The 134,990-nt window shown below is 37.2% G+C and overlaps 4 protein-coding genes across 4 annotated transcripts; 3 read left to right on the top strand and 1 right to left on the bottom strand.

Annotated features, from left to right (window-relative positions):
• The first annotated feature begins 21,615 nt into the window (after positions 1–21,615).
• LOC140815995 (uncharacterized) lies at positions 21,616–22,932 on the top strand. The gene is made up of 2 exons (XM_073175061.1): positions 21,616–21,991; positions 22,088–22,932. Exons 1-2 carry the CDS (start codon positions 21,616–21,618, stop codon positions 22,930–22,932), a joined length of 1,221 nt encoding a protein of 406 aa, XP_073031162.1.
• Positions 22,933–42,725: 19,793 nt separating this feature from the next.
• Positions 42,726–95,433, top strand: LOC140817113 (probable inactive ATP-dependent zinc metalloprotease FTSHI 5, chloroplastic). The gene is made up of 19 exons (XM_073176711.1): positions 42,726–43,747; positions 44,732–45,203; positions 50,905–51,105; positions 51,199–51,492; positions 51,648–51,917; positions 64,518–64,607; positions 64,707–64,838; positions 65,887–66,060; positions 66,816–66,937; positions 72,987–73,188; positions 79,362–79,490; positions 81,160–81,342; positions 82,083–82,202; positions 83,336–83,521; positions 83,597–83,671; positions 84,422–84,481; positions 84,868–84,975; positions 92,507–92,587; positions 95,187–95,433. The coding sequence occupies exons 1-19, from the start codon at positions 42,819–42,821 to the stop codon at positions 95,250–95,252; spliced, it is 3,894 nt and encodes a 1,297-aa protein (XP_073032812.1). The 5' UTR covers positions 42,726–42,818; the 3' UTR covers positions 95,253–95,433.
• Positions 95,434–99,004: 3,571 nt separating this feature from the next.
• LOC140816649 (uncharacterized) lies at positions 99,005–101,685 on the bottom strand. The gene is made up of 2 exons (XM_073176040.1): positions 101,252–101,685; positions 99,005–100,071 (listed from the first exon to the last, which is right to left on the bottom strand). The coding sequence occupies exons 1-2, from the start codon at positions 101,612–101,614 to the stop codon at positions 99,130–99,132; spliced, it is 1,305 nt and encodes a 434-aa protein (XP_073032141.1). The 5' UTR covers positions 101,615–101,685; the 3' UTR covers positions 99,005–99,129.
• A 27,188-nt stretch (positions 101,686–128,873) lies between these two features.
• On the top strand, positions 128,874–129,946 carry LOC140816741 (uncharacterized). Its single transcript, XM_073176165.1, has 2 exons — positions 128,874–129,252; positions 129,362–129,946. The coding sequence occupies exons 1-2, from the start codon at positions 128,917–128,919 to the stop codon at positions 129,839–129,841; spliced, it is 816 nt and encodes a 271-aa protein (XP_073032266.1). The 5' UTR covers positions 128,874–128,916; the 3' UTR covers positions 129,842–129,946.
• Positions 129,947–134,990: the final 5,044 nt, after the last annotated feature.

The raw sequence follows: 134,990 nt of genomic DNA, 5'->3' as shown, positions 1-134,990 counted from the left end.
CGTGATTGTGACTCGTATTCTTAATCGTATTAGGCAATGGATCAATCTAGAGAAAATCACAGTACTGGACGGCGGGGACACCAGCGACACTCTCACCAGTCAACTAGGCCTTGGCCTACGTATTAACATATTCGTATTCATATCCGTATCCAAGGAAACACGATCGTCGGGCTCCCACGGGACCATAACCCTCACGACATTTCCAACATATTTAGTCACAATCCTTTTTACGTCCTTCAACATTGCGTATTTCCATCACTTAATAAAAACATGCATAATAATATTGTTTTGTTTTGAATCAAGCATGAAACATGTCTTTTAAATACCCATGTTTAAATCATAAAAATCATATACATTTAAAATCGTACTTTAACATACAAAATTTCATAAACATCCATAACCATTGAAAGTAATCATATTAGCATATAAAACAGCATTTAGGACACTGTCCAGACGTTTACTATTTTTTAGGTGTAAAAAGATCGTTTTACCCGTAGACGTAAAATTTCACGCTTCTGATTTTTTCTTAATTTCTTTGACCCTAACATATCCCAAAATTCCTATATTTATTTAGCTTAAAAACTAGGTCTTTTAATTGATTCATAATTAATCGTTTTGAAGGCGTTTTAATTCCGAAAAATCCCAAATTTTGATATAAAATTCCTAAATTCAATATTTAGTCTTTTATATTATTTTATCCCTCGTGAACCATGACTCGACCCCCTGACCCGTGGTTCAATTAAATTAGAAATTAAGAACCCTAACTTGACCCTTATTATATAGCACCGAGCCATGTCTCGAATCCCCTGAGCCACCCTCGAGCCATTATGAACCAAACCCTGACCAACACCCTTAGACACCCTACTGGACCCTTGGAACCCTTAGGAAACCTCCCCAACCAAAAGCCGAAGCCCCAACCTCAACCCCGATGCATGGCCGAGAACTTCACTTAGGTGTAGGACTCTTCTTGCTTCTTTAGGATTTAGCCAACCGACCTAGCCCCTGAACCAACATATTGTGCACTCACCTAGGACCCTAAGGACGCACCCTAGCCTAGCCTAAGCCCCCTTGGCCGAGCCCACAACCATGCGCAAGCACTAAACCCTGCGCTGCTTCCCTAGCAACTGTAATAGCCAAGCCTGGTGTACGGTACGGTTTAAGTTTTCATAAGTTTATTGACTACTTGGTTAAGTTTAAGTATAGTTTGGATGTTAAGAGTTTCGATTTAGGATTTATAGTATGGTTGGTTATAGAGGATGTGTAGTGCTATTGTAGCGGCGTTACGATTAAATTCATGATAATTCGTATGTTGAGCCAATTGGTATGAGGCCAATTGGAGTGATTAGATAAGACATAGAGGTGTAACTTTCTTATTTTGAGTTTTGTTCAAATCATTGTGGAAGGTAAGCCAAAAGTGCCCCGAAGTGTGTCGTGCGTTTCGTCGTTCCTCTAGTGACACATGTTGGGAGAATGGGCATAACCTTTTACTCAGATCTCCAAATAATCTGAAATTTGGAGGGAGTCAAGGAAAGACATAGGGCTACAACTTTGTAGTGTACAACTTTTTCTAATTCCGAAGGGAAGAAGCGATTCAGAGGCAATCTTTGGAGGGGCAGTGCGCAGAGTGGCGCCCGAGCGGTAAGAAATGACCGCCCGAGCGCCACTCATTCTGGATTTTTGGATTTTGGACAGAATCATTGGCGCCCGAGCGGTAATTTTCAACCGCCCGAGCGCCGAGCACAGTATAAGCGTGTTCTGGCGATTTTTAGTGCTTAAATAGAAGAGTTGGTCTTATTTTTCTCATTTTTTTCTCCCCATTTTCGAATTTCTCTCCATGGAGCTAGGGTTTCCTCATTTCTTTTGAATTCCTTTCTTTGATTCAAGCCTCTTGGTGGATTATTGTTGAGGGAACTAAGTTATTTTGGGATCAAGGTAAGCTTTTGGTTTGGTTATTTCTTGGTTTGGTGTTGGGAGAGTTCTTGGGTTGTGGATTGTGTTGATATAATGGATTTATTGATATTGTTGTTAGATTATTGGGTTATTGATGGTGTTATTTATGGTTTATTGTTGTAGGATTGCTACCAAGAGATTAGATACAAGGTTTCAAGCGGTTGTAAGTGGAATTTCATTCCTTGTGCTCACATGATAGTATACGTATTGTGTTTCAATGGTTTTAACATGTGATTCCCTTCCATTTGATTCATATTATGTATTGATATACTTGTTGGTATATTAGAGGCAATTGAATGTCTCAATTGTGTAAAAGAGAATACAAGAGAATAAAGAATTCAAAGTGTTTGATGAAATGCCAAAGAGAAAGTTTAAAAAATGATTTATGGATTGATAGATAAATAGTCAGAGATTGCATGCAATTAGTTGATCAACGACCATAGGCTTATATCCCTCAGAGTTATCGATTTATATCGATGGGATATAGGTACAGAGACAGAGATACTATATAGATATCAATCCAATACAGAGAAAAGAGAAATACCATCTTATTGTTATGTTATTGCTATATTATTCATGTTTCAAGAGTTGATGGTATTTATTGTTTTTAAAGCCATGTTTTACAGAGTATGCTATGTACATTGCTATGTAAGAGTTCCACTTGCTGAGTTTTATACTCATTTCAGTTATTCATGTGATGCAGATAAGAGCGACGAACCAGGACGTTGATTGAAGCCGAGGTCATATGCATATAGAGATGGAAGGAAGTGGAAGATTATTTTGTTATACATGATCAAAATGATATTTTGTATTTTGATGCAACACTTTTTGGATCATGTATATTCTTTTGACGGTATATATATTGGAAATGTATTTTGAATCCTTCCTCCCTTTAAAGAAAAATTTTAAATTCCGCTATTATTTTATTAAAACGGGTCAGAGGTGTCACATTTAGTGGTACTAGAGCACCGTTCTTCGGACCAATGCATATGACTTCGTCTACTTTCAACTGTCCGGGTATGTCTTCTTCTACATCTATTCTTTGTTATCTATTGATTTGTTTTGTGTGAGCACATTGTAGAGTATGCCTCCTAAGAGGAAAGCCGTAGAGGGTGAGGATAGTTCTTCCTCTAGAGTTGTCGACGAGTTCGGCAAGTTATTGAAAGAGCAAGCCAAGGTCCATAGTGAGCAGATCCAACAGTTACTCCGTATGCAAGGTAGAGGCCAAGGAAGAGACCAAGTGGTTCAAGCAGTTGGTACCGATGGCATCTTTACTGTTTTCAAGAGGATGGATCCACCAGAATTTGCAGGTAGCACCGATCCGTTGGTGGCCGTAGAATGGATCAAGGCACTTGAAGCTATTTTCGTTCATCTCCACTACGAAGACAAGGACAGGATCAGTTGTGCAGTGTTCATGTTAGTCAAAGCTGCACGTATTTGGTGGAATGCTACCAAGTTTAGTGTGGACGTTCCAGCATTGAAGTGGCAAGAGTTCACTGATCTTTTCTACGAAAAGTACTTCCCAGATGCACTTCGAGCCCGTAAGGTGACTGAGTTCTTGGAGATTCGACAGGGAGGTATGAATGTCGATGAGTATATTCTGAAGTTCGAGGAGGGCTGTCTGTTTTCCCCATACATTGCCTCCAATGACAAAGACAAGGGTGCTCATTTCATTCGAAGCCTTCGAGCAGAGATCCAGAGGGACATCAATATGTCCAAAGCTGTTACATTCAAGGAGAATGTGGCTAAGGCCTTGTTGGCCGAACAAGATGAGAAAGACATTGCCAGAGAGAGACAGGCGAGGCAGCAGGCATTGCTCAGAGAGGCCAGGGTCCAAATCAAAGAGGAAAGGATCGTTTCAAGGGGAAAGGCAAGATAAAGCCGAGTACTAAACCACCGGCAGTCCCATTTGATCCTGAGAAGCCTTTGTGTCCCAAGTGTAGTAGGCATCATCGGGGAGAGTGCAGATTTGGTACTCACACTTGCTATCGATGTGGCACTGCAGGCCACATTGCCAAAGACTGTCCAAGAGGAGCGAGTAAAGAGAAGGTTCAGGGTCGCATCTTTACCATGACGAAGGAAGGTATAAACCATGATTCTTCTGTGATCTCTAGCACTATTTTAATTTCAGGCAGAGTAGCTACGACATTGATTGATACAGGTGCTACTCATTCTTTTATGTCTGAACTATTTTTGAGATCTTTGGGTATAGTTCCTTCTGTTATTCTCCTCCAGTTTAATGTTGTATTGCCTTCGGGGGATGTGTTGTGCCCGACATCTATTGTGTATGCGTGCTCTGTTCAAATTGATGAGCGAGTGGTTTATGCTGATCTGATTGTTATCCCAATGGTTGCATTTGATATTATACTTGGCATGGATTGGCTATCGACCTATCGTGCAGTGATTGATTGCGTTGCTAAGACGGTGAAATTTGCAGATGATGGCAATAAGGAAAGTATGCTCGCCAGTTCAGGTACTTCGCTGGTCCTTCCTTTTATTTCGTGTCTTTAGGCTAAGAAGTTGTTGTTTAGAGGATATGATGGGTTTTTGGCTTCTATTGTGGATGAGGATAAGATTGTGAAATTGAATATTGATGATATTGATGTGGTGAGAGAGTTCTCTGATGTGTTTGAGGATGATGTTCCGGGTTTACCGCCGGACAGAGATGTGGAGTTTGTGATTGATCTAGTTCCAGGTACGGTTCCTATTTCTAAGGCTCCGTATAGAATGGCCCCTACAGAGATGAAGGAGTTGAAGACGCAGTTGCAAGATCTTTTAGATAAAGGTTTCATTCGGCCGAGTTCTTCGCCTTGGGGAGCTCCGGTTCTTTTCGTCAAGAAGAAATATGGGACTTTGCGGCTGTGTATTGATTACAAAGAGATCAACAAAGTGACGATCAAGAATAAATATCCGTTGCCGCGGATAGATGATTTTTTTGATCAGCTGCATGGGGCTACAGTGTTTTCGAAGATTGATCTGCGATCTGGCTATTATCAGTTGAAGGTTAGGGAGTCTGATATCCCTAAGACGGCGTTCCGGACCAGGTACGGTCATTATGAATTTCTTGTGATGTCTTTTGGTCTGACCAATGCTCTTCGGTCTTCATGGACCTGATGAACCGTGTGTTCAAGCCGTATTTGGATAGCTTCGTCATTGTTTTCATCGACGACATCTTGATCTATTCCAAGACCAGAGAGCTTCATGCAGAGCATCTCAGAGTTGTTCTTCAGTTGCTGAGAGAGAAGAGGTTGTATGCCAAGTTGAAGAAATGTGAGTTCTGGTTGGAGCAGATTTCTTTCTTAGGTCATGTTGTTTCGAAGGATGGTATAGGTGTTGATCCAGTGAAAATCGAGGCGATTCAAAAGTGGCCTATTCCTACCAATGTATCAGAGGTACGCAGTTTTCTTGGTTTGGCGGGTTATTATCGTCGTTTTATTTCAGACTTCTCCAAGATTGCCCTGCCGTTAACCAATTTGACAAGGAAGACTGTGAAGTTGGAGTGGTCCAATGAATGTCAAAGTGGATTCCAGGAGTTGAAAGATAGATTGACGACAGCTCCTGTTCTTGCACTACCAAGTGGTACAGAAGACTTTGTTGTTTATACTGACGCGTCGAAGAAGGGTCTTGGTGCAATGCTGATGCAACGTGGAAAGGTTATAGCCTATGCTTCTCGCCAGTTGAAGGACTACGAGAAGAATTATCCTACGCATGATTTGGAGCTGGAAACTGTGGTTTTCGCCCTGAAGATTTGGAGACATTATTTGTATGGCGAAAAGTGTGAAATCTTCACGGACCACAAGAACTTGAAGTATTTATTTTCTCAGAAAGAACTCAATATGCGACAGAGACGACGGTTAGAGCTTGTCTGTGAGGCCCAATATAATTAAGCAAGGCCCAGCCCATTTCATTTAATATTTAAATAAACCCAACCCATATGTTAGAAGTAGGAAATCAGAAGCGTTAAATCCAGAAACTCTTCTCCAGCCTTGCCCGTCGTTCTCTTCTTCCTGCTTCAGTCGCACAGCGTTGCATCGGTCAGGGAATAGTGCAGCAGCTTAGCAAAATTTCTTCCTCCATTCTATTAGCTTCTTTCTTGCTATGTATTGGAAAGTTTTGAGCTCGATCGTCATGATTTCCAGCAGCTGTGCGTGAGCTTCGATTCGGTTTTTTTGTAACGACCCATTACAGGCCCAGTGGACCGCCCATACGGCCCACTGCCCCGATCGACCCAAGGCTATCCCGATCTTGGGGTCCCTCTATGGGGCCTTGTCCCTCACAGGCTTTCCATAGGCGTCGTACGGGTTACTCATAGGATCTCCCCCTCCCTACCAAGGGGTTTCTTTCGCCTCCCCAGGAATCGATCCCATGACCTATAGGATAAGTACATAGAGTCTTGAAACCTGATACTAGCTCAATTGGTATCAGGTTTCAAGACTCTATTTACTTATCCTATAGGTCATGGGATCGATTCCTGGGGAGGCGAAAGAAACCCCTTGGTAGGGAGGGGGAGATCCTATGAGTAACCCGTACGACGCCTATGGAAAGCCCGTGAGGGACAAGGCCCCATAGAGGGACCCCATGATCGGGATAGCCTTGGGTCGATCGGGGCAGTGGGCCGTATGGGCGGTCCACTGGGCCTGTAATGGGTCGTTACAATAAAAGGCGGTAAGCTTTTGACTTCGAATTTTTGTTGTTCTTGGTGGATTAGTTTGTATAAGTGAAGAATTGAGCTTTTCCCCTAATTTCCAGTTAGGTTTCCGGCGTGAACAGTATTTCCGGCGACTTTTCCGGCGAACCATTTTCGCAAGATCACCGTTGTGTGTTTAAGCTTCGTTTCTTGAGGTATTAAGCTTGGAATCCAGATTTTGATCGAGTTATATAGGATGCCCGGATTTCGAATTTTAATCGAGCCGATTTAATTTGGTTTAGTCGTTTGGTATGCATTGTATTGAAGTGTAAAGCGAATTTATATTGTAGGTTTTGTTGTTGGCGAGCCATTAGAAAGTTCTAAGAATCCGTGGTATTGTAAGTTATTGTTGAGGTACGCTCAAACCTATATCATTATGATGGTTATATTGGCGTGTAAGAATATTTGGTGAATGTTATTTGCTATTATGTGCATTGAATGTTTATTCTGTTGCATTCATGCATAAATTGTATTGGCATAACATATTGAGCCTTGACTCCTTTGACGGCTATTTATGTTGATTCTGTTGAGATATATTGAGTCATCAGAGGGACGAGTGGGTTAGGATTAGCCACATTCCCAGATGACAGCTAGGGACGAGCGACTTAGCTAATCGCATTCCCGATGCTAAGTGCATGGACGAGCGGTGTTTTGGTGCTGCATTCCTGGCACGGGTGGCCACTGTTACTGTTGATGATGCTATTCGTTTGGACTCCATTTGGTATCCATTATTCCGTTGTTACCATTCATGCATCGCATAGCATTGCATTTACTTGGTATTATTACATGTCCTTTATTTACGTCGTGATTTTACTGGTTTGTCGTACTGGGGTCCAACCCCTGTTTTCTTTTGATGTTGTGGTTGTTTTTGATGCCGTAGCAGGTCATTCCAGGGGTTTTGACGCGTCTGGTGGAGCGTCAGCGAGTGGTACCCAGTAGTCAGTCGAGTTGTGTCAGAGTTCCCTGTGTTTGATATATTTGCCAGGGAGATGCCCTGTGTAGCTGTATGGTGTTGTTTTTTTATGTTGTGTTGGATTTTATTTGTGGTATGTTGTGTCTAGTCCTGGCCAGTGCAGCTGTAGCATGTTTGTGTGGTTGTTTGTGAACTTGGTATTATTTTCGAGCGTATATTATTGTTGTTGTGTCTTGAGATTTTTGGGATGTCCTACTTACGGGGAGGTCATGCCGAAATTTCTGTAGGCCCAAATGAACATTTTAAACTCGTTTTCGCTGTTTACACCATTAAATCATTGTTGTTTGGAAATTAAATATTAACTAAGTGCACGGGCCCTGACATTGTCAAAGACTATGATGTGACGATCAGTTACCACCCAGGAAAAGCGAATGTTGTAGCGGATGCTTTGAGCCGTAAGTCGGGTTCTTCTTTGAGTTCTATGATTCAGAAGCCATTGTTGTTAGACTTGCAACGAGAGGAGATGGATTTGGTGGTTCCGGGAACCATTGCTCGTTTGTCAGCATTGGTCATTCGGGCTACATTGACGGACATGATCCGTAGAGAGCAGGTCAATGATTTACAGTTGACAGAGTTGAGAGCCAGAGCAGAGGAGAGAGGTAATTCAGAGTTTGGATTGAATGGAGATGGGTTAGTGACTTTCAGAGGCCGTATTTGTGTTCCTGTTGGTGATGATATTCGGCGAGACGTCTTGACAGAGGCACATACCGCGCCATATTCGATACATCCAGGCAGCACCAAGATGTATCATGATCTTCGTAGACTCTATTGGTGGCCAGGTATGAAGAAAGATATTGCCATGTTTATTTCTCAGTGTCTAACTTGTCAGCAGGTGAAGATCGAGCACCAGAGACCTGCTGGGACATTGTTGTCATTGCCGATTCCTCAATGTAAATGGGAGCATATTACGATGGATTTTGTGACTGGTCTTCCCAGAACGCAGAAAGGTTTTAACTCTATTTGGGTTATTGTTGACCGATTGACCAAGTCAGCGCATTTTCTCCCAGTCAAGACGGCGTATTCCATAAACCAGTATGCCGAAGAGTACTTAGCAGAGATTGTTAGACTTCATGGTGTTCCAGTGTCGATTGTGTCTCATCGTGACCCTAGATTTACTTCAGAGTTTTGGAAGAGTTTGCACAGAGCTATGGGTTCACGGTTAGCATTCAGTACAGCATATCATCCCCAGAGCGACGGTGAATCAGAGAGAGTTATTCAGATTCTAGAGGATATTCTCCGAGCTTGTATTATTGATTATCCTTGTAGCTGGGATTCTAAATTGCCTCTTGTTGAGTTTACGTACAACAATAGCTACCAAACGACGATTGGCATGGCACCGTATGAAGCACTTTATGGTAGAAAGTGTAGATCGCCCTTGTATTGGGATGAGATTGATGAGAGAAAGATGTTGGGTCCAGAGTTGGTCCAACAGACGGCTGATGTTGTTGCTGTTATTCGGGAGAGGATGAAGACAGCACAGTCGAGACAGAAGCGCTATGCAGATGTGCGTCGTAGACCGTTTCAGTTTTAGGTTGGCGACCATGTGTTCTTGAAGATAGCACCTCTCAAGGGTGTGATGCGGTTTGGCAAGAAAGGAAAGTTGAGTCCGAGATTCATTGGCCCATTTGAGATCTTGGACAGAGTTGGTGATCGAGCTTACAGGTTAGCCCTACCGCCAGATCTTGACAGAGTTCACAATGTTTTTCATGTATCTATGCTCAGAAAGTATGTTGCGAATCCTTCCCATGTTCTTCGCCACGAGCCATTAAACTTGACGCCGAATTTGACGTATCAAGAGATTCCAGTCCTGATTCTGGATCGCAAAGTTAGAGTTTTGAGAAACAAATAGATCGGCATTGTTAAAGTCCTTTGGAGGAATCATTTGATCGAAGAAGCCATGTGGGAACCAGAGGATGAGATGAAAGAGAAGTATCCTGAGTTGTTTGCGCAGTGCCGTCAATTTCGAGGACGAAATTCCTCTAAGGAGGGGAGATTGTAATAGCCAAGCCTGGAGTACGGTACTGTTTAAGTTTTCATAAGTTTATTGACTACTTGGTTAAGTTTAAGTATAGTTTGGATGTTAAGAGTTTCGATTTAGGATTTATAGTATGGTTGGTTATAGAGGATGTGTAGTGCTATTGTAGCGGCATTATGATTAAATTCATGATAATTCGTATGTTGAGCCAATTGGTATGAGGCCAATTGGAGTGATTAGATAAGACATAGAGGTGTAACTTTCTTATTTTGAGTTTTGTTCAAATCATTGTGGAAGGTAAGCCAAAAGTGCCCCGAAGTGTGTCGTGTGTTTCGTCGTTCCTCTAGTGACACATGTTGGGAGAATAGGCATAACCTTTTACTCAGACCTCCAAATGATCTGACATTTGGAGGGATTCAAGGAAAGACATAGGGCTACAACTTTGTAGTTTACAACGTTTTCTAATTCCGAAGGGAAGAAGCGTTTCAGAGGCAATCTTTGGAGGGGCAGTGCGCAGAGTGGCGCCCGAGCGGTAAGAAATGACCGCCCGAGCGCCACTCATTCTGGATTTTTGGATTTTGGACAGAATCATTGGCGCCCAAGCCGTAATTTTCAACCACCCGAGCGCCGAGCACAGTATAAGCGTGTTTTGGCGATTTTTAGTGCTTAAATAGAAGAGTTGGTCTTATTTTTCTCATTTCTTTCTCCCCATTTTCGAATTTCTCTCCATGGAGCTAGGGTTTCCTCATTTCTTTTGAATTCCTTTCTTTGATTCAAGCCTCTTGGTGGATTATTGTTGAGGGAACTAAGTTATTTTGGGATCAAAGTAAGCTTTTGGTTTGGTTATTTCTTGGTTTGGTGTTGGGAGAGTTCTTGGGTTGTGGATTGTGTTGATATAATGGATTTATTGATATTGTTGTTAGATTATTGGGTTATTGATGGTGTTATTTATGGTTTATTGTTGTAGGATTGCTACCAAGAGATTAGATACAAGGTTTCAAGTGGTTGTAAGTGGAATTTCATTCCTTGTGCTCACATGATAGTATATGTATTGTGTTTCAATGGTTTTAACATGTGATTCCCTTCCATTTGATTCATATTATGTATTGATATACTTGTTGGTATATTAGAGGCAATTGAATGTCTCAATTGTGTAAAAAGGGAATACAAGAGAATAAAGTATTCAAAGTGTTTGATGAAATGCCAAAGAGAAAGTTTAAAAAATGATTTATGGATTGATAGATACATAGTCAGAGATTGCATGCAATTAGTTGATCAACGATCATAGGCTTATATCCCTCAGAGTTATCGATTTATATCGATGAGATATAGGTACAGAGACAGAGATACTATATAGATATCAATCCAATACAGAGAAAAGAGAAATACCATCTTATTGTTATGTTATTGATATATTATTCATGTTTCAAGAGTTGATTGTAGTTATTGTTTTTAAAGCCATGTTTTACAGAGTATGCTATGTACATTGCTATGTAAGAGTTCCACTTGCTGAGTTTTATACTCATTTCAGTTATTCATGTGATGCAGATAAGAGCGACGAACCAGGACGTTGATTGAAGCCGAGGTCATATGCATATAGAGATGGAAGGAAGTGGAAGATTATTTTGTTATACATGATCAAAATGATATTTTGTATTTTGATGCAACACTTTTTGGATCATGTATATTCTTTTGACGGTATATATATTGGAAATGTATTTTGAATCCTTCCTCCTTTTAAAGAAAAATTTTAAATTCCGCTATTATTTTATTAAAACGGGTCAGAGGTGTCATAGCAACTCTCGGGTAGGAGTCCTTGTTGGCAAAGACTCCTCCCAAGCCCCTTAACTCGAGTCCTAGCATGGCTAGGACTCTTCCTTTGACCCTTCCCTGACCCTGGCTGAGCCCTGAACCAAGCCAAGCCCAAGCCGAGCCCTTACAAACAAACCCGAAGCCCTTGATCTCACATGACAGCAGCTTGCGTTCAGTTTACTTTCATGATCGTGTGTGGTGTTTACGTGATGTTCTAGGACTCTAAATTCATGTAAAACAATTCTTTATCAATACCTATGTTATGGCAGCCTCCTTACTGCAATTGGAACATGAATTTGGAATCAAAAATCCAAGTTTAGCACATATGTATATGAAATTCCAAAAATAAATATTATGCTACTTGTTCATCATACAAAACGTGCATAAAATCTTAATATGGTGTGATGATGTTTGAAGGAAAGAATAGGTGTGCCTTTGCGTAATGCACAGTTATTCGTTGACGATTTGCGAAGAACTGAACAACACCTTGGCTAGAACTTTTCCTTGCAAAATTCTCGACTTCACTTTGGTTTTGATGTGTGCGTTGTCGTCGTGTATATGGAGTGTTTTTCAGAAAAGTGGGGCGTGACAATTGTGTTAAATTTGTGGTGAGTTTACATATTTAATACGAATTAAACCCTTAATTAAACTTAAGCCCATTAAGCCCCCAAATTAATCCCCCTAGTGCTTGATTAGGATTAATTAATATATTAGAAATAGTTTTGTTAAAATAAGATTGTGAATTTAATAGTCGGGTTGCCAAAAAGTTCGTATTTTTTTGTTGAAAAATCAACACCGATAAAATTTACGTCACGGCGTATAAAATCACCTCAAAACCCCTTATTTTCAAAAATAATAAAAAAGCATCACCCATATTTTAAATAATTAAAAACAATTATTTAATAAAATCATTTTCTATTTTTCAGCCATCGATCTCCGTTCCTCGATCGCAACTCGAATATCCTTTAAAAAAAATACATTTTAATGCAACCATATAGAAAAATATATTTTAAATATGTAAATATGCACATCATAATTAATTAATGTAATTAAAAACAATTTAATTAAAATACAAAAAAAATTAATAATTGCATGCATGTGGTTCGCGTCGACCTTCGAATTTTTGTGGCGTTATATAATCAATGTAAACCGAACATGTGATCTTTATAGTTAATTGTAATTGTGCAACTTAAACTTTTAAATCGTACATCAGCTAAACCATCACATTTCGATTGTTCTATTTAACATAGACAATGATTACATCAAACACATTGTAAGATAATTAATAAACATATCAGGATGTGAAGTCCAAAATATTCTCATCAAGATAACGTGATTCTAAAAGTAGTACCAAGAGATTGTATGATAATTAATAAAATATCAGGGTGTGAAGTCCCGACTGCAATATCTTGGTACTACTTTTAGAATCACGTTATCTTGATGAGAATATTTTTCTAGGATCCGTATAATAGGATAAACAAAGCATATCAGTCATTGTGGTCTAATTGGAAAACATTGGAAAATTTTGGAAATATTTTTGAATTTTATGATGGGTAAAAGAATAGAAAAACTTGGATGAAAGAAAATTAGTTTTCGAAACATTCGTCACCTCTAGTTTTTTGAAGCCAAGAAATTATGATTTCTCTCGCCAAACTAGTGTTTAAATAAGTCGAAGAGGTGATTTGCTTGAGAGAACTTTGAGAAAACAGGGCCAATGCAAGGATTGGAAAAAGTATCTACAACCGGAATTTCTTTTTTTGTCGTAGATTTTTCATTTGTCTTTTGTTGTTAAAGCTTGCATTAATAATTTCAAACTCATATTTTCTTTTCCTCTTTAAGATAGATATATCATGAATGGAGATTGTGTATATCTATACCGATTCAAAAGTTGGACATTGTCATTTATAATTACTTGGTTGACATTGGTGTAGAACGCAATGTTTTACGCATAAAATCTGTTTTCCAGATTTGCTTTGTTTCATACACAAAGTTATCATCGATGCCATTATGACAGATAAAATAACTATGTTGAATTTTCATCTTTTGATATTTATTCACTTAAGCATGAAGTAACGGCAAATTATATTCATCTTCTTTATGTTCAAGCTTTCTTGTTATTGCACAATAACTCTAAAAAAAGACGAACTTTCGACACTATGATGAAAATATTGGTTTCTACTCGATTATGGATTTAAAACTTGTTTGTGTACTCATGGCTATGCGTACAAATTGTTGGGTAGATAAGATGTGCAAATCTGAAATTGTTAATAAGTTGTCGTATCCTATGTTGCAACAAATTCCAGAACAAAACATGAACATGAAGTTATTTGAAATTAAAGTTTGATTCTATCTATATAAGACGAATTTTCCTTGTCTAAAACGTTGAGATCAACTCGTCGGAATTACCAATCTAATTACATTCTAGGCTCATGTGGAAAAACTTAGAATGTTGTGGAGAAGACCAAGTCTAGTTGCGAGTCTTAGAAGAAGATCTAGATTATTCTATAATCTTGTATTATATAAAGAAGTGTATAATATTCTAGAGAGTTGATCTCCACCATTAGATTAGGTTGATCTTATTCATCCACACTTAGAGTCAACATGTCGGTGAGAGGAGAAGCAATGTGGGCATATCCCTTAACAAACCGCCTATAAAACCCTGTTAGTCCCAAAAATCCACGAAGAGCTTTCACAGTAGATGGAGTGGGCCAGTGATGAATGGCTAAAAATTTTCTAGGATTTGGTTCAACTCCTTTTACAGAAACAATGTGACCCAAGTAATCAATAGAAGGTTGTGCAAAAGAGCATTTAGAACGTTTGGAAAAGAATGAATGATGTCGTAGACAATCCAACACCAAGTGTAAGTGGTTAAGGTGATCAGTAATGTCGGTGCTGAAAACCAGGATGTCATCGAAAAAAATGATGACAAATTTGCGAAGAAAAGGCTGGAACAAGGAGTTCATCGAAGCTTGAAACGTGGCGGGGCATTGGTAAGACCGAAAAGCATAACAACAAACTCATAATGGCCCTCATGAGTGCGAAAAGCAGTTTTGTGGACGTCTATGGGATGAACTCGTATTTGGTGATAACCTGAGCGTAAATCGATTTTGGAAAAAATAGAGGCCCCATGAAGTTCATCTAATAGTTCATCTATGGTTGGGATAGGAAAACGGTCCTTAATAGTAACCTGGTTTAAGGCTCTATAGTAGACACAAAAACGCCATGTTCCGTCTTTTTTTTTACCAAAAGAACTGGCGAGGAAAAAGGGCTCTGACTAGGGCGAAAAACACCGGACACAAGCATTTCGGAAACTAGTTTTTTGATCTCAGATTTTTGAGAGTGGGGGTATCGGTAAGCTCGGGGTAGAGTTTGGGTTAAGATGAATGTGATGGTCAATGGCTTGGAAGGGAGGTAGTGCTTTCGGTTCCGCAAATACATCTTTGATCAGTTCAAGCAAGTGCGAAAGCTCTGGAGAATGATGAAGTACCTCCACTGGAGAAGCTGTCTCTGGCACCAATGAAAATAATTGGAAACAGCTAGAAATAGCCTCTGTACATGACAACCAACGAATCTGATTGAACTGAACCTGCTGCCATTGTAACAGTGGTTCCCCTTGCAACCGCACCAACCTATCATCCGTGAAAAACTCCATATACAACTCCTTATAATCCACCGTAACTCCACCAAGCAACTCCAACCACTGGAAGCCCAATACCACCTCTGCCCCTTGAAGTTGAAGAACATAAAAATCAATGGGCAAATTCTCACGTCCCAACTGAATTTTGACCCCCGGGCAATAGCCAATGCAAGTGAGAGTGTCACCATTCCCCACTAAAACGTTGAAGTTAGGGGAAGAGAGGATGGGGATTTTCAAGAAATTCACAACTCGTTCATGTATAAAATTGTGTGTTCTGCCACCGTCCACCAAGGTCTGGACGCAGAAATTCCCAATCTGTCCACGGAAACGCAGCGTCCGTGGAGATACTTGCCCAGCCATGGCATGGAGGCTAATCTCAAGTATAACAACATTATCATCATGTGGTTCTTCCTCCTCTGCCCGAAATGAGTCCTTTAATTCATCATCAATCAGAAAACAAAACAACTTGCCTGGACACCGATGTCCGAACAAGTATTTCTCATCACAATTATAGCAAAGACCTTTGTCGCGTCGAGCAGCCATCTCAGCCGGGGATAGTTTCTTAATGAGTAATGGTGGTTTTGCCCGAACTCCCCTTGGTGCAGTAGGTAATGAAGGAGTTGGTAACAAAGGCGCAAGAGTGGAAGGCTTAGAATGATGCGAAAATCTCTCCTGTTTGTAAAAATCACCCCATGTTCGCCCTTGAGACTTGACTTCCAGGATCTTATCTTCGAATAGACGTGCTAACCCCGTAGCCTAAACCAGAGTATGGGTCTTATACACATGAACCTGATTGCACCAGCTTGCACAGCTTATCAAATGAATCCTCAAATTCCGAAGGTCCAAAACGTTTCTCAACAGCAACTAAAAACGTCGACCAATTACCCATCAACTGATTACGATGCATCCAATCGTACCAATCTAGGGCATCTCCATCCAGATGAAAAGAGGCAATCACCAAACATTGGGATCCAGTGTATTAATCAAAGTACCTCTGAATGCGAGAGATCCACGCCGAAGGATTGTTTCCAGAGAAACGCGGAACCTCGAGACGCATAGATCGCAGGGGAAAATTGTTATCCAAACAATCTGCAGATCCATGTTGCTCAGGTTGGACTTGCACCGGCGACTGTCGTGAATCCTCCGTACCGTGGAAAACATGTCGCCGAATGTACTGACCGACTTTCGCATCTAGCGTTTGCAAGCCGATTGACAGATCCTTCATTGAATTGGAGATCAAATCAATGCTCGAAGCTTGATTGTCCTGCATTGTAGCTAGTTTTGCGAGAACCTCATCAATTTTGGCTTGCCGTGTTCCGTCTGCCATGCTGGAAAATACCACGAGAACGAGAACGAGAGCACCTTGATAGGAAGAAGCTTGTTCGAGGAAGCCGCCCTCCAGAAACTTAAGAACACAGAGGAAGCAGAGAAGGGAATAGAGAAGATAATGATTTAGAAATTTTTTATTAATATATTTCTTGCCCTCAATCATGAGCGTACAAAGCTATTTATACCTTGATACCAACTACCCACTCCTTATAACTCTTTGCTATTCTATTATTCACATATGTCAAAGCACTTTACACCTCAATAGTTATTTGCATAACTATCACTTATTTATTTGCACTACATAATCCACCAATTTTGTTGGAAATCTTTTTATTCTTCTATTTCTGGTTGTATTAGTTTTTCTACTAACATTTCAACTGTAAATAATGTAAAGTGAATATAATGTTCATATATCCATTGGTTCACAATATGCAATTCATAGATGATTGTTATTTTTTTCCACTAAACTATTGAATGCCAAATATTGTGAACTCGCTCATCTACTAAAATGTTTGTTTATATGATAAATGTAAAGTGAATTAAGGTATGGCCATTTTAGGGATTTTGTTTTTGCTTTGACATATCCAAAGTACACCAGAGAGATTTCTCTATATCTTTTGATCTTTTATAAAATTATAAATTAAAATATAAATGAAAAGAAAAAGTTTTCTTCATCCTTTTTTTTATGCCGAACAAAGTAACGGAGAAAATAAATGTCAATAAAACTTGGGATGTTGGATTGAAATCTTCCAAGCACATTGGTCCCTGATAAGTAAATTTACAGTCATCATGTCCAAGAAGTCGTTGTCTACATCATTCCTAAATACAAATCGAGCAAGGACGACGACTGTCGGACAAAATATTGTTGCCCATTTTATTTTATAAATCATAATTTATGTTATGATATGATTATTGAATCTTGATAAATTTTCTATTCATATAGATATCTCAATCATGAGTAGATCTCTTATGAGACGGTCTCACGAATCTTTATCTGTGAGACGAGTCAACCATATCGATATTCACAATAAAAAGTAATACTCTTAGTATGGAATTAATATTTTTTCATGAATGACCCAAATAAGATATCTGTCTCACACAATACGATCCGTGAGACCGTCTCACATAAGTTTTTGTCCTAAATCCTTGTATAATTTGTATTCCATCTTTGTACCTATAAATAGGGATTTTCAATTATGAATAAAATAGTCAGAGTCATTATGAACTCACTTTTCATTTAATTTACAACACGTTATCATCACAAATACTTTTTCGTTTGAAGTTGTTATCAGAAGAGCACAATTGATTATTAAATATTATATTTTATGATAAATCAATTGATGCTCATGAAGTAGCACACTCTTATAATTTTATGTTGATGCTTCTGAAGTGGCATGACAATATTCTATATCGATATTTAGCAAGATCTAATATCTACCAATATTTTGAAGAATGTTGATTTTAAAATCGATAGTCTAGGTAGATCTATAATTTAAGATTTAAAGATCTGTCTATATTCCTGAAGAATATTAGACCTACAACTTAAAATCGAAGATATATTCCTGATAAAACGTTGTTCCACAATCTAAAACTTGTATATATTCTTGGATAATATCAATCTAAAATCAATATTTATGAAGAATATTGATTTGAACATATAAGATATATCAAGATTTCAGAAAATTATTGATGTGAGATTTATTAGTACTAATGATAAATATTGATATTAGATCTACCAACATTCCTGAAGGATATTGATTAAGATCTATATTAATATAAAATACAAGATCTATCAATTTTTTTAAAAAAATATTGATCGAAATTTAAGATCTATTAATATTTCTGCAAAATATTGATAAAAGATATATGATTTGTCAATCTTCCCGAATAATACTGAGACAAGACACAAGATTCATTAATATTCTAAAAAAATATTGACATAAAATATGATAATAATTTTGAAAAACATTGATTTAAGATATAAGATGTATCAATATCCTGAAGACATTGATATTAAATAGTCTTACAGAATATTTATCTGATAACACTTGTTAGTTTTTTTTTTTTAATACTATAGAACTTAAATATTTATGAAAAATATCGATATACAATCTAAAATTTATCAATATTTATAAGGAAAGGAGTATTGATTTGATGTAAATCAAGATTGTATATTATACAAAAAATCTTAAGTAGATTATTAAACAAATCAATTTTGTGATACAAACTTCCGAACCGATCCAACCAATTAAAATATATTATTTTTTATGTCAATAATATTATTTTTCCACCGCATGATTGGATCAGATCGACCCATTTCACAAAAGATCAACTCTATATATTATGTATTGTTAATTCTATTACGAAAGTTTTTACGAGTATAAATACTGATTTTATGACAATTAAAAGCAATATGTCCATTGATCCATGCTCTCGCGGAATCGGTAAACCAAAATATTGAATTTTAGAGTCGTGATTTTGAGATCAGCGACTGTCCACAACTTGTTTAATTTTTAATTATATTTCTAGATAATGTAGCACATACTGTAAGAACCGAAAATCTTGTAATAATACAATTAAATATTTGTAAGGAAATTTTTGGATTGTATTACTATTATTTTGAGGAGAAATGTGAGGATACTCTTGGAGATACAATATTAAATTGATATGTTATGTATGAGCATGCAATCTTCGAAATTTGAGGAGAATAATTGCAAGTTGGTGTGTGATACAAGATAAAAAGAAAATAAAATAAGCGATTCTTGGATATTTCAGAAATTTAGGAATAAATCTCTCATCTTGGTAGCTAAATAACTCATTTGAGGAAGGGATTTCTAAGCCAAAAAAATCGTGAGATTTGATGGCAAATTGGAAGGAAAATCGTGAGATTTTGATGCCTATCATGCATGATTTGGATGCCATATTAAGCTCTCATCCCTTCACCTATAAATATCTCATCACCTCTTTCATTCTCCTACACCAATTTTCGAAATTCCTCTTGCTGAAAGTCTCGTAATGCAGCAGCTCCATAGCCGAAACTCTGCCAAAATATCGTCACAACTTTAGCCTAAAAATCGAAGCTGAAGCACCGTCCGAGCAAGAACGAGAAGCGATCCAAATTCCGAAGCCAAGCATCCAAGTTTTCTTAGCATTGAAACACTGTAAGTGGGCTGTTTTAAATGCTTAAACTTTCGGTTTTATTTGTATAAAAATTTCTGTTTTTGCATATCCCATTTTCAAAAATTCGGTCGAGCTCCGTCTCCCGTCTATACGTTTATACGAAATTTCGGTACATTTATGTTTGGCACTGTGAGGATTCCCTGAAAATGGGTGGAATTCCAACATATGACCCTTAACGGTGGGATAGAACCGTTTTATGGCATCGCCCCCTTAGAGGATCAAAAATTAGGGATTGATGTCAGTAAACCGTTAAAGGTAAAAAATCGCAGTGTTGTTATGTTATGGATACGATAGTACGTTTATGAAAAGCATGCTGTATTTATATGTATATTTCGAAAATGTTATAAAATTTTTATGTTGTGTTCAATGTCCCCTATTTGCCGAGTATTTCCCAAAATACTCATCCCCCTTACTCTCCCGTCCCAGATAAGTCCGAAGAACAGGTTGAGGACGAATAATCGGAACAGTTTTGAGGCTGGTCATTCGCGAGATCAGTAGTAGTTATATTTCGAATTATTGCTTATTACTGTGTAAGACGCTTCCGCATTTATTTATGTCGTTTAGTGATTTTGGTTGTAAAATACAATGTTTCCTTTGGGTTGAATTCTGATATATAAACTGGTTTGGTTTATATTGTGCTACGAAAGGCTTGTTTTTTCGATTTTGTGATTGTTAAACAACGCCGGTGTCAAATCCCGAGCTTCGAGGCGTGACATTTAAGTGGTATCACAGCCGCCAGGTTCATAATCCGAGTGGAAAAATCGATTTTCAAAAAAAAAAAATTGTCAGTGGTATTTTTACTCGAGGTCTACGCTATTCCCTCCGAAACGGCCCAACGAGGGATAGTCACCACCCTAAAGTCGTGAGGTAGGGGCTGAAATTGCGAAATTCCTCCGTTTAGGCCTCCGAAACGTCGTTTTTTCCGTTTCAGGAAATATTCGTAGACTCTATAACTTCTCGTAGGAAATTCCAAATTCGATTCCGTCGATTGTTCTGGAATCCTCTCGACATATGCTTCGAACCCATATGTCAAATTCCAAACTATCCATTTTTGGGAAAAAATATATTTATTTAAATTTCGAAAATTTCATATATATTGTATATTGTCCTTTGTTATATGTTGTCTCTCTTCGATTCTGAGCATTTCCATTTTTGATTTCAGGAAATGACTCCATCTACTCCCATGCGACCCCACACCCGTGCCCAAGCTGTCATTCGTCTGAAGGAGCTTGCCCTTCACTATCAGCCCCGTCAGATTCGGCGACTTAGAGCCAGATTGAGTGAGAGGAGGAGTGAGGTCGAAACCTTAGCAGCTGAGAAAGAGGAGATTCAGGTCCGCCTTAACCAGTCGATCTATCAGGAGGAGTCAGTGAGAGGTGATAACATGGACCTAAGAGATATCATAGAGCAGTGCAAGTATCAGTATGGGAAGCTACGAGAGGATACAGAGCGTTGTCGCAAGGAGCTGGAGGAAGAGAAACAGCAGAATGCCAAAGGTAAGAGAAGGCTGGAAAATTCGTGTGAGGCCATGAACAGCCTCGCATATGTAAACCAACGTCTGGCCCAACAGCTGGAAGCTCTAAAGGACCAACTCAAGCAGAAGAAACATTATCATTTGCAGTATCAATAGCATTGGAACGACGAGATGGAAGTGGCTGAGGCAGAGATTCAGGGACTTAAGGCATAGGTGACACAGCTCACAGAAGAGAACGCCCAGCTCACCCATATGGTGGAGATACTGAAAGAGGAAGAGCCGGAGGAGGAGCCTGAAGAAGAGGAGCCGATAGAGATCGATGAGCCTATAGCTGCCATAGGAGATGGAGAGATAGATGATTAGAGTTTCTTAGTTACCTTTCCTTATTACTAGGAGTTTATCTTTCCATTGTTGCTATTTTATTTCAGTCAGTACCATTTGTTTCTTTTAGTACTATTTATTGCATTCAGTTGTTCATCTACATTCAAAAATTAATAAAGTAATGTTTATTTATTAATCTCAGTTGTCCAGCATAACTTAATTATTCAATCTTGTCGTTATGCACGTCAAATTTTTAGAAGCATTTAACTTGTAGGAAATGGCCGGTAGACCACCAAAACAAAACCGCAACCCCCGTTATGCTAACAACAACAACAATGCCAACGAAGAAGGAAATATACCTCCACCTCAGTTCAGTCTTAATGAAGCAGACTTGATGGCCATAGCCACGATCGTGGCAACAACAATGCAAGGGTTAGTGAACCCGAACGCCAACCAACCACCACCACCACAGCACGGAGTAAAGTTCCATTATGAATCCCTCCGCAAGAACAGGTGTCCAACCTTCAGTGGAGCTGCTGACCCTGAAGTTAGCCAGAGTTGGCTAAAAAGCGTGGAGACTCAGTTGAGACTGTTGGAAGTCCCGGATGCCCTAAAAGTGGACGTGATAGTGCCCTTCCTGGAAGATCGAGCAGGCAAGTGGTGGGAAGCAATCTCGCCAGCCATGACAACTGCATGACCAATCACTTGGCAACATTTTAAGGAAGCTTTTTTGAAATAGTACTATCCAGCCGAGGTCAGATTGCAGAAACTAAGTGAGTTTGAAAACTTCAGCCAAGCTCCAGACATGTCAGTGGTAGAATATACCTCCCAGTTCAACGCCTTAGGATCTTATGCTCCGAAAATCATGGCGGAAGAAGTTCTGAAATTGCACTGCTTTAAGAAAGGGTTGAACAGCAGGATCCAATCAGCTCTAGCAGTTTACCAACCTGCAAATTTTTCAGACCTGATGGGCGCATCTATTCGAGCTGAAACTGATGTCCAGCACAGGGAGAAAGAATTTAAGAACAAGAGGCGTATGAGTAGTCAATCCCCACATAACAGTCAGACTTTCAAGAGGCCTAACCAGTCTGGTGGACCATCAAAAGGGCCCCCGTCTGCCACAAACTACCAAGCCATTAAGCCTTGCCCAACGTGCCACTTACAACACCTGGGAAAGTGTCGTAGAGCGACCGATATCTGCTTTGGATGCGGGAAACCAGGATACCGTATGGCAAAATGTCCAGACGCCACCAACAGGACAACTGGACCAGGTAAAGGAGACGGGTCAAACTCAGGGATGAATGCCAATAAGCCACGGGAGAACAAACCGAATGCCAGGGTGTTTGCCATCACGCAAGAGGAAGCAGACGATGCGGACAATGTCGTGTCAGGTACCATATTTATTCAGCAAGTGTCTGCTTATGTGTTATTTGACTGTGGTGCTACACATTCTTTTATGTCTAAGAGATTTGTGAAGAAGCTAGGACGTAAGCCCGATAAGCTTACCGAACCTTTCCGAATAGCCACACCTACTAGTAGAGCCATTGAAACTGACGAGATCTACAGAGATTGTAAAATCAGTATTAGTGATTAAACTTTTAGCGCCGACTTAATACAATTGATCATGGTCGATTTCGACGTAATCTTAGGAATGGATTGGTTAGCAAGAAACAGTGCGATGGTAGATTGTAAAGGAAAGAGAGTCAAACCCCGAACCCCAGATCAGGAAGAAGTCGCGTTTCACGGCAAATCAAGGACCGGAAGTTGCTGCTCTCCGCATCTCAAGCTTTGAGAGTCATGACATCCGGAGAAGACATCTATCTAGCAATGGTCAGTGAAGTAAGAGAAGAAGTCGAGCTGAAACTGGAGGAAATCCCAATAGTGAGAGAGCTCCCAGATGTTTTTCCAGAAGAACTCTCGGGGACTGTCCCGAACCGCGAAGTGGAGTTCGAGATCCATATGGTTCCCGGTGCTGCTCCAATCTCTAAAGCACCTTACAGAATGGCACTAGCCGAACTCAAGGAGCTGAAAGAACAACTCCAAGAATTGCTAGATAAAAGGCAAATTGGACCGAGTGTGTCCCTGTGGGGAGCTCCAGTACTCTTTGTGAAGAAGAAAGACGGGAGTATGAGATTGTGCATCGACTACAGAGAATTGAACAAGATCACAATCAAGAACAGGTACGCTATATCTCGGATAGACGATCTGTTTGATCAACTTAAAGGAGCCGCCGTCTTTTTTAAACTGGATCTGAGGACAAGTTATCACCAGTTGAAGGTCAGGGCTGAAGATATCCCCAAGACAGTCTTTCGAACCAGGTATGGAGATTATGAATTCACAGTGATACCTTTTGGTCTGACCGACGCACCGGCAGCATTCATGGATCTGATGAACAGAGTATTCAAGCCATTCTTGGATCAGTTCATAGTGGTATTCATCGATGATATCCTCGTCTATTCTCCTGACGAGACGAGCCATGAAGGGCACCTTCACGTTGCCCTGCAGGCCTTAAGAGAGAATAAGCTCTATGCTAAGTTCAGCAAGTGTGAATTCTGGCTAAAGAGTGTGTCATTTCTGGGACACATAATCTCGAGAGAAGGAGTGTCAGTGGATCCAAGGAAGGTAGAGGCGATTGCTGAGTGGCCAAGACCGAAGAACGCCACCGATTTCAGAAGCTTTCTTGGATTGGCAGGTTACTACCTGAAGTTTGTCGAAGTGTTCTCCTCGATAGCCGTGCCACTGACGAAACTCACATAAAAAAATTCTAAATTCATCCGGAATGAGGATTGTGAGAAGAGTTTCCAGACATTGAAAGAGAAACTCGCATCCACGCCAGTGTTGATCCTGCCCGCGGAGAATAAAGATTTCACTATCCACAGTGACGCCTCTAAAGACTCTCTAGGATGAGTACTCATGCAAGAGGGAAGAGTGATCGCCTACGCATCAAGGCAGTTGAAACCGCAGGAGCAGAACTACCCTACTCATGATCTGGAACTAGCAGCGGTTTTCTTCGCCTTAAAGATTTGGATGCATTACCTCTATGGTACTAAATGTGAAATCTTCACAGACCATCAGAGCCTCAAGTACTTGTTCACCCAAAAAGAACTGAATATGAGGCAACGGCGGTGGATCGAACTTCTGAAGGACTATGACTTGACCATAAGTTACCATCTGGGTAAAGCAAACAAAGTGGATGATGCGCTAATTCGGAAGGGCCCAGGCAAGGTAACTCTAGCTTCCCTCTCGGCCCAGCCATGTCTGCAGGAGACCGTCAAGTTAAACCAAGATCGAGACCCAGTACTGACCAAACTTAAGGAGCAAGTCAGAGAAGGGAAGTCTCAAGATCATCAGATTGATGATAAAAGAATCTTGTGGATGAAAGGAAGACTGTGTGTGCCCGACAGGGACAACCTTCGCCAAGAGATAATGGCAGAGGCGTATAAGTCAAAATTCTCAGTCCATCCAGGCAGTACGAAAATGTACAGGGATCTCAAGAATAATTTCTGGTGGAATGGCGTGAAAAAAGATGTAGCCGAATTTGTCTCCAGATGTCAGGTATGCCAGCAGGTCAAATCAGAACACCAGCGACCTGGAGGATTACTGCAACATCTGGAAATTCCCGAGTGGAAATGGGAGCATATTTCCATTGACTTTGTGTTAGGATTGTCAAAGTCTAGGTAAAGCCACGACGGTATATGGGTGATCATGGACAGACTCACAAAGACTGCACACTTCCTACCCGTCCGCATGAATTACAATCTCGACAAGTTGGCTTCTCTGTACATGGACAACATTGTGAGACTGCATGGAGTGCCAGTGAGCATTCTATACGATAGAGATCCGAGGTTCATCTCGCGTTTTTGGAAGAGCTTTCAGGAGGTCATGGGAACGAAAGTGACCCTAAGTACGGCCTATCATCCCCAAATCGATGGGCAAACGGAGAGAACCATACAAATATTGGAGGATATGCTGCGAGCATGCGCTCTAGAATTCAGTAGCAACTGGAGCACTCATTTATTCTTAATTGAGTTTGCTTACAAAAACAGCTATCACAAAAGCATCGGAATGGCTCCTTACGAAGCTCTGTATGGAAGGAAATGTCGATCACCACTTTATTGGGACGAAGTGGAAGAGAAAGCCTTAGTGGGACCCGAGCTAGTACAAATGACTGTGGACAAAGTTAAAATTGTCCGAGAGAAGCTCAAGGCAGCTCAAGACCGACAGAAGAGCTGGGCAGATCTTAAAAGAAGGCCGGTAGAGTTCAACGTGGGCGATAAGGCTTATGTGAAAGTCTCGCCTATGAGAGGAGTTGTCCGATTCAGTAAGTTCGGGAAATTGAACCCTCGATATGTTGGACCATTAGAAATCTTGGAAAAAGTGGGCTCGCTAGCATGCAGATTGGCACTGCCACCAAACATGTCAAGAATCCACAATGTGTTCCATGTGTCCCAATTGAGGAGGTACATTCTAGACCCGAGCCACATATTATAAGTAGAACCACTCTTGATCGAAGGGAACTTGGGAGAAGAACTGAAGTACGAAGAGATCCCCACCAGGATTGTGGACAACAAAGAACAAGTTCTTAGGCGACGTAGCATCCCCTATGTCAAAGTGCAGTGGTCCAACCACACTGAGCGAGGAGCCACTTGGGAAGTTGAAGAGAAGATGCAAAAGGAATATTCCTACCTATTTGGAGACCAAGTCAACTCCGGTTTCGAGGACGAAACTTCTCATAAGGAGGGAGGGATGTAAGAACCGAAAATATTGTAATAATACAATTCAATATTTGTAAGGAAATTTTTGGATTTTATTACTATTATTTTGAGGAGAAATGTGAGGATACTCTTGGAGATACAATATTAAATTGATATGTTATGTATGAGCATGCATTTTTCGAAATTTGGGGAGAATAATTGCAAGTTGGTGTGTGATACAAGATACAAGGAAAATAAGATAAGTGATTCTTGGATATTTCAGAAATTTAGAAATAAATCTCTCATCTTGGTAGCTAAATAACTCATTTGAGGAAGGGAATTATAAGCCAAAAAAATCGTGAGATTTGATGGCAAATTGGAAGGAAAATCATGAGATTTTGATGCCTATCATGGATGATTTGGATGCCATATTAAGCTCTCATCTCTTCCCCTATAAATATCTCATCACCCCTTTCATTCTCCTACACCGATTTTCGAAATTCCCCTTGCTGAAAGTCTCGAAATTCAGCAGCTCCATAGCCGAAGCTCTGCCCAAATATCATCAAAATTTTGGTTTTTGCATATCCCATTTTCAAAAATTCGGTCGAGCTCCGTCTCCCGTCTATACGTTTTTACGAAATTTTGGTACGTTTATGTTTGGCACTGTGAGGATTCCCTGAAAATGGGTGGAATTCCAACATATGGCCCTTAACGGTGGGATAGAACCATTTTATGACCTCGCCCCCTTAGAGGATCAAAACTTAGGGACTGACGTCAGTAAACCGTTAAAGGTGAAAAAATCGCAGTGTTGTTATGTTATGGATACGATAGTACGTTTATAAAAAGCATGCTGTATTTATATGTATGTTTCGAAAATGTTATAAAATTGTTATGTTGTGTTCAATGTCCCTCATTTGCTGAGTATTTCTCAAAATACTCATCCTCCTTACTCTCCCCTCCCGGATAAGTCCGAAGAACAAGTTGAGGACGAAGAATCAGAACAGTTTTGGGGCTGGTGATTCGCGAGATCAGTAGTAATTATATTTCGAATTATTGCTTATTACTGTGTAAGACGCTTCCGCATTTATTTCTGTCGTTTAGTGATTTTGGTTGTAAAAGACAATGTTTCCTTTGGGTTGAAATCATGATATATAAACTGGTTTGGTTTATACTGTGCTACGAAAGGCTTGTTGTTTCGATTATGTGATTGTTAAACAACGTCGGTGTCAAATCTCGAGCTTCGGGGCGTGACACATACGCCAATAAATAATTTATTGTTGTCCTAATTTATTTGTGTTTAACTCGATTTAGGATTTGTATCGTGTTTTTATCATTTCAATTTTATTCATTGTTTATATTTTTAAAATATTATTAAAATAAAAAATGATTTTTTTTAGTAAATAATAAAAGAATGAGATGAAATTATAAAAAAAGTAGGAGGGAGTTTGAGAAAATGGGGTAGTGAAAATTGAACAATAATTGGTTTTCTTAAAATTTTAATTAGTAAAATCAAGAACGTTTTAGTCCACCCACTTAAATGTCCAAATAATTCAACAAATCAAACAATCATTTAATATTTTAGAGGAATTTAGAAATAATTAATTATTTTATTATATTAAGTATTTTCAATAATTGGAAATAGTTTGTGAGAATATTCTCCAAGGATCTAGAGTATGTTAGTTGAACAATAATTATTTAATTATATCAGGTGTTTTAATAGTTAAAAATATAATGTATGAGTTTTGGCAACGAGAATTCAACTAGACCTGTATGAATGGTGGTTTTGGAAGAGTTGTAAGATTGAGATTGAGTCATTGAGAGATAATAAATATATATTATCGAAAGTTGATAACACACATCACAAGAAAATCTAAACCTAGATTTACCCTTCGTCTCTCTTCTATCCTCGAGATATTCTACCACGTGAAAGAACCCAGGTCTCATGTCGAGCCCCCTTCCCACCACCGGCACAGCCGTTGTCGCATTAGAGTTCGAAATTTCGGCGAGTTTGAGTCTCAATGTAAAATTTCGTCTATTTAATGCAACTTAGACGAAGAAGTTTCGATCCTAGAAATTTGAGATTAGATTCAGAGATCACCAGAGGTTATCTCGGTTAGAATGAAAGTGATCTTCTACATCATGCATGATTGATCATCATGCCCAAATTGTTGAATGTCAAAGTTAAATTTGAACTTCACGTCTGGGAACGAGAGATATTTTCATTTCTAAATCTATTTCTGACACAAAAGTAGGATTATACTTGTCAGTTGCTCGAAAAAACTTGAACAGTCGAGTTCAGTTGAACAATAAATAAACACAGATATATATTTTTAACAGCTAAAAATATAGGCGTTTGTTAATTCTAGCATGGCTGCATCAATTGCTAATTTTGTGCCATTTAATAAATTGAATTCTATAGTTTGTAATTCATTAGCTTGTCTCGAGTCTTTAAGAATTACAATATTCCGTCAATCCATCATTGTAAGGAATTTGCCGATATTTTTTTGAGTGAGGTGCTGATCTTTGAGTTAAAAAATATCTGGAGTATTTCTATGGTAATGAATCCACATTCCTAAATACATCTCACTTACATACATACGTCTTGGGATTTGACTTCTCTAACAAACTAATATATCATATATACAACTAATATTTTCGTGTGATTTCGACTGTTCCGACACACGATATTATTGTATTATAATGATAGTTATTGTTGAGATTTTTGTGCAATTTAATAAAAATAGTTCATTTATTATTTTTTGATTTTTTTAAATTAATAAATAAAAGGATTTGACTTTTTAACGAGAAAGAGTTGATGTTAGTTAGGTGATCATTTTTGATCTTTTTTTAGTTTTACTTTTTAAAAAAATATTTTTAATTGATATATCGGGACCTCCCCAATTTGAGGTTTCATTTATTCCCGTTATTTTTGTGTTCTTCATGATAAATAATCAAAAATCATTTGAAAATTTGAAGATTCGTAGAGAAGTAAGTACTCGAATTTTGTTCAGTTTAGTTCTGATTGTATTTTTTTAGAATTTTTGTTAGTGGAGTTAGTGTGAGTATTTACAGTCTAGCAACGGGTTGATTGTGTGGGTCGAGTAGGTGAATGGAGTGTGAGTCAAACATGACAGTATGGGATAGTGTCTAGACCCACACATATGGAATGGGTTGAGGTTCACCTGTGGGGTCGAGGTGTGCACACATCGACAGATTGGTCGAGGTGTGTGGTGGGTCGAGGGTCGAGGTGCACCTCGACCAACGTGTCTTCAAACCTCTGGGTCGAGGTGCACGTCACACTCGACTCGACCAAGGTTCGAGCTCTTCACACGTTCGTATGTGTGGGTCGAGTGATGTGTTGGTTGAGTAGTGTCTAGTGATGTGTTGTCGAGGTTATAAATATGTTGGATGTTGCAATTCATTAGCATATTTTTTAAAATAAATAATATTGTCTATAATTTAATATTCTTATTTATGTTTTGTAAGTTATGCCACCGTTATTCTCTTTGAGTACAACGGCAAATGGGAAATTAATGAAGATAATATATTTAAATGACGTTCATAGCCAAGTGGTAAGTGGGCAGCTATTCCTTTGATTCTGATATTTTTTCAATGGAATAGATAGAAAGTAAGATATTCAGAATTATGAATCTAGGTGGTACAGAAAAATTGAAATTAAGTTATCTTCCGGAGGTGAAACATTGCAATATTCGTCCAATTTATATTGAGGAAGATAATGATTTGAGAACATGCTTATATTTTGTATGTGCAAAAGAAAGACCAGTACTTCATGTTGAATTTGAACTAAGTGTTGTTTCTCTTGATATTGTTGAAAGTGAAAATATAATGTCACCGGATTTATATTTGACTCATTTGGATGATGAGTATGTCGATGATGAAACAAATATGTACGATCACTATTTTGATAGAACTCTTGTCTCAAATGACCATTGTACCAATAATGATGTATTATAAGATATAAATACATCAACTGAAAATATGCAAGAGAATGATGTGAGAAGTACAGAAAATGACGTGGATGATATATATGTGGTACATGTGGATGACAACGATGTTAACATCAACCACATTAGTGTAGCTCATGATACTGAGACTCGTGTTCAAGCTGATACATATTCATTTACCGATGGTTCAAGCTTATTTATTGGTCAAAGATTTTCAAGCAAGACCGAAGTGAAGAAAGTGCTATTCAAAATTGTTTTTAACTCGTCTTTTGAGTTTGAAAGTGTCAAATCTTCTCCATTCTGTGTGAAAGGTTTAATATTGTTCGGGGATATCAAGTTTATGAGCTGGGCCGTCTTGAGTTCGATGTTCGAAGTGCTACAAATAGTGACATTGTGGATTTGGAATAGAAGAGATGTACCTGTAGAGAATTTGATATTGACAAGATTCCTTGTTCTTATGTAATTGCAGCAAGTTACTTTTGTGATGTTATTTTTTATTCCTTGTGCTCAGAGTATTATTCTGTTATGATATGGTCTTTAGCCTATTCTGAGCCAATTTATCATGTTCTGAATCAGAACGAGTGGCCACTTGATGATATGTTAGTATTGCCACATGTGATCAAGAGAAGACTTGGAAGGAAAAAACAAAACAGATTTCCATACGTAGGAGAATTTGATAGAAGATAGGATTGAATGATATGTAATTTGTTTGAATTTAAAGACAATCGATCTGATTTTATTAATATGTAATGTGTTTGTGGTGAATTTTTAATTTTGTTCGAGGGGTGGTCAGTGGGTCGAGTGGACAAAATTGTAATCTGTGTGGTAGATTTTAAGTTTGGATCGCGCGTGTGGTAAATTGTTTCAATTTTGGGTCGCGTGGGTCGAGTGATAATGTTAGGGGTTTTGTTTAGGGTTTTGTTCAGGTTTAGGGTTTGAGTCGAGATGGGTCAAGTGGGTAGGAGATTTTGAGTTTTGATCATTTTATAATATATAATTCACTTTATATATGATTAGAATGTAAATATATATATATATATATATAAAATTATTTGTGTAAACATTTTAATATGAGTTATATATTATAATTTAAGTATATTATTTAAAAAATTCATAACAAGTACAAGAATGTATCTCTTATTCTAATAATATGGGTTGAATTTATACTCGACTAAAAATTTTAACATATTTTATAATTCCACTAAAATTCTTAAATTTTTTTTTATAATAATAGAACTAAAAAAATTCATTACATATTCACTTTAATTGATGTATATCGAAGCATATGAAATTAATGTTTATTGTATTTAAACATTAAAATTTTTTATAATTTCACTAAAATTCTTAAAAAATTTTATAATAATAGAACTAAAAAAATTCATAACAAATTTCATTATATATTCACTTTAATGACATATAGAAGCACATGAAATTAATGTTTATTGTATATAAATGAGTCGAGGATATTACGTGCATCTAGGTTTATGGGTATGCTTTTCGACCATAAAGCTCGACCCACCAAATTTGGGTCGAGTCATTGTTGGATAATTAATTTTAAAAAAAAATTATCGGTGAACAATACCCGCTCACCTGCGCGCAGGTGCGCGTGCCTGCCAGTAACAGGCGCGCACCTTTGCGTGGATCGGCGCGCAGAGGCGCTACCGAGAGCGCTCGGCAGGCGCTGCCGAGGGAGAGCGCACGGGCGCCTGCATGCGTCCCTTCTCGTTTTTTCGTGTTTCTTCGGATTTTTTCATTTCCTTGGCATTGTTTGATGATTTCGTGTCTCTTCGGATTTTTCTGGTATTTTTTCGTATTTTTTCATTTCCTTGGCATTGTTTGATGATTTCATTTTGCATACACATTATATCAGTTATATCAAAAAACACATACACATTATATCATTTTGCATATTTTTCTTCTTCCTTGTTCAAAAAACCTTTAGCAAGAGTTGTAGTTGTATCTTGGAAAAAGATTTTCACAAACTTTTAGCAAATTGGTTTCATATTTCATGGTTTAAAATAGATACCTACACGACCCAATGAATCGAATCAATTTTCATTGTTTAAAATAGATTGAATATATGGATCACATACATTAACTAAAAATCAGTATAATGTAACTACAAATCAATATAATGTATCACATGTTGGGGATCGAGGAAGAGTTTAGAGGGGGGGTGAATGAACTCTTCTCCAATTTCTTCTTTTCCTTCTCGGATAAAGAAGGTGCTAAAATCCTGTTAGGGATAGTAGCTTATCTTGTCGTGAATACTTCCAACAGATTACAATATTAAGTGCGGAAACAATCTGATGGAGTGAATGAAAATAGTAATATCAGTAGCCAGCAGTTGTTTATGGAAGATCGAAGATAAAGTCTTCTACGTCTCTCCTTCTTCTGTTTCCAGAAGGTATCACTAAAAGACTTTGGATTTTACAGTACAACTCTTGTACACACCCACTTCAGCAAGGCTTATCTTTTGCCTACTAAAACTCTTAGTTACTCAACACAGTGAAATTACGATACAACAAAGTTCTGAAAAGACTCTTTTCAGATTACAAACTCTTCTTGATAAAATATGAGTGCAGTGAATAATTATGAAGAGTGTAAGAAACAGTAGCACAAAATGATCTCAATAGATCAGATATCTGCTATGAAGCGTGTGCTACTTTTCTTTATGTTAAACTCGAAGATATCAAGGATTCGTGGTTTTCTCGTTTCATGAAAATACATATTGATTTTGAGAGATATTTTGCACTGTAACTTGTGCTTTTCCTGTCTAATTTGCAACCTGCATAATCTGCATCTGAATATCCAATAAGATTGAACGATGAATCATTAGGATACCATAAACCCACATTTTGAGTTCCTTTCAAGTACTTCAAAATACGTTTAGCAGCAATATAATGAGATTGTTTAGGGTTAGATTGAAATCTCGCACTAATACAAACATCAAACATAATATCTGGTCTACTGGTAGTAAGATATAACAATGAGCTTATAAGACCACGATACTGAGTTACCTCTACTGGAATTCCACTTTCATCTTTATCAAGTTTGATAGATGAGCTCATTGGAGTGGAAGCAGCAGAGCATGCTTCCATACCAAACTTTTTCAGAAGCTCCTTAGTATACTTGGCTTGATTTATGAAAATTCCAGTATCAAGTTGTTTGATCTGTAATCCTAGGAATAATGTTAATTCTCCCATCATGCTCATTTCGAATTGATCATGCATCAACTTAGCAAACTTTGCACATAGTTTGGGGTTAGTTGACCCAAAAATAATATCGTCAACGTAAATCTGTACTAATAGGATATGTTTATTTTTTATTAGAGTGAACAGAGTTTTGTCTATTGTCCCAATTGTAAAATCATGGTTGATAAGAAATTGTGATAGAGTATCATATCATGCTCTAGGTGCTTGTTTTAGACCATACAAGGCTTTGTGTATTTTGAATACATGATGAGGTAAGAAATGATCAATAAAACCTGGAGGTTGTTCGACGTAGACCTCTTCTTGTAGTAGACCATTAAGAAAAGCACTCTTCACGTCCATTTGATAGACTTTGAAATTTTTGAAAGCAGCAAAGGCCAAAAATATTCTAATAGCTTCAAGCCTTGCTACTGGTGCGTAGGTTTCATCATAGTCTATTCCTTCTTCTTGTCTAAAGCCTTGAGCCACCAGTCTTTCTTTATTTTTTTTATCACTGTGCCTTCTTCATTTAGTTTGTTTCTGAATACCCACCGGGTTCCAATGACAGCTTGGTGAGATGGTCTAGGTACTAGAAACCAAACTTCGTTTCTTTTGAATTGATTCAGCTCTTCTTGCATAGCTTCAATTCAACTAGGATCCAGAAGGGCTTCTTCAATTTTCTTTGGTTCATCATGAGAAATGAAAGCAGCGTGCATATATTCATTAATCATTTTCCTTCTGGTTCTCAAAGGCGCTGCTGGATTTCCAATAACCAAAGAGGGAGGATGAGATTTTCTTCAAATAAAAGGGTTTAAAGGAATTTCTTCCTGATTTGATATATTTGGATTGATCTCATCTGAACCAGTAGTAGGTCCTGGATTATCAGCTGCTGGTACTGGTATGTTTAATATTTGTACTTCTGGTTCTGCTAATGGAATATTTGGTTTTAGATTTTGAACGTCTTTTATACTAGCTTCTGCATCATCTTCACTATCCATTTCCAAGTGAATTTTGTCTAACCTGTTACTCAAATTTGACATATTAGATATTTTAGGAGCACGGATGTCCTCGTCAAAGACAACATGAACAGATTCTTCAACAGTAAGAGTTCTATTATTGAAGATTTTGAAAGCTTTGCTCACAGCAGAGTAACCCAGGAATAGTCCAGCATCTGATTTTGAATCAAATGAAGTTAAATAGTTTTTGTCATTATTGAGCACAAAACATTTGCAGCCGAATACATGAAAATAAGATATATTAGGCTTACTCTCTTTCCATATCTCATAAGGAGTCTGGTTATGCTTTTTGTTGATCATTTTTCTGTTTTGCTTATAGCATGCAGTGTTGATTGCTTCTGCTTAGAAGCCGCTGAGAAATGTCTGCATCTGCTAGCATTGTTCTATCAGCTTCCTTGCGGGTTCTGTTTCTCGTCTCAGCTACTCCGTTTTGTTGAGGCGTTCTGGCAGCTGAATATTCATGATGAATCCCCTGTTCATCTAAGTACAACTCAAGAATTTTGTTAGTGAACTCAGTACCCCGATCACTTCTGATTTTAATTATAGAAGAGGATTTTTCATTTTGAATCTTTTTCAGAAGCTTGATCAGGAGGCTACTTGTTTGATCTTTTCCAGCAAGAAATATTACCCAAGTAAATCTAGAAAAATCATCAATAACAACAAGGGTATATTTCATTCCCCCTAAGCTCATGATAGAGATTGGACCAAATAAGTCCATGTGCAGCAATTCCAAACATCTTGAAGTCGATTTGCTGCCTTTGTTCTTGAAGCTGGATCTTATCTGTTTCCCAAGCTGACAAGCAGAACAAACATGATTCTTAACAAAATTAATATCAGGTAAGCCGTCGACTATATTATGCTTTTTGAGATTATTGATAGATTTGAAATTCAGATGATTCAATCTCTTGTGCCAGAGCCAATGTTTCTCACTAAGAGAGGCAACTAAACATGTAGGAGTATTAACATGATCTAAGTTCTAAGAAACTCTGTAGGTATTGCCCTCTCTCTTTCCAGTTAATACAGTAGACTCAACAGAATCTTTAACTATGCATGTGTGCTTCTGAAAAATTACAAAATAACCATTATCACACAGTTGACTAATGCTGATTAAATTATAGCAGAGATTCTCAACCAGTAGTACGTCATCGATAGTTATGTTACCATGGATAATCTCACCCTTACCCACGGTTTTACCTTTTGAGTTATCCCCAAACGTTATTTTTGGTCCAGTACAACTCATTACTTCTGAAAGTAGATTTTTCTGTTCAGTCATGTGTCTGGAACATCCACTGTCCAAATACCATGTGGAGCTGCTTACTTTAGCTTTCTTTACCTATTCCTACAAACACAAATTTTAGTATTTGGTACCCAATCTACTTGGGTCCAACCTTATTAGTCCCTTAGGAACCCACATTTGTACAATTTTTGGTGATTTTGTACTTCGGGTATCCAAGGAGGTGTGTGCAGTAGAGGGTCTATTATTTCTATGCATCTCAGAATGTTGTTCTTCCCTTCTGTTCCTATTTTCTAGCATGTATCTCTTCTGAACAGATCTAGAATTATAGTACTGGTAGTTTTTAACCTTCATGGAGGGTTGTCTTCCTGAGTTGAATCTTCTACTGGATCCAGAGCTTTGGTAAACTCTTCCCTTAGGTTTAATATAACCAAGACCATAATTCTTTCTTCTGTTCATCTGATTTATATTTCTTTCAACTTGAACAGTCGGTATTCTGGTTCATATGTCACACTGGATTTAACAAATCGAATGTATTTTGTTTTCCTGGTATCCAGTTCTGGCTGAGTACTGATTTCAGAAGTGCTTTCATCATTGCTGAATCCGAGACCACTTCTATCTCCAGATTGCTTCTGCAATTCTTTCATATTTTCCAATGAAATAGAAGACTTATTCCAAGCATTTACCAGAACAGACAGCTTCTGATTTCAGATTTCAATGTCTGGTAATCTGTTTTTACTTTCTCATTCTCGGTTTTCAACTTACTCATATCCACTTTCAAATCATCGCAGCTATTCTCTTGCAAACAAGTGAACTTACTGACTTGATTTCTTAAGTTTAGATTTTCAATCTTAACTTTCTCGAATGATTGAGAAAGTCTTGAGTACTCCCTTACCATGTCATGTAATGCCTTAATTAAATCAGTTCGTGTAAATTCGTCAGATTCGAAGTCGAATACCTCTTCAGATGTTGAGTTTGATTCAACATCTGCCATAAGACATTTAATCTCTTCTGCATCGCTTTCACTAGAATAACTTTCTGAGTCAGATGACTCAGAGCTGGAATCCGCCCATTTAGATTTGCTTTCTTCAGCAATCATTGCTTTGCGGTCTTTTCTGAACTTTTTGTCATTCCTTTTGTACTCTTTCTTCTTCTAGTCATCTTTCTTGGGCTTTGGACAGTCAGCTTTAAAGTGACCAATCTTTCCACAGTTGAAGCATGTCATATCACCAGATGGTGAATCTTTCTTGAAGTTGCGATTAGGGTTTTGGTAGGCTCGGTGATTCTTTCTCATGAATCTAGAGAACTTTTTTACAAATAAGGACATAGCTTCATTGCTGATTTTTTCAGCAGTCTTTTTAGAAGTACTTTCAGTAAGGGTAACAGGTACTGCTTGTGGAATGACTGCAGCAGCAGCAGTAGAAATAATAGCAGTAGTAGCAGCAAGGGCCTTGGTTGGCAGATTTGTTGAGGGCTCTTCTCCACCTCTTACTTCTAGTTCGAACTCGTAAGCTTTTAAGTCAGCAAACAAGTAATGTAATTCCAACTTGTTTAGATCTTTAGAGACTCTCATAGCCATTTTTTTACGTCCCATTCTCTGGGTAATGCTCTCATTACTTTGAGCGCTATTTCTCGATTGCCGTGCTCTTTGCCCAGAGCTGCTAGCTCATTGACTAGGCTACTAAAACGTTCATCAAACTCATTTAGAGTTTCACCAGCCTTCATCTTTAAATTTTCAAACTTCTGCATTGCTACAGACAATTTATTTTCTTTTGTTTGCTCATTTCCTTCACTAATCTGAATGAGCTTTTCCCAGATCTCTTTAGTAGTAGAACACATCTTGATTTTGCTGAATGTGTTCTTATCAAGAGTTTTGTAAAGAATGTCCTTAGCGACATTATAAAGATTGGCTTTCTTCTTATCTTCGCCAGTCCATTCGTTTCGTAGTTTTTCAACCGTTTGAGGTGCACCCTCAGTAACAGCAATAGCTGTATTTGGCTTTAAGATCTTTAATGGTCCGTCTGTGATGACATACTACATGTCATCATCATGCGCTGCAAAGTGAGCTTGCATACGGATCTTCCAATCATCAAAATCTTCTTTCGAGAACATGGGAACCTTGCTGAAGTGTGCCATCTGTATGTATTTTCAGGGACAAGAATAACCTGCTCTGATACCAATTGTTGGGGACCGAGGAAGAGTTTAGAGGGGGGGTGAATGAACTCTTCTCCAATTTCTTCTTTTATTTCTCGGATAAAGAAGGTGCTAAAATCCTGTTAGGGATAATAGCTTATCTTGTCGTGAATACTTCCAACAGATTACAATATTAAGTGCGGAAACAATCTGATGGAGTGAATGAAAATAGTAATATCAGTAGACAACAGTTGTTTATGGAAGTTCTAAGATAAAGTCTTCTACATGTCCCCTTCTTTCAGAAGGTATCACTAAAAGACTTTGGATTTTACAGTACAACTCTTGTACACACCCACTTCAGCATGGTTTACCCTTTGCTTACTAAAACTCTTAGTTACTCAACATAGTGAAAATACGATACAAAAAAGTTCTGAAAAGACTCTTTTCAGATTACAAACTCTTCTTGATAAAATATGAGTGCAGTGAATAATTATGAGGAGTGTAAGAAACAGTAGCACAAAATGATCTCAATAGATCTGATATTCGCTATGAAGCGTGTGCTACTTTTCTTTATGTTGAACTCGAAGATATCAAGGATTCGCGGTTTTCTCGTTTCGTGAAAATACAGATTGATTTTGAGAGATATGTCGCACTGTCTTCTATATGGGTTTGTTCCATATATATAGGTGACTGAGTTCAACGTCTATAATCAGAAACTGTCTTCTGACTTCTGATAGAATCAGCTTTATTACCGAAATAGGTTCCTGCAGAAAAGCTATAAAATAATCAGTCATGTTTTATACTAAAATCGGCAAAGTGAATTAAATGAATTCGTACAGTGATTAATGCTGCAATTAATACTTGTACTAAAAAAAAGTAACGGTAACATTTAAAGCTGATAAAGTTCAAATGTCGAGTTTAATAAAGTCGTTTCTTCTGCTTCTGATTCTATATTCGTTTAGGTACTTCTTCTGATTTTCTACGCTATTGATTCTGCTTTTTAGTTATCTGTTGTTTTAACGAGTGATCTACTGGTTTTTATTTTCATCGCCACAATAAATTTAGATCTAACATCACATAAATGTTTTAATCCAACGACCAAAATTTATCTCAAATACAACAACAACAATAATGCCTAAATTCTTTAATCTTCTCATCGTTAAGTTGATAGGCATTTTCCCTAAACATGGTATAAGCTGCTGCCGCTAAACAGTATGCTCCACATTCACAGTTGCAATGGAAAAACAAACATTAAATATACATTGATATACATTAAACAATAATGAAATAATAATTTTAAAATAAAAAATTTTAACCTGGTCTTTTGAATAGGAAAATTTTCTGGCCTAACTATAGTCCATTTTTCTGAAGCATCAACACCATAAGGGACAAATGGTTAATAAGTTTAAGCAATGTCTTGCCTAACCTATCTACGTTGCGTTCTGAATCCAGGATTGTGATATTCTTACGGCTAGGCAAAACCTTTCAACAAAACCCAATGCCCGGGAAGATGAAAGGATATCAAAATTTTTTTGGCTTTGTTTCATGGAATAGCCGGACACTCACCAATTTTTGCTCTCACATAGGGCATAAAACATTCTATATTATTCTCTCCGCCCTCATTGAAAGCACCCGAAACCAGCTGATGAAAATCGACATCCATCAATGACACCTCATGTGACATTAAATGTGAGTACGTCCTTTGTATTTGGAGCAACCCTTGACAACATTCTTGAATATGCTGAAAGTGATAAAGTGAAATATGTTAATTACTAACTCAACATAAAAAACAAAATAAGAAAAAACTTACGGTCTCGGTCAGCCAAGAAGCAGGTGTCCTCAATACACGAACCACGAGATATCTTAGTATGAACACATCCCATATATCCTCGTATTTTCCATACAAGAATTAATCTCAGCACTTACTCATTGCCACGATCTATTGGCGAACATTCTAGCTCTTTTATCAAAAGTCAAAGACATCATATCATTCATAACAAGATGACGCATTTCCTTGTCTGTCATAGGCTCTTCCTCCACTGTGAACATTCTTAACTTATGGCCCGGAGTTTTTTCAAAAGCTCAAGTCAAAGACGGATCGCTCACAAGTCGAATATTTGGAACCACCTCATCTGCTCTCATAAATGGAATATCTTCAAATCTATGCCTTGATGTCTCGCCTTAATCTGAGAGAATAATATATACAATTTGTCATTTTTCATACTCAAAATTAAAAATCATATAAATATTGATAAAATTTACCAACATTGACATTCATTGAAGGCAATCTCCCAATTATATCCTTCAAACTCGAGATATCGTCATGCATATTTTTCAATTGATATATGATATCGGCTTGGTCCTTTAGTATCGTCCCAACTTTATCCTCCAAACTTGTGAAACAACGTTCATACATATCTGCAATATATATATGATTTCTATGCATAGATGTATGTCTCATGTGAGTCAATGGAGGAGACAGCTGATTCATGTGTGAAGGACTATGAGATGGCCGAGAAGATTTTCTGACTTTATCTCGAGATGATCTGGAGTATGTATATGTGAATGGCTAGAGAAACGGTCGATCCTCAGTCTCTGTCTATACACCACTTCATCCTCTAGGTCGCTCAATAGATCTTGATTGCAAACTACTTTGATACCTTGGCAAATTATATCCATAATGCGATTGATTATCACATTATTAGAATCAACAAAATTGCCAGTCATATAATGTACAGACGCCAGCTCCTCTGTGGTGGGAATGAGCATCTCCAAAATATCCTATATTAATCATTAACAATAAACATGAAATTAGTTAACGGTTAACAAAAAATATATTAGATAATACGAAAAATAAATAAAATGATTTTTTTGTATTTACTTTGTTATATACATTTTTTAATGCTTTGTTCACATCATCCATGGAAGGAGAATGATTTTTACTCTATTTTCTAGTCAACCAATGACACAACCGAGGTATCGGTACATTGAGACCTTCTCGATGTCTGGCGAACACTTCAGCAATTGCTGGAAAATATTCATAAGACAAAATCTAGCACAGAAAAATAAACACATTATTAGTATGATATAAAATAACAAGGATATTTCATTTAATGAACAATATTTAATTACTGTAAAGGATGAATAAATCCACTTATATGGAAGCTACCGAACCCGCTGAAATTTGGATCATTCCCACGGCATGCTACCAAATTTTCATAGCTTCTGAACTTAGTTTCAAGATCTTTTGTAAGTCCTAAAATTACTTCTTCGAAAGCTATTCTACCCCAGGGATAGTTTATAAAACTATCAAAGTTATTTATTAATCTAATCCATTATAAATCCACGATATCTTTTTATTTATTCTTTATCTGCCTAATAGACCTACCACGAACAAAAGACAGGCCAATTTCACTTTCCTAATGTCTATTTCTTCTCTTAAATCATTATCATATTCATCAATTCTATCTATCAAATCCCCCACACGTATACAGTAACTTCCACCAAAATGTCTCTCCCTAAATTCATCTTCTTCAAGTATTATAGGATAAAAGTTTGAACAATTTAGGCCACTTAACAAACAATGAAAATCGTAAAGGTCGTTTACTGTAATGCCCAAGAATTTGATTAACGTAATCTGAGATGATTAACGTAATCTGAGACGACGCGTTGTTTGAGTCTGAGTGTGATTCATTATTTGTTATTGATTTATGTTTCTGATTTGATACATGTTATGAATGTTAATTATATGCTTTTATATATGTTTTTATATGATTGCATGTTTACATTGTTTATACTGGGATATTTATATCTCACCGGAGTTATCCGGCTGTTGTCTTGTTTTGTATGTGTGCATGACAACAGGTGGGGCTGGATCAGGGTCAAGAAGAGGATGAGAGAAGACGAGTTTAGCGTGGTGATTCCGGACTTGGTTTAGAGATAGGGTTAGACACTTGATATTAGTTGTTAAACCCTAGTTGAATAAATGTATGTTGTACAGGACTGGTACTTTTATACTGAGATGTATGTTCATGTTTAATATGTAATTTGAGTAAACTACATTACGTTTCCGCTTTGTATAAAAAAAAAATAAATAAATAAATAAATTTAGACCCTGTTTTATAATTGATTAATTAGTCCCAAACATGATTAAGAACTTGATTAGCGTCCGGGTCCCCAGATATATCATAAAAAATTCATCACTTCCACTGTCATAACTTTGCCTACTAATCAAAAACCATAACAATTGATTGGAATTGTTATAATCCTTAGCACATAAAATTAAATTACCAAATTGAGTATAATGTACCAAATATTCTATCTCTTTCTCATTTAAAAATGATACAACCTTCTTATAGATTTCAACATATCTTGATCCTGAAGTTAACTTTTATTCAAAGAATTGATTCCTTCCAAGTTTAGCGGGGAAGTAAATCAAACAAAAAGATTATTAGTTGTAAAAATTTAAAATAAAACAAACAAAAAGGTTAGTAATTGTAAAAATTTAAAATTAAACCGTTTTGTTCATTTTAAATTAGGTCGAGGTGGGTCGTGTTTGTGTCCCGAGCCAAGGTGCTCTTCACCTTGGGTCGTGACCCCTTCACCCGGGGTCGTGAAGCACGACCCAGAAGACACGACCCAGGGAGCTTGGTGAAGCTTCACCCTGGGTCGTGGTCGTGAAGTCTTCACGTCACGACCCCGGGTGGGTAGTGAAAGCCCATGGGTCGTGAAGCACGGCTTTCACGACCCATGGAGAGTGAAGCATCACCCTCCTCATGACCGATGGGGAGTGAAGTCGTCGTGAAGCACGACTTCACGACCCAACTTCACGACCCTTCAAAATATGATTTTTTATTATATGATTTTTTATTATAATAAAGAGTATTATTTTTGTTATGAAGAAATTTTTTTGTAACATATGCAAATTTTAATAAAAATATGTTCACGACCCAACTTCACGACCCTACATGAAAAATATGATTTTTTATTATAATAAAGAGTATTATTTTTGTTATAAAGAAATTTTTTTGTAACATATGCAAATTTTAATAAAAATATGTTCAAAATATTATTTTTACATAATCATAATTACAATTTTTGGAAACTTTTTTTTTTTTAAAATTTTTTTATTTAAAAGGCGGATGATTTTGGAACTGGGTCTAAAACCCCAGTAATCCGAGCGGGGGCTTATCTCTTTGAGCAAAGGCGGAGTTCGCGATTTGCTGCTCTCACTTACCAAATGCACTCATGAATCCGAATGCTCTCACTTCACCACTTCAGAATCCTCTATTCTGCTTTGAAATCCATGGCTCCGCTAGGCTATATCCCAAAATCATTCGCTTCAGAAGTCACTCGTTTAGATTCCGGCCGTTTCCAATCACCACGCACGCTGTTCCGCTTAGATATGTTCAGTCATCTGTTGTTAGTTGTTATATGGTTGGCAGCAATGGCCGACAGCTGAAAATCCCATCTAGTTGTACAAAACTTGATAAAAATGAACAGAATGGGATCGACGTTGCCAAACCAATTGCTTATGCGTTGTTATGTGTTGTTCTGGGATTTTTCTGTCCTGTTTTTGGGTTTCAGAAACCAGCTTTTGCCGCTGTCTCTTCACCTGCTGCGAGTGAATTATTGTTGCTGAAAGAGAAGGAAGAAAAGGGTCACGAGTACTCGAATTTTACTAGGAGGTTGTTGGAAGATGTGGGTAGGCTGCTCAAGATGATAGACGAGGCGAAAAAATCAGAAAATGAGCATTCTTCCACGAAAGTTAAGGAGAGCTTAAAGGGTGTTAAAGCTACTAAGAGGACGTTGCAAGAAGAGATAATGAATGATCTTAATGCGAAGTTGAAAGTTTTGAAAGGGGAAAAGGATCAGCTGATGAACCGGTCCGAGGAAATCGTGGAGAAATTATTTAAGGCGAAGAGGGAGGAAGAGAGTTTGTTAAGGAAAGCCAAAGGTGGTGGCGTAAGTATTCAGAAGTTGAGGGAGGAAAGGATGAGTTGGGAAAAAGAGTACATTAGCATAGGGGAAAGGATCGATGAGATCGAGGATTTGATATCAGGGAAGGAAACCATGGCCCTAAGCATTGGTGTGAGGGAGCTCTTGTTTATTGAGAGAGAGTGTGAGGCATTGGTAGAGGGCTTTATGAGGGATATGAGGAAGCGTGCCACTCAGAGGTAAACCGTGAATTGCTTTAAACTAATAAAGTGTAATGATGGTGTTTCATGAAATTTACTAAGAAAATGATCGTCCATGTTACTGTGTGATTGTTAAGATGTTGGTTTGCATGTCTTTTATATATTGGTGATCTGTACAAAATACTGAAACATAAAGTAAATCATCAAAGCATCCATTGATATCAGAGGATTTTGATTGAATATTTGTTGTTAACTTGTTATCTTTTAACTTTAACAAAATTCTCCATATTTTTACACATATTTGGTTTTATTAGGGTCTCGATCCCGGTAGTTTTCCCACCCTTCCCATTTATATAGCAACCATAGAACAATTTTTTTTTGTTATGTAACTCAACAAGACGCCTCATCGAAACAAATTTTCTCCACTAGTTGAAGAACTTCTGGCTACTCCCCTGATTACAAGTAGGACATTGCTAAAGTGCGAAAACAATTAGAAGTTAGAACATGGATTTCAATCACATCTTGGAAGAATTGTTGCATTTTTCAGTTTAAAAATGTTTACAAATCAGCGTGGAGTGAATTATAATACGTAGCTACTGCATTGAGTCTGAGGCTAGCAATCTTGTATCTCATCAGTCCCAGGTCTTCAATGGAAGAAGAAACTTTAAACAGCTTATTTTTATATTGTTAAGCACGTTGGTAGCTCCAATGATATGAATTGACTTTCTTGTAAATCTACCTTTTTGAGACCATACATTTTAGCAACAAATAAGCTTTTTTCTGTACCTGTGCTTGGGCATGCCTACCACACGGCTTGGTATAAGTAATTTTTTAATCATAGAAACTTCTATGGCCTCTCCCCTTGGTAGTTTTCAGGAACAATATTTTCATATTAAGTGTAATTGTTGCTGTTTACAGTTTCAAAATCTTCATAGGAGTGATAGTTTACAATTGCATTTCTAGTAGTTAGGGTCTGATCCAACTGTTGCATCTTATTCTTCTTTTGGTATCTTGAGTTCACAGTTCTTCGGCAGCCCCAGTTACGAAGCTCTCTAAAGGTGAGATTCAGAAAGAATTGCAACATGCACATAGGCAGTTAAAAGAGCAAATAATTTTACCCAGTGTTCTGATTAATGAGGAGAGGGGTTCTCTTTCGTATCAAGATGCGACTGATTTTGCTCTTCGGATTCAGCAAGTGCTTAGAGATTCAAAGGAGATGCAAAAGAGCCTCGAAGATCACATCAAAAAGACTATGAAGAAACATGGTATAGAAAGACGTTTTATTGCAATAACACCCGCAGATGAGATTGTCAAGGGTTTTCCCGATATTGAGTTGAAGTGGATGTTTGGAAGGAAGGAGGTGATAGTTCCAAAAGCAGTAGGCCTCCATTTACTTAGCGGTTGGAAGAAATGGAGAGATGATGTTAAGACTAACCTAAAAAGAAATTTATTGGAGGACCCTGATTTAGGTAAAAAGTATGTGGCTGAAAGACAGGTAAGGTTTTCTGAAAATTTTCCTTGGATAACTGGAATTTTAAGTTCAATTTAAGTGTTTTTACTTGTCCACAGTAAAAAAATGCCTGTGATTCAATAAACGTTCATGCAGCTTCTAGAAGTGGTCTCTTTTTCAATATAAATGATAATATGGCATATGATCAATAAAAGTTGTTTATCACATGTTATGTAGGTGATCAATTAATCTCTCCCTCTCAATGTCATAGACCTTAGAATCTTATTCTGAATTGAAAAAGTGTGATATTGTTCCAATTCATACGATAATGCAATTTCTAGTGTTGTATCTATCTACAAACCAAACTTAAATTGCATGTTTACATGCTCATATATTATGCTATCAACACATGAAAATAACATTTCATTATTTGTCATGGTATTTTAACATGATATTACAAAAATACAACGCCGAAAAATTGTATGTTTTAGTAATGTTGTTGTATTGAGTAAAAACTTTAGTGTTTGTTACTTTTTTTAATGAATATATTTGTTCTAGAACATCAATAATATTTATACGTCGATGATAGTTTTCGAGCCAAAATAAAATTTTATTCAAAATTTATATATTTCGAACAGATTATATATAATGTATATCTATATTCAGCCTGTATGAGCAGTAGTTAAGCTTATGTCCCGTTTAGCTATTTGTATAGCACAATAATAGAAAAGTAGCTCTTAGGCTTTTCTGCAATTCAAAACTTTTGAGTTGACCCATTGTCATTAGCTATTTAATACATAGGCAACTCGTCAGCCTAAAAAGTTGTCCAAGTCAAGACCTTGAGTTCAATTCCTGAAGTTAATGTAGTATTTGCAAGTAGGGGAATGGCTAAACTTGAGTAGCTAGCAATATTTTAGTGACCTAAATTTGGTTCTCGGATTGTTATATGATGTAGAATGGTTAAACAATTATTTCAATTATAATTTTTTATAGAACAATATGACAGACAATATAAGGAGAAATAATTCTCTTACTGCGAAGGCAATGTCCAGGGGCGTGTGCGATAGATAAATCAATCTCCCGACCAGTCTTTGATATCTTCTTGTATCCACTGCAAGGCCATTGTTGATATCTCCTAGCTTTTTATTGGCTTCTATGGGTGTATCTGATGGTTTGCATCCACTCATCCCTGTCTCCTTCAGGAGGTCAAGAATGTATTTTCTTTGAGACACCGTGATTTTCCTTTTGGACCTTGCTACCTCCATTCCAAGGAAATACCTCAACTGCCCCAGGTCCTTCATTTCAAACTCTCTTGCCAAGCTTTTCTTTAACCTGTTTGTTTCTTCTATATCATCACATGTCAATATTATATCATCAACATAGACAATTAACACCGAAATCTTTCCACTATTGGAACTTTTTGTGAAGTGGGTATGATCCGATTGTCCTTGAAAGCTGCCTTGGCTTCTCACAAACTTTATGAACCTTGCGAACCATGCTCTGGGAGATTGTTTCAGTCCATAGAGTGATTTCTTTAGCTTGCACACTTTTTGTCTAAATTGATCAGTAAATACAGGTGGTGGTTCCATGTACACTTCTCTTCTAGATCAGCATTTAGAAAGGCATTCTTCACGTCCAGCTGATTTAGTGGACAATCAAGATTAGCAGCAACAGAGAGAATGACTCGAACTGTATTGAGTTTCGCCGCTGGAGAGAAAGTTTCTGTGTAGTCAACCTCATATGTTTGGGTGAAGCCTTTGGCAACCAACCATGCTTTATACCGTTCCAGAGATCCATCAGAGTTGCATTTTGGGGAAAATACCCACTTACACCCTATAATAGATTTTCCACTTGTTAGGTTAGCCATCTCCCAAGTAGAGTTTTTTTCCAGAGCTCTCATCTCTTCATAAATCGCCTCTTTCCATTCAGGGATTTCTAGAGCTTCCTGTACATTCTTAGGAATGTTGATGACATCTAACTGAGCGACAAATAAACAATAGGAGGGTGACAGTTTTTTATAAGATACAAAGTTTGAAATTGGGTGTTTGTGCATGATCAGGTACCTTTTCTCAGGGCAATGAGAAGATCAATGTTGTTTTCAGGAGTAGTCAAGGCATCATTCTGAGTTTCAAGATCCAGTCCACGAGTTGACTTATGGCATTGTTGAATGACAGGGTCTCCACTTTTCTTTGCATCCTTCTTCCTTTTATAAACCAATCCTTTAAACTGTTTCTCACTCGTCTTCGCTGTTATGTCGGATTGATTAAAATTTGAAATTTCATAGTTTCCTAGTTCTATATCAAAGTCAGGCTCGGTTGAGTGGTCATCATCTTCATTATCTTTAGACTCCCTCTGAAGATGCGCTGCGTAGTAGGACTTGGCATCAACGAATGTTACATCCATGGAGATAATTTTTTTTGGTAACAGGGTCAAAGCACTTGTACCCCTGTTTGTTTGCAGGATACCCAACAAATATAAATTTTTGTGCCTTTGGATCTAGTTTTGAGATACCAGGATCAAAATTATGAACAAATGCTAGACTGTCAAATATATTTAGAGGTATTTTAGTGAGAAGGCGTGCACTGGGAAAACTTTTTTGGAAAATATTTACAGGGGATTGAAAATTCAAAATCCTAGATGGTTGTCTATTTACTAAATATTTGGTTGTTAGAACTGCTTCTGAGCTTCTCCCCAAAGATACTTAGGCATTTTGGTTTCAAAACTAATTGCTCGAGCAACTTCAAGGAGATGTCTGTTTTTTGTTCAGTCACACCATTTTATTGAGGTTTATGGGGACATGAGCTTTGGTGAATGATCCCTTGTTCTTGGAAAAACTTGCCAAGTGTATTGTTAAAGTATTCCTGCCCATTATCACTCCGAAATTTTTTGATCCTAGTGTGGAATTGAGTCTGAATCATTTGGGAAAAAATTTGAAATGTGACTGCTACATCAAACTTCTCTTTCAAAAGAAAAACCCAAATCAGACGTGAATGATCATCAATAAAGGACACAAACACGTCAATGAATCATTGTAAATGACGTTGATTTTTATAAGGTTGAGATAAAAAAGTAGCTCGATGATGTTATACCAACTCACAGAATTCACAATGCGTAGAAATATTTTTATTGATAAACAACTTGGGAAACATTTTCTTTAAATAAATAAAGTTCGGATGACTTGACCGACTATGCCATAAGAAAATATCATCGACATTTGAGTGGGGAACAGAAGTGAGACACTTGGCTGGATCATGTCTGCCAAGGAAGGAGTTGGCAGTAAGAAAATAGGGACCACCATCCTGTTTAGCATTGCCAATCATCTTCTCCGAGGCCAGGTCCTGAAATTCACAATGAGAGGACAAAAATATGACTCGATACGTAAGATTAATGGTGAGTTTGCTGATTGACAAGAGATTGTATGATAGAGGGGGGACATGTAACACATTTGTAAGAATCAAAGACGAGGAAATAACAATGGTTCTTTTCTTTGCACCAGAGCCATTAGCAAGTTTAACGTTTTGGTTTCCTGCACACGTAATATATAAGGAGAACACTTGCGATGAACCTGTCATATGATATGTTGATCAGGAATCTAGAATCCAGACACTGTAAGTGGTCGAATTAGCAATATTTGCACAAGGATAAATACCTGTTTGGGCCAAGGAACATGAGAGTTTGGATTTATCACGTCTAGAATCAAACAATTGGAATAGTTGCTCTAACTGATCCTTGGTGAAGGGAAGAGAAGCTGAGGAGGTAGAGGGCAGTCCAGAATCTTCACCACCTACTTGAAGAGCTCGACCACCAGTATTCGATCTGTTGGTGCCAATTTTTTTCCTAAGATGTGCTGGTTTCCCATGTATTTTCCAGCATATTTCTATAGTGTGCCATGGTTTTTTGCACTTTTCGCAAAATTGTCTCCCATAAGACCCCGTCTCTCGACTTACAAGGGCCGAACCTTCATACTCCATGGTGTGTTCCGAATGTTCCAACATCACTTGGTGTCGAGTTTCTTCACGTCGGACCTCGGAAAACACCTCCCGAAGGTTGGGTAGAGGTTTTCGCCCAAGTACACGTCCTCTAACCTCATCCAGATCCTTGTTTAATCCTCGAAAGGAAGGCAAACATCCTATGTCTGTCTAGTTTTGCCTTGTAGCGGGTACAATCCTTGCTACTCTCCCACTCATCTACATCAAGGAGGTCCAATTCCTGCTATAGAAGTTTAGAACTATGAACTTGTTATTGTAAGTTGTGACATCTTTGTTAGTTGCATCTGCCATACCTGAGTATTTAACTCGTACAATTGAGAGTAGTTTTCAGAATCGGAGTAGGTTTCTCGGACCGCCTTCCAAACCTCCCGAGCCGTGGGTAAAAATATGAATGGTTTATCGATTGCTGGCTCCATCAAGTTGATCAACCATGTCGTGACCAATGAATTCTCGGAACGCCACTGCTTGTATCTTGGGTCAGTCGAAGCCGGGGCTTTCACTTCGCCGTTCACGAATCCTAGCTTTCCTTTTCAATCAATCGCAAGTCGGACTGACTGTGCCCACTCCAGATAATTTTTCATTCAATTTGTGGATCGTTATCTGAAGAGAAGAATATGGGAGTGTGACATGTGATTGAGTTCCACCGTCACTTATTGAACCGGCTCCATAAATGATTAAACTTTGTCAGCTTATTCGTCCAATTTGCAACTTTGAATTTGATCTTCTCCCAGACGTCATCCACGGACCCTGATAATGCGGTAGTGTTTTCTCGATTTAAACACTCAGTCATTTTGCGGATTACTCATCCGCTTCTATTGTAACACATCTATTATAATAATAAAGTTTAGTTACCTAAAAAAAGTTGTGCAAAATTGCACAAAAGTTTTGTAATGTACCAAAAAAATCTCATTGAATCAGTGTAAGCATGGCGGTAAACGTTTGAAGAAAGTAATTATTTTCATTATTTGTTTTTGCGAGTAACCTCTTTGTTTTGTTAGTAACCTGTTTGTGTGGATTTCAACAAAAAACTGTATTTTGTAATGTATCTCGTTGATTCTGGATCAGATTGTGTGCAATGATATTACTTCAGAAGCAGTTGTCATTACATTGGTTTCCGCCTCATGCTCATCGAAGTAGGGTCTGCAAGCTAGACTAGCAACAATTCACTTGTGGTCATTTGAAATATGTATGTACTTTGTAGAAATGGTTAACACAAACCAAGTCCTTCATACCTTTATCCAACATTTGATGTGCTACATGGCTTAACTATGCAAATGAACCAAATATGTAGCTCTCTTCAAAGAGAAATAAGCAAGTAGTTATGTCGCGAGCTAGGTGACTATGTCGCGAGCTACAGGTCACCTAGCTCGCCACAACTGATGGTTGAGTGAAAATCGTCTTGATTCTTTTCTTTTGTTCGAGACCAATCAACCATCGTATTTGACTGTCTTCTGGATTAATCTTTCTTCCCTATTTTGAAAGAATTGGGGGAGAAATTTCAAGGCACCCAAAATATGGTATTTGGTTCTGGGGTTGATGTTTGCAATGTGAAGTTGATGGCATTTGCAATATGGTATTATGTGATGAAAGACTGGTTAATCTTTGCAGACCAATCAGTTAAAAACCGTGGGGGAGTTTAAACCGTCCTTAATTAACTTCCAATGCTTTTCTGTACATATTTTCCAAATTTTTATCTTGTATATGACATCATGTGAATTTTCTTATTCCTTACCTGATTTGTGACATATCAATTTTAGGAACGCATTCTTTTGGATCGGGATAGAGTGACATCTAGGAGTTGGTTTAACGAGCAATGGAATAGGTGGGAATTGGATCCAGTAGCTGTTCCTTATGCTGTATCCAAAAAACTTGTGGAGGGTGCTCGAATAAGGCATGATTGGTCTGCCATGTATATCACACTTAAGGGGAATGACAAGGAATTTTTCGTAGACATCAAAGTTGGTACTTTACTATTGTTTTCATTCCTTCCACAATTGATTTTCCTTAAGTGATTTCTTTTGAGTCTTATCATGTTATTAAGTGTTCGACAGGAATTTGAAATGCTGTTTGAAGATTTTGGGGGTTTTGATGCATTGTATTTGAGAATGATTGCGGCTGGGATTCCAACTGCAGTTCAGCTGATGTGGATTCCTCTTTCAGAGTTAGATTTGAGCCAACAATTTCTCTTAATATTGACAATGTGCCGTCTGTGCTTTACTGGATTGTGGAGTAGCAACATTGTTTCAAATGCAAGGAAATGGACCCTTGAAAAAATAGGAAATATCAACGATGACATAATGATGACAATTGTTTTCCCTGTTTTGGAGTTTATTATCCCTTATCAGGTAATTCCTCCTTATCATTGTGGCAACTGTCATACCAAACTCAAATAAACATCTGGTTGATCTGCCTTTCCATTTCATTCCACGCAGAATGACTCTTTTAGCCGATTTACCATGTCCTTAATTTTTATGAATGCATTCTTACCTTTTTCATACAGTTGAGGATGCAGTTAGGTATGGCTTGGCCAGAGTATTCTGATATATCAGTTGGCTCAACCTGGTATTTGACATGGCAATCTGAGGCTGAAACAAACTTTAGATTAAGGAAAACAGACGAGTTCCAGTGGTATTTTTGGTTTTTAATTAGAGCCTTTATATATGGATATGTGGTGTTTCATGTAATTCGATATGTAAAGAAGAAGATTCCGAGAATTCTTGGTTTTGGCCCGATGAGAAGAGATCCCAACTTACGGAAATTGGGAAGAGTGGTAACTTTTCTATCTTGAAGATACTCAATATAATTGTTTGCTATATGCAGGTGGCCAAATAGAACGTGTTTCAATGAAAAAATGAAGAACTTAAATTGTAAGTAAAAGGTTAGCATTGATCCTAAAATAATAGTTAGGATTGAATGGTCATTTGGATACAAACTAGAGACTTAAATGGAATACCAAGAATGACTCCAGTGCAATTAGATAATTCTGAGAATAGTTATAAAGCAATTAGGTTTCTAGTTCTAATGCAATCATGTAACTTAAAGAAATAATTTTTGACAATAACATATATAAAACTAATAATATGAATTGGAAACTTGTTAATGTGTGTTTCATTAATCTCCTCTTTTTAAATAAAAAACTCTTTTGGTGGAAAGTACTAAGAGATATCGGTAACATTGAAAGTGTTGGAGATATTCATGTTAGTTAGAAATTCAAAATTGTAGGCGTTAACCAGTATTCTTGAAAATTTTGAAAGGTCCAATTTTTTTTGCTGTTTTTTATCAGAGCGATTAGTCATATCCCACCCAAATTAAAAGTTAACACCAAATTTAATATCTATGTAGTAGTATGAGTATGGATCGATTCCGTAAGGAACATCAAATTTTATTGTGCTAAAATTTAAAACAATAGAAATAAAACAAGGGGTTTTTTAGCAAAAAAAATAAATCCTATCAAGAAAATAAAAATTAGATTTTAAGAAATAAACAAATTAGCATGCAATCAAAATTGCATTTATAAAACAACTAGTTAAAGCTAATCTTAGTTTTGGTTTACTCTTCCATTGTAATTTATTAACTTGATTATCGAATTTATATTTTAATATTCATCATTGGGAAATTCAAATTCTATCTTGCTTTATTTTTAGTTAAATAGAAACATGCACTCTAATTAACCTTTATCGATTTAACAATATCATACAAGTGATAAAGATTTAATTTAACGGTAACATTTAAAATTAGCAAGAATAATGAATCTAAATGAACAAATACAAGCATTTGCATTTAATTTAGTCAATTTTTTTTTGTGAATTAATAAATTTAATAGTAGAAATTATCAATATTGGTTGTTTCAAAAATTAGAGGGATTTAACAATTATGGATTCAATATATAACTCAATTGTAGATTATATGAATCAAAACTAGTTGATCAGTCCAACAATCAAACGAATAATTAGAAATAATAAAAAATAGATACTCAAATATAAATCAATCGAACTCAACATCAAATTTCACACGTTAATAAATTCCATGGTAAATATTTAATTCTAATGCACTTGGACTGTTTATAAAATGTATAAAATAGCAAATAGACATAATATAAATGGGAAATAAATTAAACTTTTGTATATCTATCTCCTCGTCTCGAACAAAACTCGTCCTCGAGTTTGGTTGGTGCAAGAAAAACTAGTCTGGTGGAAAGTATTCAAAGATATTTGAGACGTTGAAAGTAATGGAAATATTCACGTCACTTGGAAGATCAATTTTAGTGAGCGTTATCATCAATCATCTTAAGAACTCGAAATATCCAATTTTTTGGTCCTAAGTTAGTTAAGACACACACGAAAGTTCTAATGCACTTAAGCAACTTAAAATTTCTATAAAATAATGAAAACTCATAATACGACCGGGAAAATATTAATCTCGTGTTGCGTCACAGACAAGTCCTGCTCTAAATATTAATCTTGTGTTGCGTCACACACAAGGCGTTCAGCTCTTTGTAATTAAACCTTATCAAGTAACTCGTGGACTTGATTTTGCGACTCTACATTCTCAGTTGGGCTCGTGCAATAATGTCACCTATTGGGCAAGCATGCCCTATGTTCTAGGTCAATGAGGTGTTTAATGTTTTGCATGGAAGATACCTCGTTATGTAATCTTATTGGGAGATAAATAAAAAAAATGAGATTGTACTTCTTGAGCTTGGGGAGGGATTTTAATAATAGTATCAAATTGACCTTCAATGTTACCATAGAACCTGATTCCTTCACTCAAGCTATGACACTGAAGCTTTAATGTTGGTGATTTTGATAATATCTCGGCTTGTCCTTTTGTCATGTTTGGAATTTCGATTATAGCATCTTTGACTAGTAATGTTACCTTGATTTGGTTAGGATATTGTCCAGCATTTTGTTGATAGTGGACCACTAGTCCGCTTTCTGTATTTAAAAGTCTTTTAATATTTAATAAAATATCGTTTCTTATATAATAAAGAAAAACTAGTAATGTTACCGCATAACCTTGTTCATTGACTTCGATAAAAAAAGCTGAACCTATCATGTTGGTGAAACCGGTTTATGTTTCTTTTGAATTTCTGTCAAACAGTCGAGCTTGTGTTATGAAAACAATCTACTCACTGAACCATCAATATATGAGGTACTGCCATGATTTACAACCCATGTAAGTGGCATTAACATTGTAGTGTCGTGACCTCCCCAATAGGATATGACAAATAACTATATCCCCACCATGATTGACTAAGAAACCCCTGCAAACATCTTGCACTTGTTTTTCATCAGCCTTCTTGATTCATAAGATTTTGTAAGGCAATGGAATGTCTCCACCAAAGCTTTGTAAAACCTCTCTCTCACTACTGTCACTTCCCGTGATCACATGGCACATTTTACTTTGAATGGTGTTTTTTATGTCTTGATTATTTTATATTGTTGAGAGTCATCTTGCTTCTTCTGGGCTAACGAAAGGTGTTGAACAACACATGCTACATGTCTCCCTCGTCGCCACCCACCCTCCCAAAAACAAGAATCTATCTAATATGCTGCAAATGGGTATCGCCCTCAAATTTGACCATGTAAATTTCGCATTCAATAATGGGGGGTCACACAATTCCAATTCCAATATCAGCATATCAAAACAAGCCATATCATAGGCAATCTGTTTTGCCGCGCATTACATCGGATCATTTTCCAATTGTTTTGGAGACACAGAAACTTAAATGGGGGCCTTGTCCATTCAGATTCGAGAACATGTGGCTTAAACATATGAGTTTTAAGGAGAAATTTTCGACATGGTGGAATAGCCCACAATTTCAAGGATGGGAGGGATATAAATTCATGAGAAAACTCAAGTCTATTAAGGATGGAGATCAAATTATGGAACGAGGAGGAGTTTGGGAAGATTGAGATGAGGGAGGCAGAACTGCGAAACAGAGTTATTAGATTGGATGAAATGGATAGTGAGGGGAGGGAGAATGCAGAAGGGGTGGCTGAAAAAAAAGAAATAAAATGGGAGTTGGAAGAATTGGTGTATCGACGAAACAGAATGTTATATCAAAAAGTAAAGATAAAATGGTTAAAAGAAGGAGATCACAATACCAAATTCTTCCATTTTTTACTAAATCAAAGAAAAAGCAAGGCAATAATTAGTAAATTGGAAATATATGGAGTGGTTGTAGAGGATGAATGTCAAATAGTTAAAATCATTGTCGATTACTGTGGGAAATCAGATAAGAGAGAAAACGAATATTCTGTATTTCCTTACTTTGAATTGATACAATACACGGTATTATATAGGAGATTACAAGGAGAAAGAGAAGGAAACTAACTCAATCCTAAATCTGGAAACTACCTAACTAATTCCCTCAATCTCAGGGATTACAAATTAATTCTCCCAATTTATAGATCTATTTACAGCTCAGCGACATCTCGACACTCCCCCTCAAGCTGAGGAATAGATGTCTTCCATTCCCAGCTTGGATACAAGATCATGGAAACTCGAACTGTTCAGCCCCTTTGTTAGAACATCGGCTAATTGTCTCTCTGATGGAACATAGGACATACACACTAACCCTTCCTCCAGTTTTTCTTTGATGAAATGTCTATCAATTTCAATATGCTTTGTCCTATCATGTTGTATAGGATTATGAGCCATATTAACAGCTGACTTGTTGTCACAGTAGAGCTTCATAGGACCCTCCCATTGGACTCTCAAATCATCCAAAATGATTCTCAGCCAAAGTAATTCGCATAATCCTTGAGCAATAGCCCTGAATTCTGATTCCGCAGATGACCTTGCCACTACATTCTGCTTCTTGCTCCTCCATGTCACTAGGTTACCTCCAAGAAAAGTACAATATCCTGTAGTTGATCTTCTATCCACTAGGGAGCCAGCATAGTCAGCGTCGGTGTAGGCTTCCAGAGTAAGAGTGCCATTCCTTTTGAACAAGATTCCTTTCCCCGGATTGCCTTTCAAGTAATGCAGTACCCTGCAAGCAGCCTGGAGATGAGGTTCTCTTGGATCATGCATGAATTGACTGACCATACTTACAGAATATGTTATGTCTGGTCGAGTGTGGGTAAGGTATATGAGTCTGCCAACCAACCTTTGGTACATTCTTTTATCCACAGCTGGTTCTTCTTTAGCTTCTCCCAACTTATAGTTTGGATCTATTGGAGTAGAGATCGGTTTACACCCAGTCTTCCCTGTTTCTGCCAATAAATCAATTACGTACTTTTGTTAAGATATGTAGATTCCCTGTGTTGAATGTGCCACTTCAATACCGAGGAAGTACTTTAATTTCCCCAGTTCCTTTGTTTCAAATTCTTTTACTAGTCTTAGCTTCAATTCATGCTTCTCTTTCTCATCATTTCCAGTCAATATGATGTCGTCCACATAGACTAAAAGAGCAGTCACTCCCCCTCCAGCCGAATGCTTAATGAATAAGGTGTGGTCACCTTGGCTTTGTTTATAGCCAGATTCCTTCATGACTTTTGCAAATCTGCCAAACCATGCTCTAGGAGATTGTTTTAACCCATAAAGGGCCTTTTTCAGCTTGCACACATTGTTACCTGTGTCCCCTTCAAATCCCGGTGGGATGTTCATGTAGATTTCCTCATTTAGGTCACCATGGAGGAATGCATTCTTAACATCATATTGTAGCAGTTGCCAATTGAAGTGAGCAGCCAATGCTAACAGGATTCTCACAGTGTTCATTTTTGCAACTGGAGCAAAGGTTTCCTGATAATCCACCCCATAAGTCTGAGTGTACCCTTTGGCTACTAACCTTGCTTTATATCTTTCAAGGGATCCATCAGCCTTGTACTTCAATGTAAAAATCCACTTGCAATCAACAATGTTTTTTCCTTTCGGTTTATCAACGATCTCCCATGTATTATTCTTTTCTAATGCACTCATTTCCTCTCTCATAGCATCCCTCCATTCCCTTTTTGACAATGCCTCAGCCATATTGTTAGGGATGGCAATGGTGTTCAAACTCACAATGAATCTTTTTGGGTTGGTGATAGGCGCTTGAGAGAGACATAGTGAGATAGTGGATAGAGTGGATGTTTAGTACATTCTCTGGTTCCTTTTCTAACAGCAATGGGAAGATCCAGAACGGTTGTTGAATTAGTGGTTTGTTCAACAGGTTGTGTGTGTAAAGGTGGGTCTGATCTTACCGTAATTTCATTTCCACAATTTGGATTGGATTCTTGGACTTGTGTCAGTTCAGGAACGATCTTTCTCCTTGAATACACCTGAGGAAATCTTGGGAAATTGTGAGTAGGAGATGATACGGGTTCAGTGACAGGATCGGGTGACTCAGATGTGACTGGTTCAGAGGACTCGGGTTCAAAAACACGGGTTGGCACATGCGGAAGGTCAAGGGTTTTAAGTGGTTCAAAGGACTCACAAGTACTATCTTCCATCATTGAAATCTCCCCCTGAAGAGAGGACTTGGAAAAAAAGGGTTTATTTTCTGTGAAAGTGACATCTGCAGAGATGTAAAATTTTCTGTTAGAGGGGTTGTAACACTTGTATCCCTTTTGAGTGGATGAGTAACCGAGGAAAACACATTTGATGGCTCTGGGGTCTAGTTTCCCTCTATGTTGTTTGTGGACATGAACAAATGCAGTACAACCAAATACCCTAGGTGTGATGCCATTCGAGGTTCTGAAGTGAGGGTAGAAGCTATTAAGGACCTCTATGGGGCTTTTGTTTTCTAACACACGGGAGGGAAGTCTATTTATCATATATGTGGCAGTAAGAACGGCTTCTCCCCAATAGGACTTAGGAACATTCCCTTGAAACAGTAAGGCTCGGGTGCTGTTGAGTAAATGGCCATTCTTTCTTTCAGCTACCCCATTTTGTTGGGGTGTGTCCACACATGATGAATCATGGATAATTCCCTGAGATTGGAAGTAAGGGGATAGAGTCTGATTGAAGTAGTCTCTAGCATTGTCTGTCCTAAAGCTTTTTATTTTGACCCCAAATTGATTTTGAACCATTGAATGGAAATTAGGTATAACAGTGCTAACATCAGATTTTTGTTTAAGAAGAAAGAGCCATGTAACTCGGGTGCAATCATCAATTAAGGACACAAACCACCGAGCCCCGGAAACATTAGGTATAGTGGAAGGACCCCATATGTCACTATGAATCAAATGAAAAGGATGAGAACTTCTTTTATTGCTAATAGGAAAAGATACACGGGTATGTTTTGCCAATTCACAAATGTCACACTGAAACTCAGAAATATCTAATCCTTGGAATAAATGAGGAAACATTATGTTTAGAACCCTAAAAGAGGGATGACCAAGACGTAGGTGATATAGCCAAATGACATCTTTGTTTGAGGAACTAAGGAAAGATGAAGACAAATTGCTCCTGAGTTTCTGGGATGGTTCAAGGTGGTAAAGACCGTTCCTTTCCTTAGCAAGTCCAATCCTCCTCCCCGAGTCCTGGTCCTGAAAAACACAATAAGAAGAGCAAAAAACAGCATAGCATTTGAGATCATGAGTCAACTTTTGAATAGACACAAGGCTCGTTGACAGTTTGGGTACATGGAGAACGTTTTTAAGGATAAGGCTAGGTGTGATATGTATATCTCCAATCCCTGCAACAGTAGCTAAAGAGCCATTGGCCACAACAATTTTTCTATTACTTGGACATGGGGTATAGGAATGGAAGAGTTGAGATGTGGGGGTCATATGGTCTGTAGCACCGGAGTCTATGATCCAAGAGTTGGGATAGAATTTGTCTAAGACATTCATGCAAACAGGTTTACCTGAAAGAGCCATTGAACATGCTCCAGAAGGCTTCTCAAGAGATCCCATTAAGCTTCTCAGCTTCTCAATTTCTTCGCTGCTGAACCCCCCCATAGCTGAATTTTCCTCAATATTGGGCTGCTCTGCCATATGTGCCTGAGGCCTTTGTTGCCCCCCACGGTTGCCCCATTCTCGGCTCGGAGGTTTACCATTCAGCTTCCAACACGTCTCCCTTGTATGCCTCGGTTTCTTGCAAAAAGTACACCAAATATTGTCTTTGTTCCCTTGGTTATCTCTACCCGAGTGTTTAGGCAGATCATTCTTCGACTGCTCCTGATTTGATTTCGCTGCTAAGGCTGACCCATCCATAGTATGGGGTTCTAGCATGACACTCCTCCGACTTTCTTCTGCTCGGATTAATGAGATTGTCTCTTCTAGAGACGGTGTATCCTCTTTGCCGAGGATTTGGATTCTAACTTGATCAAATTCAGAATTCAATCTTGCCAAAAAATCATAGATCCTATCCTTCTCAATGAATTTCTTCAATGTGGCCGCATCATCAGGGCATTTCATCTCAATTACCCGATAGTGATCCAATTCCTACCAAAGATTTTGCAACAGGGTTGCATACTCTGTGACAGATTTGTCTCCCTGCTTGGTGGCTGAGGTTTTTACCTTAATTTCATACACAAGGGCAGCATCACGGGCCTTCGAGTATGTGCGGTTGATATAGTCCCAAATTTCCTTTGCGGTATTCAAGAACATGCAAGTGTCACTGATCGTTGGCTCCATGGAATCCCATAGCCAGGACATAATCATGGAATCCTCCTCATCCCATGCGGCAAAGGTTGGATCCCTTTCTTCCGGTCCGGTTTCAAGTAGGTGATTAAGCCTCCCTTTGCCCTTTAGGTATGTGCGGACAATTTGGGACCATTTGAGATAGTTCTTCCCATTGAATCTGTTGGATGCCCGAATATTATGCAACTCTCCAATTTTCTGAACAGAATTGGATTCTTCGGACATTGACATGGTGAAGAAGAAATTCACAGCAATGAAGGCTGGAACACGTAGAAATGGAAGCCCAGAAAGAAAAAAAAACACTGGAATATGAAAAGGAAACACACAGCAATGAAGGCTGCTTGAAAACACACAGCAATGAAGGCTGCTTGAAGAATACGAAACCCCAGAAAAATTCCTAGGGCTTTGATACCATGTGGGAAATCAGATAAGAGAGAAAACGAATATTCTGTATTTCCTTACTTTGAATTGATACAATACACGGTATTATATAGGAGATTACAAGGAGAAAGAGAAGGAAACTAACTCAATCCTAAATCTGGAAACTACCTAACTAATTCCCTCAATCTCAGGGATTACAAATTAATTCTCCCAATTTACAGATCTATTTACAGCTCAGCGACACCTCGACAATTACTTCCAACAATTGTACAGTAACAGAGATGTGAGGGGATTTGGGATTGAAGGAGTGGAATGGAGGCATATCGATGATGATATGAGGGTTGAGCTTGAACAATCATTCTTGGAAGAAGAGGTTAAGAAGGCGGTGTTTGAGTGTGACAGATGTAAAGCATCGGGGCCCGATGGTTATACTTTGGCACTTTATCAGGATTGTTGGGATATAGTCAAAGGTGAGTTAATGACGGTTTTTGCAGAATTTTACAAAGGGGGAATCATAAACGGGATGACTAATGAATCATATATATGTTTGATATCAAAGAAACATGACTGATTAAAGGTTAAAGACTTCAGACCCATTAGCCTCACAACGAGCTTATACAAGATAATAGCAAAAGTATTGGGTACAAGGATGAAAAAAGTGTTGTCACGTACATTGTCAGAATCTCAAAATGTATTTATTGAGGGAAAACAAATATTGGATTGTTGTTTGATTGCGAATGAGTTGGTGGAAGAAGGGAAGAAGAAAAAATAAAAAAAGGTGGGTATTGAAAATTGATTTTGAAAAAGCGTATGACAATGTTGAATGGGATTTCTTGGATTTCGTATTAGGGAAAATGGGTTTCGGGGAGAGATGGAGAGGATGGATAAGAGGATGCATATTTAATGTCTCGTTTTCCATCATGATTAATGGGAGACCGAGGGGGAAATTTAAAGCATTTAGAGGGCTTAGACAGGGAGATCCTTTATCACCATTTTTGATCAATATGGTAGTGGACGTTTTGGGAAGCTTGATTGACAAAGCAAAAGAGGCGAATTTAATCCAAGGGTTTCAAGTGGGCTGAGAAAAGGTGGAAGTATCGCATATACAATTTGCGATGATACATTGTTTTTGGTTAAGAGGGAGGAACACATAAGCTTTTTGGTGCAAGTCGTGAAGTCGTTTTGTGATATGTCAGGATTGAGGATCAATTGGGACAAGAGTGCTTTATTGGGTTTAAATCAAGAAGAAGTAGAAGAGGAAGAAATAGCTCAGAGGATTGGTTGTCGTAGGGATCAATGTCCAATAAAATACTTGGGAGTCCCTCTAAGGGGTAACCCTCTAAAAGTGTCTTTTTGGGAACCTATCATGATTAAGATACCTAGAAAATTGGCAAATTGGAAAAAGGCTTTTTTGTCCAAAGGGGGATGAGTAACATTGATTGCTGCTGTATTGAATGCTTTGCCTATATACTTCTTGTCCCTCTTCAAGGTACCAAAAGGAGTAGCGGGGGCGATGGAGAAAATAATGAGAGATTTTCTGTGGGATGAAAATGAGGGTGAACCACATGACTGAAAGAGAAAGGTGGCTTAGGTATCGGGAATATTTGTTTGAGAAATAAAGCGTTATTGGGAAAATGGTGGTGGAGGTTTAACGTTGAAAATGAGCCGTTGTGCAAAAGAATAATAAAGAGTAAGTATGGGTTACAAGAAAATGGATAGGATGCGGGGTTGGCTACGAATGTGACGTTCAAAATGTCCGGGGAAGTTCATCTCTATATCTTACTCGACTACTGAGATTAGTGGTTCGAAGGGGTACAAAAATCAGGTTTTGGGAGGATATTTGGTGGGGGGATTTACCTTTCGGAACTTGTTTCCTTCTTTATTTCAGATTTCTTCGGTTCGTAATTTGCCTATATCTTATTTTGTTGCATTTGATAATTCGTCACATGATTTTTCTTGGGATTTGCATTTCCGAAGATCTCTCCGAGAGGAGGAGATCATTCAATTGTCTTCGTTTTTAGGCATTTTGGAGAGGGTACGATTGGTGGAAGGGGTTTATGATATTCGAGAGTGGGAGGGGGATCCGTCCGGGAAGTTCACAGTCAAATCTTTTTTCCAATCATTCTTTTCCGCAAATAATCGTGCCCAAGATTTCAAATTTTTCCATATCATTTGGAAAACTCCTATTCCGGCAAAGATTCAAATATTCTCGTGGAGCAATTCTAGGAAAATTACCGACATCCGAGATGATGCAAAAGAGATGGCCTAAATGGTGTTGGAGGTGCGCGATAGAAAAAGACTCTTTATGGAAAAAAGTTTTGGGAAGTATTTACGGGAAAGAGGATAATGGGTGGGATGTAAGGCCGGCCAAGATATCAACTTTGAGAAGCCCTTGGAAATTCATTTCCAGTACTCACACGACTTGTCATCAACTAATTGCCACTGTGCTCAAGGGGGGGAACATTTTAAGATTTTGGGAGGATAGGTGGGTTGGTGAGTTGCCTTTCATTGAGTGTTTCCCACGTCTGTACCGTCTTTCTTTTTGTACCAACAAACCGATTAATCAGTTCTATTCGATTACTAGTAGTCAGGGTCAGTCTAGATTACAGTGGGATATTAACTTTAGAAGAGGGTTAAATAATTGCGAGCTAGAAGAGTGCACTAGGTTTCTAGGGATCTTGGATTCTGTTAATTTGTCAGAGGGTGCCACGGATACTCGTGTGTGGTTGGGAGATACATCCGGAGTCTTTTCAGTGTCATCTTTTTATTCTTTTTTTTTTCCTGCACAGAGTTTCCCAATTTTTCCACAGAATACTACCATTTGGCATGTCACGATACCACAAAAGGTCAAAGTGTTTTCTTGGATTGTGGCTTTGGGGAAGTTGCAGACTAACGATGAAATACAGAGAAGAAGGCTGGGCATATTTCTCTGTCCACAATGGTGCTGCTTTATCAAGAACAATATGGAGACTCAGGACCACCTACTACTTCACAGTGCTTTCACGAGGGCAATATGGATAAAGGTCATGCAGCATCTGGAATTTCAATGGAGTTTTCCAAGCACATCGAAAGACATGTTACTAATGGATCAGTCATTCATCAAGGGGAAGGATCTTACGGAATTCTGGCAAATAGTGATTCAGTGCGTTTTCTGGTTAGTGTGGTTGGAACGCAACAACAGGATTTTCAAATATAAAGAGGAATCAGAGGGAGAATTATGGGAGAAAATCAGACTCAGAGTCGCCACTTGGACGATCAACTTAAAGAAGTTTCAACAAATGAGCATTTTCGACCTAGTTAGAGATTGGAGATTTATTTGCTCCTAGAGACAGGACTGATTTAATCTATCTTTTGATTTGTGGATTGCTCATCCACTTGTTTTGTAAACTCTAATTCTATTATAATAAATAAATGTTTCTTATCAAAAAAAAAAATTGTGGCCTAGGGCTTTGGAAGAAATGAGATTGGTTTGGGTCCTGCCGAAAACAACACAAGATTTGTTTAATACAGATCTTGGACAAATGCTTGACAAAAGAGGTACATTTTTTTGGAAAGTGGTGATACATGAAATTTGTTGGGCAATCTGGTTAGAGAGAAATAGATGAATTTTTAAAGAATTGGAAGACAACACAGAAGAATGTTGGGAAAAATCAAGATCAAAATGGCGAACTAGATTTGATCTAATAAAGAGTTTCAGGACTTACCGATACTTGATCTTCTACGAGATTGGACTTATGTGTATTGTTAGTTGAATGCTTTTCTCTTTCTTGGTAGTGGACCACTAGTCCGCTTCATGTAATGGAAACAATCACATATTAATAATATTATTATGTTTCTTATAAAAAAAAGTACTATTACTATTGTTGTTATTGTTCGTTTTACTATCATTATCATCATTATTATTGTGAGATTATTATGTTAAAAATAAAGATAAATGAGGATAATTTTGTCAGAACTTTAAAAAATGAAAGATTGGGATTAGGAAAACCAAAGTGAAAATATTCTTAATTCTAAAAGATATTAAAAATCTGTTTTGGAATAAGTTTGGGAATGCTTATTTCATTTCCAGCCCATTTCTGCATACTAATCTTGTCCTAACTCGTGGCTTGTTATTGGTATTCCTTAAACTCATCTTCTTTTGATCATTTCACAAGTGGATATGTTCTACTGTTGCGACTGAGGATAGTTTTTCGACCATAAAATGCTGCCCAAATGGTTGAAGCAGATATTTTGATATTACAAAGACCCCATCTTAATCTAGATGACTAGCTGTCTTTGCTGTGTATATTTAAGAAATGGCAGGGCTTAGTATTTCTTCAGTCAATAATTTATCAACAAGCGTCTATGTATTAGTTTTTTTGCTCGTTGTGATTCACCAGTTACTTTATTATTGTTATTTTAATGCAAATTTGCAGAAAGCATATTTTAAGTTCAGGATGAGGAGAATAAAACGAAAAAAAAGGGCCGGTGTTGATCCAATTAGCACTGCTTTCGACCACATGAAGGTTATCATTCCATACCCAATTTATGTATTCAATTTTTCTCATTATATATGGATATTTTATATCAAGATACTAATATGTTTTACCTTTTGCTAATCCCAGAGGATAAAAAACCCTCCCATACGATTAAAAGATTTTGCGAGTGTTGAATCAATGAAAGAAGAAATAAACGAAGTTGTGGCATTTCTACGAAATCCTCACGCATTTCGAGAGATGGGAGCTCGTGCACCTCGGGTATGTCAGAACGACAAATGTGATAGTGATCTCTTAAGAGAATTCACGATACATGTTTGCAGATTCCGTTTTTTCTAGACCCCTGTCATAAAAATCTATCAGGATGTTCTTATGTATGTGCTGGTGATATTACTGATTTATGACTTACAATTTTCATGTCTAGAAAGAAGGGGGAAATCTGGACCATTTTATCATCTCCATATTATATTTTGCAATTTGAATTATCATGCGTCCATGCTCCAACTAATAAATATTTACAATCATGGCTGTGGACCATTTTCATGGTGCACTTAAAAAAACCATTTGCTACCACTTTGAAATAAATTATTCTCTTCTATTATTTCTGGAACAGGGGTTCCTTTTGATTTTTTTTGTAGTTTGTTTTGTTTTCGTTGCAAAGCCTCTCATATTGATATGGAGGATTATTCAGGATCTTCTAAATTATGTTAGTTTATTAGTTTCATATATCTTTTTATATAGATTTAGATTTTTTAGTCTTTGTATAAGCCTTCATCTTGTCATTTGCTTAAAGAAAATATATGTAACATTCATTTGACCCCAAATTCTCCTATTTTTCACATCACACCGTGGCCCTTGGTTGGACCTTAATGGTAGAAAGAAAGTGCGGTGGGAAACTACAAGACCACGGTGTTGCCATTCACTGTGGTTGTGTCACTACAACCAAAATTTAACGTCCTAATTTCTGTTTTTTGTTGCATAATTATGGAGCAGATATTTTTCTTTTCAACAATATACAAGGAAACTAAGAAACGAAGAGGTGTAGCTGCCTTAAGTTTCAGAAGTACTCACTGCCATTTTCATCTAAATACAATTTACCCATTTCTTTTGCTGCAATTCTGCCACTGTGTTTTAATTGTGACTATAGTAAATATTCTGAATATAATTGATATTTTTCAGAGCTTGAATTTAAATGATGTGTGGATATTCTTTTGGTTCTGTTATCTTATGCTATCAAATATTGTTCCATGACTGTATAGATGCTCACTGCCTATGGCTTTCCTGTGAATTTTAATCCCATGTGTCACAGGGTGTTCTCATTGTGGGTGAGAGAGGAACTGGGAAAACAGCGTTAGCTCTGGCAATTGCAGCAGAAGCAAAAGTACCTGTTGTTGAAGTGAAAGCCCAGCAGCTGGAAGCTGGTCTTTGGGTGGGGCAAAGTGCATCAAATGTTAGAGAACTGTTTCAAACAGCACGAGATCTGGTGATTTATATTTTCATATTATTTTATCGGCTTTGTGCTGTCCCTTAAATTATTTTGACTAGGTTTGTGAGCTTTTTATATTGTCATGATCTCAATGGGGTTAATAGATGACATATCTGATTTGATGCTGTTAAGCAAGCAAACTTGACTCTATTATTGACTGGAATAAGATCTGTGGCTTTACTATTATTAAAATCCTACTGTTTTGATATTTCGAGTAGCACCGACCTTTCTCAACGATGTTCACCTTTTTTTAATCGTATTTTATCTTTTGAGTGTACGTTAAATGCTCTGCTTATGATGGAGGTCTGGTTCAGATTGGACCCACCACATATTTTTCCATGGGCATGATAGAATTTTTATACCTAAGAGCCATTCTGGTTTTCCCATTGTTTTTTCTTTCCCTCAGTCTTATTCTGGCAACTTGATATGATTTAGTCACATGTGATATTTTTCATCTCATGCTCATTTTACTGAAAAAATATGTATAGATTATGATGAATAATGTTCTATGAGGAAGTAAGTCAAGGATACTTCTAGGATAAGTTACTAGCAATTAATGATTTATAGCATCGGTCCTATTTTACCCCATTTGACATGAAAGTTCTCTCTCATCACCAATTCACGTTCCTGTTGATATTCCTTTTATTTCCTTTTCACTCCTTTTCTAACTTAATTGAAAACCTGTACTCTAAATAATATTTATCGTTAGCTTAAATTCAACTTTTCATCCAATGAAATAATCTTGTATCCAGGCTCCTGTCATTATTTTAGTGGAAGATTTTGACCTCTTTGCTGGAGTCCGCGGCAAGTTCATCCACACTAAAAAGCAGGACCATGAAGCTTTCATCAATCAGCTTCTGGTAGAACTTGATGGGTATGTATTTCTTTTGTTGTCTCTTTTAATGCTGCAGTAATTAATGATGTGAGCATTTTGGTTTCTTTAATCAATGTTTTATAATAATTTATATTCTTGTAACCTTCACTTTTGCAAAGACTAATTTCAAATTGTTTAGGCAAGTTACAAAATTTTTATATACTATTTTCCGCACAAGAATTTATTGTTCCCTGAGCTTAATATTACATGTTATTACTTTACACTATGAGTTATTGCAAGTTTCAGGTATATTTCATTGTCGTGTTAATTGTCAGTGTAGAAGAATATTATTTATTATTTAGATTTGATTAGATTTAAATTTGATTTAGGTTATTTTGTTTCCTTAGTTTGTTATTCTGTTTCTCCTTGGCCTAAATAGGGACCTAGATGAAGTCAGGGGGATAGTCATGGGAATCAAGCCCTTTCCTAACCTTAGAGAGGCCTTTGCAGAAGTTAGGAGAGAGGAAAGTAAGAAAAGGTTGATGTTAACAGAAAGTAAACCCGGAGTGGAGGCTCGGCTTTATCAACCCACAATTCCTCTCAACCCAATAGGTCTGGCAAGGAACTGAGTCATGTCCAGGCTACTTGCTGTAAATTACATGGCAAACAAGTAGATTGGAAGCCATCCAGCACTCGCGTTCAGAGAGAAACCCGTGCAAATAATCAGGGCCGATCCTAACAATATTTGGGTCTGAGTCTAACTTTTAAAAAGAGGCATCTGAATCATAATGTGTGTTCATATTTTTTTTAGTTCCATAACAAATTTTCAAATTAAATGAATACGTTAAAGACAATATAAAAAACTAAATGAATAAAAATATCAAGCATATCCAAAATGATCACTAAAAAACCATCCGCCTAACAGTTCTAAACAAAACTTCCCTTTTAAATCGGAAAAACTCTTCTAAATTAAAATATTCCGTGTTAATTGTTTAGTATTATTTGATCAAATTAAAAATAATAATAACACATGCAACACGTGTGCATCTTTTACTAGTATAGCTTAGTGGATAGAGTCTTTGTTTCCTAAGCATCAAGTAGGTTCAATTCCTACTTTGATTTTTTTCTTTCTTTTTTTTTATTTATTTTTTTAATTCATATATCAAAATTACAATGTAATCTCCCATTATTTCTTATAATAAATTTTGATATTTATTTAAATATAACCCAAATGAATTATAAAAAATATTGTACATGTACACAACATGTGCGTCGGTGCATTAGTTTATCTTAAAATTATGTAGAGATTAATAAATTTCTATTCAATTATTAAATTTGGGTGTGACCCACTCGGATGTGTACAACATTAGTTTTGGCCCTTAATTTTAGATATTCAATCAAATTTTAGAATAGTTCCCTCTTACAAATAAAGAATTAAATACTGAAGTATATATCAGAGAGATTCAATAGTTGGGCTATCTAGTATTATATATAATAAATTTTTTTAAAATTTTTGGGCCTCAAAAAAGAGATGGGCTTGAGTGGCTGAGTCATTGGACTCACTTGACTCTGAATAAGCACGGCCCTGCAAACAATGCCACTACCACATAGATTAGTACAGAGGGTAGTCCTTTCACCAGAGAGCAAATAGAGGCATTGCAGAAAATTCTAAATCATACATCGAGCCCTGGACAACCATCCCACGCACCCGCCGAGTCACACATGGTGCTTCTTGCACGCCAAGGTATCATGTCCTACGCTCATATTGTCAAAAATAAATCCTTACAGCCATGGATAATTGACTAAGGGGCCTCAGATCACATGACTGGAGACTCCAGCCTCCTAAAAAATTATCAGCCGTGCACGAATAATTCTGAAGTCCGAATAGCCGATGACTCTTTATCACATGTGGCAAGAATAGGATCAATTCAGTTGACTTCTTTTGTTCTTTATGTTCCAAAACTGAATTGTAATTTAATTTCTATCAATCGACTTACGCGGGATCTTAACTGTGTGAAAAAGTTCTATTCCAATCTTTGTGATTTTCAGGCAGTGGATTCGGGAAGGTGATTGGCAGTGCTGAGATGCATGATGGCCTGTATTTGCTCAAATGAAAAATCTCCTCAGTAGACAAGTTCACTCACCAGGCCTTGGTCCTACATCAAATTCAGTCAATTGTTTCCCAAATTCTGTTTCTTTTTTCTAATTTAGCGCCAAGTTATGTTACGGCATCTTCTCCTTGGTCATCCTAACTTTGATTATATAGGAAAGTTGTTTCCCCATCTATTCATTAATAAAAGTTCAAGCGATTACCAATGTGAAATTTGACAACTTGCCAAACACACAAGAAGTATCTATGTGAGCTTACAATACAAACCTTCCTCTCCATTCTCTATAGTTCATAATGATATCTGGGGACCCGCACGCATCAAGAATATTAATGGGGCTAGGTGGTTTGTTACATTCATAGATGATCACACAAGAATTACTAGTACCTTTCTCATGAAGGAAAAACCAGAAACATCCATAATCTTCCAAACCTTTCACTCCATGATATCCACCCAATTCCAGAGCAAGATCAAAGTTCTTAAGACTGATAATGCTAAGGATTACTTCAACTCAATCCTTGGATCTTATTTTTCCAAACACGATATCATTCACATAAGTTCTTGGTATAAAAGAAAAATAGACACTTACTCGAAGTTGCTCGTGCTATCATGTTCACCAACAATGTCCCTAAGTATTTATGGGAAGAGGCCATTCTTTCTGCAACTTACCTCATCAATAGGACGCCAAGCCGAGTCTTAAAATTTCAAACCCCCCGTAAGACATTTCTCAATGCCTATCCTCACATTCAGTCCATTTCTTCAAATCTACCACACAGTTTTTGGATGTTCTTTTTTTGTTCACATTCACCAACATCATCGCACTAAATTCGATCCAAGATCTCTAAATTGTATATTTATTGGATACTCCTCCCACCAAAAAGGTTACAAATGTTACTCTCCAATCACTCGAAGAGTATACAACACCATGAACATAACATTCTTTGAACATCAGCCCTACTTCTCCAAATCCGACTTTCAGGGGGAAACCCGGACTTCGGATACTTTCCTAGATACCAATGATATACCAACCCAACAAATACCCACTTCTGTGTATCTTCTTGAGCATGAAATAGTTCCAGCACCAGCCTATCAAATGTCCACTTCTGTGTCCATACCCAGGCCTGAAATTGTTCCAACCTTGGCTACTCCTATTACTGAAACTGCTCCACTTGATTTAAAACAACCACAAGTCTACTCTCACAACTCCGAACTACGTGTATAGAAAGAGAAAACCCGTCAAGCATATACAGGACATCATTCCAACTCAGAATTCTCAATCCTCGGCACCAGACTCTCCTGCTCATGATGGTTATATGATTATTTGGATCATCCAATCGTCCACCGGAAAGGTGTTAGACGGTGCACTGATCATCCTATTGAAAAGCATGTAGCCTATGGGGTGTTGCTGCCTACATACGGAACATTTATTTCAACTCTTGACAGCATACAAGTGCCTAATTCTGTACAAGAAGCTCTAAGGATTCCAGCATGGACGTAGGCAGTTGAAGAGGAGTTTCAGGCTTTAGAAATGAACAATACATGGACTCTTGTAAAGCTGCTACATGGAAAAAACCCAGTTGGTTATAAGTGGGTATTCACAGTAAAATACAAGATAGATGGCAGTGTTGAAAGATTCAAGGCTAGAATTGTGGCCAAAGGTTTCTAGCAGTCATATGGGATTGACTACCTGGAGACATTTGCTCCAGTTGCCAGACTCAATACAGTTCGAGTTTTACTCTCTCTTGCAGTGAATCTAGATTGGCCTCTTCACCAACTTGATGTAAAAAATGCCTTCCTGAATGGGGATTTAGAAGAAGAAGTTTATATGACTATCCCTCCAGGAATGGAAACCAAGCCAAACATGTTAGTATGTAAACTTAAGAAGTCTCTATATGGCCTGAAACAGTCACCGCGAGCTTGGTTTGATAGGTTTGCTAAGGCTGTGATCGCTAATGAGTATCACCAGTGTCAGACAAATCATACATTGTTCGTAAAAAGCAAACCAAGTGGGAAAATTTCCATTCTCATAGTATATGTTGATGCTATCATACTAACAGGAGATGATTCAGAGGAAATTATCAGTCTCAAAAAATATGTTGGCTGTGGAATTTGAAATCAAGGTTTACTTGGATGCAAACCTGATCCTAATAAAAAGATGATCAGGAGAGGGGACAACAACCTTATTGATAAAGGAAGGTATCAAAGACTAGTTGATAAGCTCATCTATCCATCTGATACTAGACCTGACATTGCATACTCTATTAGTGTAGTCAGTCAACACATGAATGATCCAAATGAGGATCATATGGAAACAGTGATTCGAATTTTGAAATACCTGAAGATGACTCCAGGACACGGTCTTCTATTCAGAAAATCTAAAAATCGGGATGTAGAAATCTGCACTGATGCTAGTTGGGCAGGAGAACTAACAGATAGAAGATCAATCACTGGTTATTGTTCATATTATTGGGGTAACCTTGTGACGTGGAGAAGCAAAAAGTAAGCTATTATTTCTCGCAGAAGTGCTGAATCAGAGTACCGTGCCTTGGCATTAGGAATTTGTGAAGGGAGGTGGCTTCAAAGGCTGTTAAAAGAGATCAAGGTTCAGACACAAGACAAAATAAAGATGTTTAGTAACAGTCAAGTTGCCATCGGTATAGCCAAGAATCCTGTCCATCATGACAGAACTAAACATATTAAGATTGATAGACATTTCATATCAGAGAAGGTAAACAATGGAATTGTTCAACTCAGTTATGTTCTAACACGACAACAGATTGCTGATATTCTCACTAAAGCACTTCCAAGAGCTGATTTCAATGAATTAAACTCCAAGCTTGGTGATATTCTCACTAAACCCAGCAAGTTTATGTGGTGTTCAACAGGGTCCAAGAAACTGAAAAGTATACATATCAAATAAAATGTATGTCCAATTGTTGATCATATTGAGGTTGTCATTAGGGGAGGGTCTACTGTCCAACAATGGGATATTAGGTTTAGAAGGAATTCGTATGAGGCGGAAGAGACTGAGTTCTGCGAGCTATTAGGGGTTCTACAAGATGTTCGGTTGGAGAGGGGTGTTGAGGCTTATAGAATTTGGTTGGGGGATTCTTCGGGAATGTTTTCGGTTAAATCATTTTATAATTCTTTCTTCACTTCGAATGCTTCATCTCCTTTCTCATACTATTTCAATATCTGGAAAATACTTGTCCCGCCGAGGGTTCAAGTATTTTCGTGGATTGTGGCGCTGGAGAAGTTGCAGACTTGTGATGTGATGCAAAGAAGATGGCCAACTACTGCTTTACGTCCTCAATGGTGTTGTCTGTGTCGTAGGAATGAAGAGAGTCAGGATCATCTACTCCTACATTGCGCTTTCACTACACGGATCTGGCACAAGGCTTTCAAGGAGCTGCATTTAGTGTGGGTTGTACCGGGTAAGGCCAAAGAGATGTTTACTGTCGAACCGAGCTTGCACAAAGGAAGGAAGCATTTGCGCTTCTGGTTCATCATAGTCCATTGCATTATTTGGTCAATTTGGTGGGAAAGAAACAAAAGATTATTTGAAGACAAGGAGTAGGCGGTTGATGAACTATGGGACAAAGTCAAATTCAGAGTGGCGAGTTGGACGAAGATACAGAAAGGATATGAACACCTAAGTGTCTCAGATTTATACAGGGATTGGAACTTTGTTTTCGATTAACGCTTGGGTTGTACTTCGTTTTTAATTAAGTAGGAGCATCTATTTACTGTCGCAGATTACTTATCCGCCACGTGTACTAAAACTTTTTTTTCAACCATTAATATAATATGTTTCTTATCAAAAATAAATAAAAAATATTGAGGTGTTTCTTGAGGTGGCAATATTCACGTAGAGATTGTGGTATTGGAGATGCAGTAGATCATCTTCAGGGAGAAGTGTTTGGATCACCTAAATTGATATAGAATTTTCTTCTGTTTTCTCACCTTCCATTCTGTCATGCATTTGTAATGTTTATTTGCAGGTTTGAGAAACAAGATGGGGTGGTTTTGATGGCTACCACTCGAAATGTTAAGCAAATTGATGAGGCATTGCAGCGTCCTGGCCGGATGGATAGAATCTTTCATCTTCAACGGCCCACTCAAGCAGAAAGAGAGAAAATACTACGTATTGCTGCTGAAGAAACAATGGACGAGGATATCATTCATTTCGTAGATTGGAGAAAGGTGATTCAAAATACTTCTATGGGATGCTGGCCTTTCTTTTTATGCTTAAACTAAATAAAGCTTAAATTATGGTTTGGATGTTGACAATTGTTATACTTTTGTGTAGCCCAGGAGGTGCTTATTTTTGTGGCTCCTTTGTGAAAACTTTTGACCAACGGATTGTTCCTTGGAAATTAAGGAAGCTTGTTTCTTACACGATTGCCTTGTCTATTTTCCTACTTGGCAATAAAGAAATTGATACATGTGAATCTGGATTTTCTGGGAATCAAGTAGTACATATGCAATACAAAGAATTTGATGTTTATTTATACCTAACATGAAACATTTTCATCAGATTTTTTAGTTTTCATAATGTATTCGTAGTGCATGATAGGAGTGACCATCAATGATCTTACCCATTCTATTTAATAAAGAATTAGTTTTTTGTCACTTGAATTTGTTGCAGATAGTTTACTTGTATTTGAAAATTGAAGAGGAGATGATGACTCAGTATGTTGACACACTCATTTTAGGCTTCTGGAAAATTTTTTATTGTGTATATAAGTTCATTTGTAACTATTTTTGTCCATTTGGGTAGCTTGATATCATGAAGAATAGTAACTCATTGCTTAAAGTTTGGCTGCAGTTGGCTAAGATTCTTTCTTTGAATGTACATCTAGTTCAAATTATATGTGAGTTTAGAGAAAAATGAATTCGATCATGGTTTGAACATTTTCAGCAATTTTTATACGCTGTTCATTTCCACCGAAATATTGGTGTCATTAGGCTTCTGTTTGAGGGTAATGATGAGCCCGTTGAATGTGTTCGTCATTTGAATACTGCTTTTGGACACAGATTGGTTTCCACTAATCCACTTTGGATTCACCCAATTTACCTATATTAGATAGAATCAATCTTGTAAAACCAAATTCTGGGACCCATTTCATTCTCTTGATTACATAAACAAATAATTATTTTGCGTACTAATCATGTTATAACTCAATAGTTCTTTATTTTCTAGGAAAGCATGCAATGATATTCATCTTTAACAAGGTTTTGGAACATTACTGAATTTTCACTTTTTGTTTGAGCTTGTCAAGCTCTAATTTTCATATCAGGCTGTTGATTCTACATATGTCTAGATTTACCGATCTCGATGTCATTATTACTCAATAGTTAAACAGCGAAGAGGATACCTCATTTTATTTGAGATTGAAGAAATGTTTTCAGGAAAAAAAAAGTGTTCAAGACACTACTTTACTAAAAGATTCGTACGCGGACAAAATCAAAGTGGTGGGACTTGAAGGTGGATTCATCAATAGCAACCATGAAGATATTAACTTAGAGAGGACCTATGGTTACACGCATCGTTGTAGATTCCGTAAACATAGCAGCGTATGACATTTATGAAAAACGATCTTATGCACAAGTGGTGGTTAATGGAGCTGAAGTGATGGCTGGTTGGGGAAGAGCAAAAGGTCTCAACAGAGCTGTTAGCAATCTTGTACCTAGAAGTGATACTCGCAAGACAGATAGGATGAACCCAAAATTCAGCAACTAAGAGATGAAGATGGATTTAATGGGCACAATCAGAATGGTCAAAACTTGAGTATGGAGATCAAATATCAATCGAAAGCACAAGTGAGAGAGTACGCAACAAAATTCAGAAGGACGTAATTGCGAATCTGAACCTTGGTATCATGGTCGAAAATTCAAGATGCTTCAAAAGTTATGTCCGAAAGATGAGGCTGATTTTAAGAAAGTGGCGATTGAATAAGTGAATAATAAAACGACCACAGTGGTACATCATTTAATTCTTGAGGAGGAAAGTAGGACGAAAGAAAGGAAGTTTGAAATTGTTTATCGTAGTAAGAAGTCCAAGGAACATAATGAATCAATTCTTCAAGAGATAGAAGCTCTGAAGATTGAGTTCATCAAGGAAGGAATAGAGATGCTTGACGGTGATGACGGCATATGGGAGGATCAACTAACAAAGGATGTGATGGACAATGTATCGGACGATTGAGAGCCATATTTCATCAACTTTAGATGAGTTGACACAACACTCCTTGGAATTCCCAGACTCGGGGGACTTTTTTGAATCATCTCCGAGTAAGGTTTGCAATGTACCAATCCTTCTTGTCTTGATCAATCTTCTTTCCCTTCTATTCCTTTGTCAGTCTCAACGGTGGGGTTGGCGGGAGGGGTAGAGAATAAGGGAAGGGTGGGGATTACACTTTTGGTTGAAGAGCCGGGTCTATCGAGGAACAACTTCTTAGGGCCTCAAGATGGAACAAAAGCAGAAAGGGGAAGCGTGGGCTTGAAGCTGATGAAGGACAAGTTGGTGATAGAAAATGATTGTCTTTCTAAAATGGGTGTAGAGAAAGTGGGGTCCTTGAATGGAAAAGACGGCAGAAAGGATGGTAGAGATGAATAAATTTCGATACAGAATAATTCAGAGGGGTGATTCAGTGAATCGATGAAAGTTTTTTCATGGAATATTAGAGGCGGAGGTTAAGCTAGGCGTAGGGGATTGATCCATGTCGTCCTAGTCAAAGAAAGTCTAGACTTAGTTGTGTTGCAGGAAATCAAAAGAGAGGTGATGGATGGGAGTTTTATTGCAAGTGTATGGAAATCATGGTTTGTGGACTGGGTTAGTTTACCTGCAGTTGGTCGGTCAAGTAGAATCTTGGTTATGTGGGATTCAAGGGTGATGTCGGTTAAGGATAACTTGATTGGGGAATTTTCGGTTTCAATTCATATTCAAAAGGATAATAACAATGATTGGTGGTTTACTGCGGTCTATGGTCCATGTAAACCAAGGTTGAGACAAAATTTTTGGGATGAATTGGCAAGATTGAGGGTTTTTGTGGAGAGAGATGGTGTTTGAGGGGGAGATTTTAATGTTGTGAGATCATTAAGCGAAAAAATGAATAGCCGATCCCATGCTTCGAGCTTGCTTTGTTTTGATACATTGATACATGAATTTGAGTTGTGCAATCCACCTTTATTGAATGGAAAATTCACTTGGTCGAATTTGAGGCACTCACCCATATGCTGCAGATTAGACAGATTCTTGTTCACGGCGGGATGGACTGAAATTTATCCATTTTATCGACAAATACTCCTACCAAGAATCACTTCAGATCATTTTCTAGTGGTCTTAGATTCGGTAAAATGTAAGTGGGGACCGCCTTTAAGATTCAATAATGTGTGGTTGAGGCACAAAAACTTTAAAACATTGGTCCTATCGTGGTGGAACAATGCGGAGCTCCAAGGATTTGAGGGACATAAATTTATGAAGAAACTCAAGGCATCGAAGGATGACATTCAAAGATGGAATGAAGAGGTTTTCGGGATGCTGGATATGAAATCAGCAGAGTTAAGAGGTAAGATCAGCAGGCTGGATGAATTAGAGAGTGAGGCTCGGGGATCTGAAGAAGTATCTAATGAAAGAAAAGAAGCAAAATGGTTGTTAGAAGAATTGGTGTGTCGAAATAATCAAATTAATAACAAAAAATACAAGTTCAAATGGATTAAAGAAGGGAGTGGAGTGGTGCCCCATTGATGGAGATTTGAGTCGAGAGTTAGAAAAACAGTTCTTGGAAGAGGAGGTTAAGAAAGCAGTTTTTTAGTGTGATGGATGTAAGAGTCCTGAGACGGACGGCTTTACTTTGACATTCTTTCAAGAGTGTTGGGATATAGTCAAAGGAGATTTAATGAAGGTTCTCGAGAAGTTTTTTGAAAGCGGAATCATAAATGGTGTAACCATTGAAACTTACATTTGTTTGATCCGGAAGAAAAAGGGTTTGGAGGGAGATGGAGAAGATGGATCAAAGGATGTGTGTCGATGTATCATTTTCTGTTATGATTAACGGAAGGCCAAGGGGTAAATTTAATGCTTATAAAGGGCTTAGACAAGGTGATCCACTGCATCCTTTTTTATTCAGTTTGGTTGTGGATGTGTTGGGGAGATTGATTGATAAAGCCAAGGATGGGAATTTAATAAGGGGATCGAGGTTGCACGAGATGGGATAAAGATATATCATATTTAGTTTGCGGACGATACACTTTTCTTTGTGGAAAAAAGATCATATCAGGTTTTTGGTGCAAGTTGTGAGAACTTTTTGCGACATGTCTGGATTAAAAATCAATTGGAAAAAGAGTGTTTTGTTGGGTATCCATTGTGAAGAAGAAGTTGAACTGTTAGCACAACAAATTGGATGTGGTATGCAGAAATGGCTGATTAAGTATTTGGGAGGGCCTTTAGGTGGAAATCCATTACAAGCCTCGTTTTGGGTACCCATTCTGTCTAAGATGTCGAAAAATTGGCTAGTTGGAAAAAAAAAATTGTCAAGAGAGGGAAGGTTAACTTTGTTAACATCTGTTTTAAATGCACTCCCGATATATTAAATGTCTTTTTTTAGGGTACCTAAAGGTATAACGGACGCGATGGAGAAAATTTCAAGAAACTTTTTATGGGATGAAGCGGATGGTGAAGTACACAATCACTTGGTTGCGTGGGAACATGTGTGCAAACCTAAAGATTAAGGCGGATTGGGTGTTGGGAATATTATTTTGAGGAACAAGACTATGTTGGGGAAATGGCGGTGGAGATTTTATGTGGAAAATGGGATGTTGTGGAAGAAGGTCATAGTGAGTAAATATGGGCTACAAAAGAATGTGTGGGATGCGGGTTTAGCAAGAAGCGTGATTCAGATGCCCATGAAAGTTTATTTCCAGACTATACCCAACTTTTCAACAATTAGTTTCGATTAAGGTTAGAGGAGGTAACAAGGCTAGATTTTGGGAAGACGTGGTGGTGGGATTACTCCTTTAAAGAACTTTTTCCAGTCTTATTTCAGCTATCTGCTGTTCACAATTTGCCTATATCACACTTTGTTCAATTTACCAATTCGTTGTCTACCCAGTCACAGGATTTGTATTTTAGAAGGGCCGTGAAAGATGAGGAGCTTTTACAGTTGACTGAGTTATTAGGTTTGTTAGATAGGACTAGGTTGGTTGAAGGGTAAATGACTATCGGGTGTGGAGTGGGGGATCGTTCTGGTCTTTTCTAAGTAAATCGTTCTTTTGAGTCTTTTTTTACCCAAAGTCACTTCCCCATTTTCCTTATTTCCATGTTATTTGGAAGGTTCATGTTCCAACAAAGATTCAGGTTTTCTCGTGGACAGCGATTCAGGGTAAGCTACCGACCTCGGAGATGATGCAAAAAAATGGCCCTGGTGTGTGTTGTGTAGGAATGAATTGGAAACACAGGATCATATGCTAATTCATTGTGCGTTCACGAGCGGCTTGTGGGCTAAAGCTTTGAAAGAACTGGAATTGGTTTGTGTAGTGCCTAAGTCAACGATTGATTTATTCGCTATGGATCTAGGACAACTAACTGGTGCGAGGGAAAGAACTTTTTGGCAAGTGGTGGTTCAAGGCATATGCTGAACAGTATGGTTAGAAAGAAATCGAAGAATTTTTTAGGATAAGGAAGACAATAGAGAACAATGCTGAGATAAAATCAAGATCGAAGTTGCTATGTGGATCGGCACTGATGATGAATTTAAGAACGTGTTGATCTCAGATATATTGAGAGATTGACATCATTGATATTATGTACTTTCTGTTGATAGTGGACCACTAGTCCACTGATATAATTAACTCTTATCATATCATTAATAAAATATTTCTTATTAAAAAAAATTATAACTCAATAGTTTTTTATTTCCTAGGAAAGCATGCAATGATATTTATGTTTAACATGGTTTTGAAACATGACAAAATTTTCACTTTCTGTTTGAACCTGTCAAGGTCAAGTTATCATAACATGCATTTTTTTTGGATAGAAAACTAATATTTATTATCATAATAAAAGGGTTTAAAATACAAGCGGATGAGCAATTCGCAAAACTCATTACTACGGAGATCGAGAAAACACTACCACACTATCATGACGTGCAGTATGTACTTAAGTTTGCAATCTCTAACCTGTTTATCTGTTATCTGTTATCGCTAACATCATCATGGCATTTTTTTGTGCATTGCTTGAGACAATACAATTATGTTATATTGCTGCTCATAAGTTTGATAATTGATTGGCTTGAATTGAACATTTTAGCTTGTTTGAGTGTCAGTTTTGCTTGGGCAAGCTGATAAAAATTGTTTTCCAACATCTATACCTGTAGGTTGCTGAAAAGACAGCTCTTCTACGTCCTATCGAATTAAAACGCGTACCCCTGTCTTTGGAAGGTTCCGCCTTCAGAAGAAAGTTTATTGACACAGATGAACTTATGAGCTACTGCAGTTGGTTTGCGGTAAGAAATACAACTATCAGCTTGGAGTTCGTTTCCTGAAAATGGCTGTGACTGTCCATTATTGTCTCAATTATATCATGTTTCAGATGTGCATGATTTCATGCACAACATTTGCATATGATTACAATTTCAGGCTTTTCTCTTGTCCTCCTTTCCTGTCTGTTCTTTCTTTCATCAATAAGTAATTCACGGATCAAAAGATAAAATGAACAAATAGATTAGTTATACCCGAGCAAGTACAAAATCCTAACTATCATCATAAGAATGAATACATGGAGTACAAACCCCTAAATACGTGCAATATTTTTTTAGGAAGAGTTTATCCGCACGTGGGTCTATTCTCAAAGTGTTAGAGTCGAGAGTTAACCAAACTTAGTACACTACGAGACATGGGTAATAACCTAGTTTTTGTAATTCTCGAGTAACCTCAGATGGTCCTCTTGAACCACTTCAATATTCTCTTGATTGTCTTCTTTGAAAACCCAATATAAGCCAATTCCCTACCTTGCCCCTCATATTTGAACTGAACTCACATCCAAAGAAGGATAATTGATAGACTCATTTGCCAAATGACAAAGAACACATTTCTTGTCCATGACAAAGGGAGCTTGTCCCTGATGAGTGATTTGTCATGTATCCCCAATCAGAGAGTGAAGCATGCTTCAGAAAGGTGCACGAGTCTCAAGCTACGGAGATCCAAGCCACCTGACTGCTCCTACACTTGAAGATTTAAACATGGCTTGGATACCAAGATAGGAGGACCAAGAGACTGAAAATTGCACAACACGTTGGATCGATCCCACCAAATTCACCAATTAGTCTCGAATCAATAAGATTTTCTTGATCAAAGAAGAAAGAATATTTCTTGCTTTACACATTCTACTGATCTCGTCTAGCTCACTTATTCATCTCAAATTTACAAGATATTCTTGATCAAAGGAGAGTCGATATTTCTTGCAGTCCAAGCCACCCCTTATCAAATAAACGTCATGAATCCATTGAATTCACAACGAACGAGATCCCTAAGCCTGACACCACCATGTCCTTAGAAATACAAAGGGTTGTCCAGAAAACTAGGGGATGCTTTGTGTTCCATACAGAAGAGCAACATATGCTATAAATCTTATCAGTAGTGCGAAAGGGAATACATAGAATAGAAAACATAGGACATTCAACTCCCGAGTAGATCGAATGTGGTGTGGTAGCACAGGTTCTATTATGAACAGGTTTGGGGTTAGGTTTGATGGGAGAATACTAGTGTGTTCCATCCTGTTTTGGTGGAATCTACTTGTTTTTCCCATTCATGTTGACTGAATTAGAAAACATTTTTTCATTGGCCTCCGCCTTCTATTTTTTTCTTCATATTTTGAAGAACTTTTATCTGCTAGTCACATCATATTAGGAAGACTTCACCTACAATTTTGGCACCTTTAAACTAAAGGAATTGCCAGTAGACATGATGCAAGCCAAAGCAATGCCATTAGGAGGAACTTCTTTTCCTTTATATAGATGACAATTTTTTTTGTGTATGACCTCGATGAAAAAAAGTTCCATGTTTTTTGTGAGTACATCACTTTTCCTCTTTCTTATTCAGCCTATTATCACATAGTAAATGTGGAACTATCTGATTTATGTAATTTTATTTTTGGTTTATATTGCCATTATGCAGACTTTTAGTTGCATCATCCCCAATTGGGTCAGGAAAACCAAAACTTCGAAGAAAATAAGCAAGATGTTGGTTAATCATCTTGGACTGACATTGACGAAAGAGGATTTGCAGGATGTTGTTGACCTGATGGAACCATATGGTCAAATAACCAATGGCATAGAATTTCTGAGTCCACCTCTTGATGTAAGTTGCCATTTTGACTGCATTTATTTTATAATGCTCCATATCATGCAAAAAAAGTACTGCAGTGCACGAATTTATCTAAATGCTCCATTACTGAAAGTCGATAAATAATCTGTGGTGTTCTATTACTTGGAATCTGCAAAAATGCCTTGGAAATCACTGAAGTAGAATGTGCTTAATCCATATTATCTTTCTCGCTTTGCAACAAGTGGAAAGCCTTTTTTTGAGCCTCATCGAACGATTCCATGTTGATAGGCTTCAAAATATTTTTGGAACGGGTGTTTCACTGTAATGTTGCCACGTGTTTTTTTTTAACAATTTGGATTTTTTTCCTGTTCTCTTTTCACTCTTATGTTATTGGCTACTACCATCTCTAAGGTTAGTTTTTTTTCAGTTTTTTATTTGACTTGACCCTTGAAAACCTCAAGTTATTTGTAGTGACAAATTATGTTTATATTAATGACGATATTGTTTGTTCTATGGGTTGTCAAAACGTTGAGGATTTGCAATCCTGTTGCAATTGTTCATCAAGAATGCATTTATCTGACTTGTTCTGATAATGCCTTGCCTAACAATACTTACAAGTGTGTCTAATGTAAGTTGAATATGGAAAAGATAACTTTATAGGCAGTGCAAGTCTTATTTTATGTATTTCCTTCTATGGTGTCTTAATTGTCTATGATTTAGTCATTATATATTCGGTGTGGGACTGGCATGTAATTTGATTCTTTTTTTTTCAGTGGTCAAGGGAAACAAAATTTCCGCATGCTGTTTGGGCTGCCGGTCGTGGTCTCATAGCTCTATTATTACCAAATTTTGATTATGTTGATAATCTATGGCTTGAACCTTCTTCGTGGGAGGTAGATGATTTGTCTTCATCTTTTGCTAGCATGCTTCTAATCATTTTTTACCTTCTATTTACAATTACCAGATTTCATTTTTCCTCGAGTCTAAATAGACATGCAATTCTAGAATCTGTTTTATTTGGTCTAGTTGGGATACAATTTTCAGCATCCATGACCCAGGGTAATTGTGTGGGCCATTTTTTAACATTTTCAATAGTTATAACTATTATTTATGCGGAACTGTAATCCTTTATTCTTGATAGTACTTGGAAAGAATTGCTTATCAGGAGTAGCGACGTCTGTTTGATTTAGCTATGCTTCTATGAACCAGAAAATGATGTTCCACGTTTGCTTATGACTTCTGCCTATTTACTGAGAACAAGGACAACCAATACTGGTGGTTTATATACCTGGATTTCATTTAACTCAGGTTCCTGCTTTTACTCACCATGGCATTCACCATCTATTTAATTCAGAGAGGAAGCTGTTTAAACTACATCATGGAGCTAGGTTTGAAGAATTTCAAAAGTAAAGCTTGTTGAGTAGCGAAAGTATCACGTCGATGAAAAAATTTCTATGCTCTAATTTCAGTAACAAATCGACATACATGTCATGGCGCTGAATTTAAACACCTAACTGTATCCTGATTCACTAACTGGGGACTTTGTGGCTGTATTTTCCAGTTCAAATCTTGTGATGAGATGCAAGAGAAAATTGGTGAAAGGATATTGATGCTAGCATTTTAAACAGATTCACTAAAGTTTTATTTGCAGTTTCTGAATTTAAATTTTGATCGTTATAAGTTGTTTACATGTCCTCTTCCAGAGGCGACGTCTAGTGAATGACATAATGGAGCAAAGGAACCTTTGTATTGTGTGGGGGGTGGAGCAGTTTAAGATGTGCCGCTGAGCTGTAGAGGCTCTCGATTCTTGTTAAATGAAAGCTATTACCATCGAATAAGAGATACAACAACAAATGCTGTTTTGTCCAGAAAAAACTCGAATAAGAATATCTAAGAGGCTGGATTAAAAATAGTCGATTTAATGTGGCTATAATATTTGTTAGGCCGGATTGACTTTGATCAGATGTGTGTGAGCACAATATTTCTTTTAACCATTATTAAGGGAATTTGTTGCATTGTGTTTTAGGGAATTGGATGCACCAAGATTACCAAGGCTAGGAATGAAGATTCCATGAATGGGAATGTTGAAACAAGAGTATATCTTGAAAAGAAACTTGTATTTAATTTTGGTTCTTATATTGCATCCCAAATGCTGCTTCCATTTGGGGAAGAAAATATTCTTTCTTCATCAGAATTAAAAGAGGCGCAAGAGGTTTTTATCTACACATAATTTGTAATTTTGTTCTATGAATTGAATCAGTTGTCTGAAAAGAAATATTTGGTGCAGATAGCTACTCGGATGGTGATTCAGTTTGGATGGGGTCCTGATGATAGTCCAACAATTTACCATCATGGAAATGCGGTATTTATTTATTTTTAAGCCTGATAATAAACATTTTAATTATTTTGATATAAAACCTTGTCTCTGAAGTTGTGATGCTGAGAGGGTTATTTGTCACTTCTCATGCCTCCATATTTTTAAACCAAAATTTCTGCGACCACCAATTTTTCACATCTGACTAATTTCTGAAACAGCTATTTGAGACTTGCCACTCCATCACTCTATATCTTCATTCTTTTGCTACTACCACCCCCCTCTGCAGGATAGAACCTTTTCCCAGTGGTTGATATTTTTCCTTGGTTTTATGGATCTTATCTAGGATGAGGTATCATTATTCTGCTGAGACCTTTGTTGTTTGCTTACCACCACAGTAAGATCATGTTTCGTGGTTTTTAAGCCTTCCTCCCTCTTTGGTTTATTCATCTGTTATCATGTTTTTGATCTTGTTGTTGGCAATCATCTTTTCCTAAGTTTTTAGATTTGCATAATTTTGATGGCTGTAGGTCTATATTAATAAATTGAAATAAGGTTGTGGGCAGAACGGAGAAGGATTCAAATGCATGCATTTCAGTAGGAAGCAATTCTTGTCACTTTTTAAAACAATTTAAACATGGTAGAGTAGAAGGGTTGAAAAAACTAGCTGAGACTTGATGTGGTAGCATTTTTATATGCTTTATCCACATTTCAATTTCATGTCAATTGCATGCGTAATTCACGTTGTGAAATATCTCACACTGATTGCCATATCCATTCTACATTTGATTGGAACAGGACACTGCTTTGAGTATGGGAGACAACTTTGAATATGAAATGGCATCTAAAGTCGAAAAAGTATGGCTCTTGTACTTGCTTTGCGGCATGATTTTATTTATCTGGCAAAAGAACAAGCTTAAGCAGTTTTTTGGGTAGAATTTGATATTTGCTTGTGGGTTTTTCGTCATGTTTGGTATTTAATGAAAGAGCGATCATATGTCCCCAGAATTTAAAATATTGCCAACTGAAAGTGACTGACAGAAATGGGAACAAGATCATGTCATATAGAAAATTTTGTTCTAGAAAATGTGGTTTAAAGTGGTGGATGATATGTGATTCCAGGTTGAATCTCACTTTCCTAATGTGGTTGAGTCAGTTTGTCTTGTAGGACATTCCTTAAGCATCCCTAGCCAAACTAGAAATGTAAGGATACTATTTTTATGCCATTCAACTGTATATTGCAGATCTACAACTTGGCTTATGATAAAGCAAAAATGATGCTTCAGAAAAATCATCTGGTGTTGGAGAAAATTGTGGAGGAACTCCTCGAGTATGAAATTTTGACGGGAAAGGTATGTCTCAGTCTCAACTGTCATGAGCTGTATTCATGCCTGATGGTTCTGTTGCAGCAATCAGGGAGTCGGACATTTTAGTTAGAAATTCCTAATACTCTTAATTTACTTTATTCAAAGACAGAAACTTAATAATCAAACTTATGAGCAGTTGGTTGAGTGAATAGGGTGGTGTTTAAATTACATGAGCATCGTCTAGGTGTATGAAGACGTCTGTGCCAAGTGAATAGCAGTATAAATGCTTTTAAGTTGTTTGAAATCACACCTACCTTCACAATATATGCTAGATTCTAGAGAAACAAGTAACCCGCAGCATTTGATTGAGAATGTACAAAAGGTTCTTGTGGAGCTGTGGCCGAGTCGGGCACCCATCTTCTCCTATTTTCAAAAGTTCTTTTTTGCAAGAAAACTTTTTCTTTCACGGGTGCAAATTTTCAGATATGTACTCCTCTAGGATATGGATATATTGCTTTTGAGTTCATTTGTCTAAGCTTACAATGCTGAGCCTCGATGTAAGGATGAGTTTGTAGATGTATGTTTCAAGGCAGGCTCAATTCAATTCCATAATCACAAAAATTTCCTAAGTCATTTTCATGCTACTGGAGTATTTCGTTTCAGATGATATGCACTCAAGTTCGACAAACACTTCCTGTTTCTCAAATTCCTCAGAAAAATTTTGAACTTCACTATTGTTCACACAATTCACCAGTTCCAACGTAGTGCTTAAAAAATATTCAACATTCCGACAAATATTGCAAGCCTCAACAGGGGTATGCTACCAATGAAGTATCAAAATCAATGGGCATGTATGTCATCAATTCATAATCATCATTGGTCAACGATTACCAATCTCATCACCACAAATTAGTTTTCCTACGACCTGACACAACTCGGTGCAATTTTTTTCTTCTGAAATGACAACAAATAATAAAAGAAAAAAATTACCCCCTCCTCGTACTAAATTCGTGCATTGTCTTCAATACACTAGACGACAAGACACAAAATCAATTAAACACAAGCAACTAATGCAAGAATACGAAAGGTAGGAAAAAAAATCACCCCTGGTTGATTGTAAGACAGTGGGCATGAGGACTGCAGATGGATATCAGTCTTCTTCTCCTACATCGAATTCTTTAGTCAACTCTTCAGCATGTGCACCCCTTGCATGAAAACTTACGGGACTAAGCAAGATCAACTCACAAAGAAACAAGAACTTAATGCAAAGACTAAAAGTAATTTAGGTAAATAAAGCTGAAATAAAACGCTTGGATTGCCTCCCGAGTAGCACCTGATTTTTAGTCGTCAATTTGACCCTCAGAAACACTCATTAAATAGGGGTTGACGCCCAAAGTAAGTGTCATATGACATCACATATGGGTCTTGGTTCCATATGCACTCAAGTCTGGCTTGATGTATAAATTGTAAGCTCGTCACCTCAATAACACTCCACAAATAATGATAAACATGGGAAGAGAATATCTATGTTGGCTCTTGGGGAACAAAATCTTTCAAAATCGGTGTTGGAGGAAGAGATTGATCATGTGGATGTGTATGATTATACTAACAATGAGCTCAAATCGATAGTCTCGAGAACTTTGTCATCCCAAAACTTCATTGGTGGCTCATTTTCATATGATATTTATTCGAAGACCTTTTCGACTGAGGCCGATTTTCTATAGCTTCCTCAGTCAATGCCACATATTCGGCCAACATAACCTCGAGTCGATCTGTCAAGCCCTTACTCTATACTCGACATGATTACTATAATCAAAATAGGATTTGAATGTTATATCTATATTATGAAATAATTCAATCAAGGACATCAATTTGACGGTTTATAAAAATTTTGGCATGATGTCCCTATATTTCAATACACCAACACTCAAGCAATAATAACAATATGTAATACATTAACCCTCAAGCAACAATCACAATATGTAATACATTAACCCTCAAACAACAATAACAATATTTACATATAATCATTTCCTTCTATACAAACATATTATGTATCATTATACTCATAGACATACATATTGTAAAACTTGTTTCAAACCCGGACATTAAATTCATTATCATACATATGGGGAAGCTATACAATAAGAAATTCTGGTTCTTGTCGAGGTGAGGCACGTCACAAGCATCCATTGGCGAACCGGCATCCTATGTATCTTCATTACATGATCCTGTAATACATGAGCTACGTGAGTTTATAAAACTCAATAAATTGGCACTTGTACGTATCAATATGCGTCGAAAGAACATACATATCAAGTCGGTGACAACAATGAATCTTTAAACCATGTCGTATCATAGCATATATTCATGTTCATTTTTGTACTTGAGCCTCATTACTTGACCTGTACTACCGTGCTTGCTTTATTATATAGCTACTACTGTGTTGGACGTCAGGGAGCAACCTTTGGCAACCCCACGCCCCATGAACATATATTGGCCAATAGGTTTGGTGGAATTAAAACCACCCATGATGTCAACAAGCTCTATATCATGTAAAATCAGTCTTTTTCTTTCATGTTCATGTTCATGCCATAGCACCCATCTTCAATATTCATGAGTTTCTTTCATATTTAATACATAACAATGAAATATGGTGCTATGTTTTTATCAATAAACATACTAACAATTTACATATAGCAATAATCAATGAGAAGTATTTGAAATCATAATATTACTCATGTATTACTTCAAGAACATGCCAACTTACCGTCCAAGCTTTGAGACGGTGTTTCTCGCTCCTATACTGTCAAATACATCAATAAATCCATCACTATGTATATACTAGGTGAAAATCACTCCTCTACATGTAGAACAACTAAAAGAGAAGAAAACTTACATCTCTATGATGTTCTTGTGATGGAGAATGAACTTCTAACCTCAAAATGATGAAGGAGAAGAAGAAAAGGACTTTTTGGGAGGTAGGGTTCTTGTTTCTCTCGAGTCTATGCTGTAAGGAAATGAAGGAAGCTGGTGGTACTGCTTAGAATTTCGAAACTTATCTTCTTATAATTGAAGCGACGCTCGGGCGGTCATTTTCTACCGCTCGAGCGCGAAACTTTCTGTAAAATATTGAACTTTTGGTGTACCGGCGCTCGGGCGGTCATTTTCTATCGCTCGAGCGCCAAACATTCTGTAAAAACGCTGGTCTTGTAATGCACCGGCGCTCGGGCGGTAAAATCTTACCGCTCGGGCGCCACCTATTCTGCCTTTGCGCATTGGGTCATCATAAATTGCTCCAGAAACGTATCTTCCCTTCATAATTTGAAAGAGTGGTAAACATGAAAGTTGTAGCCCTATGTCTTGGCTTGAATCATCAATTGGTTTCAGGTCATTTGGAGGTCTGAGTAAAAACTTATGCTCAATCTACCAAAATGTATCATTGTAGGAATGACGATACACACGACACATTTCGGGGCACTTTTGGCTTGTCTTCCACAATGATTTGGACAAAACCCAAAACACGAAAGTTGTAGCATTATATCTTAGCTTTCTAATGGTTATAGCCTCACACAATTTGGATCAATATTCAAATGATTGTGATAAAACCCGTAAGAACTACCATATTTTCATCTCATTTCCTCCCAACTTCATTACACTACTTCTACCTACACATCTTACTATCACTATTTAAACTCATATTCATTCTCAATACACTATGGGCAATCTAGAAATCATATTCAATCTCAACATCGATACCTCAACCATCACGTGAAATCTAATGAGCTAAATAACTACATAATAAACGACATAAACGCGTTATTATCATTTGTACGAGTAAACGGGCATTACACGATCCATGATCAATTCCAAACTATCTTCATTATTGTCTTGATAATCGAACGGTTGGTTCATAAAATCTGGATAACTAATTTTTGGAATGTATATTGATGGCTCTAACATTGCGGTGAAGGATCTCAATACTGGTGGTAGTCAAAATCCACCATATCATTGAACAAGTGTATCATCTCATTATCACTTAGGCAAACCATGGGACTACCAGTTGCCAGAGTTCCATTGATTACCCATATTTGTGTTGCTGCATCCAACCCGTGAAATAAAATTCGGTTAAGAAAATATTTAGAACAATCATGATACCTCGAGTTGTTGCAAATTCTTGGATTGTTGGACAAAACTTATGAATACTTGTTAATGGAACATCTCGAAGTATTACACAAAAAAATCCATGCAAATATATGATAGAAAACGGCAGATCACAGAGGGATGAATTACAATAAATAAAGAAAAAATTAACTAAAGAAAGTAACTAAAAGAAAAATTTTGCCAATTTCAATCTTCGGCAGTGGCGCCGAAAACTTGATGGAGCTTTTCTTGCACTGAGAATCCCCAATAAAAAATAAATATTTTATACTTGAATAAATCGCAAGTGCACGAGTCAAGTTATAGTATAGTGCGTTCCCACAAAGATTGATTAGACAAATTTACTTCAAACACAATTCTTTAGTTAACTAGAACGAAAAGATGAAATTTATTAAACTAAATTGAAAGTAAAATAAAATAATACAACAAACGCAATAAAAATAATTTAAAACAAATGAATAAATAAACAATTGTTAGAATTCCAGATCACTTACCCCTTAATCTCCTATGATGATTGAATTTCAATTCATAAGTCATGCTTTAGCCGGGATTCTCTAATTTTATCAATATACTCTATCGAGCTATATTATTCTAAGTAGCCAAGTGTCCTTGTGTAATTTAACAATTGCAATAGCATTAACGAATCGTGGAATCCTCTAACTTTTAACCTATTGAACGATGACTATCGAGATGTACCCAACTTCATATGTCTATGCAAGTTGTGGATCCATAGATTATCAGATTATGTTATTCTATCATGTTATAAAATCTCATTTCGGTCTCAATTATAACATATAAAATAACTTCGAAGTTGATCATGCTCCAAAGATACAATAAAAACCAGTAACAAATCAAGTATGCTCAATAATAAAATTAAGTCTTCAAAAAGAAATCAAAGCATAATTGTTTGGAGGTACGATCCTCAAAATCATAACTAAAAGAAGATAAAGAAGAAACACTTGTTTGTGTTCTTGTTCTGCGCTTGAATTCTTCACGTGGCCTCCCTTCACTTTCCTGTTGTGCGGTAGCTGTGATTTTTATCCGAATTCTGGTATGTAATTTGTGTCTAGGGCTTTTCACACATCACACACACACACACACACACACACACACATATATATATATATATATATATATATATATATATATATCTCATAGGCCAAGAGTCTAACAAGGTAAAAAATCCGCGCATACAAAAAGTTTCCTTGTCGAGGGGCGTTAGGGCGTTCAGAAATTATTGCCCTAGCACGAGGAGTTTTGTCTGCGTACTTGTATTGTCACCAGGGCACATTGGGGCGGTAATAAGTTTCCACGCTAGCGCAAGGTCTTCTGTCTTAGCACTATGTTTTTCCTCCAAGCGCGTTGGGGTGGTCAAAACCAACCACCCTAGCGCGAAATCTTCTATTTTGCTCCTCGATCTTTCATATATTCGCGTTGGGGCGGTCGAAAATAATCGCGCTAGCGCAACTCCTGACCAGATCTTCAGTTTTTCATCTTCACTTCATTATTTTGGTTATTTTCCTGCAAATTTACCACCAACAACTTTGAGGAGTGACCATAGGCATAATCTAACACTCTAATGAATGAAACATGGGCTTGACACTCACAAACTCATGCAAAATAAACTTAAAAAAAAACCGATTAAACACATAAATATGACCCCTAACATGGATCCACCATTAGTACATAAATGATACTCAGACCCACAGATGTTCATATTCCCATACTCCTTAACAACTTAGTTTCAATTAACAGGTTCACTAAAGTTTCTAATAATGGCGTGATCTTTTGCCCATCTCATTGTATATTTCAAGAACTGAGCATGAAGAGGAAGATTGGGTGTGCTAGTAAAAGAAAATGTTTTTTTTTACCTTGGAAGAAAACATTGGGAGTATTAGAGTGTGAATTCCTACCCTTTATCATTTTATCCGTCAATTCTAATATTGATAAAATGTAGTTTTGTCACCGTTGGTGGGTCATCGGTCAATCCATGTTCTTAAATTTATGTTCCTGTCAGTACTTAATGAGTTTTTGACTAAAAACTTTGATTGGACTAGTTGTCAGCTTTCTAAACATGAGCTTTCCTTCTTTCCAATTAGTAATACAGAGATGATTCTTCCCTTTTCCCTCATCCATAATGACATTCGGGGACTATCCACAATATCTGATGTTTCTGGGGCAAAATGGTTTGTCTCTTATTAATGACTGTGCGAGTAGCTTGGATATATTTCAAAATTTTTATTACACGATCTAAACTCAATTTGATGTTCGAATCAAGAGATTTTGATCCGATAATGCTGGGGACTACTTCGATCAAACCCTTTCTCCTTTCTTTCATAAACATGGAATCATCCATGAATTTTGGTGTGTTCACACTCCTCAACAAAATGGAGTGGAAGAACGGAAGAATGACCATCTTTTTGCTATCAAATGGGCATCCTTGTTTCACAAAATCCAAAGCAGTTTTTAGGAGAACTGTCTTGACATCTATTAATCTCATAATCAACATCTTACAAAAATTCATTGAGTTCAAAAGCACATCGGAAACTCTTTCTAATTTATTCCCAAACTTCACTACCTCGTAACCATTTTATTCTTCAGATCTTTGACAGTGTTGCCTTTGTTCGTGTTCATCCACAAAACAGGGGAAAAATTATCCATGTGCTCTTAAGATCAATTGGCATATGCACTTACAAAAGGACAACTGGTTAATTCTTTCCAACTATGGTCAGCAAACTTGGAATCGAATATATTACTTCATTCGGTTGAGGGAGAGTGTCGAAATACGGATTTGGTTGGAAAAGATATGATCATGGATTCCATGGAATTAGATTGATTGTAATCCTTATTTTGTTGAGATTTTTTTAACTGTATATTTTATTTTTGATTAAGATAGCTTCCCTGTTTCTAGGATGATACACTTGTATGTGTACCGATGTATATTTGATTGTTTCAATTTAGAAGGATAAGTTTCAAGTTTCTTTTTCCAACATGAATCTCTAATTTTAGGGATTAAAATCCTTACAATCTTTCCTTTTTGTTTTCCTTTTTTTTTCTATTTTGATCGATATGCTCACTAAAATATATATGGCTATACTAGGAGGGCTTGGCCTAGTCCTCCCCTCTCCTATATGTTGTACCGTCTGATGATAAAAGCACGCCTATGTGCAATTGATTTTTTTTTAAAGAAAATGTTGGAGTTACCTAATATTCTCTAATTTTTACAAAAAAAAAAAAATTAATTTGCTATCTTCTCATCTACCATAAACAAAGAACGTTATCTCCATCTTGACAGTTTATGGCCTGCCATTATTATGGAATCTTGCTTTTAATGTTCAGACAGCTCAACTATTTTTCCTTGAAAGATAAATATTACCTTGTTTTCTACTTCATCGGCATGTATGCGTTGTTGCAGGAATTAGAAAGAATTATCGCAAAGAATGGTGGTGTTCTGGAGGAAGAGCCATTTTTCCTTTCAAGTTCCGATTATATAGAGGTACCATTGCTGAGATTTGATTTCAACTCCTTTATACCACTTTAAAGGCAGGAAAGCTAAAAGCATGTTTAAGAAGTTCCTGAGCTATAAAGAAGCTTAAACCAAAAATTTCTTAATTTAACTTTTCTTTGAATGATTTAGCAATGGCGCAGTTCAGAATGACAGATCACATTTTTATTCTATCTAGAGATTTTAGCATCATAGAAGAGTTTCAGTCAGCGAATTTGTAATACCTTTTCCTAATGCTCCTAGAAACCATACCTATGTTAAATGTGATCTTTTGCTCTATCCCACCTCTAACCTCTACAGTGTGCTGTGTGCCATCACAGTTATTGCATCCGCCTCAACAATTTTGAATTTTAGTTTCCTTTTGATCTTTATTTTTTATGTCCTTCAGTTTACTCAACCATCCTTAACATAGACTACATGATACACCACAACTCCTCCATGAGCTCAAAACTCAGGTGCTAATGAATGTGATAATGATTTGATTGTTGTGAGGGATCGTCGTTGGTGGCTATACTGGCTTGGAACCTGAATAAATTGTTAGTATGTTGGGTTGCAACTCAATGATCACTTAAGTGCAACATGGTTGGTAGTTCACTCATAAATTCCAAACGTTGGGGCGACGATCAGAGAGAAAATTTTGGGCATATTGTACCGTGTCTAAGGTTTTGTAATTGTTGTAGGATCAGACCTTGCTTGATCAAAAGTCTTTTGACTTTTATATACTTTTTTCATGTCTAGAATTATGAAACTGTTATTTTTTATTTTGTGATGGAAAAATAATCAGGACAGTTCTTTAATCTTGTGTAATTCACCATAATCATGTGAGAGTAACCACTTGGGAACCTGACTTTGACCTCTTATGAAGAGAGATTGGGGGGGGGTGGGGGTGTTGTGGTTGGGTGGGGGCAGTTTCATAAAATGAGTGTGGATCGTGAATGTATTATATCCTGACATTTAAACTTTTCTCTGCCATTAAATTTTCTCTCTTCGAGTGTGAGGGTTGTGTTTAAATTATGAATCGATGCTTCATAAAATTTATGTTTACCAGGTCTTATAGATGAAGATAAAATTAAAATTATCTTGCTGGTGGGTTGATTTTTGTTTTATCTATACACTTTTTTTCCCTTCCATGATGTTGAAGCGTTTTTTGATTCCCACCATAAGGATTATTAGGATGAGGTTAAGTGTTATGGGCATAGGATGAGTTATGGGGTGGGTTATTGGCTGGTCGTTGAGTTAAGAAATACAGCCTTTTTTTGAACTTTTCTCTGCCTTGCTTGCCTATGGTGATAATCTGAGAGAGACGGGCACGTTAGAGAGAACCCGACGATCTCATAAATATAAGATTGTTTATTGAAGAAAGCTGAATTAATTCTTATTACTTCACGTGCAATATAAATACAAGGTAGAAATCTGAAGTTCAAAAAGACAAATTTCTAATCAAAATCAAACCCAAATCTGCATATTCAAAACCAATATAAAACCCCTAGGAGATTACCCACATGGGATAATGTTTATTAACAAAAAGATAAGATAACAATAGCAGAACAGAAGTTCGAAATCCTAATCCTGCTCGTGTTTGCCATGAGTGAAATTCTTGTAGACCTTATCCAAGATGCGCGGGTTTGTTGGGCTGCACGGTGTTGTGCTCTGAGTTGGTGGGCTGGGTTGTGGTGTGCGTGGCATTAAATAAGCTACACAATGACCTCTCTAGCTGTATTTCAAATATTGATCATGACTCAATCAGAAGTGATTGGGTTTAACAAGTCCGTGAAGTGAAACTGTGGATGGCTATAGTGAATCACTCTGTTCTTGAAGTGCTGGAATATTGCACTTGATTCCAGTACTGAAAATAATTTTTTTTTTCAATAGTTATGTTATTATTTAGGATGTAAATTTTCTCAATCCACTCGATCATAGTTATTAGCTGCACTAAGGATTATAAGTACAGCAGAGCCTAGGCAGCGGGCACAAGGCGAGCCATATGCTTTATCAAAGTGCGGCGTCCTAAATCATGGTGTGCCAGAATCAAAATATCTAAAGAAAGTTTCATCAACATAAAATTAGTATTTACAAAATGTTGATAGCAAGAAAACAAAATCATAGCATATACAACGGAAGATGGATGTTTGTTATCTTTTAGTTCATAGCTGCTTTACTATTTCAAGAAGGTCCACTTAAAAGGGGCCTTGACATTTTAAAGCACATAAAGATTTGGTTATGCTGTGGGCTTGGACTGTCTTATCCTGTGTCTGGTGCAAAGACAGAGCCTTGAATGTGAGCTTCCTTAAAGGACTGTGTCTTATCCTGTGTCTTGTGCAAAGATAGAGAATTGAGCCTAGGTGCAAGTACCATGGGTCTCTGATAACTTAGCACTTGGCCAAGCTTAAGTGTGGTTAATCTAAATATGTGCAAACCGCTTACCCTTTTTTTTTAAGGGCTGTGCAAACCAATTTTTAAGTCTTTATTCTATTGTGCCGGTACTAAATTCTGAGAATGTGCTTTTGTGTGTGTTCGTATATTTAAAGCAATCACTCATATTTTTTAAGATATTTTAATTGATTATTAAGTAACCTTTTTTTCCTAGCAGCCTGTGTTTGGAAGCTTTCTTGATGGTAATACAGCGGGAACTGCCTTCCTTGGTGCGACAAACTAAGGATGTACCGCCATTTACTAATAATGCAATGTTGATTTGTTTATTAAATATATAATAATATTTATTTATTTTAACCACAGTTTTTGTATTTTAGGATAATAAATATGTTTTCGAAATAGTGTTAAGAAGGCATCAACGAACATTTCCAGATATATTACTCAAAAGAAAGTTCTTTTTGTCGTGTGATAGTGTCATTAGTTCTCTTTTTTTATTGCTAGAAAGGTCACGTGTATTTTATATATACTAACGGATCGTGGATCGCATGTGGTTTATAAAAAAAACTTTAAAATTATAGTATAAATTTTTGAAATTGAAATGCTAGAAAATAAAATAAATATAAAAACTCTTTTAAGATGATTTCACATGGCAGTCTAATCATATTCATGAAAAGTCATATTTTTATGTTAAAAATAATATTTTTCACTTTAAGTATAAATCGAGTTGACTCATTTTATGAAAAAGATTAGTGAGATTATCTCACAAGAAATTTACTTTAGAATGATTATTTGGTATCTAGACATTATTTTCATTTTTGCCTAATTTTTTTACTCACGAGTGTATGATATCAAATTTTAGTAGTGGATCTAGTACGGATATCATTCTCACATAAGGTGTATATTTAAAATTTTATTAAGTAATGTAGTTAAAATACTTGAACTCTATTTAAAAAAACTCAAGAATAAGATCCGATTATTAACTAACAAATAAAATAAATTTGGGTTCACACACTGAAAAACAATGTGAGAATCTAAATGCGCGATTTAACTTGGTCTACACTATATTTGATTACTATCGACGTTTATAATCATAAATTCAGCTCTTTACTAGCTAAAAATTCTTAATTTTTCTTACTCCTTTTTCATGTGATAAGTAGAAATTAATTGTCAAATATTAATTTCAGTATCCTCATTAAGAATCAAATATCAAATAATTTAAATAAGACAATAATTATTTCAATGGCTTGAATGTCGTTATAGGCATATCGAACTCTATAAACACCAATGATGTATTTTCTTATTGTTCTATTTAAAATCTCATCTCTCGAGCGATATATTTCAAATAAATATAACAATTTAATTAGTTATCAAGTAATTAAACACAATAATTTCAGGAAAACACAAATAAACAAAGAAAAAAATCGTATATATAATTCAATGATTCAAAAATTTAGTTTCGACCAAGTTACGTAATCTTCTAGATAATGAAATTAGTTCATGAAGAAATAACGAAAATAATAAATCATGTTTCTCAACATCAAACTAGTCAAATAAAGAAATGATAAGAAGTGAATAAGAACGATGAACTCCGAATAAGCGACTCTCTCCCTTGGAAGATGTGTTTTTCGTATTTGTTCCTTTAGTTCTCCACTTCTCCTTTTCTTGCTCCCTCCGTGTTCTCTGTGTTTATTTGATGATATCCCAATTTAAAACTCTTATGTGAAATTTTTCGCTGCCCAAACTTTAGAGTCCAAATCATGTAGGGACTCCAGGTGCTGAGGTGCCGCTCCCACGGTTTTCAACCTTGGTTCCTTCAATGCTCGGCGCTTGGACAAACAAAATCACGCATTTTTTATCATAAACTAGCATAATTCAGTTAGAATATTATCATAAATTAAGTGCAAAACTTGCACTTATCAGTCATATTTGTATTTTTTATATCAATCCAATCTAAAAAAAATTGAACTCTATGTCGTTTAGATATAGCAGAAGTGATATCATAAAGATCTGAATCGTTCAAATCTTTGCACCATCAGTAGGATTGATTTCTTACTCCACTAGAGCATATAACTTTAGTATCCTGAGGTTGAGACAAGATGCTTATGATCAAAGCAATTGGTCCAAGTTCAAGATGTTTTCCAGAATAGTGGAACGGGTGATTTACTTGTCTGAATCTACAAGTAAGATGTGTAAGTAGAAGTAGTGTAATGAAGTTGGTAGGAAATGAGATGAAATTGTGGTAGTTTTGAAGGGTTTTAGCATAATGATTAGAATATGCATCCAAATTATGTGAGGCTATGAACATTAGAAAGCTAAGATATAATGCTACAACTTTCATGTTTTGAGTTTTGTTCAAATCATTCGGGAAGACGATCCAAAAGTAGCCTGAAGTGTGTTGTGTGTATCGTTGTTCCTGCACTGATATATGTTGGGAGAATGAGCATAACTTTTTACTCGGACCTTCAAATGACATGAGGCCAATTGGAGATGCAAGAAAACACGTAGGGCTACAACTTTTACGTTGACCACTTTTGCTTATTCGGAAGTTAAAAATGAGTTTTTGGCAGAATGTGGTGCGCCAGAACTCGCGCATATGCGCCGGGTGGGCAGAACGAGCCGCGTATATGCGCCCGAAAAGTCGCGGCATATGCGCCCAGCAGTGTCTAAAAAGATAAGTATCGAGTTTTCTAAGCACTTTCCACCATTCTCACCTTCTCTAACAGCATAAACTCGAAAGAAAACCTAGAGAACTTCCTCCAAATGCTTTCTTCTTCATTCATTTCATCATTTTGAAGTTAGAACTTAGTTCTCCATCCCAAGAGCTTCCTAAGGGTGTAAGTTTTCTTCTTTTTAGTTGTTCTTCATGTAGAGGGGTAACTTTCACTAATATAGACATTTAAATTATTGATATGTTTGACCGTATGGAGCGAGAATCATCGTCTCAAACCAGTATTCGTACGTTTGGACAGTAAGTTGTCATATTCTTGAAGTAATACATAAGTAATATTATGAATTTCAAATGCTTCTCATTTTCTATTGCTATATGTACATTGTTAGTATGTTTATTGATTAAAACATAACACCATATTCTATTGTTATGTATTAAATATGAAAGGAACTCATGAATATTGGAGATGGGTGATATGTCATGAACATGAACATGGATATGAAATGAAAATGACTGATATTACATAACAGAGAGCTTGTTGATATCATGGGTGGTTTTAATTCCACCAAACCTATTGGCAAATATATGTTCATGGGGCGTGGGGTTGCCAAAGGTTGCTCCCTGACGTCCAACACAGTAGTAGCTATATAATAAAGTAAGCACGGTAGTACAGGTCAACTAATGAGGCTCAAGTACAAAAATGAACATCAATATATGATATGATATGACATGGTTTAAAGATTCATTGTTGTCACGACTTGATATGTATGTTCCTTCGACGCATATTGATACGTACAAGTGCCAACTTATTAAGTTTTATAAACTCACATAGCTCATGTATTACAGGATCAGGTAGTGAAGAGACGTAGGATGCCGGTTCATCAATGGATGCTTGTGACGTGTCTTAACTCGACAAGAACCGGGACATCTTTTTGTATAACTTCTGCATATGTATTATAGTAAATTTTATGATAAGGTTTGAAACAAGTTCCATGTTACGTACAATGATACAACGTATGTTTGTATATGAGAATATGTTCATAAGTTTATATAAATAGTATTCCTTGAGTTTTTTGTGTATACAAAATATAGGAACATCGTGCCAAAATTTTTATAAACCGTCAAAATGATACCTCTTGTTTGATTTGCTTCATACTATAGTTATATCATTCAAATCTTATTTTGATTATGGTAATTATGCTAAGTATAAAGTAAGAGTGTGACAATTTTATGGTATCAATACTAAACACCTCAAAAATTGAGGTGACCTTATAATTTATATATGGGTAAACAGCTCAAAAATTGAGGTGACCTTACCTAGTGCGTGTGTGTCTATATATATATATATATATTCTAGAGCACCCGAGTAAAAATTAAAACAGGTGAAGTAACGATAAAACGGGTATGGCATTTGTTCAAGTCTCGATAACAAGCCCCCAAGCAGCACAAATTATATGTATTTAAGCCTAAACTAGGAACGAGCCATGCTCTATCAACTCACATCGTTGTCAAGCTGAACAGAAGTAGACCTTGTCCGATATTGACGACCTGGTTTGGGGAAGGTGCAACCTTGGTCAACTGCTGGAAATGTTTCATCTTCATCCATAGCCGAGACTTCATTTTCTAAGGAGTTCACCGATGTTGAAGCAATGGAACGTCCCTTGTTTTTTAGATGACCTCCGAAGTGTGGTTTAGTCTCATTCCCCTCAACCATCAAGTCATAATGTTTCCTTTTTGGAGTGAAGATTACCGATTTTGGAGCATCAACAGATGTATCATGCATTGATGAGCTATCACTTTTTTTTTGCCTCAAGTAATGGAAAAGATCCATGTAAGCTTTTCGATTGGATTGGTCGTCCATATCCTGGGATGAGTCAAATGAATAGCGTGTGTACTTTGAAGGATTTCTAATGTAGTCTGGAACACCAGGTCGGTCTTGCAAAAGATCAGATGCTTGTTCTGGCACTGCACTGTCATCCTTTGAACATGCCTCTGATGCAAAATCATTGGCCCCTGGAGGTTGCAGTTCGTCCTGGTTCTGAGTATTGCTTTTAAGGTCGAACATGAAGCGGACCCTTTTATTTGACCTGGACTCCAACAAATTCTCTCTCTTCTTCAGTATTGATTTCAGATTATCACCATCTAAATCTCCGTTTTTAAGCTCTACAACCTCCGAATCCGTGGTCACCGACTTTTCAGAAAGTTGCAAAGAATCAAAGTTCCCAGCAGCCTCTGCATCTTCTTTTAATCTAATTTTAGCAGCCATGTGATTTGCACGAGGGTCTCTGACAGCAACCTGGAATGAATTGGGAAGCTCGGTATGCGTGCTTAGTTCATCAACTTTATAATCAGCAAATTTAATGTCTCTCATGTACAAGCGGTCACCAGTCGTTTCCATGCCAACTGCCACTTTGTCATATTCATCTTCTTCTTCCTGCATAATCCAAAAAGGGCGGAAAAGACAATAAAAACTCAGAAAAACTCCATATTTAATTGGGGATGGAAGAAGAAAAGACCAACTTCCGCTAACCAAGAGAAAATTCCACTGAAACCTTCGAAACAATATGTAACATAAGATGATAATATATGCATCGGACATCATGCACCAGAATTCTTCTGTCCAAAGCATCAAGTAAGCTAAGCAATATATATGTCCAAATCTTAAGCAATTGTTGCATGTCACAGACGAGGAACATAATCTCTTCCTGAAATATATCCACTTCACAACCCATATTACATGCAAAGCCTGTTCCTTATCTTCAATTTTTAGGATTTAGAGCACATGCACTTGACTAAAGCTCTAAGCATGATTAATCAGGCACCAGAAATAGCTTCACGGGCACACCACACAAAAGTAAAAAATAATCAATTGTCATACAAGCACGGGGCAATTCTTCTTCCAAAGGAAGTATGTATAAGTCCAAATAAAAAAGGAACCTATCAAATTAAAGCATACTATTGACAAGCGAAAGAGTAGCTAGCACTTATCATGATTATAACTTATATATCAACGATATTTTGATTGACTGTAAGAGAAAGAAAGTTACAACAAGGCTAGTGGGAACTGAATATCATAGAGTCAATTATCGTTGCCTAGTTTGAATTTGTCCCGACAAGGTCACCAAGCTTAATCGCACTTAGTCATTTACAATCAAAACAATTCAAAAAATATTAAATAAACACATTTGCAGTGAGAAGACACACTCTCAGCCAAATCAATCACTTGGTACTTCTAGAACTTCAAAACCAGGAAACCGTACCTTCCTCATTCATTCAATTGGTACTTCTAGAACTAACAGAAATGATTCGAATATCTAACCTCCAGCCCCTCATAAGGGCCCCATCAACAACCTTTCAGGTTCAACCTGGTCCATCATAGTCTAGAATTCATTCAATTTTAACTTTTACATGCACCCATTAAATCATACTTCGAGAACGGCCCCAACGGTAAGCTGCAAAGCTACGAAAAATAAGATTACATAGCTATCATTCCAAAAATCGTGCTCCAGGCTCCTCATATTATTCGGATTCACGTACACATAAACTAGGGCAAATGCTATCCGACTAAATTCGCATAATCCGAACCATCTGCAGGTGAAATTTAAGATATTTACCTCATAATCAAGGGTGCAGTCGAGGCCAATGTTGGATTGAACATCCCAATGTTCATCAGCAACAGATTCCGCATCGCGAATCGGACGACGTGGTTTGTCACCGTCAATTTGCTCATCCTCCTCGTCTCTAACATCGAATTCGCGAAGATCCGCCTCGAACTTAGATCGAAAATCGGAAGGTTCTGGCTCATCCACGTCGTCGTCTTCTTCTTCTTCCTCGATGTCTTTGCTTCGATTCCACTCCCGCCTTTCGATTTCTTCGTCCGTAAGGGACCACAAAGAAGGGCTGACATCCACCGACGGCGCCGCACTTCCCAGGGAGCCGAATGTCTTGTCCACGCGACACCTGAAACTGTCTTCCATGAATTCGAATCGAAATATCCTCTCCGACCTTAGCACTGTCAAACTAGGATAGAGTTCTGAAGCGGTGCACCATATTTATAATACTCTATTTTATCATTTAAAAAAAAATTATTCTTATTATTTTTAATATATTTATTAATTATTTATTTAATCATATTATGAATGTTCTTCTTGCTTTTATAAATTGTTTTTCTTCGATATATTGAAGAATAACATATGGCACCATTGTTTGGTAGGATGAGATTAATAGTACAAAGATAAAACAAATGATAAGAAAGTTGAAAAGGTGGACAATTAATATGAGTTTTGAAATTTATTCTTGTTTGGTACTACTCATCCTCACATGATAAAGACAGCTACTTTTTTCCATTTCCCGTTTTTACCCTTTCGAATGTACATAGCAGGTGTCTTCATTTTGTGACAACCCAAAATGTTGGATTGGACTCAAAAGTCGCTGAAGGAGTTCAATAATTACAGCAGAAGTTAAAGAAAAGATGAGCTCCCAACATTTTGTTTGACAATTTTTTTTTAAAGATATCACACTTGCAACAGATGAAAAAAATTCACGGACAGGTGAAGATAGTATCCTTCACCACAAAAATTACCTGGTAATGTTAAGCAATTCAGATACAGTCTGCGACGTGGAGGTGGACTTCAATGGTCATTCGGTCGTAAACCTCATCCTGAAGACGACGGCTGCCAGTTTCTTACAAGAAAGCGGATGTGTCTGAGAAGGGAACTTGTGCGTTGAAGTAGGGCGAAGGGTATTTGTGGGGAAAAAAAAAGAAGGTTATCAAGCTTACTGTAGAGATGAGGACAGACAATACCTGGGTCAAAAGGGGATTCATTTCTTGGTTTTTCACGCTTGCACAGTAGCTTTTCCCGGGCCCATGGTTATTATTGGTTGACTTAAAATGGTACCAAACACTTGATTATAAGTGTTATCCTACCCTAATCCCAACTACCAAACGAGGCATATGAGTATACAATTTTGATGTATTTTTTATTTGTTTTCAATTTTGTACATTGATTAGTTTAAATAATTTATGTTGAATTATTGGCTTCAAATTTTATAAATGTATATATTGGTATGGATTTTGTTGGAAATGGGTTTGGTGGCCCATTAAGGATTAGAAAATCGATCTCACCCAATAAAAGTAAAAATTGATTTGAAAAAAAAAAAAAAAAAAACTAAAATCTACATTTCGACTAGATATTTTTAGAATATTACTTTGTTTTAAACCAATTTCGAGAGAATGATGAATTAATTATTTAAATATGGTAATTAATCTCAATTAATATATGTAGAGGTAAAAAAGAACGTTTTTATTATTTATTCATTCATTTTGAACCCAGATTTGCGACACAAAAGACGCACATTGGGAGATCGAAAGTGTGTGATGGGTTGATGACGCCGTGGTCAATGATAAGATCGGCATGTGAGATTAGAAGGGTGTGATGATTGGTGATCATGACTGTTGGTTGGGGATCAATTAACGCCACTAGATCAAATCTAAAGACTCTTATACGAGGGGCGACTTGAATGGATTTGATAATCAAATAGGGTTAGGGATGACAATAAACCGGGCTAAAACCTGACCCCGCATCAAACCCATCCTTAATGGGAGAGGTTAAAACCCGGTCCAACAGGTCTCGGGGAGGGTCTAGACCTAGTCAATGGGTCTGGAAACGGGTCTGGGGTGGGTGGGTAAGAAATCGTTTAATTACATACATATTTATCTTTTTATGTGTTTTTTTTAAGTATTGGTTGGATGGATTTAGTAAAGTTGCCAACATTAGAAATTGCATTCTATATTCTCGTAGCAACATATTATTTAGCTACATTGATTAGTTAATAGATTTTCCCTTAATTAATTGGCATAGTGAAAAGTTTATGGTTCAGATTTTTGTTCAAGAATATCAATATTAGGTTGTATTTATGTTGAGACACTCATTATGATTTATGACGTGCATTGTGCATATGTAAGACTTTGCCAGAAAATGGGTAGTTAAAGTCGACTTTCAGCAGCAGATATGAAAGAAACGCGATCAATTTCATCAAGCTTCGTCGGTGATCCAACTTCATAACACGTATTTTGTGAAGGTGTATAGCATGTTATCCATAACTGAAATGTTTTTGGTATCAAAGCCAACGCTTGACACACCAAGTGATTGATTCTGGTTTATTGTTGTTTTTACAGGAAATTTAACAGAATCTCAATGGACGCACTGTCTACAAACACTGTTGTTTTGAGGGAAAAATATTGGATGCAAGTCAACCCGCACGGTGTTGCAACACCAGGCCGCAACACCACTTCAAAATCCTTGTGTCTCAATGCTCAATCTCACAATGACTCAGGTAAGCATGAAATCTAGGATGCTGATTATGATGAACTCACCTTTGAAAGTGTGCAGGCTATGTATGAAGAGCTATACGAAGATTGGATCAAAATAAATAAAATAAATTTGATCCTCACCAAGGAGAATACTGATTTGAAAGAATGTGGTTCTCGACTTGAAGTTGTGCTTAGCAAGAAGGATCTTGAACTGTGTAAAGTCAAAGATGAGCTTGAGAAGTCCTCAAAAACTCTCGCAAGATTCAACTCAAGTTCATCAAAACTTGACTCAATGCTGACAATGGGAAAGGACAACAGAACTGGTCTTGGATATGTCGAAAGCATACATGAGATTGGAAAATCTTCCAACTCCGGATCAAAATCAACTGTGTTTATAAAAGGAGTAAAGACAATTCTGTGAACCCTCTTAATAAGACTGTTCCAATCTCAAAGCTGGCCTCGGAACATAGGTTGAGACAAAACAAAGCTTCTCCCTCTCCTTTAAAAGTTAATCATCCGGTGAAGATGTCACAAACCAAGAAATCATGGTCAACTTCTGAACCAAAGTAAAGAAAGCGTCACTTTATTTGCAACTACAGTCATAAGCCAGGTCACATCAAACCTTTCTGTTTTAAGCTGAGAAATGACTGGCATGCAAATCGGGTGTTGCCCACTGTGTTGTCCAACACCAGGCGCAACACAGCAGCCAAGAAACCTCCTGTGAAGAAAGTTTGGGTACCAAAAGCTGTTGTTCATTGCAATGTCATTTATACGTCTTTTAAAACTAACGTTGCAGGCATATGGTATTTCGACAGTGGGTGTTCGCACCACATGACTGGATCCAAGGAACACCTTACTGACTATGTTGAAGTGAGAAGTGGACATGTGACTTATGGAGGTGGTGCAAAAGGGAAAATTGTCGGCAAGAGAATCTTAAATGTGGATGGACTCCCTAAACTTCACAATGTGCTTCATGTTGAGGGTCATAACTCAAACTTAATAAGCATAAGTCAACTCTGTGATGATAATTTACATGTTAAGTTCAATAAAAATAATTGTGAAGTTTTTAATGATGCCAATGTTTGTGTAATGTCAGGCGCTCGATCTGTTGACAATTGTTATCAAATGGGAGAAGGTGATGGTTGTCGAAGTGCCAAGGGAGTGATTTGGACCTATGGCATCAAAAATTGGGACACGTGAGCTTCAAAACCTTAAAGAATCTGTGTAAGTTTGATGTTGTGAGAGGTATGCCCAATTTAAATTCAGGTAATGTTTATGTCTGTGGGTCGTGTCAGAAAGGTAAACAAACCCGTGTTGCACACCCGGTGTTGCAACACTTTGGGATAGGGGTGATCAAATTTTTTTATTAACCGCCCGAACCGCCTGAACCGAATTTCACTGCACCGTTTTTCAGATTATTTTATAAAAACCGCGATTAAAAATATTAATCATAAACCGCACCGCATATGCGGTTCGGTTATTTTTTTTCCAAGAACCGTACCAAACCGCACCGCCTAAACCGCTTGCGATAATATTTGACCTAGAATTATAATAATTTGTAAACAACATATTCAAATAAAGAAGTTATCATTCATTATATTCCAGCTCTCTCCAAAATTATTATTCTTACAAATAAAACTTATTTATTTCTTAATTATTAAATTATTTATTTATTTTGCTACAATATTTTGTTTGAAGTTTGAAAGTTAAAAAAAGATAAAATAGTGTCAATATCATTTTTGTTGTGAATGTGTTGTGTTGTGTTGTTAAATTATTTACTTCATTTTGAATCTTGATTATTGTTTTATCTATTTTGATATTTATATGCTTTGAACTATATTTTATATTTGAAGACAATATATTGTTGTTGTTTTCAAATAAATTAGAATATATGTTCTAATATTTTTCATTAAAAAAAACCGTAAACCGACCGCAACCGCTCAAAACCGTAAGGCTAATTTTTCATGTAAAACCGTGATTAATTTTTCAAAATACTAACCGACCGCATATGGCAATTCGGTTTGAATTTTTTTAAAAAAAACCGCAAAACCACACCGTGATCACCCCTACTTTGGGACAACACGGTGTCTTCAACTCTTGCATATGGATCTAATGGGTCCAATTGATGTTGAGAGCTTGGGTGGTAAGAAATATTCATTTGTTTGCGTTGATGATTTTTCGCGCTTTACGCAGGTAAGTTTCTTTAGAGAAAAATCTGATACATTTGATGTTTTTAAAAAATTGCATGTTAGGATAACAAATATGTATGATATGAAGGTGGTCAAAATAAGAACCGATAATGGTAAGGAGTTCAAAAATTCTCATTTTATTTCTTTGTGCGATAAGAAAGGTATCACTTATGAATTTTCAGCTCCGAAAACCCTTCAACAAAACGGCATAGCTGAAAGGAAAAATCAAACCCTCCAAGAAATGGCTCGAGTCATGCTAAGTTCCAAGAACGTGGCAAAATGTTTTTGGGCCGAAACTTTAAATACGGCATGTCACATTTCGAACCGTGTATATTTAAGGAGTGGTTCTATAATGACCTCATATGAGATTATCACGGGAAGAAATTAAAACCTTAAATATTTTCATATTTTTGGATGTGTAGGTTATGTGTTGAATGATGAAGATCATCTAGCTAAATTTGATTCCAAAAGTGATAAATGTCTGTTTCTTGGATACTCTACTAATAGCCGTGCTTATCGTGTATTTAATCTAAGAACCAGGACTACAATGGAGTCAATTAACGCTATGTTTGACAATCTTGTAGATATGGCATTTAAAACACCGGAGGATGATGCAGATGAATTTCTGGATATAAGTGAATTATTGACCAGAAATGGTGTTGAGTCTGGTGTTGAGACCAGTGAGGCAACACCAAGCACAACATCGCCTCTGAGCCAAATAGAAACTGTGGATAATGATAACGATGATGATGATGTGGTGATCAATTGTGAAAAAGAAATTCCCATCAAGATTCAGAAGAATCACCCATCATCACAAATCATTGGTGAAGTACATGAAGATGTGCAAACCAGGAAAAAAGAGAAAGTCGACTATCGAAAGATGATCGGGCTAGTATGCATGAGCTCCGAGTACTCCGAGGTAAGTCACTCTTGTTTTGTGTCTCACATTGAACCCAAGAACATTAACGATACACTAAAGACGAATTCTGGATCAATGTAATGCATGAAAAACTTAAACAATTTGTGCGCAATGATGTATGAGATTTAGTTCCTGGACCTTCAAATACCAATGTTATTGGAACAAAATAGATTTTCAAAAATAAAACAGATGAATCCGGTAACATTATTCGAAATAAAGCTCGGTTGGTAGCTCAAGGGTATACGCAGGTTGAGGGGTGGATTTTGATGAAACCTTTGCTCCTTTAGCCCGAATTAAGTCAGTCCGATTGCTGCTTGCCATAGCATGTCATATGCGTATCAAATTGTATCAAATGGATGTAAAGAGTGCCTTTTTAAATGGAATTTTGAATGAGGAAGCATATGTAAGTCAACCCAAAGGATTTGAAGATCCACATCATATGGACCATGTCTACAAACTAAAGAAGGCTTTATATGGACTGAAACAGGCTCCACGAGCATGGTATGGTAGGTTGGCTAATTATTTGATCAACTTGGGCTTTAAACGAAGTGAGGTTGATAAAACCCTCTTTATTCAAAAATTGAAGCATGATATTTTGATTTGTCAAAATTTATGTTGATGACGTTATCTTCGGTGCTTCATCACAAAGCTTGTTGATAACTTTTTTGATGGCATGTCATCACAATTCGAAATGAGCATGGTAGGAGAGTTGAATTTCTTCCTTGGATTGCAAGTTAAACAATTGCATGATTTTATATTTTTGTGTCAATCTAAGTATGCTAAGAATCTGATCACAAAGTTCTCAAATGATAATTCTAAGCATATGAAAACTCTCATGGGTCAAGTGAAAAATTGTCCAAGGATGGTGTTGCCGAGGGTGTTGACAACACCATGTATCGCACCATCATCGGTAGACTTTTATACTTGACTGTTACTCGTCCCGATGTCATGTTCAGTGTGTGTTTATGTGCTAGGTACCAAGCAAATCCGAAAATTTCACACCTAAAAGCTGTGAAACGTATACTTAAATAGATTGCAGGTACACTAGATTTAGGATTGTGGTTAGGGGTGTTCAAACTTCGGATAAAACCGAAAAAACCGAAAATCCAAACCCAAAAAATCGAACACCAAACCGAACCAAAAGTCGAATTTTGTAATTCGGATATAAATGTTAAAACCGAAGTTTATTTGGTTCGATTTTGGATTATAAATGTCAAAACCGAACAAACCGAAAAACCGAAATTTCATTAAATTAATAACTTTTTTTATATTTTTATTTATATTATATATTTTGATATGATATTTAGTTAATGAAAAACCATTTTGAATAATTTTTAGTTGATTATTGTTTGTTAAATTAATTTAGACATTATATTTAAATATTTTACTAAGAAAACATATAGAAAGTTAACATATTATATATTACAATATATTTACATTATTGATTTAAATAATTATACCAAAACCGAAATAACCGACCGAAATAACCGAACCGTTTTGGTAGAAAACTGAACCGAACCGAAGAAAAATGGTTCGGATATCGGATTATATATTTCTAAAACCGAAAACCGAAAAAACCGAAATAAAAAACCGAAAACCGAACCGAACCAACCGATGAACACTCCTAATTGTGGTACAAACAAGAGACAAACACAAATATGGTAGGTTTTTCTGATGCTGATTGGGCTGGTGACCTAGATGAAGTAAAAGCACATCGGGTGGGTGTTTTTATCTAGGAAACAACCTTGTATCATGGGCTAGTAAGAAACAAAATTGTGTATGTCTATCTACGGCTGAATCTGAATATGTGGCAGCTGCTAGTTGTTGTTCACAACTTATGTGGATTAATCAAATGATTGAGGATTATGGGTTCCATAGTGATACAATAATTGTATATTGTAGTGCCTAAATTTAGTAAACGTATAACTCATGCATTAATTAAATGGTTAAATATTTCATTTAAGTTTAAAATGATTTTAGCGATGCATAATTTATTTAAATTTCATTATTTTAATGTTTATGTGATGCACGTTGAAATGTTTTTTTTCGAGTTCATATTTCAGGCGATTATTCGAAACGGGATCGAGGAAAAGACCGGTGACGATTTTGGTAATCTAAATTGTGGTGTTTTATTTTAAGTTGAGGTTGAGGTATTTTTAAATAATTATTAAGTTGAGCATTTTAAATCCTAACTTATTTATTCAGTGGATTTAAGAGTTTAAAACTTTTAAAATTATCATTTTTGTGGATTTTATTTTTATTAAAGGAGAATGTTATAAATTTTGTGTGTATTTTATTTCAATTAAGGAAATTGAGTGAGTTAGTGTTTGATTAACTTTAAATTAGTAGTTAAATTTTAATTAAGCAATTTTCACTCCCTAAATTACTACCTAACTCTCATACACACACACGCACTTTTACACATACTAATCAACGACACAACACACACACACACACACACACACATATTTTCAATTCAGTTTTATATTTTTGAGAGAAGAAAAACACTAGGGTTATTGAAGAACTAGTGCAGCCACCCCCTCCTCTAAATTTCCAGCAAGTTTTGTTGAGTTTCTTTAAAGATTTTAGCGTCACGTTCGTCCCGGATCAATCCTCGCACCATCTCCGCTTCAGTATCAGTCGTCACGGTATTTTTAAATATCAAAAAGCACGTATAATCTTTCTTTTGCTGCATCGATCATGTCATATTATGTGTTGCGTTGTTTTATGCGTAAAAATATATGTGTGACGTTCGTGGTTTGAGCGAAAAATGGTTTGGATCAGTTTTGAGATAATTTTAGATCTGAAAACTCGTTTTTGATGTCATTTTTAAAACTGCGATTTTTTGGTCGTTATTCTGAGAAAACTTTCCCCATGAAAATTGTGGAACTTTTCGATACCTTTGATTTGACAGTAAATTCAAAATTTTTGGATGAAAATTGAGTGAGTTATGACGTTTTTCGTGAGACTGCTCAAACTTCGTTTTTCAGAAAATTATGTATCGACGCGTTATTGAAGTTTACTTGTTGCTAGGCTTCGTTGGGGATCGACGGGTGATTATGGCTGCGTCTAGGTATGCTTAGTATGATGTTGGGTTGCTATTTGATTTGTCGTTTAGTGTCGATAGGCAATCAAGCACATTAGAAGTCGTAGGAAACGTTTCGGTGGCAATTATCACATTTTTTAAATGTATGTGTCGTAGGGTGAACATCGTTGCTTTGGGTGTTGTACGAGTTTGGAATTGGTGTTATGGCATGCTAGGATGGGTCTCGAGGTGTCGGTTCATGGTCCGTATAATCGAGTATAAAGTGATAAGCACCTCATGTATTGAATTCTCGTTGGTTTCCGATTAGCGCAGGTACACGGACCCACGGACGGACCCTGGCACGGGGTCCGTGCCTTTGTTTTCTCCTTGATGCCATTTCTGCGTGCCAACACGGACCAGGGCACGGGGTCCGTGCCTTTGCTTTCCTTCGAAGTGTCAATCAACCGAGTCTACACGGACCCTTTAACGGACCCTGACACGGGGTCCGTGTCCCTTCCTTTTGTTGGTCTTTTCTTTGCGCACACACACGGACCCGGACCCGGGGTCAGTGTACTTCATGTTTTGGGAAAAACATCACTGTTTGTTTTGGGATTTCATGTGATGGTTTAGTACACTGATTTAAATGAAGTCAATTCTCGAGAGTTTTAGAACGTCTTAAGTTATTTATGGGGTTTGGTGGTGAGCATGTGTACCTACATCTAAGCAATGCAAGTTTAGTATTTTAAATTCATTTAATATGTGCAGCAACTTAAGTTTTGAGGTATGCTAAATGTCTTGTGACCAATTATGAATGGGTTTGGAAGTCGGTGAACGTGGCCGAGGACCTCTTCACCCCTGTTAAATTATGAACGGGTTTAGATCGTGATTGGAAAGCGTTAAATCATGAACGTGGACCAATCAGCCCGTTAAATTATGAACGGAGATCTCATGTATGTGGCAGTGGATACGTCCCTGTCATCCCAGTATTGTGGTTTAGTCTGATCAGGCAAATTATGTTATGGGTCACTTGCTTTGAAACATCCTCTACACAAAAATGATGAAGCCATGTATGTTTAAGTATGTTCAAGTATACAAGCATGTTTAAGAAAGGTTTATGGCACGTCTAAGTATGTATGTACGTATGTACAAGTTTTATCTTACAAGTTCAAGTTTAAAGTATGTATGTCCTATTTTAAAGTTGCATGTGATTTTATTACGTAGTACTCGTTATCTCTAGTTTATACGTGTTGAGTCTTTAGACTCACTAGACTTGATCGATGCAGGTGAGGATGTTTATGAGGAGACAGGAGGTGGGGACCAAGGAGCAGGCTTCGACTGAGCGGGAGGCTAAACCCGAGGACCGCCATGTTTTTTTTAGTTTTTATGAAAATGTTCAAACACTTTTGTCAAACTCTATTTTTAGACCTTTGTTTGTGACAAATGATTGAGACGTACAGTTATTTTATCGAATTTTGAACGTTCATGTTTTATTTAAGAGAATTTTTAATTTTTCCGCAAATTTTGAATAGTAAAAGTACGGTACGTTACATATATTGTGATAATTCCAGTGCTATAGACATTTCTAAGAATCATGTTCAACATTCTCGAACAAAACACATAGACATAAGACATCACTTTATTCGAGATTTGGTTGAAAAAGACATAATTCGACTGAAATTTGTTAGGACTGAGAATCAATTGGCTGATATATTCACGAAACCTTTGGAATTTTAGAGGTTTTCCAATCTTTGGAAGTCTCTCAGCATGTGCGTACGATAATCACACACACATGTTGTCATTGGTGTTGCCAACACCGGTGACAACACCATTTTTGCATGTCTATTTTTAGGATGCTAGAATAACACCATTTTTGCATGTCTATTTTTAGGATGCTAGGCAACTATATAATCATAAACATCCTATTTATTTGTGTAAAGTCTGAACAGTGCAGTCAATTTCTGAAAGGTACTCTCTGAGTGTCCATACTTCCAATCAAATATTAAGGAGTGAATTATGCTCAATCCAAAACATCGAGTAGTTGAGGATGTTCATAGAATTCGTGATCTTGTCCAATGTGAAAAAGTGTCTTGGTAAATGTGCGCGTAAAGAGAAAAACAAAAAAGATGTAAATTAAAAAAAATGGTTAGAAGAAATTGGAAAAAGCTACCTAGAGGAGTCCATTGAAGACCGTTCTTCTAGTATGGAAGCTACCACTTCTAAGTCAAAATAATAATGGAAAAAGCTACCTAGGAGAGTCCATTGAAGATCGTTCTTCTAGTGTGGGATCTACCATTTCTGAATCAAAAGAAAATTTTATAAAAGTTTGAATAAAACTCATTGGTGTTGCCAGGAGTTGTTGCCGACACCAAGTTCAGACACAACACAAGTTATACACTGCCTGACATTTTGATATTTCATCATATTGGAGGCATAATTAGGACATGCATATTGATTTTTGTTTCGTGAATCCATCATGTGTAGTGACATATCAGTATCTGACCTATGATAGTTGATAAAAACCTTGATTATCTAAATTTTGAATTTATGTGACTACTTGTGTCAGTGGATTATAATCGATGTGGGTTTCACTGGATATTCTTTTGAAATCGTCGTAACACGAGTTTGAATCAATTTTACTGTCAGGACCCGAGACCGGGGTTAGTCGACACCGGCGTTTTTCAAAAATCACATAATTGCTAAACAACAAGCCTCATAGTACAGTATAAACCAAAACAAGTTTATATATCATAAATACTATAAAAATGGAATCGTCTTTACAAGTAGTAACTCTGCAAACGATAAAAATCTACGGAAGCGTTTATAACTTGAATTAAAACTCATAATAACATATTCTTAATTAAAATTCTTTATGCGTCCACTATCAGCCCAAAAACTGGTGTCCGATTCTTCTTTTTCTATTTCTTCTTCTGATTTATCTGGGCAGGGTAGAGTAAGGAGTGAGTATTTTGGGAAATACTCAGCAAGCGGGGGCCGTTCGAGCACAATATAACAACATGCATAAAATTTCGAAATCACATGACTTACATAACATCATTCATATCACATGCATAACATTTACCAGACACTGAGATTCCTCAACTTTCTATGGTTTACTGATATCAGTCCCTTATTTTTACTCTTCTAAGGGGGCGAGGCTGAATCGATTATATCCCCACCGTATAAGGGTCATATCATGGTTTGGATTCCCTCCCATATACAGTCGAATCCTCACAGTTTCCAAAACCACATGACAAAGAACACAAGAATGGAGTAGAAGAAGAAGGTGTACTCGACCGTATTTTCATAAAGACGAAGAAACATGCATAACAAATTTTAATCTTTAAAACAAGCCCACTTACTTGATCCTTGGAGAAAACGTGAAAATTCGAGAAACATAGAAGAATCGTGCAACTGGCACTTCGAAAACGCAGCAACATTATTGCCCGAAAAATCATTCGTCTTGAAATATTCATTGCGCCTTATTGAACCGTTAGATCGGCCTAAAATTTTCACGGTATGTTCACAAGTACGTGAAAACATTATGAACGGTGAAGATCTGGTTTGGAAGTCGTTTTAACCTATTTATGGATGAAAAACCGTAAGTATACTGTTTTCCGCCTAGACTCTGAGCATTTTTTCTTACGAAGACTATAAACAAAACACTAACCGTTGGATTTTGCCGAAATTTGGATATGTTATTTGAAACATATGGAAGCACATTTTGAACGGTGGAGATCGAATTCCCAGTATCCGAGCGAGAGAAAAAAATTTCTGAACTTGGACATAATTTTGATGACTCGTACAGAATTTTTGGAGAGGAATTTCGAAAATTGGAGAGCAAAAACTCGAAAATTTGATGTGTAAATGAGGTGTAAATTTTGAATGGAAGCTTCTCCTATTTATAGGGAAGTGGCTGCTATCATGATCGTGTATTATCATCGCATTTGAATTTCGAATCAAACTTTAAATCGAGGATAATTATCATATCAAATCTTATATCTTTATCTGGTATTCATATCATATCAAATCTTAGATCTTTATCTGATATTCATATATATATATATATATATATATATTGGATATATTTTGGATATAAGCAGATAAATTTTTGAGATATAATTTATTTTGGATATAAGCAGATAAATTTTATAATTTATATATATATAAATCTTATCTTATAATCTTTCCAACTTTGAATTTATATCTCAAAAATTTATCTGCTTATATCCAAACTATATCCAAAATAAATTATATCTCAAAAATTTATCTGCTTATATCAAAAAATTCTTTATTTAATTTCTTAGATCGTGATCTATTTATTTATCTCAAGTTCAAATTATATACACAATATTATCTTAAATTTCAAGCTCCAAAAATATTGTACATGATATAATTATCCATCCAACTTTAGATAAACTTGCAAATCTTACATCTTAAATAAAATTATGAAATAGATACCCAAAAAATTGAATAATCCTAGAACACTTAAATTACAAAAAATATTATCACGATTATGCAAAAATCTTGGATTTTACATTTACTGTTTGATTTTTGGATTAAACCATAATTAGTTTTTTGGGTAAATTTCGAAAATATTACATTTACCGTGTGGATTGTTTAGAACTGAAGGATTAAATCAATTTGATTTTTTTTTTCCGTAGGAGTAAGAGTATATATGTTTTGTTACCGTTGAATCCTTGATAATTACTCGTGCTTATTTTCACTTACTCTCGCATCTTTCCTTACTCTCGTGATTTTTTTGTGCGTTTTTGTGTGTAACTCCTGATATACCTTTATAATTTTCTCTCACATTTTACTGGTGGCTAAATATACTCTGATGTTTAGTCCGATGTTTTCAACACCGCTGAAAACACTGACTCTTTTTATTATGCTGTGAGTCATTTTGTCTCCACCAAGTTCTACACTGAAGCTGCCTTAGTCATATGGCTTCTCTATGTGAATAGATAATTTATTGAAAAGAAGAACATTGACATGGAGACGTATGGCCAACAAAATTTGACGACATTTTTCAAAGATCGATGTCTGCTTGCTACGGTCAGCACTACTATCCCTTATTCCAGATGACTAGTGTTGGAGTTTTACTTTAACCTCATCTCAAGTGTTGAAGATGAGCGATCAGTTAAGTTTGGGAAAATTTTTCTGCGGAATTAGATGTTCAATTTCTCCCCGAATGTGATCACTGAATTTTACAATACCCCCACAGATAAAGAAGATAAAATTTACGAGGCTACCATTTTTCCTCCCTGATATTTGGGATACTGGAGTTATAAGGGTTTCTCAAAAAAGATGATGAGATTCTTTTTATGTGAGCGAAACCCTCAAGAAAGCGCCTTATTTCAAGGGTAACAAGAAACTGGACCTACCTTGGTCAGTTACTGGTGTTGCCAATGGTGTTGGCAGCATGGCGTCCTCGTCCACTTCCACCCCTAATGTATTTGTCATGCTCTATGTTTCTCACTTACAGGCCCTAATTGACTTTGCTCTACAGCAGATTCAAAAGGCCAAAGAACTCATTGCTTACTACGTGACTGAGTATAGTCCGTTTTTGAAAATTGGCTTTCATTCTGACCAAAAAAAGGGAGTAGGAGGACCAAAAATTCCTGGAGTTGCTGAGACTTTGGGTTGCTCTTATATCTGTTTGCGTGATTATTGAATTTTTATTTCGTGTGTCTTCTTATGTTTTCAGGTGTTCTAATGATGGTATTGATAACACTGCCAACAACACCAGTGCTTTAACATGTTTAATTCCGGGGGAGATGAACTTTGACTCAGGGGGAGATACACTCTAACGCAGGGAGAGCTTAACTGACTGCGAGACTTATCAAGATTATCATTTTTGGATTTTTGTCCAGAAAGAAAAAAGGGAGAGATTGAAAGGAATATTTTATTCTTTATTATTTTGATAAGTTGATATTATCAATTTATGATTTTGCTTTTCTAGATTATTGCTTGATTTATTTCTAAATGATAAGATCTTATTTGATTTATCTCTACATATTATATGATTTGTTTTTAATATGATTTTATCTCTAATATATTTTATTCTTGTTTAAAAGAGTTTTATATCTAATGAAAATCTTGTTTTCATATTTTGTACGACTCTTCTATGAAATAACTTTTAGGTCAAGCCATAGATATAAATATGAATAGCCTTACAGCGTCCTCGTCCACATATATTTGCTCTACAATTTTTGTGTGATCATGTGATCAGTTTGTTGTGGAGAGGAACTGCTGGAGTTTTTTTGGGAGTGCATGTAAAGGTCGGCAGAAGAGTTCTTGCATAGAAAAAAAATACAAGAGCCAAACCTATTTTGATGAGACATTTTTGTGTGATCGGGCGATAACTTTAAAGAGCAGGATAGCTGCTGGAGTTTGTCTCTGAACACACTCATAGTTCAGAGTTGAAGATTTTTATGTTAAAGAATTTGTTTGATTAAATCACAGATTTACCGTGTTGTCGATTGATGTTGACAACACTCAAGAACAACACTGACACAGAGTGTTGATCGAAGAATGATTTCGTTTAGTTTTAAGCAATACGTGTTTGTTTTATGTATCTAGATTTGATTTGTGTTTTTTGTGCATATTTTTAATTCCTTGGAGTGTCAAAGAATTTAGTTTTTATTTTCACTGGTATTGTTTTTGTAGTATCCCGATGCCTAATTTGAGTTAATTATTGGATTAATTATATTTCGGTGGGATCGGAAGGACCGAACCGGGTTCGGATCGTCCGAGACAGGTGGCTGGACACGTGGAAGACATGCAGGGTTCGGATCGTCCGATCAGGGTTCGGATCGTCCGAGACAGGTGGCTGGACACGTGGAAGACATGCAGGGTTCGGATCGTCCGATCAGGGTTCGGAAGGTCCGAAGTGTACCGGATCGGATCTTCCGAAGTGGATCGGATCTACCGATCGTTGTCTATAAATAGAGGCGCGAGGCTTCACTTTTTACTCGCCAATTCCGAGTGTTCCAGAGCGTTTTAGTCGTTTCTGATGGGTTCTAGTCTTTTCCCGAGGTTTAGGCACTAGCGGGGAGCTACTGGTTTTGTAGCGGAGCTGTGCTCTAGTTGGGAGCTAGCGGCATCAGTGGGCTGACTACGGACGCAGGCTTGATTCTAGGGCTGATTGCTAGGATCTACTGGTTTGAGGTACGAAAGTACTATCCGAGATAGCAGGATTGAGTATGCTTTACTATGTGTTGCATGTTTATATGTTGCATTATTATCTGTCATATGATGCATGGTTTATCATGCGGCATTTGCATAATCATGTTGGGCCTGATTATCTTTGAGATAGCCTGTTGGGAGGGTGCTCAGCCCTCGTTTGTTGTGGATGGTTGGACCCCGTTGGCCGATGGTGGTCAGGTCACCGGTATATCCACAGGTTTATTTTGGTATGGGAGCCACCTCCTGGTGCGACGGCGCAGAGTGCTACATACCTTGACGTCATTTACCTGAGCAGTATTTCGTTATACCCAGATCCTGGTATCCAGTACATTTTGCATACATGCATGTCATAGTCTTGTAAACTCATGCTTTCGGTGCTGAGCGTTTTATGCTCACGTCCTCGGTTTATCTCTGTTTTGGACACCCTATTCGATGGGGCAGGTCTCAGGTTGGACGGTCCAGGAGGGAGTGGACAGGGAGCTGGCAGAGGTTGACTTGTAGTTGTTGGTATTTGTTCTTGGAATTTAGTTCGATCTGGTTGTTTAAGTATTTTGTACTTACAGATTCGATTGGGTTGTATTACTGTTTTTTCGCTGTTTACCTGATTCAGTTTTAAATGTTAATTTTGCATGCTTAAGATCTGATTAGTAGGTGATTCTGGAACGGGTCACTACATTTATGGTATCAGAGCATGCATTAAGATTTTAAGATTTGGAACTGTTCTTTTGGGTTTAATCTCTGGTAACTTTTGTAGCTAGAGATGTCTGGTTTTGACGACGATGCTAGTAGTCATGGCAGCATTGGACGCTGGGGAGACCGCGACGATCGGGAGCATCGCCGAGAGCATCGAGAACGTCGTCAACACCGTCGTGATGAGCCTCGGAGTTTTAGTATGCATCGGTTCTTGCAGATGGGGCCGAAACCTCTTTCGGGCGGTGAGACTCCGGATGTTGCGGAGAACTGGCTTGAGAGGATGGAGAGCTGCTTCAAGACTTTTCAGTGCTCGGCGGAGCAGCAGATTGATACCCTTGATTTCTTGCTGGAGGGTGGTGCGCGTAAGTGGTGGAGGTCTACCTCTGCACCGATAGTTCAGCGACAGGGTCGAGTTCTTTGGGCCGATTTCCGAGCCGCTTTCATGCTGCTTTACTTTCCGCCAGCTCTTCTGCAGACCAAGGCGATTGAGTTGATCAATCTGAAGCAGGGAAGTTTGTCTGTTGATGAGTATCAGCAGAAGTTCTTTGAGTTGCTTCCGTATGTTCCACATGTCAGTGACAATGCTAGGGCCAAGTATAACCATTTTCTTCAGGGTCTCAATCAGGAGATTTATGATCGGGTTGTTGTCTGTGATGATCCGACATCGTATGAGGGCCTTGTGAACCGTTGTCGCCAGGCTGAGGGCAGTTTGCTGAGAGGTCGAGCCATGCAGTCTGCTCGTCCTACTAGTTCTTTGGGTCCCCGCGCCCAAGCATTTAAGAAGGCTGGATCTACTTCTTCTTCCTCTGGATCTGGAGGAGTTCACCATTTTGGGAAGAAGAAGGGCCCGTGTCAGCATTGCGGGAAGGATCATCCGACGGAGCGTTGTCGCAAGGTTGCGGGTGCTTGTTACAAGTGCGGTGAGATGGGCCACATGAAGAGAGATTGTCCACAGACGGGCGGAGGATCAGGATCTGGTTCTCAGGCTTCAGTTCATCAGAGACCACAGCAGGGACAGTCTACTCAGGGTTCTAACCTCCGACCGCGTACTCAAGGGCAGGTCTTTGCTCTTAACCAGGATCAGGCTGCTGAGGAGAACGAGAGAGTTATCGCAGGTGTTTTTTTATTATGTGGATTACCTGCTTACGTTCTCATTGATACTGGTGCATCACATTCATTCATATCTGCGAGATTTGCTAAGCGTCATGCGTTACCTTTCACTTCTTTGGACGTTGTGGTATCTGTTTCCACACCGATGGGTCATTCGGTGCTAGCTAAACGTCTAGTTTTGGGTTGTCCTCTAGAGTTTGAGGGTAATGTTTTAACTGCTAATTTGATGATTCTTGCGATGGAGGATTTTGATTGCATTCTGGGAATAGATGTGCTGACTGTGTTTAGAGCTACTGTGGACTGTTATCAGAAGTTTGTGCAGTTTCGTCCAGTTGAGGGCGACAGTTGGTTTTTCTATGGAGAGGGAGCGCGACCCCCGATGCCTGTGGTTTCTGCTCTGAAAGCCTGTCGTGCTTTAGAGTCGGGCTGGGAAGGCTACCTTATCTATGCTATTGATTCGTCCGCAGATAGTGTCGGTATCAGTGACATTCCAGTGGTTTGCGATTTTCCGGATGTTTTTCCCGAGGAGATTCTTGGTTTTCCTCCCGTTCGGGAAGTGGATTTCGGCATTGATTTAGTGCCAGGCACGGCACCAATCTCTAGAGCTCCTTATCGTTTAGCTCCATCGGAGATGCAAGAATTGAAACAGCAGTTGCAGGATCTTCTTGACAAGGGGTATATTCGACCCAGTGTGTCCCCGTGGGGAGCACCAGTTCTTTTTGTCAAAAAGAATGATGGTTCTATGCGGCTCTGCATAGATTATCGGCAGTTGAATCGTGCTACGATAAAGAATAAGTATCCGTTGCCACGGATTGATGATTTATTTGATCAACTGCAAGGTACCTCTGTGTATTCCAAGATTGATTTAAGGTCTGGTTATCATCAGCTTCGGGTTCATCAGGGAGATATATCGAAGACTGCATTCAGGACCCGGTATGGGCATTATGAGTTTCTGGTTATGCCTTTTGGGGTGACGAATGCACCAGCAGTTTTTATGGATCTGATGAATCGGGTATTTCGGGATTTCTTGGATAAGTTTGTTGTGGTGTTTATAGATGATATCTTAATCTATTCGCATGATCAGCAAGAACACGTACAACACTTAAGGATTATTTTACAGACACTTCGCGAGAATCAGCTTTATGCGAAGTTGAGTAAATGTGAGTTTTGGATTGACAGGGTTGTATTCCTTGGTCATGTCATTTCTAGCAAGGGAGTTTCAGTTGACCCGAGCAAGGTGGAAGCGGTATTGAACTGGTCGCGTCCGACGACAGTAGCCGAGATCCGCAGTTTTCTGGGATTGGTTGGGTATTATCGCCGTTTCATTGTCAACTTCTCTCAGATTGCTAAGCCACTCACTCAGCTCACTCGGAAAGATGTTTCATTTGAGTGGACATCAGAGTGCGAAGAGAGTTTCTTGGAACTTCGCAGACGTTTGACATCTGCGCCTGTTTTGGCTTTACCGTCTGGATCTGATGGTTTCAGTGTTTACACCGATGCCTCTTTACAGGGACTAGGGTGTGTTCTGATGCAGAATGAGCATGTGATTGCTTATGCGTCGAGACAGTTGAAGCCTCATGAGGAAAACTATCCTGTTCATGATCTGGAATTAGCAGCGATCGTTTTTGCTTTGAAAATCTGGCGCCATTATCTGTATGGTGAGCGATTTGAGATTTTCACTGATCATAAGAGTTTGAAGTATCTGTTCACTCAGGCTGAGTTGAACATGCGTCAGCGTCGTTGGATGGATCTACTCAAGGATTATGATTGTGAGATCAAGTATCATCCAGGATCTGCGAATCTCACGGCCGATGCTCTTAGTCGCAAGGTGAGATTGTCTGCTCTTCAGACTTGTGCTGTATCTGGGATTATTCAGGATTTCTGTTCGATGAGATTCATTTGTAAGCATCGGAAGGGAACAGAGAGTATCCGTGTAGCTACTATTTTGTCTGAGCCAGTTTTGTATTCTCGGATTAGAGATGCTCAGATGTCTGATTCTAAGGTTCAGAAATTAGCTCGGTTGGCTGATGGAGATAATACTTCTGGATTCCACTATCAGTCCGAGGGTCTTTTGTGCTTATCTGGTCGTGTTGTTGTACCGGAAGATGACACTTTGAGGGAGGAGATTTTGTCCCAGGCTCATCGTAGCAAGTGAGTGTTCATCCGGGGAGCAACAAGATGTATAAGGATTTGAGGACTCGATTTTGGTGGAAAGGTATGAAACATAATGTTTATCAGTATGTCTCCAAGTGCCTAGTCTGTCAGCAGGTGAAGGCTGAGTATCGACGACCTGGAGGTTTGTTGCAGAATCTTCCTATTCCGGAGTGGAAGTGGGAGCATATCACGATGGACTTCGTGACTCACTTGGCTATGTCTGTGGGGAATAGAGATGCTATCTGGGTGGTAGTGGATCGGCTTACTAAGTCTGCCCATTTTCTTCCGTATAACAGAGATTTCACTTTCGATCGGATGGCACGGTTGTACATTCAGGAGATTGTACGGTTTCATGGTGTGCCCGTGAGTATCGTTAGTGACAGAGATCCTCGATTTACATCTAGATTTTGGGGCAGCTTTCAGCAAGCTTTGGGCACTACCTTGAGTTGGAGTACTGCATATCACCCAGAGACTGACGGTCAGTCAGAGAGGACTATTCGTACTCTTGAGGATATGTTGAGATCTTGTGTGATGGATTTCGGGCCAGCTTGGCAGGATCATCTGCCACTGATAGAGTTTGCATACAACAACAATTTTCATAGGAGTATTGGTATGTCTCCGTTTGAAGCATTGTATGGTCGACGTTGTCGTACTCCTCTGTTCTGGGAGGAAGTCGGAGAACGACAGGTCGAGGGTCCAGAATTGATTCAGCAGGCCATGGACAAAGTTCTTGTGATCAAACAGCGGATTAAGACTGCTCAGGATCGACAAGCGAGTTATGCGAACACCAAGCGCAGACCTCTTCATTTTGATGCAGGCGAGAAAGTGTTTCTCAAGGTATCACCTTTTCGGAGGATTCTGAGATTTGGACTCAAGGGTAAGCTATCTCCGAGATTCATTGGTCCTTTTGAGATCTTAGAATGTGTGGGAGATTTGGCCTACAGATTAGCTTTGCCACCGTATCTGTCTAGTGTTCACAATGTGTTTCATGTGTCCTTGTTGAGACGATACGTAGCGGATGAGTCTCATGTTTTGCATCCGACAGAAGTTCAGCTGAATCCGGATTTGTCTTTCGTGGAAAGACCGGTTTCGATCTTATATTTTATTCTTGTTTAAAAGAGTTTTATATCTAATGAAAATCTTGTTTTCATATTTTGTACGACTCTTCTATGAAATAACTTTTAGGTCAAGCCATAGATATAAATATGAATAGCCTTACAGCGTCCTCGTCCACATATATTTGCTCTACAATTTTTGTGTGATCATGTGATCAGTTTGTTGTGGAGAGGAACTGCTGGAGTTTTTTTGGGAGTGCATGTAAAGGTCGGCAGAAGAGTTCTTGCATAGAAAAAAAATACAAGAGCCAAACCTATTTTGATGAGACATTTTTGTGTGATCGGGCGATAACTTTAAAGAGCAGGATAGCTGCTGGAGTTTGTCTCTGAACACACTCATAGTTCAGAGTTGAAGATTTTTATGTTAAAGAATTTGTTTGATTAAATCACAGATTTACCGTGTTGCCGATTGATGTTGACAACACTCAAGAACAACACTGACACAGAGTGTTGATCGAAGAATGGTTTCGTTTAGTTTTAAGCAATACGTGTTTGTTTTATGTATCTAGATTTGATTTGTGTTTTTTGTGCATATTTTTAATTCCTTGGAGTGTCAAAGAATTTAGTTTTTATTTTCACTGGTATTGTTTTTGTAGTATCCCGATGCCTAATTTGAGTTAATTATTGGATTAATTATATTTCGGTGGGATCGGAAGGACCGAACCGGGTTCGGATCGTCCGAGACAGGTGGCTGGACACGTGGAAGACATGCAGGGTTCGGATCGTCCGATCAGGGTTCGGATCGTCCGAGACAGGTGGCTGGACACGTGGAAGACATGCAGGGTTCGGATCGTCCGATCAGGGTTCGGAAGGTCCGAAGTGTACCGGATCGGATCTTCCGAAGTGGATCGGATCTACCGATCGTTGTCTATAAATAGAGGCGCGAGGCTTCACTTTTTACTCGCCAATTCCGAGTGTTCCAGAGCGTTTTAGTCGTTTCTGATGGGTTCTAGTCTTTTCCCGAGGTTTAGGCACTAGCGGGGAGCTACTGGTTTTGTAGCGGAGCTGTGCTCTAGTTGGGAGCTAGCGGCATCAGTGGGCTGACTACGGACGCAGGCTTGATTCTAGGGCTGATTGCTAGGATCTACTGGTTTGAGGTACGAAAGTACTATCCGAGATAGCAGGATTGAGTATGCTTTACTATGTGTTGCATGTTTATATGTTGCATTATTATCTGTCATATGATGCATGGTTTATCATGCGGCATTTGCATAATCATGTTGGGCCTGATTATCTTTGAGATAGCCTGTTGAGAGGGTGCTCAGCCCTCGTTTGTTGTGGATGGTTAGACCCCGTTGGCCGATGGTGGTCAGGTCACCGGTATATCCACAGGTTTATTTTGGTATGGGAGCCACCTCCTGGTGCGACGGCGCAGAGTGCTACATACCTTGACGTCATTTACCTGAGCAGTATTTCGTTATACCCAGATCCTGGTATCCAGTACATTTTGCATACATGCATGTCATAGTCTTGTATACTCATGCTTTCGGTGCTGAGCATTTTATGCTCACGTCCTCGGTTTATCTCTGTTTTGGACACCCTATTCGATGGGGCAGGTCTCAGGTTGGACGGTCCAGGAGGGAGTGGACAGGGAGCTGGCAGAGGTTGACTTGTAGTTGTTGGTATTTGTTCTTGGAATTTAGTTCGATCTGGTTGTTTAAGTATTTTGTACTTACAGATTCGATTGGGTTGTATTACTGTTTTTCCGCTGTTTACCTGATTCAGTTTTAAATGTTAATTTTGCATGCTTAAGATCTGATTAGTAGGTGATTCTGGAACGGGTCACTACAGTTTTGGTGTAAGCGATTTACATATATTTCTAGTGAAATTTTTGCCATGAAGTATCGCACAAGTATTCGTACTTGTGCATAATTTAAAACTGGTGTTTATTTATTAAAATTATATTTGTGTGTTAATAATTAATTTCCGATGCATGTTGTGTGCTCGTGTTGACAACACCAGAGCACAACACCAACTTCTAATACACATAATATATTTATTTCATGTACATTTATTAGCAACATTCCTTTCAATATGAAAGCTGATGGATCAGATTGAATCTGATCTCAGAGACACCGATCCATGAATAGGTCTATGCAACTTTTGTAATATTATAAATACAACCGAGTATCAGAATGGAAATTTTTTACACAGCCTGAATTTTGAAGATACTGATATTTTTGTCTCATATACGTATGATTGTATATATTTCGTTCTTCAATATCAAAAAGTTCCAAAACCATATTTTGTTTAGTCCGATTTTGTGATTTGGAGTGCTCCTACTACAAAACGAAAATCGTTTTATCTTGGGAAACATTTGTCCTATATCATTAGCATTGTGTGTGAGAAAATCGTCTCAAAGACATATAATATATAACTCTACCCTTGACTTTATCTACTGTTCATTTTGGTCGTAGAGTTTATTGAAACATTAACTATGACAACCTCGAGTCGATTTCATTTTGCACATAATAGAAAACCAACAAATTTGCATAAATACTTGTCTCTATCCAGTATAACGTACACGATATTGTCATACGCAAGTCATAATAGTAAACCAATCGTTAATATTCATAATTATTGAAACATATATAAGATTAAACTTAATTATCAATATCTTATATTAAGCCACAAATCCTCACTAGTATGACTAAATTACACTTCTTTTTGCATGAAAAATAAATATGTACTAATAATTTACTTCCTTGCATCTAAATAATATCATTCAACAAAAACACATAATCCAAAAATTATATATATATTAATTTAATCACATATTTTGGGTCAGTATGAGAAGAATTATTTAATACACTTATCCATCTTCATACACGAAAATTTAAGTATCTGAAGGTAAAAAGTCACATCCATAACTTCCTCCATTCGGGTCGAATATCATATTTTCCGTCGGATTCGGAGAAAACTGAGGTCGTTATTCAAGACTTTTAAAACCCCTATCCCCAACATATATGAACAAAATATTTTTGAGTAGGTCTCTTGTGAGACGGGTCAACCCTACCGATATTCACAATAAAAAGTAATATTCTTAGCATAAAAAGTTAAAAAAAATTCATGGATGACCCAAAAGGTCAACCCTACCGATATTCACAATAAAAAATAATATTCTTAGTATAAAAAATAATATTTTTTCATGGATGACTCAAATAAAATATTTGTCTCACAAAATACGACACGTGAGACCGTCTCACACAAGTTTTTGCTAATACTTTTTAACTTCAATCTCTTAACAAATTATCATAGTATTTATCGTTTTCAATTGCTTGTTGCAATAAAATTGTTACTTATTATTCATGAATAGGTCTCTTGTGAGACGGTCTCACGAATTTTTATATGTGAGATGGGTCTACCGTACCGATATTCACAATAAAAAGTAATAGTCTTAGCATAAAAAGTAATATTTTTTCATAGATGACCCAAATAAGAGATATGTCTCACAAAATACGACCTGTGAGATCGTCTCACACAAGTTATTGACATTGTTTATATATAATTGATTTGACATCAACTTTTCCGCTACCAAACTCAAAATTTCCAAAAACAACTTCAAAACGTAAAATTATATCAGTCAAATGCCCCAATTCAACCCCTCTTGGATTCTAACAAAATTAAAATTACGTAGCATAAACAAGACTGTATTTTCACGTCGCACCTAACATTGTTTTAAATAGTTATATTTAAGCAATGTATAAACATGTATAATAGAGTACTATATACGGCAATAAGTAAAAAGTGTACGAAAAAGTGTAACTAAAAGCATAGATTGGTATGAAGATGTATGAGAGATATGTATAGGCTCCCATTAGTTTATATATAAAAATTCACGTTATACTGTCTCACGAGTCAATTTTGTGAGACTGATCTCTAATCCGAATTGATCATGAAAAATTAATATTTTATATAAAAAAAAATATTACTTTTAATTATATATAGATCGAGTCGCCATGTCTTATACAGATAGATACATGAAGCATGCCACAATAAAATCGTCTAGTTTATATAGCCTAGCAGCACAAACAGAAAGGATTGAAAAGTTCAACTAAGGTAACGTTTGGTTGGGGTGATTGGGTAGGATAGATAATTTTATCCTACTCTATCCGGCGTTTGGTTGGGGTGATTATTTAACCAAGTCAATCCCTCCTATTAATGATTAGGTTATATTAGGTAGGTTAAAATAATACCACCTCACCCCCTAGGATTATTTATCACACTCTTAATACCTCCTATTTTTCCAATTTTACCCTTCTCCTAAATTCAAACTCACCACCACTTCCCGCCTAAAATCAAACTTACCACCACTTCCCGCCACCGACTGCCGCCTCCACAACCGCCGCCGGCCGACCACCGGTCGACCGCCGACGGACCGCCAACCGCGGCCGAGCACCGGCCGACAGGCGATGGACCGCCGGCCGACAGCTGTCTAGCGACGGTTTGTAAAAAACCGTCGCAAATAGCGACGGTTTGTTTTCAAACGGTCGCTAAATGTCAAATTTTTTAGTAACTAAAATAATTCAAAACCAGATCGGCGACGGTTTCTTAAAAACCGTCGCTAATCGGTCGGAAATGGTGGCAGTTTCCGGAAAATTAGCCACCATTTCCGACCGGCCGTCGCCGTCGCGAAGGGGAAGGGCAATTTCGTCTTTTCATCCAAAAATTCAAAATTATCCTACACTTAAAAATCTTACCAAACATAATATTATTTTACACCATATATTACAATCCTACCAAAATCATTTTCTTTATCATTTACGTACTAATCATTAGTTTATCCTATCCTTCCAACCAAACGCAGCCTAAAAGTATTGTTAGGTGGGATAACAACACTATATAAATATAAAAAAATTTACTAATAAAATTTAATGAACTCATAAAACAATTTATTATAGTTCAACTTAATAAATTATATATGATATATTATAAAATGTTTAAAAATATATAAAATACACAAAAATGTTTGATCATAAAATATTTTTTTGATAATATATAGGAATAAGTTTTTCCAATTTCGGTTAAAAATCATATAAACATTTTTAGGATAGGCACTTACAGTTAGGTTAAAACATATAACTTGATATAGAAGTGGATTTTAAATCACTTGAATTTTATCAATCTAAATAAATAAAAGATTTTGAAATTAATAGATTTTAAATACATCGATCCAAACTCTTAGTGTCATGGTTTATTTCTTTTTAAAATATAAAAACTATCCCTACTTCATCAACTATTTACTTAATGATAATTATATAGAAAAAATTTACAATCTAAAATAATCAAAATATCAATATCTTATAAAACTTGATACACTCCAAATATAACATTTTTTTTAACTTATAATAATTTACAACAAAAAATTATAAAAAAAGACCGTAAAAATTAATAATGTGTGCACGAGACTACTGGTTGTTATTTAGGAAGTGTATGTCTCTTGTGAGATGGTCTCGTGTGAGACGGGTCAATCTTACCGATATTCACAATAAAAAATAATATTCTTAGCTTAACAATTAATACTTTTTCATGGATGACTCAAATAAGATATATGTCTCACAAAATACGACTCGTGAGACCATCTCACACAAATTTTTGTCATTTAGAAATGATAGTTAAATATGTCCCTTAAGTTAAACTATTTGGGGTTTTGATCATATGAATAGTTCGAGTGGTTCTTATTATAATAAAATTATAATTTTTTTTAAAAAAAAAATCATTCCTATTTCATCATATTGGTAATGAGTTGTCACATTTTTTTTACTTATTAACGTGACATCTAATATTGCTGAACACGTTACGAGGAAATGTGTTTTAAAAAATCAAATGTACGACTGGACTAATACTAATTTTAACGCGTTAAAGTATGAAAATCAAAATATTAAAAATTAGATAATTAAGTAAATTGACTTTGTATACAACCAAGATTAATCTTACATAAAAAATCCACTGCCCCAGCTAAAGTCTAGACAATGACGATAAGAGAGTAGATTTTTATTACACTTGTTATTATATAATATACATAAAAACTCTTGTTATACACTTTATGAGTCGAGTTTGTGAGATATATATCTATTTAAATCAGTTATTTAAAAATTATTATTTATGTCAAAAATATTGTTTTTCATCGTAAATATATATAAGGTTGATACGTCTCGCGAATAAAGATTATATTATTGTCTCACAATAATCTATATATACATATTCTCAAATTATCCTTGCTATTTTTATAGACAAAAACTTGTGTAAAACGGTCTCACAGATCGTATTTGTGAGACGGATCTCTTATTTGGATCATCCATGAAAAAATATTACTTTTTATGCTAAGAGTATTATTTTTTATTGTGAATATGGGTAGGGTTGATCCGTCTCACAGATCAAGATCCGTGAGACGGTCTCACGTGATACTCATTCTTCTTATAAATACTTTTCCCGGAATAATAATAATAATAATAATAGAAAAATTAAATCGTGTGTTTAAGTCCACTTCATATATATATATATATTTGTGGCTTGCACATTTTCTTGTTTGAACTTGTGTTTATGTAGCTCTAGATCGGTCTCCTATCACCTATGAGTACTACCCAACCTACGAAAAAGGGAAACAATAACTCAAACAGCTACCGCCGCGGCGGCGGCGGGAGATTATTTAGTTTTGGGGCTTGTTTTGGTTTGTCTTCCCCGAAAAAGCAGCACAGGAAGAACTTCTACCATGACTCAGTACCATCTGTTGCAGCTGCTCATGCTCACGGCGATGGCGTTGAATCAGTGAAATATGGAAGCAAGAAGCCAAATTTTGCCAAATCTGATATTCCAACATCGGAATCGATTAAAGAAATTCAGATAATCGCAGACATGGCCGCCGCAGCCGAAGCGCCGCCGCCACTCGTCCATCTACTCAACAACAAGGTGTGTATCTATCCATGTGTGTAATCTTTCTCTGTGTGTGTGTGTGTGTGTTCGTTATGTTCTTGTTGATCAATATTTGAGAATGGGTTGTTTATTTTATGTACTTTAGATTGATCAAGAATTAATCACGGTGGAGAAGAACAACAAGAACCAACAAGAACAAAGTATTCCAACAAAGGTCCAAGAAACATCGAGTAACCCGATGATCATCAAGCTGAGACAATCGGTTTCCCTACCAGCACTTCACGCACCACCACAGAGACGGCTGAATAAAGGGAAAACGGCAGCAGCCGCCGCAACTGGGGAGGGAGGAAATGGGGGCGAAATGACGGCGGCCGCTGGCAAAGTCGACTCCATGGTGGGGGCGTCGATAATTGCTTTGACACTAGTGGTGATGCTGATTTGGGGTAAGGTTTGCGCGATCCTGTGCTCGGCTGCATGGGTTTTCTTCGTTCATTGTTTCAAGCAGAGCAATGAATCTTTTGAGAACAAAAATGATGTTGTTTCTTCGGACCATCAGATTCTTGTTTTGGATTCGCATGAATACAAGAAAAGGGTTGTTTTGCAGGGATTTCTTGAGAGAATATGATGTTGTATATGTGTATGTAAATTTCATTTTGTTTTTTGGAATTTTCAGTGGAATATTAGATACGACTTTTGAGTAATCAAATAAAATTTACAAATAATTAACGTTTTCTCTCTCTTTTATTTGTGTACTATAATAATTCTTCGAAATTTTTATGTTTATTGTCGGGTGGCTCGGATAGAAAGTTCCTGGAAACTTGTACGAGAGCTCGGGGAAAAGGTGTCCCGGACGTTTAATGGCTCGGCCTTCTGATGAACTATCTTCATAGATTCTCCCTGTCCTTGAGTTATCTCCTCAATGTCTCGGGTTTCTTGAGATCCGGGCTTCTCTGCAGATCTTCGCCCTCTTGGTCCGGATTTATCCATGACCCGGGCACTATGCATGGCCCGGGACATCCCGAGATATCACAAATGTATCTATAGGATGGATCAGACGCAGTAAAGCGATGACCTAGAAGCGGATTCCCCACGAGGGAGACAAGAGACGACCATCTCAAGGCGCATCACGACCTACATGCAACACCTGGGTGTTGGATCTCGGTTTTCTACGTGCCCAAATGCAGCGGAAGTTTAAAATTTTTATTTATTTTGATAGTCAAAATATATTGTTTGGGCGCTCGTATGATTTAACAAAACATACATAGGATGTTAAAGATTATACCTTTGTGAATTAAATCACTTGGCTCCAACTAATCCGGTATGAACGGATTAGCTCTTGATGAATCCCTACGAACTTTCTTCGATTCTTCTAATTAGGTCCACGACTAGAAGATTTGTTCCTCTTCCAAATATTCTAGCTTCCAAATAGCACTAGAATATTTGGAAGAAGTTTCAACGTTGAAGATTAAAATCGAGAGACTTGCCAACTCTCTTTTTCTTGAAAAGTTGGCCAAAATTTTGGAGGAATTTTTATGTGATTTACGTGAATCACAATTGAATTGTGGAGGCTCCCTTTTTTTTTTTTCAAAAATTGTGAGTGTTGAGTAATTAACCCTAAACCTAATACACATATATATAAGCTTAGGGCCCATTAATTAAATCAAACACTTAATGGGCTTAATAAAGTAATTACTCTAGTCCAACTAGTTTAATTAATTAATTAATCTTTTAAAGTCCAATTAAGAACCTTAATAATTTGTATGTTGGTCTTGTACTCCTACAAGCCCATAATACATACACACATTACTTTTAATTTAAATCCATTATAAATTCAACATTTGAATTTAATATTTAAATTATAAATTCAACTCCTTGAATTTATCACCTCCAAAATTAAATATTTAATAAACCCAACTTTTGAGTTTAATAAATTAAATTATCAAATTTTATAAATTCAACTCCTTGAATTTATTCTCTCCAAATTTCATAAATTCAACTTCTTGAATTTACTATATCATAAATTCAACTCCTTGAATTTATTTTTCTCAAAATTTAATTATCATAAATTCAACTCCTTGAATTTACTATATCATAATATAAATTCAACTGCTTGAATTTATTCTCTCAACGGGAACAAATGATCCTGTACTTGTGTGACCCTCAATGGTTCAGGGATACAGCTAGCCGTGAGTTCACAACTCTTTGTGATTCAGGACATAATCCTTTATTCGGGTTTACCCTAGTTAGCCCCATTCTTTTCATCAACACCTTGATCAAGAATGTCAGAACTCATTTCTGATTGCACCCATCGGATCATGGTAAGAGCGTCTAGTAGCATCGCCCCATGATCCCCTAAGTATCACTGATAGTGCCTGCAAGAACCAGTCGATTATGATTAACGTACAGTACGGTCCCTTCATCTCATATATCCCGATCGAATCTGCAACCATTGGTTCATCGAGGGTTGCATATTAATTCGATAACTATGTGATAACTATAACAGTGGCATCGCGTGTACTATTTTGAGAACTCCTTCTCTAACGTACATCTCATACTCTGGCCAGAGATTCCATGCACTATTATTTCATCAGATCACATAGGATATCCACACCCGTAGATGAGCGGTGAATCCCCGACTACAATGCACTGGCTCCTATATGTGTCGCAACTGTACCCAACCTCGCCACCTGATGACTCTCCTGGAGCCGGTAAACGAGTCAAAGCACAGCCCTAGCATATAGAGCCTCAGTGTTGTCCCGGGTCGTAAGGACTAATGGTGTACAATCATAACCACGGACTTATCCTCTCGATGAATGATAACCACTTGGAAAGTCCGAGGGAGGATTGTTCGGTATAATCATCATATGACTACCCATCTGCATGTTTGGACATCTCTATGCCCTTACCAAGAAACGCAGTACACAACATCACAGATGCTAGTCTCGAGCTCAAGCGGCCTATATCCCTGTTTTAGGCGGCTGAATCGACTAGGAACGAATTTAGAATATGCAGTGTTTACAAATGAGTTTCAACATCGAATTACGATTCATTTGTATTAAAGCATAATCAAGGACTCTATCTATGCTGTTTGCATGGGTATACAGATAAAGTATGACAAGACCATAAAAAGTTAAATTATATTAAAATAAAGATTGTTTATTTCACTTGAGTCAATAAATTCTCTAGCCAACCGTTGGTTTGCAGGGCATCTACTCTAACACTGGGAAGGCAACCCGATTGGGAGTGAGTATTTTTTACAGTAAGTTTCTTAATTAAATATCTATAGATTGAGAGTTGAAATTTTGTGTTATCCAAATAAATAGGATTTGGCATGTAGACAAGTAGTAGGTTGGCGGCTTCGATGCTGCTCAATAATTATGGAGTTCGCGCGAGGACAAAGATATCGGCTCCTATAACTGATTTTTTAAAAAATTGTTTGAATATATTTATAATTTCAAGTTTGATATATATTTGTATATATTAAAATTTAATATACAATGTGATTTTGAGTATACTAAATTTTTATATGGAATTTAATTATATATGGGGAAGCTACAATGTTGTCTTACTTTCCTCATCCGCATGAGAGACAGACACATTGTGCACTCAAGATGATGAGTGGCACACGCAAAAGAGATAGAAGAAAGAAGATCTGTCTCGATTCTATCTCTATCTTTCGAAATATTTTGTCCATTGATGTTCGTTTAATTTTTTATTTTAATTATTCTAAAATTAAGAATATTTATTGGAAGGGGTATTTTATTCTTGGGAAAAAAATTTGAAATATATTTAGAGACCAAAATTCGTTATCATAAAGATCTCACGTTATATATATATATATATATATATATATATATATATATATATATATATATATATATATATATATATATATATATATATATATATATATATATATATATATATAAGACGATAGTGATTAGTATGTGTTTCCGTAGCTTGTTCAAAATCCTAAATCGGTCGTCATTGATTGGGACAAGGGAAGTTAAATAAATAAATAGATTATATTAACTGAATATGCATGAAATCAATGGGACATAATTTATTGTTGCATATGAATCTCATGGGGATTGGTCAAACCAAGATGACGATCGACATTATAATTAACTATATCATCACTCAGATGGATTTGGTTTCGATAAAAAAGAAAAAGAAAAAGACAAGCTGGTCCATGAACTGATTCAACATTGAAACAAGTATTGTTTTGGATTAAATTTTGACGCAGCAAATGGTGTTTAGATATTATATCTCCCCCACTCGATAATCCAATGTCCAATGTGTGCTTATTTTATATTACATACGTCGGTTTATCGTTTCTCAATGCAATAAGCATCGAAAGTTTAAAATTTTTAAATAATTTTCAATCTCGATCATTAAAACTTAGCTTGAGTGTCGTATGATTATAATATTCACCCCTAGAGTGTTTATTGAAAGTTTATCTTTAGTTCCCAAGGCTTGGCTCCAATTATTCTGGATTTTAAACGAAGATATCTCTTGTTGTAAGTCTCTACAAACAATTAAATGGATAAAATATTGTTTTTCAAACTCCAACAAAATTAGGTCCATGGTTGAAAAATTTGTCACTTGTCTAGATTACACCAAAAATCTAGACAAAATTATGTGTTGAGATCAATACTAGAAAGCGGCGGGATTCCTGTTAGGTATTGATCGTCTAGCTCGTGCCTTTTTCTTCAGTAGCAACCTGCAACCAACTAGCAACAAAAATATAGCAGCATATATATATAGCTATGATATATGCAATTGAACGAGGCTCAGACAAACTGATACGGCCTCTCCAGATGCGCAGTGAACCAAGGTGAAGACCACAAAGGTTTCCCAATACTTTCACTGCTCAAATCTCTCAGGCCAGCGGGTTACACACTCACACAGAGAGTTCGTCCCCTTAGTGTCAGGAGAACAAACGAGAGAGAAAGGAACACAACTCAGAGAGAACACCGAAGACACTCAGTCACCTAAGGAAGACGCACACGAAGCAAAATCTCACGTTCTCTCTTTTCTCTCAAATCGGCTGCTCACTCTCTTGGGGGGGAAGAAAACGTGCGGCTGCTGACTAAAGAAAGGAAGGAGTGTCTCACCCATTTTAAGCCCTACAGCCCACATTTAAATAAGGGAAAGGCCATAGTAATGGGCCGAAGAAATAAATGGGCCAAACCCAGCATTTCTCCACCTTTGGCCCAACACCGGTTCAACTGGTCCGGAGAGTCACCTACAGCCATCATCATCGCCCCACTTGCAGAAAACACAAAGTTAGTACAAGTACCAATATGTAGCAAACACTAAGTAAGCTACACTACAGAACAAGAACATAACACATCAATCAGAAGTATCAAAGTTTAAAATTTTTAGACAGGATATAAATTTTTCAACAGACAAACACTTAGTTCCCATATCAGCAGGATTGAATTGAGAAGGAATTTTTTCAAGATAAACTATGCCTTTTGCAACCACATCACGAATGTAGTGAAATCTAACATCAATATGTTTAGTTCTATCATGAAAAACAGGATTCTTACACAGTTGTATACCAGACTGACTATCAGAAAATACTACAACTTCACCTTCAAGAAAACCAATTTCAGAAATAAGACCTTTCAACCAAATAGCTTCTTTTAAAGCTTCAGTGACAGCAACATACTCAGATTCAGTGGTTGAAAGAGCAACAATGTGTTGTAATTGAGATTTCCAGCTAATACAAGCACCACACAATGTAAACACATAAGAAGTTGTTGATT

Source organism: Primulina eburnea, chromosome 16, assembly GCF_022965805.1.
Source record: "Primulina eburnea isolate SZY01 chromosome 16, ASM2296580v1, whole genome shotgun sequence".
NCBI lineage: Eukaryota > Viridiplantae > Streptophyta > Magnoliopsida > Lamiales > Gesneriaceae > Primulina > Primulina eburnea.
The sequence above is the reverse complement of the archived record's forward strand: the minus strand, read 5'-3'. Positions and strand labels throughout refer to the sequence as shown.

What these genes read in the sequence shown, in the direction of transcription:
- LOC140815995 (XM_073175061.1), top strand. Translation starts at nt 21,616, where the DNA reads ATGGCCGGTAGACCACCAAAACAAAACCGCAACCCCCGTTATGCTAAC. An exon ending in CTTCCTGGAAGATCGAGCAG is followed by an intron (nt 21,992 to 22,087) that starts GCAAGTGGTGGG and finishes AGTACTATCCAG; the next exon opens with CCGAGGTCAGATTGCAGAAA.
- LOC140817113 (XM_073176711.1), top strand. Translation starts at nt 42,819, where the DNA reads ATGAATCCGAATGCTCTCACTTCACCACTTCAGAATCCTCTATTCTGC. An exon ending in CTTCTGGTAGAACTTGATGG is followed by an intron (nt 66,938 to 72,986) that starts GTATGTATTTCT and finishes GTTTATTTGCAG; the next exon opens with GTTTGAGAAACAAGATGGGG. An exon ending in TTGAACCTTCTTCGTGGGAG is followed by an intron (nt 82,203 to 83,335) that starts GTAGATGATTTG and finishes ATTGTGTTTTAG; the next exon opens with GGAATTGGATGCACCAAGAT.
- LOC140816649 (XM_073176040.1), bottom strand. Translation starts at nt 101,614, where the DNA reads ATGGAAGACAGTTTCAGGTGTCGCGTGGACAAGACATTCGGCTCCCTG. An exon ending in ACTGCACCCTTGATTATGAG is followed by an intron (nt 100,072 to 101,251) that starts GTAAATATCTTA and finishes TGGATTATGCAG; the next exon opens with GAAGAAGAAGATGAATATGA.
- LOC140816741 (XM_073176165.1), top strand. Translation starts at nt 128,917, where the DNA reads ATGAGTACTACCCAACCTACGAAAAAGGGAAACAATAACTCAAACAGC. An exon ending in TCCATCTACTCAACAACAAG is followed by an intron (nt 129,253 to 129,361) that starts GTGTGTATCTAT and finishes TATGTACTTTAG; the next exon opens with ATTGATCAAGAATTAATCAC.